Source organism: Phaseolus vulgaris, chromosome 7, assembly GCF_000499845.2.
Source record: "Phaseolus vulgaris cultivar G19833 chromosome 7, P. vulgaris v2.0, whole genome shotgun sequence".
NCBI classification, from domain to species: Eukaryota; Viridiplantae; Streptophyta; class Magnoliopsida; order Fabales; family Fabaceae; genus Phaseolus; species Phaseolus vulgaris.
Window position 1 is genome coordinate 26,259,247 of NC_023753.2, and position 126,705 is coordinate 26,385,951.

Below are 126,705 nucleotides of genomic sequence, written 5' to 3' on the forward strand. Positions count from 1 at the left end.
GCAGAAGTTAGGAAAAAAATTTAAAATAAACATTATTATCTTTGGAAAATTGAGCAACACTATAAGATTTTTGGTGATAGTAGGAACATGCAACAAATTATGAAGTATGAAAACTGTGTGTGTGGAGTAGTATAGAAAGCAGAGCCAGTGTGTAAAATATGCATACCTTGACCATTATCTAATTTGAGATCTTCATTACCATGATATGGTTGTTTGTATGTGAAAATTATGGAGTATTTGGTGACATGATGTGTTGCACTAGTATCGGGATACCAGACAAGGTCTTCTATTGTGGAAGGAGCACTAAAAATGGAAGGTGTAGAAACATATTGTGATATATTAGCGTTGAAGGAGGTGGTAGGAGGAGGATAGTAACGATGTCAACACGTTTCTGCTGTACGACCGAGTTTGTGACATACTAGCAAAACTGTTTGACAAACTGCCAAGGAGGAGCTTGATTGAACGAAGTGCGAATGGAAGGACGAGAGGTAGAATGATTTTGTGAACGACCTCCATGAGGAGTGTAAGTGCACAATTTATTTTTGTGTTGAGTTTTGAAATGCCATGGAGTAGATATAGTGTTTACCTGAAGAATAGAGTCTTTAGCCATCTTGTGCTTGTCAAACCTTTCTTCTTACGCTAGCAGAAGAGCTTCAAGATCATCTACAATATATGGGTCACTGCATGAAAGGTGGATGTGATGAAACCATCAAAATCTGCAAATTAACCATCTAAAATTGCATCAACATGATCAACAAATGATATTACAGAACCAACAGGAGCTAGGGAACCAACTATTTTCTTGATGTCATTCACGTAAGTAGAGATGGATCTGTCATTCTTTGGAGTCTTGAGAAGAAGGCTAAACTTCTTTACCATTGCGCGAGTGTAGGAAGCATAGTTGGTGAGGAGACGACACCAGATTTTAGTGGAGGAGTCAAGACCAACCATCTTGGTTAAGAGAGAAGAAGACATGGAAGCAAGGAGCCATGCCAGAAGAAGTTCATCTTGATGTATGGAAATGGTGAACATTGGAAGAGGTAGCCATGCACAGTGCACTGACAAAAATTTCAGAGGTAGAAGAAGACAAGGAAGAAAACGAAGGAGAGGTCATGAGATGAAAGAAAGGGAGAGAGAAAAAAAGTTTGTTTGATTGAGGATACCATGTTAAAATATTGATAAAGGATGAAAGAGGAATATTAGTGATGATTCTTGAGAAGCTACAAACAACCCTATAGAGCATGAGAGGTAGAGAGAAACAACTAACAAACTATCATTGTAATATAAGAGAGTAACTCCTAATTATCTAATAAAAGAAAAAGAAAAAGAAAAAGAATGAAAAGAAGGGGTATGTAAGGAGAAAGGAAGAAAAGAAAAGAACAGAAGTGAAGAAGTATTATAGTATGGCGTTGGTTTTGGGTAACGTTGTTCTTCTTTCTCTCTCAAACTTCAAACCTTCCAAAAACCTTTCTTTTTCTTCTTCTTCTTCCTTCTCTGTCACCAAACATCTCTTCCCTCACTCTCGTCCCATTACCTCCATCAATGCCTCTCCAACGCCTAACCGCCACCTCCCCTCCGTTCGAGCCACCTCCTCTTCCTCTTCCTCCTTCGGCTCTCGTCTCGAAGACACCATCAACAAAACCGTTGCAGAAAACCCCGTCGTCGTTTATTCCAAAACCTGGTGCTCCTATTCTTCTGAGGTCAAATCCCTCTTCAAAAAGCTCGGCGTCAATCCCTTGGTCTTCGAATTAGACGAAATGGGTATTTTTTTTTTCGATTCATCTCTCCTTATTTGTTCATTAATGTTTACATATTTCTCTTAACCCTAACTATGCTTCCTCGTATCCTTCCTCGTACAAGCTTAGTTTTTTTCTATAAATGTGATCTGCCTTTCTCCTGGTTATCTTTTTAATCGAGTGTATTGCCAATAAATATGATTTTTTTTTTTAACATAATGGGGAAATTCTCTCTGTGCAATTTATCTTATCAGTTGTGCATTTGTGCACTTGTTTTTGTGTATGTGTATTTCTGTTTAGGTCCTCAAGGGCCACAGCTGCAGAAGGGGTTGGAAAGGATCACAGGGCAACACACCGTGCCAAATGTATTTATTGGTAAGCAGTACCCATCTTGGATGCATTATTCTTACTTAATCATACTTGTATAAACAGTTGGTGACTCATTGTTAGTAGAATATTTATGCCATTAGCATCTATGGATTTTGATTTGTTGTTACGGTTGGTTGATTGGATGCCAAGAAAAACAGCCTGACTTGTGGATATTTATTTTAATGCTGATAAGCCACTTATTTGACATGCCCTCCCATCTGGATCATTTCCCCTTGGTACATAACCTTGTGCATGAAGAGTAGGGTGTAGAAAATAAATGTAGCAGAATTGGAAGCAACTCTCATACTCAAACACATGGCTATGCACAAGAAAGATGGAGCGAAAGAGGGGATTTCTAAGATTTTACTCAATTTGATACAAGTACCTTATTCCTCTAGGGATTTTTATGGGCCGATTTCTTGTAATAAAATAATCCTAAAAACTCTAAGAGAGCTTAATAGTGAAGTCAGACATTAAATGCTTGGTCAATGATAGCATGCTGTCCAATTGTAGATTTCAGTGCCAAGTCTTCTTTCATATCCAACTTAGAGTTTGCTGTATCAGTTTGTGCCATGTTAAGCTTTCAACTTAGGCACCTCTATTACTGCTGTGTCATACGATTTTAATTGCAACTAGAAATTGATGATTTTATAGATCCATATATTATTGACTGCTGGATAGCTGGTGTCTTGAGGCTGTAAAATCATCTTGAGTGTGGTACCAATGTGGTGGCATGCCTCTGAGTTTTCAGATTTCTTATCAACGATTCAGATAATTTTTATAAAATGAAAAGTGTTAAAACTTCAATTTCGGGCGTGATAATATTTTGTTCCTTTCATGAAATGTTATCTCTAACTTTATCCAAGGTAAGATACTAAAAATATTTTACTATGATTTTTCTGCTACTATATTCCCCTCATGCTCGTTAGGTTATGAAGACTTCATTGATATGACAAAATCTTCTGTATACTTGTATGTTCAACATCAGCTGCTATGTAGTATTAATTATAACTTGAAAATTGTATGATGTTAAATAGGGCTCATGATAAGGCCTTATAGGCTGGCTGAGGACATGATGAGCATGCTTAAAATCTAATGGTTTATGAGAGTAAGGGTCTATATATGCCTTGAGAGAGAGAGAGAAACAATGGAACAGGTTCAATGTTTATTAAATAAAAGAATCATTTGAGAGAAGAGGATTTGTTACTGTTGTGCTTGGATAAGGTATCTTGAAGGTGAGTAAAAACCAATTATGCCCTGGGGTTCCCATTCTCAGAATCTCCCTTAAAACAACAGTGGACTTCCTAATGGGTTTGTAATAAAGGAGAAACTGAGGAGATCCGAGTACCACCAGAGTGTTTATCCTACAATAATGTACACAGATGACAGAACAACAAAAGAGGGGATGAAGGTAAGTGAAAACCAATAAATAATCAACCAAGCTGCCCAATCAATGTGAGATACAAACTACCTGAAAACAAACTTCAACTTCCAAATGGGTAATGGAGGAGAAAAATGAGCAGATCCAAGTACCTGCAGAAGGGATTGTGTTTATGATACCTCAGTAACAGGATTCATTCTCTTCATAAAAGGAGGAGTTAGAATAGAACCGATAAATATTTGTTTTTTAATTCATCCCTGTGTTGAATACCATATACAATATTTGTTGTTAATCTAGTCCAGTTTCAAGAGGAATCAATGGAAATGTAAAATCCCTTATATTACACCAGATCTAGCCAGGTTATTGGTGGAATAAATAGATCCATAATTTCTTGAAATCTCACTTTTGATTCAAAAAATCACCTTTTTATGAAATAAACCAAAAATAATTTTGTTCATGAAAGAAATCTTATTATAATTGTTCAGCCACATCATTTAACCACAACTTAAACCCCAGCTTGAAAACTAGGCAACATTTAACATACCCTAAATGCAAGCAGGTACTGATGTACTATTTCATTTTATTTCATGCGTGAACTTTTGCATCCTTAATCTACTATAAAAACACTGAATTCTTACCTTGCTTTTAAGTTCACCTTTTGAACGGAATAGTTTATAACCAATCCTAAAATTGTTCTTCATTGCAGGCGGCAAACACATTGGCGGCTGTTCAGGTATATTGTCCTTGTTTTGTTGTCTTTGATATTATTGCTTGTCTTGAGTACCTCCATGGTTCAAATTGTCTTTATGGTATCGATTTTCAAAGTGGAAGACATCCTTATTTTTAAATTCTTATTAATTACCATTCTGTTTTTATTGCAAAATATCTATAACTGCTAACTGCTTATATGAACTCAGTATTCTATAAGTTTCAAGAAGTTTAACAATATACAGTTTAATAAAAATATAAAAGTGTAATTTCTTTGTTTTCTCCTTTTAATTCATGCAGATACCATGAAGCTGTACCGGAAAGGAGAACTTGAACCTTTGCTATCTGAGGCTAAAACTAAAAATCCAGAGAACTAAGCATCCTAGAGGGGGAACTTGATTTACTACCAATTTTTTATTTTGTTGGTCAATGCAGTTGTTACGAACCAAGAAGAACGCAACGCACTATAAATCAAGAACACACAATCTACTGAATAATTTCTGTATTATTGCTTCTGCACTTACATTTAGAACATCCATGAAGGAAATGATTATTCCTTTTACACTGGACTTTTCTTGTCTACCAAACTGAATTCAAAAAACATCATACTTTTACTAAACTGGTTGGTCTTTATTTAAAGACCACTAACCACTACTTTACAAATTATTAACCGCTACCTTACAAACCACTAATCGCTATTAACCACTACTAATTGCTACTTTACAAATTATTAATCCCTACCTTACAAATCAAATAACTAACTCATGACTATTTTAATTCTAACTAACTCATGACTATTTTAATTCTAACTAACTCTTCCTCTATGTGTATTCTAACAATACACTCTTCTAAAAAACAACCTTGTCCTCAAGGTTGGAACAGGGGATTCTTGATTCTGTGGCTCATTTTCATCCCCAAGATCTACGTGTCCTAAGAGTATTGTGATATTGTATATCATAGGGGGAACCTATTGTGATACTGCATGCAAATTCAAGTCAGGAGAGTTAGGTGGTGGTGGGATGAAAGGATTTTGTATAAAAGTCTTTGAACTTAGTAAGTTGAAATTCCAAGATTCTTATGTCTTTGATGTTTTTACTTTCATTATCAAATCTTGATCCAACAATGATTTCTTATGCGTATTATGTAAATCTGAATTTGGGATCTGAATTTGGGAAAAAAATTATGCTTGGTGGCATCTTCACCTTCAACTTTCTTACTAGTTAGCTCTATAATTGGACTATCAAGAAAAAGATCATTACACCACATAATCTTCATTCTCTTTATTGATGCATCCCCTTCTGCCCTCATCATTTCTGTTTCTCTCGCAAATCTCACTTCATTTTTGTTTTTTCTTCCTCAATCCGACATCCTGTCACTCTTCTTGTTGTTCTGCAACAATTTTTTAATTTCTTTCAAGTTTAGAAGGCTTTCTTTCAACGTTATGTCTGCTCTAACATATTTCTCTCCTTCCTCCGACATCTTGCCCCCTTTCTTGATGTCCTGCAATATTTCTTTTATGTCCAACATGCTTTCCTTCAACCCAATAATGTCTGCTTTCATTTCCACAATCCACCTTCCTTGTTCATTGGTCAACTTCTCCAATGCAGTCGTCCTTTGTTCCATCCTCTCTTCCTCCCTCTCTGTTTTTTTGGATCCGGCTGGTCGGACCAATTTGTTACGAACCAAGAAGAACGCACTCAAAGATAAACCAAGAACACACAATCTACTGAATAATTTATGTATTATTGCTTCTGCACTTTACCCTTAAAACATCCACAAAGGAAAAGGTTATTCCTTTTACACAGGACTTTTACAGTCTACCAAACTAAATTCAAAAAACGTCACACCTTCACTAAATCGATTGGTCTTTATTTAAATACCACTAACTGCACTAACCAACCGCTACTTTACAAATCATTAACCGCTACCTTACAAACCACTATCGCTACTAATCACTACTAACCGTTATTTTACAAATCATTAACGGCTACCTTACAAATCAAATAATTAACTCATGACTATTCTAATTCTAACTAACTTTTCCTCTATGTGTATCCTAACCGCAGTTATCTCAATGTTATTGTTAGTCATGAATGTTGGTTGAATGAAATCAGAGTGCACTGATAACTTAAACATTGAACTTTTTCAGGTAGATCCTTGTAATTTCAAATCAACTGTTTAATAGTTTTCCGAACTAGAAGTTGTTGCAACTTGGGATTGTAACTTGAATAATTTTAATGGATCTATTTATATTTTTCTTGGCAGTTAGGTAATGATTCTACTTGATCATTTTGTTTTAGACAAGCCAAGATGCAATTAAATTCGTAATACTATAATTAAGGAACAATCTAAATCATTCTTCGAAGGACATATACCGAGTTTCTAATCAACCAAGAAGGCAAATGCTCACGGACACTAACCATTAAATGCAAATTATAGCGAGCATATTTTATACATTGAATGATGCTTGAGGGTTGAAATATGAAGTTGGTTCTCGAAATAGAAACATTATCTGTCTAATTCAATCATCCAAAGTGCAAGGAAGTTTACTAAAATAATATATTGTACAGATACAAATCAGTTCATGCTTGCATTCATGTTGCATTGGATGGAATAATGTCTTTCTCTTTTGCTTGTAAGAACTAAACAACTCATGGTGACTTGGAAGGTTTGTTCACATAGAGGGGTGCTCTCACTGAAGTTCCGAATTCAAGTAAACAAGCGAGCCAACACCTTTACACCAACAATATCTTCAAATGACTCCAAATGACAAGACTGTCAATCCCAAGTTTATGTCTGAAAGTCCAATTTCTTCACCACCAAAATACTTTTTGTCCCCAATGGTTTCTTCTAATACTTTCAACACTTTATGTAACTTCCTTTGTTGCCTTCTGAAACTCTTACTCCAACAGTCATAAAAAATGCATAAACGAAATACTCTGCAATTGGGGTTGCAAATATGGATATACATGAGAGAACAACAAGAGAGAATTAAAATCTAACTGTTTTACAAACAACCTTGTTACCATTTCTTCAGCAAAACTCACCTAAAACCGTGCCAGAATGCCCTTCATTTTTAACACCCATATGATCCTGTAAACGTATGGACTAGGCCAAATGCAAAATCAAACCAATTTCAATTTCATTCTTCAGAATAAATAAAATTCATGTTCCCTTGATTGAATACGGCTCCACCAACGGAGTAGATATTTTTACATTCCCTTATCCTACAAACCAATCTCACATTTTAGTGAAAACAAATATGTTTTTTTCTTTTCTGATTAACGTTAATTAAAATATATAAAAATAAATTTAAAAACTAAAAATTAATCTATCCAATTCCATTATACATATCTTATTTATTATTACCAGGTGGTTTGTGTGTAAGATTAACAATTATACCATAAAAACTACTTTACAAAATCACTATATGATATTTTTAATTTAATTTTCACAATTCCTATTAATGCTTTGGGTTGTTAACACACACACACATATATATATATATATATATATTATTTTTAGAAATTTGAATATTATTTTTGTTATATTTGTATATTTTGATGTTTTTTTTTTTATAAGATTCATGTCTTAATCGTATTATTATGATTCCTAAAATAAAGATATTCTAACATAACGAATAAAACAGATGACATTCTTTAATTTCTGCAAATCTTTTAAGAGAACTAAAAAATAAAATTATGTTTTTTAAATTTTTTAGTTATGTTTTCAGCCTATTAAAACTTTTAACATGTAATTTTCTTTCTTTTCTACCCTTCCACATCCACTATAAATGGGAGTAAATCTGCACACTACATAATTTAGGCAATTTCTTCTCATAATTTAGGCAATTTCTTCTTGCACCATATCATTCATGATAACCCGACGTAAAATTTAAAATTTAATATTGTCTTTGATTTCATTTTTCTTATGGATGTACAAATCTGGAAGTGCTTTTTATACATTCCAGATTTCAAAATGTGGAAGGTCATTTTTGTATTTTATTTAAGTTTCTGAATGGTCATATCCAGAAGTGAGTTATTAGTTTCGGATTTTCATATCTGGAATGATGTGCTGTAAATGGTGTTGAGAATTGAGGTCCAACTCATTTATGTTTGCTTACGGATCTTGACATCCGAAAGATCATTTATATTGTTCAAGTAAGTTTTTGGATGGTGAAATCCGAAAGTAACATATTAGTTATGGATTTGTATATCTAAAACTTTGTGTTATGACTTTCGGATATGAATATCTAAATGACAAATTTTTAATCATTAAAAATAAAATGGATATTTTATGTGAGTGTATTGGGCTATAAGTCTCAATTGGTAGAGAGAGAATCAGCCAAAATTCACTAACTTTTACCTATCCATTTTCTTTTTCTTCATTTTTCCTGCCATTGAAGCATCATGCCAACTTTTTCTCATAAGTCAGTAATCTCAGCTAAGGAATTAGGGTCATTAGCTTAGGATAAAGATTTAATTGTCGAGAGAAATTAAATAGGACATAAGAGATACTTTCGCAAACAAAAAAAAAAGAGATAAACTTGAATCATCTTTTTTAATCATGAATGCTAATCTGAAAAGAAATAAAGTTCTTATCATTTTTAAAATTATTGTTTATAACAACGAGGTACATGCCATCAAAACAAAGAAGAAAATAAAAAAAGAAATAACTAAACCCTAAACTAAATGATCAAAGGAAAATAGCAACTATTATTTGTTTCAGAATATTCTAACAGTGACATAATGCATATATTTAAGTAAAGAAAAAACATAGATTTATTGAAAAGAAAGAAAGGAAGAAATCAGGCATGTCTGGTAGCACCCCAGTGGTAGTAGAATTCCAGAGTCTGAGTTTCATAAAGAGTTGTAAGGTAAATACCATCATCCCTAACTCTCCAAAGGCAATTCTTCCAATGGCACTTTTCAAAAAGACGTTCATCGTACCAAAACACATCAAATGAGGCACCACTGTCACAACCATTGTTGTTCTTCTTCTTCACGTGGCACCAAAATAGAGTGGAGTGTGAGAAATCTGTCCTAAAACTCCAAGTCAAATTCCCACCTTCAAAAACTTCATGGCTACCCAAATCATCATCTTTGGATTGGCAATGAACCAATAAGCTTTCATTGCTCAACTCATTCATAACGTATACATGCCACTTTATGAATCCTGGAAAAATGCTTGAGCCATTTGAAAGGGTTGGTGAGGCCAAAACCAAAACAAAAACCAACACCAAAACCAAAAGATAACCACTTTTCACTTGACCCATTTGTGTTGCTTTTCCTTAGGAGAGTTTGATCGGTTTGTAGTAATATATAAAGTTGCAGAATTTTCACTTTATATGCAAAGATTGAAGCGATGAGCATGATTCTTTTAGCATTTATGAAGTGGGATACTGGTTTATCAGAAAGGAAGATATAGCATGCTGCCGTTTAATTAGGATAAGAAAAGTTTTTTTTTTCTTTTCTTTTTGGAGGATGGTGTGGTTTCATTGTTTTAATGCATTAATGTATATTTACCGTTTCTAATTATTAGCTTATATGGAAGATTTTAATTACAGGAAGTTCTAAGAAAATAGAATATGTTATCCTCTAAAGTTTAGACGATCTAAAAAAATTGTTTACTTTTAGTATTTTAAATTTTGAAATACAGAAAAAAAAAGTGTTCTTATAAATTACAGTGACTGATAGCGAATAAAAAAATATGCAAGGGATAAAACGGTGTTTGAGAGAGTAATATATAAATGTAGAACAATTTTAATAGAAAAATAGAATTTAATAATAATTATTATTATTGTATTAACTTTGTTATTGTATTTGATTTTATTTATTTTCAGCTGTTGCTTTTACTTTTAAATCCAGCGAGTTAAATATTAACTAAAATTAAGTTTAAGGATTACAATAGAGTGGTCCAAATAAGTTTAATATGTTGAGTTGGTCCCCACACACACATATATATATATATATATATATATATTTTAAAAAATAACTAAAATTTAAGAGAATTTGAAATAATATTAACTTATTAAAAAATTACATATCTTAAAATTTATATATCAAATTGTTATATCTAATCATTAAAATTATAATTAAAATTAGTTACGCTTAAATTTAAAGATGTCCACTTTATTTTATTTTTTTTATTTCATTTTTAAAATAAAACTAATACGTGATGGCTCAACATAAGAGTCCATTAATATTTTAAATTAAAAGCTGACATTAGAAATTTTGTTTTAAGTTGGATAAAGTTAAACTCGGTAAATATATGTATCTACATTAATGTTAATAACGCAATTTTATACTTTTATATATATATATATATATATATATATATATATATATATTACAAGAAATTGGTTTTATTTTTTATTATTTGCCAAGTGAGCACTATACATCCGTTTTTGCTCTCATTATTTATAAGTGGTCTTAATATCGATTAAGTAATTTAACTAATTTATCAGTTAAACAGGACTTAGTTGCTACAGAACAAATTTAATGACTAATTTTGGTTATAAAAAAAGTTTTTTTTAAAAAGTTACGACACAAATATTTGTGAAAAATATTACAAATATCTTTGATGATATCTGAGAGATAATTTTAACGTATTCTCTATATTTTGGAAAATGTTTAATGTAATTTTTTTAAGTAAATATGAGTAGAAAAATATAGGTATAAGTGTTAAGAAGTGGGCTTTAAGCTTAACTCAACCCCATAAAACCGGCTCATAGGGATGAGGTTTGCACCCATTTATATATTATGAAATGTCCTTATTTCTAGTCGATGTGAGATTTTCAACAATAAGAAGGAAAAATTAAAGAAAGAAAAAGATACGTATGATAAAAATGATACGATGAAATATATTCAAAAAAGTGGAAGAAAGGTAATGAAAAATACATAGAAAAGAATAAGTATACGATAATAAGATAACACAATTTTAATAATTATAAGTTAATATTGTATATTACTATAAGTATTATTTTACATTTTTCTTTTATATAGATTTCCAAAATAATAATAATTATGGATTAGGTGTTGAGGTAACTTGTATTCTGAAACTTACAAAGTACACCGTATGGATACTGATTCCTCCTCACGCATTAGAAAATCAATTTTTTTTTCAACTTTAATTTACTACTAAATTTAGTGGTATTCTTGAAATTTCTGGTACCTTCTTAAATGGCACTGAAGCTTGAAAAAGAAACACTAGGATCAAATAGACATAGTTTTCATTGAAATCGCCCTATAAACATTTTTATATATACTTCTTCTTGTTGCTTCTCAAGTAGCTTTAGGTTTTATATGGAGTGTTTATAAGGAACATTACATAATGTAAGTGTTATCGACTAATAGTATGCTTAGAAACTTGTTGAGAAACAAGAAATCACGTTGGAATGTGGAAGTTATATTATTAGCTTCTTACTAAACGAGTAAAACATGAGGTTTGGAACGAAACATGCTATATATGATCTTTTTTTCAACAATTTTGCATGGTTATTCTGTTTTGGCAAACCTCTCAAATGAATGCAGGGTTCACTCAATGTTCTTTTTTCTTTCTTATGTTTACATCAATGAGTGGTCTGAGTATGGCCATGAGGATGATAAAAAGCTTAACACCTCTTATTTCTATTGCTTTTTCCATAATGAAAAATGAATCAAAAGAAAATATGCAATTGAACTTATTTTGTGTGTTTTTTTAAAAGTCGTTCCTGTATTTGTCAATAGGTGGCTTATATGAGCAAAAGAAGTTAGCTGGTGTACCTTCTGATTCTCCAGTGTAAGTACTATCCATGTTAGGCTGTCAGGTATACAAATGTGAGGAGATGACAAAGTTTTCAGCAAAATATCATTGACATCTTTCCTTTTAAAATGAAAAATTTCACATTCATGAGGTTATAGTTTTGCAGTGAAATTGTGCAGTCATTTTATGTGGTGTAGATACTCCAATTGAAAGCTTACTTTGTAAGCGGTGTGTTATAGTAAAAATAGCAGAAGAACTTAGGCATTTTCCCCTCATTGTAGAGATATATATCCCTACGCATAATACTGATAAAGGGAATATGGGACTGCCCCCACTTGATGACATGGATGGAAGAGTTCTTTAAAAGGACTGGTGTTTTTTTTTTCTACTTTTGAAGGTTGATTTCTCATAAAGAGTGCACCTCTCTACTTCTTCATTTCCTTTTCCTGGTTTTGTTTTCCTATAGTGGACATTCTATTAAACTTTTATGATTTGTTTTTTATGTATTTTCTTAAGTTGATCTTATTATTACATGTTAAATATGATAGATAATTCTGCATTTATAGTGATTATATTTATCTTGTTAATTGTGTGGAGGTGGTTAATTCTGATATGACAGAATACAATGAAAAGTAGTTAGCTGTACTATTTGGTATTTGCAGTCAATATACCTATTGTCTTCATCAATTTTTGTGATTCATGACACCATTTCTATCTTTAAGACCATGAATATGAATATGTGATCTTCTTTCTTATATACTAAGGTTCATTCATATTCGATTTGAGACAAAGTTATACTTAGAATCCTAACACTTTCCAAGGTGTTTTCTATGAGTTTATTTTTTGTAACATATCTAGTACGCCAAAAGGCATAAACTGGTAAGCGTTATGTTAGCATTTAGGTTGAAACCACTAGAAAAACACAGTACAGTCATGTTAATGGTACGTAAAAAGAACTAGCATAAGTTGGTTATAGTAGATCAATCACATTCATTTTTAGGCCAATTTCAATAGTTGTAATGTGGCTATAAAGCGATGGCTCCAACAAAACTAGTTACTGGTTTCAATAAAATAAGAAGGTGGGTAGTGGAAGATTATGAGCAACTGCACGCAGAATGTAGTTCACAGAGAATAGAGATGAAGGGGTAGATATCAGAGAGAATATGATACAGATTCTTTTGTTTTGTGACATTAAAAAACCTTAGACTGTAACTGCAATAACAAGAGAAGCATCAAAACTACAATTAAATTGGACTCATTCGACTTCCGCGATCTCATCCAAAGCATAGTTGTTTGTTGATACATTGGCATAGTTGACTTTGTTGAATCGAACCACAACAGGGTAGCGAGTGTTGGGGTCCTGCACAACAAACACAAACCAGTAAAACATGCATAGTGCATTAGATAGTAGAAATATGAGAGGGAATCATTGCCTTAGAGTGAGTTTAGGGGCACTAACCTGATCAACAGCAACAACAGAGCCAGTTCCTTTGTACCAATAGGATTCCTTCCTAAGAATCTTCACCTGTTGATTGCAAACAAAAATTACAAACTAACACTCTTGCTTCACAACTACTTCACTACGAATTTCAACTTTCTAACTATTTAATTAACAACAGTGTCCAATAAATAAAACTAACAATATTCATCACTGTCCTTTGTTCCTACATAGTCTCAAGATACATGTTACAACTTAGTCTCTACTGAAAATTTATTGAAAATTATAAAATTGTGAAGATCTCATTTCTTATTTCACAAATCCCATCTATCAATCTCAATCAATAGTAAAATGAATGTTGAAAAGGGTATGTTCAAGAATATGGTGCTACCATGCTCCTCCAGAATTCCCCTTCTCTCCATATATATATATATATATATATATATATATTTTCAACAAGAAACTAACTACTTTGATACACTTAAGGTCATGGATAATACACATAAGCTTAGAGTTGAACCAGATAACACAAACGAGTTTGTAGTTTGCGAAAATCCAAATTCCCAATATAAATCTTTGCTAGCAAGAAAGAGAATGGAAATAATAGGTCGACAAGTTTATACATATTGGCATTAAAAAAACATTCTGTCTAACTAATTCAGTACATTTATCGGATTTTTTCTGTTATCAATCCAATTCTAGAGGGATGGTCAGAAACAATGAACAACTAAGGGTCATGTTCAAAGGTTGGAAGTGACTTAGCACAAGATGAGGAAAAGCATAACTAGAAACAAGTTGAAGGGTGGGGGTAACTGACCTTAGCACCTCTCTTGGGGCCAATAGGGGGTGGCTTTGGTTTTGCTTCAGCTTCAGGAGGGGGAGTGGCGGTTGCAGGTGCGGGTGCAGCCTCATCTGAGGCCCTTACAACAAGCCTAGAAGCATTGTTTTTTGAGGGGAACATGATGAGCCTTGAAGGGGTAGAGTTTGTGGTGGCAGCTGCAACAACATTAAGAGACAAGACAAACCCAGATGCTGCTGATGCCATGTTCCTGTGTGTGTTGTGTAACTTAGGTTGTCTCTCTGGTTTTGGTGATCTGAAGTGCTGCAAAAGGACATGAGCAACAGAAGCAGTGAGAGGCTTTGAATGAAGATGAATATGTTTTAGTTTGGGAAATTATCTGATCCCCAGAAGTGTGCATCAATCGTGTCCTCCACTAGGGTGCTGCCACTTGTCAACCATATCTCATTCCATTGGATAATGTTATTACAACTCATCCAAACTCTGTGTGGCTTCCATACTCACTCTGCTATGCAACCAAACATGAAAATGCCAAATGAGCATTTCAAAAGAATATTCATTTACAATCTTTTTTATCACAATTTTATCCAATTTTATCACGTTTATTTTTTCTATCTAAATTCTCCAACGCAACATTTTATTTGAAAGGTTCGAGTTTAGTTTCATACTAATCAATAACATGTTTTGCCAATAAAGTAACACAGCATAAACATAGTGTTCTTTCTTTCTTGTTATAAGTCAACTTTAATTTTGGTTCTTATAAATTTGTTTGTTTCTCTAATATTAAGAATAACTAATATTTCCTAATATTATATGATACGAAGGTCATGGTTTTCACTAGTGTTTATTATTTAAAACTTAAAATGAAGATTAGAGATTAAGAATAATAATTTCCATTTTTTAAGATATAAAAAAATAACGGGTTTAAAATCAAAACTCTTTAATTATTTAAAAATTAAAAAATTACAATTACAAATTTTATAAGAAAAAAAAAATAAAACTCGTTCATTTTACAGAAAAAATAATTAAGCAAAAATACATATTATATATACACATCTTATATATATATAATATCTCATGCTAACTAATACTTATTATATGCCATAAACATCATTATAAACGTGTATATACAAGGTTTATTCATATATACAAGGCTAATTAAAGTTTTTTTTTAAAAAAAAAAATATAAACATATGTACATGTATACATACAATGGTAACATGATGTTTATATATTAGATAGTTAAAAATTCAAGATGACTTGAGTTGGAAGTCTTACATTAAATATAAATCTATTAGATACACAATATATATAAGCATACAGATAAAAAAAATCTAATATCTTGTATTAAATATAAATTTGTTTTTAATTTATTAATGGCAAATTTCTTCAATGTTTCGGCTTAGCTTGAAGAACCACAAGTGATGAAAAACATTGAATAAACATAAAAGTTTTTTTTAACTTATCATTGTATTTCCACTTTGTTGTATATATACAATGCTATCATTGCAATGAGAAAGATTGTATTTATGAAATATTATTAATATATTAATAAATAATTAAATAATTTTAATTTATGTAGGTATATATTTTAATTTTTTTATTGCAATAATGATGTATAGAGATGTTTTATATAAATAATTTTATACAACCTTAAATTGAAATATTTTAATAATAATAAATTTTACAACATATATACTTTCACCTAATACAATCATCTCTAAATTTATACAATATAACAAAGATACCAAATTTATACAAAATAACAAAATACCAAATCACAAAAAAAAAACATAAGTTAGAAAACAGAAATATAATAGTTATAAATATTAATAAGGTTTGAACAACCTATATGGTTGCCCACATTAAGTCCAACTAAAATTAAAAAAATATCTTTTTTTTTTATCAGACTTTAAAAACAGTTATGACTCCTAAAAATATATTACAATAAACTTTCAATCAAATTATTTTCATAATGATAACTCGAAAGTGTTGCCATGTATGTTCATCATCTGCTTCAAAAATAATTTTAACATTATTCTGAAGTGAGTGTTCCCTGCAGGATTCTTTCCATCTACTTCCCAATTTGACAGTCTTCTGGGAACATTTCGGATTAGAACTTTGCATTGCACCTACTCGTTTGGACCGTGCAAAGTGACATTTTGGAATCTACCTCTTCACATGTAAACTGCGAAAGTCACAGGCAAATACTACACAATAATAAAAAGTTAAATATTTGAAATTGTGAAAAAAAAATACATTTTCATTTAATATATGTAAAACAAAAGTCAATTATAAAAAAAAATACCACATGACTTGCTGTGCACTAGGAAGCAATCAAAGTTAGTGTAAAATGCACAATTGCATGATACGTTAATGAGCTTCAACTTTCAATCTCTAGAAAAAAATCTACGACAATATTTTCGGCCAACGGATCCTCAAATATCGTTACATCAAAATAGTTATCCCCCACGTAACAGAACAAAATTTGATAAGATCCTTCTTTTAACACGTACAACTTACGCATTTCATCGCAACCTTGAACAATCAAGGGATTGTGCAGGTCCATATTATAACGTACATTGAATATATTTCTTCTTTGATCCGCAAGGGTCCATATAAAATCCAGTTTCGTACCAAATATTATTGCAAAGACCCAATCCACAAAAAAATCATACTATGATAATATAAGCATAATATGATAATGCAGACAAAGAATAGTTAACCCTAAAACGGAAAGAAAAAAAACATATGGAGAATAAATATGATAACATACCTCTGAAGGTTGTATAATGCTCTTGAATGTACCTATTGTTTCCCTGCTTATGATTTTTGTTGAGTCTGCGTTGTTCATTTTGTTTGTTTAAAAGTTAATGAAGGACTAAATGGTTTACCAGAGGAAAGTATATAGAGAGTAGAGGTAGATTAGAGTTCAAAAACTTTTCAGAAATGCAAACTAATGGTGTGATTGTGGAAAGGTATATAATTTATAAATAATAACTAATAAGTAATAATTAATAGTTTTTATGGCAATAAAAAAAGGAAAAAAATGTTACATTTCTAGGTATTGAAATGATGAATGGTAATTTTTTAAAATAACAGTCATACTAAATAAATTGGTATTTTTCATTATGAATGAGAAGTACAGACAACCATAGAAAAGAAGATGGGTAAACAATGGATTTAAAATGCAAGAGTTTGAAAAGGACTTCAGGAGTTAGGTATACGTTTTAATGTGAAATGAGAAACTTTTATGAGGCAACACATCAATCCAATCCAGCAGAGCAAAGTGCATGCCTAAAAAATGCACCCTCATGAATAAAAAATATTTTTGTGATTAAATACACATTCACACATATCCCGTATATTAGAATCTATTTATACCTCTGTGATTCTCACAAGAAGCATCAGTTAGTGCTAGCTTTCCTTTTCCTTTTTTTTTCATCTTGATCATATATCTCCTTATCAAACAAATGAGGATTTAAACAAATCAGTACTTAACAAACATTTTATATTACAGACATCAGTAAAACATAACTTACCAATGAACTATTATTGTCACTGATGAACCATGTCTTCATCCACACAAATTTTTTTAACTCTAAAGGTTTGCTCTGAAGCCTTTATCCATTTTTGAGTCAACCTTAAACAAAACATTTTTCTCCAATATTTCTGCAAATTCATTTAGAAGATTTTCATTCTAAAATAAAATGAAATTCAAATTAATCAATGCTATATATATATATATATATATATATATATATAATTCACATCTAAAGGTGTGCAACAATAACCTTATCATGGCTTTCAAACATTTCAGCACATGATTTACTCAAGAGTGAACTTGCTTCTCTGTCAAAAAGCATGAAGGTTGTAGAATCAATGTCATTGATCACACGAAGTTGCACTTTATACCTACCATACAAATACAATATATTCAAAGTAACACATTAGTATTGTACTATAATCAATATCCGAGAATAAATCAATAACACATACTTCAAAACGTGTACCTAAGGGTGACCTTCATTACGTGCTTATTGCATTTTTAACAAAAAAACATTTTGGAGTCGGGGTAAACTGCCTTGTTACAGATGCAGGCAGTATACCACAAATCATTGTCGTCCACAACATGTTTTATAGTTACAAGAACTATGAATGTGTTGACCTGTTTCAATAAATGTAATAATAAGTGGAAACAAAAGACAAATAAGAGATTAAAATATATAATGACGTTTACTTCTCTACAATCCTTCAACCCTGCTATGGTGTTCCTGGCGGTGGAATGAAGAAACTCATCTTCATGAGTTTGTTTTGAAGATTCACATAGTTGGCTAAGCCTTTGGGATGGAGAGTCCATTGTTTCTAACATTCTTTACCATTAAAACAAAATTAGAATTCATTCAAAAAATCTTTTCACCAATATCAAATAATGATATTTCTAAAGTACCTCTTTTTCAACAGTAATGCTTCTTCAGTCAGTACATTATATTCCACTCTTGTGCAATCAATACAGTTTTGAACATAAATGTTGTCTATATAATAAAAAATCAACATGTAAATTAAAAAATCTAGACTAATAAAAAATAATAAAGATAAGATACTTTGATTCATCCAAAATGATACCTCTGAAGAACTTGACTTTGGCAAATTCTATAGATATGACTGCATTGTCTACTTCCCCAGCTGAGAGGAATGCATTTAACTAATCTACATAATTCCCAAAAAGGGTACATTGAATCCTAAAACTACTCTCATAAAACAACTCTGTTACAGAATCAGTTAAAAAATAAACAATGGTGGATAGAATTTAGAACATTACCCATCACAATCTATGGAGATGACATTTATTTTGGTAACTTTTCCTTCCTTTGTCAACTCCCGCTTTGTGCCAACTCCAGTCAGAATTCCAATTATATCTTTGTAAAACATTACTGAAGTTAATAACAGTAAACTTGTATTGAAAAGATACTAAACACCAACATAAAAGTTAATTTAACTAACCCACTAAAAAGTCGGTGTCAAAGCCAGCAACAAAAAGTAGTGAAAGAGGTGTGTAATGTGGTTTAGTTTGTGGTACCACTTCATTAGCCATTAAATATACCTTTGTTCCATACTGGAAGTTAATCTTATAAGCATGTTTAGTTGTTCTGTAAGATCCTAAATTGGATGTCACACTAAACGATTGGATGGAATACACATGACCTTCATATATCTGACTCTGGAATTTATATATTAGTGTCCTCCTCACAGATGCATGGATTCGTACTCCCTAAAAAAATACATAAGGAAATCATGTTGAAAAGAAACACATATAAAATATATGTATGTCACAACTCTGAGTTTTATGAAAAACTTACTTGTTCATCCTGTAGCACCATCTCTAGTGAAAAAGGGATTTTTTGTTTCATGAAATCTTGCACAAACCATAGTCGTAAGACTCTAACAACCACATTCCATGACTCCTTTGTTGAATTCATGTCATTTAATACATTGATTGTTTGATCTAATTTCAATATAGACATAGTGTATTCCACGAAATAGGAAAAACAGTTTTAGTGAGAGAAACACAATGTCAGAATAAAATTTCAATCTGAATGTATTCATAATGCTGAAGTTCATTTAAATAGAGTCACCATTACCTAACTTTATAACACACCTTCATAATAAATGTATATGCTTTCCACATTCAACTTTCCATGTGTCAACTAAATTTTAACACTGTTAAGGTTAACCCAAGGCACGACTTTTTTTAAAGCACACATAAATTAATTGTCTTGCCAGAATTCTCGTCTTTCGACAATGAAAGGTACATCACGTTACCTATATATAAAAGCAATTATGCACATACTTTTTGTAGTTTTAGGATGGCTTCTTCTACTTTATACACTATTGAAGAAAAAATTGATCATTGTACACTGCTCTCATAAACCTCATTCAAACAATGTTATGAATCCAGACAAAATTAGTACTGTTTTGGTGATACTTTCCAGAATCCACTTTCTATTTGGCAGCCCAATTTGAACAACGTTTGGGAAAGGCCATGGCAGACCTTTTGCTCTACCACCTAGAACTTTGTAGGATTGACAACTTTGGCAATTGGTTCACTTCATGAAACATACCAGGTTGAATTATACAGATGTGCAAACATTGATCAATCTGAACTGCTCTCACAAAAAGTAATTTTGCACATACTTTTTACAGTTTTGAGAAAGCTTATTCAAGTTTATACACTATTGGAGAAAACATTGATGAATGTGTCTCGTAATACAAACAAACCTCATTGAAACAATGTCATAAATTTTCTCAAAATTGGCGCCAAGTGAATTCTCACAATCCACTTTCTATTTTTTTATTAAATTTTACAAATTACAGTTTTTACTCACTTATTTGAAGATATAGATGGTGAAACTTTATTCTTGAAGCAATAATCAAGCATGCAAATATAGAACACAAATTGGTATGCTGGCTTGTGTAAGTGTTTTTCGAGAAGGCTTATTTAACTTTATGCACTATTGGAGAAAACATTGATGAATGTGTCTCATAATACAAACAAACCTCATTGAAGCAATGCCATAAATCTAGTCAAATTTAGTGCAGTCAAATTGGCGCCACATGATTTCCCAAAATCCACTTTCTATTTTTTTTTATTAAATTTTAAAAATTACAATTTTTACTCACTTATTTGAAGATATAGATGGTGATAGATGGTGAAATTTTATTCTTGAAGCAATAATCATGCATGCAAATATGGAACACAGATTGGTATGCTGGCTTGTATAAGTATTTTTACATTTGACTTAATTTTAGGTTGATTTGTTTACAACTTTTCCATTCATTGATATTAATATTACAGGGAAAGATGGAGGATGTGTTCTCCTTGTATGAACTGGCTATTGCTATTGAGAAAGGAAAAGAATATTCACAAACATTGTCGATCTTGTTTGCTCAGTATTCTCGATTTGTATATTTGGTATGTCCTTAACATTTTTGCATGAAAATACTCTTTTGTGTCTTTGTTATTTGAAGCTAGTTATTGGTTTGAGGTGCAATATTCAAAGTGGTCTTTCCAATTTTGACATGCAATATATTCAAATTGGGCTTTATACAATACTACATTATAAAATATTCAAATTCGATTTTCCAATTCTGAGACAAATTAGAACATTATTCGATTAAAATATTGCTAATATGGTTAAATTAAATAAAATTGAAAAATAAAATAAAATAAAATCAAACACATAACATGTAATAATGAAACAAAACATAACTTGTAATGAAATAAAAGTAACATTGTCATTCGCTGAAATATATTTGCGAAATTAACTTGTTCATTAATCACAGATCTGTGGGTTGTACCTCAATATTAGCCTCAAAAATCAATTTTTCACCTTTCACGAAATGCATGCATCTTACAAAATTCTCTCCATCCAGCACCAAATTTAACAGAAGCTTTTGGAGGTAACCGTAGCCTGGGTTTCCGAATGAAATTGGCAAAAGAAACAGGAAGATCATAAAAGCCAAGTAACATATGTATAAATACAATTATCAAGTAATATAAAGTAAAATAAAACTTAAGAAATGATGCAATAAAAAATTACCAGATGGCTTCATTGACACAGATAGTGTGATAGTGAAATGTGTTGAACCAAGTGGTGTTCAAGTTTTGAAGAATCGAAATCCTTTTAAGGATGTTGAAGCCTTGGTTGTGCTTGATGTTGTTGTGCTGGTTTAGCTTAGTTCTGGGGTAGTTTATATGTTGTAATTCACCCTTTGATTAAATCTAAAGCATTAGCATTCTCAATCTTTGTGAAAGTAAAATGTTTTCAAACTAAGTTAAAACAACTAATTGTTTTGTCGAAACAACCGATTGTTTATACTTAGGTGTTTTGAGGAAAAGATTGAAAACTGTTTTTAAAATGGTTGAACTGTTAAGTACCAAAACAACCGATTGATTCGAGGAAACAACCGATTGTTTGTTTTAGGACCATAACAGAAAAACTGTTTTATGTTTGACGAAGCTTTAAATGATTTAACTGCTTACGCTCCAGTCATTAAATGTTTTGACCAATCTTTTAATGCAATTTAAGAGTTTGTTAAGATTTGATAACAAACTACATCTTTGAATATATTCAGAAAAACATATTTGAGATTTAAGAATCTTTGACAAAGTTTTTACTAAGAGTTTGAGTTTTTCAAAGAGCTGAGATTGCTAAGAGTTTGTGATTGATCAAAGTGTATGGAATAGGATTCTGCTTGTATTGATTTCAGATTATCTTCTGTAACAAGTGTAATCCTTGTACTATGTTGAACAAGTATTCGTTTCTGTGTTTTGCTGACATTGGCTGTGTGTTCTTAAGGGGATCAAGATCAGCAATCTTAGTGTTGGTGTGTTGACCAAGGAGAGTGTGTTTCTTGAGGTGTTCAAGGTCATTCTCTTGGTTGTTGTGTAAGTGATCAAGGTGTGATTGCTTAGTGGATTTCCTCAGGGTTTCTGAGAAGACTGAATGTAGCTCTGGGTTTGGAGTGAACCAGTATAAACAACTGTGTACAATCTCTCTATCTCTAACTCTTTAATTTCAGTTTATTTGTTGTTTGCTGGTATAAACAACTGATTGTTTCTACAAAACAACCGATTGTTTTTCTGGTACTACAACTTTTGCTTGCTGTTTTGGCGAACTGAATTTCTGAATCAATTGTTTCCTGAGATAAATTCATTCTAGTTTTGAAAAGTTTGTGAAAACCCTCTTTAAATAATTCACCCCCTCCCCCTCTAGTTTAAAGTCATCTTTTCTAACAAAATAAAGATACAGACCGTCAATGAGAGGGTAACAACTCTCGATATGATCATAAAATTTATTCACGATTGAAGAAGACGATCTTCCCTTAAACAAAGTAATCTTAAAACTGTTATTTCCTACATAATCAAAATATACAAAATAATTGCCACGAAGGCCATAAAATTTGTGAAATTGAGACCATCCTCCAATGATCTCAGGAACACACAAGTCCATATTATACTTAACAATATGTTTATGCCCTTCGTTATCCACAAAAAACCAAGTTGGACCAGTTCAGACCCGAACTCGATTGCAAAAGCACGATCAACTAAACCATGATGTAATGGTAATATGAAATCCAAAAAAAATATAAGACAACACACCTCGTCTAACAGGTTCATCGTTTGGAATTTTCCTTTCCTTTCCATTGTCAATGTCATCCAAATTTGGAAAATTTGGTATAAGTGGTGCTATAACAGATAGTAAACAAATATCTACATATTAGCAGTAACATAGGGAATTGGCAATGGATTTAAATATTCATCAGAAACAATAAAATTAACAAATGAACACATTATAAATGACAATAAATCACAAATGTCAAAAATAGTAATGGTGAAAAAAGTAAAAAACAGAGAACCATAAGCAACCAAAAATGGTGAAAACATATTCATAAACATGTCAAAGGTTGCAACTTTGATTAGAAATAGAGAACCAAAAAACCAATTTTTTTTTAGAAAAAGCATGAGAAAACATATTGACAAACAAAAAATGAAAGGATGGCAGAGAAGATCAAAGTTTGCAACTTTGATAAAAAAAATAGAGAACAAAATCAAAACAAAAAATTGAAGAAAGCTTTTGCATGTCAGAAAGAAAACTAATAGAATAGAAAAAAGGGAATAAAATAGTGTTGATCAAGGATGATCTTGAAGCTTTGATGTCTCTAAATCCATGGTGTTTGATGGATGGCTGGAGTTGTTGTGTGTGTGGATGGGTTTTGGGTAGAATATTGTGTAATCCACTCTTTGTTTGAATCTAAAACAGTTTGGAATCAAAACTTTTTTGAAAATTATTGTTTTATAAAGAAGTGGAAAAACAACCTGTTGTTTTGTCGTTTCAATCGGTTGTTTATCACTTAGATGTTTTTGAAAAGGGTTTGAAACTGTTTGACTTGGTTGACTTTGTTGTCAAGCCAATTCAATCGGTTGTTTCGAGAATTCAATCGATTGTTTGTTGAAAATCCATAACAAAATTTCTGTTATGTTTGCAAATCAACTTTAAATGTTTTCTAACTGAATAGGCTCTTGCTTTAAATGTTTTTAACTACTTTTGGAGTATTTAAAAGAGGTTGTTATACTCTTTTAAAGTGAGATAACAATTTTGAGACATTTGTGAAAGTGTGAAAATAGATTTGAGTTTTAAAGATTTGCATTCAAGCTTTTGGATTTTCTCAAAGAAGTGGAATAGGATTGCTATAATCTTTTGATTTGATCTTCATCAGGTGCAATCCTTTTTGTATCTCTTGTATTTTTGAATATTGGTGTCTAGGTGCATAATCAAAGGGTGTTCTAATTTCTGTGGTGTTGGTGTGCCAAAAGAAGTGTGTGTCTTGAGTTGTTCAAGGTCACTTCTTTGGTGGTGTGTTTGTAATCTGGATTTTGATTGCATAGTAGATACCCAGTAGTTTTTGGGGACTAGATGTAGCTCTTGGTGTAAGAGTGAACCAGTATAAATCTGTTTGTGTGATTCTCTCTTTCCCTGATCTCACATATATCTGTTTTAAGTTGTTTTTATTAACGGCTGATAAAAACAACCGGTTGATTTTCTGAAAATCAACTAAAACAGCTTTCTGCATTGTTTTCCATAGTTTCATTGTCTGTGATTCTTCATTGCCCTTCATTATACCTTCAAAGTTTGCAAAAATCTTACATAAACAATTGATCCCCCCCTCTTGTTTAAGGTCATATATTCTAACAAATAGAACCTGAACAGTTGCAGGGCCTTGTTTTTGAACGCATGGAGGATCTGTTTGCCATATTTGAAAGAAATAAGCAAAAGAAGACAGTAGATAAAAATAACAATGCAAAAGTGGGAAACTGAAAAAGGTGTTTTAGATGATATCCCAGACTACTGCTTATAAGTATAGATTTTAATTTTAATAATCAAATATTATTATTAATATTAAAATTATAATATAATAATAATCATCATAATCTTAATTTAATAATAATAATAATAATCATAATTTTAATATAATAATAATAACCATAATCTTAATATAATAATAATAATCATAATCTTAATATAATAATAATCATAATATTAATATAATAAATTTTTTGATGAAGTTTATTAACCTTTAAAAGAGATAATGATTGACTACAATACTACTATTTGGTATAACTCATCTTATGTTCAATTATGAATCTATACTTAGAAATATTTTCATATTATTCCATTTTATTCATTAATTCTTAGGCCTTCTAATTTATTCAATGTTCATAAAATGATTAAAATAATATTGAATGGAAATCAATGTCATTATATTTTTTTATTTTCTTATATCATCTAAATGTAATGTTATATTATTAACATGTGGTTTCTAAAACACAATGCAATAGAAAATAGTTTCCAAACAATGACAAAATATTCATATCTTTACACAAAACAAAGGAATTGACCTTTACATCAAAATTTGATTTTACATTAATATAGATTTCTTTCATCAAAGTATACAAAATGTCTCTTTACACAATCAAAGAAATCTTTTATCTTGGTATCAATCATATAAATCAAATTACCTTGAACATAATCTAAACATTTTACATAAAAAAATTGATTTTACATTGATATAGACTTCTTTCATCAGAGTATCAAAAATATGTCTTTAAACAGTCAAAGAATTCTTTGATCCTTGTATCAATCCTACAAATGAAAGTTCTTTGATCCTACAGATTGTTCTTTTTCAAATGCAACTTACACAATAAAGTCTAATAAACCAATATAAAGCAATATCTAAATATTAGCAGTAACCAATATGACAAATGTCAAAACCAATAACAATGGACAATTCAAATTCAAAAAGAAATTACCTTTTAGGTGCTTTATGATTCTTTACACCACGTTCTGGAAAAACAATGGCCCCCAAATACACCCAAAGAAAACCCTATTAAATTCAGTGCAGAAGAAAACATGTGACAAAACCATTATCAATATGAAAATCATCCAACTTGCAGCAAAACAAGGAGGAAGAAAAAAACTAAACATCATATGAATTGAATCGATGAATCCAATGAGAAGAATCCCAAAACAAATTGAAAATAAATATGAAATGCACCGCAACAAACCATGAAAAAAATTAAACTCAACAGTAATGACGAAAAACAAACACACTGGATAAGTTAGATGAGATGAACAAATCAGAAGAAAAAATTAGATGAATAAATAAAAATATCAAAAAGCCAAAAATGAGAAATAAGATGAACACATGCTTACAAACCTCGAACACGAACTCAACAAAAATGAGGTAAAATACATTGAAAAAGTTGAATCAGATGAACAAATCAAAAGAACAAAATATCAGAAAGGCAAAAATAAAGAGAAATGAAATGAACACATGCTTACAACCCTTGAACACAAACTCAATCCTAGAAACGATATAAAAGATTACCTCGTTCAATGTCAAATGAAAAAAACAAAACCGAACAGATATGAAATAATGGCTCTATACAACACTATATATATAGTGAAAAACAATCATCATTGTCATTTCAAATTTCAAAAGCACGCGCCATTTCTAAATGTATAATGGTGTTTTTGGACAAAAATGCTTTCAAATACGGCATCTCTGAAGTTGCCGAAATGGTGAAATGGAGTAAAGGAGAGTAATCAGGTTTTAGAGACAGATAGAATGGGAAAAGCGGAAAAAAATGCTAGAAATCGGAAATTCAAATTCAAATTCAAAAACCATTACCTGAAGGGTGTTGTGACATTGTTCTACAACATTTGTTGGAATCGACATTGCACAACCATTCACGAAAAAGGAAAAGCCATGTTCAAAAACCCTAACTTAGTTGCTTCAGAGAGAGAGGACTGCAGAAACAAAATGAAAGAGATTGGGGTAAGAGAGAGAATGGGAAAAAAGTGAGTTTTAAAACATTGGGCCGATTTTGCACCAGCTGAAGCAAGGGCCCGTTTTGTTCACACAAAAAAAATAAAAAAATGTCACATTGCGACACGTGTCAAACTTTCTTCTTTCAGTAAATATAAATTTTGGTTTTTTTTTCAAAAAAATGTGAGAACGTCACGTGTAGAAAGTTTCCTTGTTGTGCTCCCTCAAATGTTATAAGTATAGGTTCCTACACAAGTCCAATATCAAGATAATGAATTATCCATTAACCATAAATTAGACAATTTTATTCGGTATATTTTTTTCAATTAGTTTTAGAGTCTTAATTTATATCTAATTTGCATGGAATAGTCAACATATGGACAAGTTCATCTCTCCAAACTCTTCTAAAATGGAAGACATCGTCCTCTACAACGATTTGTAGAAGCCTTTAAAAAAAAAGGAAAGGACGAAACAAAAGGTCAAATTAGATGAATTGAAAAATTGTTGTACAAATATGATAATGAGTAAATGAAAGTAGTTTTCATGAGTTGTAACAAGAATCATATATGAAACACATTAAGGATGAAACCCTCCACATACATAAGGAAAGAAAAAAAAAATGTAATGTATAAAACCTTTATGATTAGTGTTTTAAGTGAAAAATAAATGTTATAATTTCTTTAATAAAATTACCTTTTTCTCATAAATATACCACTATAAGAAAATCATAAAATAGAAACCAATTTTAGAAACAAAAAATAATTAGTTGTTATAGTGACTAAATTAGAAACCATTTTAGAGACTACTTTTTTTTTCTAAATTAGTCTTTATTATTGTTAAATGGTTTCTAAATTGGTATCTAATTAGCAACCAAGGTTTTTGCTACCAAATTTAGAATCTAAATAATTGGTAGTTAAAACTTTGGTTGCTAATTAGATACCAATTTAGAAACTATTTAACAATAATATAAACTAATTTAGAAACCAATTTTTTTTAGTTTTTAAAATAGTTTCTAATTTAGTCATTATAACAACTAATTATTTTTTGTTTCTAAAATTAGTTTCTATTTCATGATTTTCTTGTAGTGTACTATTATGGATTCTTAAAAAATGGTTAGTAATTTTTTCTTTTTAATTTATGATTTATATTCTAAAAACCAATTAAAAAAATATTTTAGAAATAGGATAAATTTTCGATTTTAAACAAATTATCTCTATACTCACGTTTATATAAACAATTTAATCATTATTTAATAATATAATTAATAAATACATTTTATTGCATAAATTATTGTATAAAACAAACATTTGATAATTTGTGTTTTTAAGATAAGAATTTAAAAAATTTAAAGATAGAAGTATGAAAAAATAAAAATGCAAAAACTTAAAAAGAATACGAAAACCTTAAATAAGAGTAAAAGAGAGATAAAATGTTGACGAAGAAATACACAATGTATTCAATTTTTTTGATAATCATTAATTCTGAGCGTTTTCATACATAAGTTTACAAATATATTCTTATGCCTAAACAAACTTATTCTTATGCTTTCAATTGTGTCTTTCTCTCAAGTGTTTACACTCTTAATTGTGTCCTTTCTTAGTAGCTTCAACTATTATCTTCTAACACCTAAAATGCTACCTTAGAAGAGGTGAGTATCAAGAAGTAACTAAAAAGTTAAAAAATTTCAATTCCGCTTAAGAGTAAGAAGCAATAATTAAGAATAGGTCAACAACTTAAAATGAAAAAATAAGAATAAAAATCTCAAAGTAATTAAAAAAAATATTAAAAAATGAATTTTAATCCTAACTCAACCTATAAAACCAACTTATTAGATGATATGAAATACTCTAATATCTAGTTAATGTGAGATTTCAAAAAAATAACAATAGAAGAAGTATTTTTAAAGTGAATCATACTTGATACTTGGTATCTAATTGATATGCCAACAAGTAAAGTTCTTATTCAATATAATTAGATTTATTGTATCAAGCGTCACATAATAGCATTATTGAGATTTTCGGTTCGTGTCTAAAGGATACACTCGAAGAGGGAGTTGATTTCTTATTTACCATTTCTCTCTGCATTAAATTTACAATTGTGTGTCTTCTTCTTGCTTTTTTTTTTTCCATTTAGAACTGATATATATTATGTCTTTCTTCATAATGACTAGTGTTTTATAAAGCTACTTTCTAGTGTTATTTATACTTAACCTAATTGAATTTTTTTTTTGTCTCACCAAATACTTGTATGGCTTAAAACAAGTTAGTTGTAAGTGGTTTACCTAGTTATCTTTCTCTTTACAATCCATAGGTTTTATTCATTCACAATATGATATTTTTTATTCATAAAGAAAACTACTAATTCCTTCACAATTATTCTTATTTATGTTGATGATGCAATATTTATTTGGAAATTCAAAATCTGACATTACTTCATTCCAGCATCATCTTCACACCACTTTTCGTATTAAATACCTTGTAAATCTTAAGCACTTCCTCAACCTAAAAAATTCTTGATCTCACAAAAGAATTAAACTTTATCATCACAAATATGCTCTAAATATCATTGTTGATTCTGGTTTTTTTGGTTGTCAAGCCTATAACCCTTTTGTGTAAAAAAGAATAATAAACTCCTATATGTCACTAATGTTCTCTCTCACTATTACAAGACTTATTGTTTTTATGTCCAAACTTTGAGTAAATTTATGCAACCTTCTACTATCATAAGTGTGAAACAAGTAGTGATATTCTCTAAGATATAAAAGCAACACTACCATAAGGTTTATTCTTTTTTACAATTAAGTTTTTTAAAAAATGCATAAAAAACTAATGTAATGTATTTATATTAATTTTATATAATCTATAATAATAAAAATCTCATAAAATAAATATAAATATTCTATTTTTGCACAAAATTTATTGTTATATTGCCTATAATATGATATAAAATTATCTTGTATCCTATTAATGAGAAACATTAAATTAAAATATATACAATATTATATACAAACAGAAACACAAGTGTATGCGCTGTGTCCGCATTTTTTATACATTTTCAAAGTCATAATATTACTACAACAATAAAGAAAAAAAAAACGATGCAATACTCTATATTTATTAATAATTCTCAATTTAATGGAACAAATAAATAAAAGGAGATGAAAGAATGATCAATTTGATAAAGAGGAATAAAAAGTGAACTTATCAAGAAGAGAGTGTGAACATTGCCCCCAACAATGACTTTAATGATTTGGTTACGAAAGGCAGGACAAACAACAAGTTACCATTACAAATCCAAGTTACTAGGAAGAATAGATGATCCGTGAAGAAGGATGTAATTGGAGTGAAGAAGAATAAGTTGTTTTGATCCTCGTTCACATCTCCATCCTGATCGCCCACGCGAGGCATTTGAAAATGGTTGTCTGCCACATGCTGTTGACGAAGGTCACAGTCACATATTGAGTTATAGGTGAAAAAATCGTTGTTGCCCTTCATTCATATTTTTTTTGCAAAGAAATAATAAGAAACCATAAATAAGAAGGAATAACAACTATGATTTTTAAGATAAATGAAGATATGGAAAAATAACTACTCCATGTCGTACAAAACGTTTAATCAACCGATCCACATTCAACATTTAAAATTCGTAACTGTTTTTTACAAAATGATAAAATATTAGTTTTAAAAATAAAAAATATAAACAGTTTCCAATTAATTATAAAAATAATTAGTTATTTATTAAATATTTAAAAAATAATAAAATGACTGAAATGTCCAAAATAAAACAATAAAATAAATATTAATATAAAAGTAAAATTGATAAACACAAAAAAGCTAGAAAAATTTCATTTATATATAAGTATTCAAATAAAATAACTTAGAAACTATATACTATTTGAGAAAAATAAAATTCACACTTTCATTATCTATCGTATTTATATATATTAGTAGATACAATCTGCTATTACTAAACTAATTGTATTATATTACAAAATAGACATGTCATTAGTAAACTAATCCACATTACAAAATTTATATATATATATATATATATATATATATATATATATATATATACGTATAAAAAAATGTTACATGCGTGCGGATCTGTGACTCACGTGCCGTTTGGCGCCAAATCCAGTTTCTTCTTCTCACTGCGAGTAGCGAATTGTGTTGCAGAGCGTGCGATGTGTTCTGTGTAGTTTGCGAGCATTGCAATGAACAAAAGGAAAATTTCTCAAGCCAGAGGTTTCTTTCTTCTCCCTTTTCACATTTTCGCTTTGCTTCTCCTCATTTCGTTATTATTTTTTGAACTTTACGATTGCAATCAATACCTAATGATTTGTTCTCTACGAACGACGCGTTTTGCTCCACATTCTCATGGTTCTGTGTTCCACAAAAGTCTACGACAGTATAGTTTGCTATCTCATTGCTCATTGTCATAATAGTACTAAGAATTAGATAAGTTCGTTTTATTTTAGCGTTTAACAGGATTTGGAATTCAAGTGCAGGGACAGATCCAAAAACTTCTGAGTTTGCATTCTTTAAGAAATTGAAGAAGGACGCAAGCGAGGGATTTCGTTCACGTCCACTGCAAAAGGAATCCCGCCAATCATCTAAGAGGCCAGAATCCACGAACTATTCCAGAGGTTGGTTGAATTTCAAGGAGAATAAATTTGCCTTATCTCTATTTGTGAAAATCTGTGGACTAATCAGAAATCGTTTTCAATGTGAGTTTTGATGAACTTGTTGTAAAATTCAATAAAATTATTGTACATGACTTTAGATAACACTGTAAAATAAGTATACAAGACCATGGATGTATTATTTATTCATAGAATTTTCAGACAAAATTATAAAATGGATTTTGTTATTGTTATAAGTTTTGTAGAAATAATATATTTGCAGTCAGTTATGATGAGAATGTTAATGGTTTTGCGTAGAATTAATGTGAAAAGGTTTATCTCGGTGTGTAAAGGTTGAAAAGGTTTATCCCAGCTGATTTATAAATAAGCATTATTATGATTTTTTTTTTCTCAAAAAGTATTTTATTGTTTTGATAAAAACAGGAGAAAATTTTATTCTCCTATAACTTTTCTTAACGGTGTTAAATTGTTCCTTATATTAAAGCCATCTTAATTGAATTAGGTTGGGGAATTTCTTAATACGATATAAGACATTGAATTCATTTCCTTTCCCATCCTACTCTGAAAGTTGAATATTTCCCCATGGCTTGAAGGCGAGACATTATACATGTGCCATCTTCTGTCACAATGGAATAGACATCGTTTTTATTTAAGATTATTTAAGATTCAAGTATATTTTGGTCCTCGTTTGATATTCTAAAATTTAGTTTTAATCTCTCTAAAATTTGGATTTAGGTTTGGGTCCCTGAAATGTTTTGAAATTAGTGCCTTCGATCCCTGTTATTGTCATTGATCTGTTAAACAATGTGCTTCGCTAAAGTGAGTTGGGAATTCGTTTTACATGTTTGTAGTTAATAGGTCTATAATAACAACAGTGATAAAAAAGTGTTCACTTTTAAAATACATGGCACATAAACTAAAACTCAAATTTTAGAGAACTATAACCAAAACTTCAATAATCTGCAGAGATTAAAAGTGTATTTAAATATTTTATGTATACGTAGAAAAGACAGGTGATGACAGGATTGGAAATAATGGCGACAATTCTTCAAGGATCATTGAGCACGTATCAACTGTAAGGACAGACTCATGTTTCTCACCTGTAAAAGCTTGGAATAAATCAGGTGCGTATTAGAGGAAAATTCCACAACATTCTAGCTGCAGCGATACACTGATATTTAGGATCATGGTGTTCACAATCACGATAATTAGGAAAGCTGGTACTTGCGTTTTGTAAAGAAATGTTCCTCGTTTTGGAAACCTTTTTTTCTTTCTTCTTATGATATCATTATCTACTCCTCTTCACTCGTATTCGCTTGTTAGGTTAGTATCATGTGGCATTTATATTTTTCTAATTAGCCACTGTATTCCGAAATGTTGAAATGTTGGGAAATACTTTTTTTCTCCCGTTATAATTTCATTTTTTAATTTCATGCTAAACTACAATCTGTTTTCAAAGATCTCTTAACAGGTGGTAATGCAGGCTTGTACTCCATCAGCAACACGCCAAAAGACTCCCGAGATTGTAGTGACAAATTCAAACCCCAGCGAATATTTTCACATGAAGGTTTGATTTTCTTCATTTGGATTGCTTGGTTGCAAGGTATTTACAAGGGGAAATAATGTATTGGACAGTTTGAACATCTATGGTTTATATTTCTGATCATCCAATGGAGTCATGCCTTTATTCGGTGCCACTGATTTGTTAATTAACCTTCAGATGGTCAAATTTATTATTGCAAAAAATGTATGTAATTTAACTGAAGACGCGCAATTTACTTCTCATATTTGTGAATGTGCTGACACAGCCTGTGTAAAATAATTACTGTGTCAAAACTTCAGATCAGCAGTTGCGTGGAGAAGTTTTTGCTAGAAAGAGACAAAAATTACGACTGTGTGTTGCAGATGCCTTGTTTACAGACACAGAGAACCTCTGTTCAAAAGGGTTAGGCACAGCTTCGATATTGATATTAATTGCCCTTTCCCTTTATCATGAATATAATAGGAATTTTTCAGGCACGATATTATTTCCGTGCTCCTTAGTCGGCTGTTCCCTATGAGCACTGAAGAAAATGTATGGTTTTTAAGCCATTTCTCACGCTATAAATCCATCCAGTGGCCTGCATTCCCTTATCAAAAATTATTTTCTGTGCCAGAAATATGAGGATACTCATCCAGGAAAAGAAGCGAATGGTACAAGATATGATTTTCCTGATTCTCGAGAGTTAAATGATCAATGTAAGGAGCAATATCAGATACCTAAAAGGAAACTTCTAGAACTTGAATCAAGCCCATACTTCAGCGATCATGTGTTGTCTCCTTCGTTTCTCAGACTAGATGGGAGATTTAATCTGCAATCGAAGTTTCCAACATATGATTCTCACAATTTCCCCCCTCGAATTACGGAACCTGAGTGCAAACAAAGTGCAACTCCAAGTTTCGGTGTCGCAACCAAGAGTGATGTATTTCTTGAATCTTTGCTTAACGAAGCAGCAAATGCTACCAGATATGGTTTGCATGATACTTGGGAGTTAGATGTTCAATTTACAGAACACCATCAAATGCCTGACAGGAAACCTCTTGAACTTGAATCAAGTTCATCCTTCAGTGATCATTTGCTGTCTCCTGTTTTTCTGCGATCAGTTGAGATGATTAACCCTCGTGCCGACGTTCAAACTTATCCACTCAACGTTCAACCTATGCTCAGTATGACAGAAGCTAGAAGCAATTTTGGTGGAGCTCCAAGTTTCATTGACGAGAGTGATGTAACCCGAGGATTTCTGAGTAATAATCGAGATCATGAAATCTTTACACTGAGTCATTTCAAAGAGCTGGGGATACTAGAGAAAGAACCGATTCCTCTTATGGAAAAAGATTTTGACTATACTGCAAATGCGACAAATTTGCCTATCACTTGCAAGCATACAAAGCCAAATATGATCCCTGAATTATCAATTTTAGGCCACCCTGAAGAGCAGACATTAGATAGATTCCACTTTAGTCCCTCATTCTCGCTACTCGACAAATCACAGAACTTCAATTCAATATTGGATTCTGGTTTCTTAAGATATCAAGAATTCAAGTTTGGAAGATATGTCTATGAAGACATGGACACAAGTTTTAACCACACAGCATTGTCTTTGTCAAACAATAAGCACAACTTTAATGTTCTTGAAAATTGCAAGAATGACACGTCATGTGATCAAGACAGCATGTTCCTTTCACCATACCAGCATTGGGTTGGAAAGACAGTTTCCAGTGCCTACCATCATCATCCTAATCCGGAAACCTGGCTTTCATCTTCACTAGATGAATGTCAGAGGAGCTTATCTCTAACTAGTTCCCATTTAAATTGCCAAAGTTCAAGTTCAAGAACTTTACAATTGCTGCAAAGGGAAAGTGCGTCTTCTCTTTTTCAAATTAATGATAATGAAGATCCAGAAATGGATGGTGAAAATCACGGGGAAGTGCTTTATCAGTTTAGGAAAAGCTTGATTGAAATATATAACTCTTCTTTTCTTCATATGTCCATGCAAAGAAACAATAGATGTCCATTTCCTTTGGATGACAGTGACTATGCCACCGAGCAAGAGCAAACGCAGAAGCTGCTCCTTTAGAGTCTAACACTCCAGAATGTTTGATCAAACGTTACACTGCACATGCTTCTGGTTAATTTCGGACTGTTATGCCATGTGTTTACAAAAAGAGGCGTCTATCAAACGTCACCTTTAGGTGGAAATTAGTGTTGTTTCTTTCCTGGATCTTTTTGATAATTCGGAGCATTAAACGAACTGGGCCTATACTTTTAATTGTACAAGCATCTAAAGTGACTGTAAAATTGTGACACATCCAAAGAACTTTCCCGTGATTCCCCACAAAAAGTAGTACGACTTTTGGCATTTATCATGTCTGTAATTCTAAACATCAAGAATTGAATTTCACGAATACGTCTGTTAAAATTATTGAAATAATGTAACAAATTTGTGCAGCTCACATTTATAACCGACCTAATTGCCTCTAAAATTTATCAAAAAGATTACGAGTTACCCTCCTAACCATTTGTACAAATCCTTACGTTAAGCAAAGCGCAAACTTGAATGCAAAAAGATCTCTAGCTTCTTTCTCTTGTATTCTTTGGAGTGGTCTTCATGCCACTCCAGATTTCAAATTGGTTAAGCTCTTCTGCCCTATGTATGGTGCTGGTGAAGGCCTACATCAACGTCTCCGAACCACACGCCCCACGGCACCGTGTGGTGGTATGGGCACATGAAAAAGGTAGATACTATTATCATTTGCTTTTCTAATTTTCCACAAAGTCCACATTATAAGTGAGATTTATATTTTGTTTTGTTTTGTTTGCTATTCTAATAAAAGGGTCATTTTCAGCTGCATGTGCAACTTGTACGCCACTCATAAATAGAAAACGATATCTGACCCGTTCGGTTTTTTTTTTACCCAAGATTAAAGTCTACCCTATGATAAAAAAAGTTTTGTTTTCACTCCCCTATAAATCCCCAAGTTTTGTGTATTCTCTGTCGCATTAAAGGTGAGATCAAATAAATCATTATTATGAAGTCAACCTAACAGAATGTAGAAAATTCTGTGGCCTCAACAGATATGGCTTTTTCTCCCGTTCTATTGTTTGTATATCCCTCTTATTTTACTCCTTTAAAGCAACGCCCTTTAAGATGATCTCCTTTCCGTGTGATACATCTATTTCATAATCACTCTTTTTTAAAAATATTAAGATAACATCTCAATGGTTTCCCTGATATTGAGTCAAGTACCTGACCTTGTAAAGTTGATCCATATATGAAATATTTTTTTCTAGTGATTTTTATTCTATATATCAAGTGATGACACGTTTCATAATTATCTTACCTTTCCTTACCAACTTTAACTGGTTAAGATTTGGAAGAATCAAAGATTTTTATTACATTGGGATTTCTTAGTTATTTGCCTATATAAATGTAACTACTTGCCTGTTTTGTTAGACTGGTTGATTTTGTCCTCAAACTTGCACATTTGATCATGTGATTCAAATTACATTGAGAAGAAGTAAAAAATTTATTGGTACTAAAGGAGATAACTAAATCTATAGTAGTTTGATGAGAGCGTTTTGCAAAGGGAGTGGATGGAGTATATAGTACAGAACTACGCAAAGGAGAGACAGAGTAAGAGGTAGGACATCAAACCCACATCTCTGCACCTTGCCCATCCTTTTGCTTCTTTGACATACACTTATATCTCCCTTTCCTGGTGATTTAGATGGACATTTCTCTAATTTGACTATAGGTTTTTGTTTCTTTCCAAGTTGTGTGGAATGATTGCACTTAAGATTTCTGTAATTGAAGTGTTTCTCTGCTATTATATTATTCCCATACATCACCAAATATTCTGGCGATTTGTCTTGCAGTTTGGCCTCTCTCAACAAGTCAATCAGATGGTGGTGATGGGATAGAGTAGAGGATAAGTCACAAAAGTAAGTGGAGCACCCATCAAAATGCAGATGCTCATAGACAAAGAAATGTCCAAACAAAAAGACTCCAAGCACTACCTACCAAATGTAGTAGCAAAACTAATGGGGCTTGAAACTCTTCCAAGGGGAGAGCCTAATTTACCTATGGAAAGAAAATACAGAAGTGATTATTCTCAACAAATGCATGGTCCTGTAGGCTTACCATTCAGGCATTGGCAGCAGGAAGATAGGTTTATGGATAGGAAAATGTTTCATGAAGTTCATCCAAGCACAGAACAGGTTGCTTACAAAGATATGTATGAAATATGGCAGCAATCTCAGAGAACAAGTCATGCAAGTGGCAAGGTACCTGATAGAGGAAGATGGAGTGAAGATGTTGATGGGAAAAGAATGGCTCTCATTCGTCAGAAATTCATAGAAGCAAAACTTCTGTCAACCGACGAGAGACTGCGTCAATCTAAACAATTTAAAGATGCCTTGGAAGTTCTAAGCTCCAACAGTGATCTCTTAATGAGGTTATTGGATTCTCAAAATGTTTATGAATTTTACTCAACCCCACGTACTGATACAAATCGCATTACTCTTATTAAACCTTTGAAGATGGTTGACAATGACAAACCAGCCAGAAAGGAGAAAAGGAATAACAGACTAATTAAGAAATCAGCAAATGTTGATCAAGCAGCTGGATGGGAGAACAAGAATTCTGGAAACTCTCCAGATAGTCAGAAAGTTGATGAATCTCCAGTTCGAACCACTCGAATTGTGTTACTAAAACCTAGCCCTGGGAGGACACCCGAGCAAAAAGACGGGGTTTCTCCAACAACAACAACACCACTAAATCTGAAAAGTGGAATTTGCCATCAGGGACCTGAATATGACGATGTAATAGAATCCTTTAAAGTGGCAAAAGAGATCAGACAGCAAATGCATAGAGGCCTGAGGAGCTATCAAAAGGATAAAACTCCACACTATTCTTCTGGCTATTCTGATGATGAGAGTTCGTTCAACAAATCATATCATGAGTATGCATCAGCAAATTTCAGTGATTCCATGTCAATGTCACCGCTGCCAAGGCTTTCATGGGATTGCAATTACATCAATGGCTGTAGCAGTCCCTATTCTACAATGTCCTTGGGTCGCATGTCTTGCTCTCCTGAGTCATCAGTGTGCAGAGAGGCAAAGAAAAGACTTTCTGAAAGATGGACTATGATGACATCAGGTAATAAGGGTCATCAAGAACAAATGAATGCGAGGAGAAACTCTACCTTGGGTGAGATGCTTTCTCTTGCCCACATGAAGAAATCTGAAGCATCTGTGGTTGAGAGTATTAAAGAGGACCAAGAACCCCGAAAATCAGTTTCTTGCAGTCATTCTTTCAATGCAGAAATAAGCACTGAGGGCTCTCCTAAAAATCTTCCCAGGTCAAATTCTGTGCCTGCAATTTCTGCTGTCACTGAAACTGGGCTCACAGTTCAAGTTGGTAATCAAAATACTGTCAAATCACAAGCCTCCAGGGCACAGACAAAGTCGAAGAGGAGATCATCATTGAAAGAAAAAGTAGCCAGTCTCTTGTTCTCAAAGAATAAGAAATCAACCAAGGAAAAGCCAAGTCCACCTCAATGTAAAGATGCATCCCAACCTTCTCCTATTGTCACTGAATCATTAGTTCTTCCAGCAAATGCACCTGAAGTCCTTAGGGATAACGTGGATAGTTTTGAAGAGTTTTCTCTTGTAGCTCTATGTGAATCATCAGAGAAAACTTCCACAGATTCAGTCTCCAACAGACAAGAAGACATGATTACACTAGAGGTAATGGCTACTATTATTCTGCTAATTTTGTCAATTTTTTTGTTTCATTCGCAAAATTTATTTTGAGATGGGTATTTTGCATGTGAGGAATTTCTAGGTTAATATAGTGCAACGAAAAGAAAAGAGTACAGAAAGGAAATATACACCAAATAAGCTCAATTAGCATTGATATCTGTTTGGGAACTTCGAATGCTAATTGTTTTAACCTTTATTTATTACTGCCTTGTGGGTTAACACCAAAAAAGCAGTCCTAGTACCCCTTTTATGATCCACAGGAAATTTTGTGCCTTCTCTTCCCAACTTATGAAATTATTAGATCCTTGAAATTTCTCAGGCTGCCAGATATTTTAGACACTAGGCTGTTGCAGCACGATGAGGGAATTGAACGAGTATGGCCGCAAGTTCTGTGCACGGAAACTAATTGTCCTCTTAAATTGTTGATATTATATGCGTTGGAATGATGGAATAAATGAAATGGAAAACCGAAATTTTTGTCATTAAAAGGTTTGGGTACTTGTGAATAATCAATGGAAATAACTATTCTTCGTAAGCCTTGACCACAACCTCTCATCTAGATGAGATTATTGAATACAATAAATTGAATGCACATATCCTAGTACCATGCTGTATATAAACGTATGAAATCCTTTATTTGTTTGTTTTCACAGCCTGCATTAACAGTAGCAGGCTCCATGATGCTAAAGATTAATTCAAGCGAAAGCCCAGATCAGCCTAGTCCATTCTCAGTGTTACAACCTCCATTTGAAGATGATAACAATTATGTGTCCCATGAGACCTTGGACTGTATGAAGAGCGATCAACTAGGTAAAAATGTTTAGGCCTTTCTTCTTTATTTATTAGCTCTAGTTCTTGTTTGATATGAATAAATATGTGGACATTATCTTAATTATTGTTAATTGTTTAGTCATTACCTGAACCTGAAGAATAGCTTTTAAAAATACTTCCATTTAAATAAGGATTCAGACTTATAATGTAAGAGTAGTTATAAACCATATCTTAATCTTAATTACTATACTTTTATTATTACCTGAGTGTCACTTGTTGTACATGTATAGGATCACAGGTGCAACTGAAGTCCAATTTAATTGACAAAACACCTCCTATAGAATCAATAGCTAGGACCCTATCATGGGATGATTCTTCTGCAGAAGTTATGAGCCCCCATCTATTAAAACGCTTAATGATTCCTTCCTTGGACTCCAAGGTAGAGGAAAAAGAGTGGCTTCTCTTGGTCCACAAACTACTATCAGCAGCTGGACTTGATGACCAGCAGCAGTATGACTCGTTTTACACCAAATGGTATTCCCTTGAAAGCCCATTGGACCCATCATTGAGGGACACATTATACATCAATCTAAATGAGAAGGAGCCTCAGCCAATGCATGAGAGAAGAAGAAGGAAGATGAGATCAGATCACAAACTTCTCTTTGATTATATTAATGCTGAACTATTGGAACTTGTTGGTCATGGGTCAGGAAAGTGTTTGAAGGGCAGTGGGAGCCACTGCAGGGTCCTACTCCAAGAGCGTGCATCGGCATCTCCCTTGTTGGTGGACCACATTGTGGCCAAAATAAAGGAATTAATGGCAAGTGGGGTGAGGTGTGAGCAGGACAGCAACAGCCTGGTGGTAGAAAATGTTGTCAGAAAAGAAATTGTGCAGATAGGGTGGGTTGAACTTATGGAATTGGAGATAGACATTTTGGGAAAGGAGATAGAAGGAGACTTGATTCAAGAGCTTTTGGAGAATGCAGTGGTTGATTTTACAGGCAGGGCCTGAGTCCCTCTTCACCCTTTCTGCTTTTAATTTTCAAATTAAATAAATATTATTGTAAGTTTATTATCATTGCATTCGATTATTCACACTGCCCTACTTACCTAATTTATTAAATTTTATGGTACCAATAAAAAGTTGTAGTTATTTGACATTGATGACTTGGAAATTTAATTGCTTAATTACCTAAACAGAGAATGTGAAGAACTACACTAGTTACAAAGAATATGAATATATAATATTGACTCAACTCACAAGTCACTATCTGTGTGTTGGTACTAGTTTAGCCATAACTGTGATGCTGTAACAGTATCATCGGTACAGTTGGTACAATTCATGCATGATGCATCCATCGAAATCACAGTCTGTAGTCCTTTAATAAAATGTTGATGGCTCCCATTAAACCATGTTGAGCGTGGATTAATTTGAATCACAAGTCACAGCACATGATGACTTCTTATAAAGAACTATTAAATAAAACATTGATCAGAGCATATTATATTTCCCTTCTCTAAACCAGTTCATGCAATCCTCTTAGGGGTAGAAGATAAAGAGAATTTTAACTAGTTTAATTCAGAATAACATGTTCACTCTTTTTTTTTTCAGCCACGACTCAGATTCTCTTACCACACATGGAGTGTCGACTAAGTCTGCGGTCCAAGAAATAAACTCTTCAGATGCTTGCAAAAGTTTCTGTTATGGATAAAATTATTACAATTTTTTTAAGCGATGAAGCAAGTGCAAACTCAGCCATAATCGATAAAAAAAAAACCTTTAAAATAATCATTTCCAAAGATAGAGGGGGTCATTGTAACCTTTTGTTACTCTGAGCTCAGAAAATTTTCCTCTCTGGACTGGATCATCATTCCCTCCTAAATTTTTCATCTACCGAAAAGATGTGGCCAAATGGGTTTATTTGTCTACGTAAATCGTGGAAAGATTCTTACATTATGACTCAAGAGCCATAAGAGGTACAAATATTTGCAATGTGATAGTGCTGAAGCCATAAAGTAGAACAAGGGGACAAAGACACATTTTTTTTCCAAATGGATAAAAGGTTGAGAATATTCCCCAATGACCATTCGATGTGAAATTTCTAACCAAACTAGAAAACAAAGTATGGTATCTACAACTTCAAAATTGAATCACTACTCAATTCCCGTGACAGCACCGTGGACCACATTCCACGAGGCAAGTGTCCAAAATTATTAAGAATAGATCAGTAACTCCAGTTTGGGAGGGTACAATTTCTCATCACTTGTCATTTTTCTATAAAAACAGAAACAGAGGAGAAAAAGAGTGTTGCGATACGTACTATGTAGAGTAGAAGTGCATGCTTTTGTGTATTCTTCCTTTTTTTAAAATAAATAAAATCTGCAGTTCTCTCCAGGAACATATTCAACAAAGGTTGTGATGGTTGATTCAGCCAAAATAACATACGATTTCACCCAATCCAAAACCCAACATCGTCCTGCAGTAGTCAGAAACGGTCACATGCATAATTTCTAATACAAACAAGTGAGGAATATAATATTAGCTACACTCCTCGTGTCTGGAAATTAATAAATAAATAAATAAAAACTATTTAATAACAAAATTAGTAAAAATCAAGTGCTATAATAGTAATGGCAAAACATTTTACTATCCAGAAACATGTAACCACCATTTGTCATCTGTAAAAATTCAAACTGCCCCCGGTTCACTGAAATCTTCACACTGAAAATTTATACCCCTTTTATTAAAATCATCATATACCTAAACAACTAACATTTTGCCAATTCTATAATTAACTTCCAAAATAAAACTAAGAGAGAAAAAAATATCTAAGTGTTCGATCAAGCGATAAGTACCATAACATACTGAAAACTTGCCCTCGGATTTCACTTGATGAGTATGTTCTCAAAGATACTCGCTTTCCACACTGTAATATTTTAACCCACCAATTATGCTTTTTCAAATTTTATACAAAAGTATGATCTTTTTTTATAAAAAAAAAATGAATGCCGACACATGCGAGACGTATGTTTCACGTACCCCATATCCTACGTATATATAGCTGTATGCTTAGCCGTTGAGCAATGTCAATTAATTTTCTGTCATGCAGACTGGACTATCAGTAGAGCCTTGAGGAAGGTACTTCATCGGGTCCTTTGTTATGTAACTTTGTTATTAATTTTTCTCTTATGCTACGCTATTTAAGTACAAGACTCTTAAACTTCAATCAATACCTGGTTTGGTTTTACAACACATAAAGTAAAACATTAGAAACAAAGATATACATGTATGTACGCAAATGTCAACACATCATTGAATTGCTTGATGGCTAGTAGCGGTCATTGCCTGAAATTCATGGTTGGTGGCTGCTCTTATCTCCATGGGTCAATCCGTACTGCAAACATGAAATAGCAATTCCTACATTACTAATGTTAAAAGACTTATATAACAGGCCTGCACAACGGTAATCTGTTTACATGAATAGCAGACACAGCTATGTATCAAACTAAATAGGAAGGAGAGAAGAAAAGAGACTGTACTAAATGATCGACATATAAGCACTTTGAAAGTCTCAAAAACAATTTGGAAAACCATAAATTTATCGAACTTTATCCTGAGAACCACATGCTTAAAATGAAGAAACCGTTGATATTGAGCTCTTGTAATTAACACAAAGGCCTCAAGATTCTAAACCCAAACCAAAATAAAAAAGGAAAATTTAGTGATCTGTGCAAGACATTTACATAACCTTTCGGTTTCAAACAGTGTAGTTTAAAATAGTTTAAGGCAATGATAATAGACTATACTGAAAACGTAATTTTTCTAAGCAGGTATCATGACTACGTGCCTAACTATGACACACCAGAATTTAGCATCCAAGCAAAATAGAATAATAGAATAATAAAACTATAAATCTAAAACCAAATTACTATAAGCTAATATCGAAATTAAAGAACATGTCACAAATAATATGTACAAATGGAAAAAATACAAACAGAAAATAAAAATGGAACTTTTAGTTGATAGTTAATAGTTGATAGTTGATAGTTGATAGTTGATAACAAAAGCTCAACCTCTTTTTTGACAAACTCTTACAAAATCACATTATTTTTCCTATCATTCAAAGACTCAATTCCCTCAAAGGTTATCAAAGAAATTACGGTTAAGACTTCAAGACCAGCATACCTTTTCTCTCATCCGTGAGCTCCAAATATCAGAGTGATTTCCTCTATTATCACCTTTGCCAGACCCAGATGGTTGGCCAGATTGAGGATTTAGTAGGGGTTCCCAACTTCTACGCCTAGCATCACCTTCATTCTCAAAATCAAAATCAGCCTCCCTGGTAGAAACTGTGGCTCGCAGAATTAATGCCAGTAGTAGAGACAGTGCCTGAGGTTGGCAACAAGAAAAATGAGCAAAAGCACTAGAGGAGGAATGGAATAAAAGAAAATCCAGAAAATGCTTTACATTTATCCAGCATGGTTGTTATATGGTTTGTTAGATTTTTTATTGATACTATTTTCATGAGGATACAAGAAAAATGCTGGAAATTTAAAACCAATGATTATACAAATCCTAGGTTGTCTTTATAACATGCAAGTCACAGACATGAAATATTCTAGACACAGTTTGGGGTAGAATTTTGTCCTGTTTTCCTGTTTCAACCTTAATGAAGTAAAAAGACCAGCATATTTATACCAGGCTCTGCCTCCGATACTTGCAGTATCTGTCAACTGAGCATTAAAATCTACAATAAAAAAAGAAGCTACTGTCTCAAGCCCAACTAATGTGTGTACAGACTGCAAAGCACAAACAACAGCCTCTCAAATGAAGGAAGAGACAACAAGAGGTAAAGTTAAACAAATTTTGTAGGTATAAGAATCAGCACATATTAATAGCCCATTTACCTATACCTCGAGCATGTAAGGAAGATCACTAAGATGGTTCATTGGATGCTTTATTACTCTCTTTTTTAAATAACTAGTATTTGTTATTTAGGGTAAAATGATCATCATAGCAACAAATCATGTTTATTTTGTTTGTAAATTGCAGTTGCTTAGTTAAAAATATAAATAATTGAAATAAAATAATAACACAATTATTTTGTTTATAACTCCCTCTGTCATATAAGAGTTTTTTAATGTCTGAAATTATTTGTCATTTTAAAACCTAAGAAAACATTAATTGTTTTTCAACAACACCCTCTTATACTAGTATCTCACCTCACCTAAATACCTAAGTAAATTGACAACTACATTTAATAAGGATTTATTTTGTCCAAAAAAGGTTATCTATAACAGCAATTCGCGGTATTCAGTGCAATGAATAATTTTGTTAAAATGTGTGTATTAACTTAAAAAAGCAAATAATGGTATGAGATAAAGGAAGCAATTAATGTTCTGTTGTGAATGCTAGTATCGTTCAGAAAATTAAATGATGGATTAGAACGTGTACCTAAACTAATAATGTTACTTAGAAAGAACTCATAAACTCCATCACCGCCTCTCATACTCACCAATACTACCAATGATTCTTTTAATAAGAATGTTATGGAGATGGGAATTCATTACTTTATTTGGAATCTTCACAATAAATGCATTAGGAGTAATTCAAGAATTTCAAAGGACATGTTGGGTTACCACGTAAAATTAACCAACAGAACTTTAGAATGCAACCAAAGTAATAACCAAAGCAATAGTTTGGAGATCATAATACTAACATATAGTCTGGAAAAATAGTAATAATTCAAATTCCAAAACCAAATTCAACACGTAACTTCTCTTTCCTATTATGATCTTTTTGTTACATATAATTACTGAAACCAAATTACCCAGAGGCTACAGTAACTGCATTCTATAGAGTGTAGTGTTCTACACAGTTAATAACACCTCTGACTCCATGAATCTAGTGAACAGAGTGAATGATACCTTAAGTCAGAGCTGAATTAACATACCGGTCCAATTCCTTATACAATTGAAGTTAATGAACAAAAAATAACAACTTAAGATGCTTGAATAATTATTTAGATGCTTGAACAAAAGAAGACAGACATCTAAATGATACAAGTTATAGAGGATTCCAAAAGTTAGAAGTGCTCATGAAGAAACATCAACTTCAGAAAATATATAATAATGCATGTTGAACACCAACATCAACAAGCTTGAACTCTAAAAAATGGACTATAGTAGACTATAATTCATTTACCAATGAGAGGTCAGGAAAAAAAACAGATACTAACACCAAAACAGCAACATGTAAAGAAAATACCTGAACCACGAGCACAGTAATGCCAACCCAAGTACAGATATCTATATTATCTTCGATGAAAATTCGAAGCTCGTCAAGTTTACCGGTTGGATCAAGTGGGATATCCTGCAAAGATAATAATAAACTATAGGCCTCAAAAGAGGGACACAAATGCGAGCTAGTGCAACTATGTCCGTAAATAACGTAGGGGAACAAGAAAGTAAGAACCTTTTCCCAATCACTATCAAGTGCAATGAATCCCACCAGAGAAGCTTCCAGCATAAGAAGCACCGCGATGAGTAGAGTGTACTAGCATTTTTCAAACGGTCAAGGAGTGACAAGCAAAAATAACTTTAAAAAATTAAAATCAAAAAAGTAGAGTAAAAGCTACTACTTCAAAGCATTCAACACAAGTTTACTCTACTCTCATAAAGCTTAATAGAGTTTCAGCTAAAAAGTTTTTAAAAACAGTTCCCAACCGTGGTTTCGGCCACCTAGTCTGTAATTTCCCACAACATGAAAAAGCACGACAAAACAGTGACCCAAAAATGCGATCGCAATTTAAAAACTTGAGCTGCGAACCTTCTATATTTAAATAAACATTCAAAATATCAGTGGGATACAAAACACAAGCAGCAACCATTAATCATTTCAGCTGCAATGCAACCCAAGAAAGAAATGCATAACACCAAAATTCCCACTCCCAAGAAAGCGTAGATAAACCTGCAAAAAAAAAAAGTTCAGCATTAGAAAGAAACAGAAGCGAATAACCGTTTAAATCCAAACCTAAGCATTTCACCGCACTTGTTGCAATCTCATCATAGTTTAAAAAAAAAATACTAACAGTAAAATAATAACGTAAAGATGAATTTTCCTTTAAGAAGTATTAAGTATTAATTCCCGACGCACGAGTAGTTGATAGCATTTAATTTAATAATAGAGTTGACAGCAGCCGAATGAGAAGGAGTTGATTAATTAGCAGAAACAGTGAGAATGAAGAAGAATAGTGGTACCATGGAGCGGGTAGAACGATGAAATTGAGCTTGAGATAGAAATCAAAAGCGTGAGGGAGAGGAGGAGGAGGAAGACGATGCTCCCATTCGTTGAACATCCATATGGAATAGAGCAAAATGGAAATGGCAACGAAGGATTGAAGGAAATTGAGGAATTTGAGAACGAAAGCGAGCGAAACGTGACAGATATTGAGACGCATCGTATTCTTAGGGTTCCTTCTTTCCCTGCGTAAGCTGATTTCAAGATTTTCACTGAATTTCTTTATCGGGAATTCCGACGACCACACCACAGTCTCAGATCTCCTCCTCCACACTTTGCCTTCCACTATTTCCTACTCTTTTCTCTCACTTTTTATTTTTTATCTATAAATAATATATATATAAATAAATAATAAAAGATGGACTTTTATAAATTTTATTTATTTATTTCTCAAATTTTCAAACCCAAATACAATACCATGCCCCTCTTCGTACATCTTTTTCTCATAGATGTGTAGAAGTTTTTTCTAAAATCTAAGTTTTTTATGTTTACATCTTGTAAATTTAGATACTTTTAATTAATTTTTCATTACAAGTTTTCTCTTTTATTTAGTATTTAAATTGTTTATATTTTGTTTGAGTATATTTTTCATTTGATTGATTTTTGCCCTAAACAAAGTAGTGTTACTCTTGTTCTTATTTTTATTTATTTTTTGTTTACATCAACTCATTCATCTTCTTTTTAATTTGTTTTGGTCAACTTACTCTTTTTTTCAAGAGCTATGGGTGGCAATAAAATAGGATGGACAAAGTCATGAAATTTTTTATCATCCTCATCTCATTTAAATGATATATTTATACTCATCTGGTTTTAAATATGAATTAAATTATTTTAAAAAAATCACAACAATTAAAAAAAAATATTATCAAAGATTTAATTTTAAAAATACATATTTTATTTTCTTCAATATCAAATATAAAAAAAAAATTATAATTATATAAATTTCAAAATTAGAATGTTAAATAACAATCATTAAATAATTATAAAAAATAATACAAATAACCAATGTGTGTCCTAAAGATAAATTAGGAAGTAAAGATGAAAGAAAATAAAATTTTTATATCATATGATAAATTAAAAGTATTTTAATAATTTAAGAACATGATAGTTACGAGGACGATGACAAAATATTGAAAATGTTCTGATAATATGTTATGAAGTAAACTTTAACTTTAACTCAACCTCATAAAATTGGCTTATAAGGTGATATTTGCATCCCACAATCTCCAACATAGCATCCTCACGTCGAGAGTGATCGCTCGTGCGTGGGACAACATATTATGGGTGGTTCGATAACAGTCTGATAGGGAGTAACCTGATAAATCTAACAAACTCTCGCTAGAATAGGCTCGAGAATGACTTTGATACCATATTAAAAAGTAGACTTTAAATCTAACTCAACCTCATAAAACCGACTTATAGGTGAAATTTGCATTCACTTATATACTATGAAATGCTCTAATCTCTAGTTAATCTGAGATCTCCACCTGACAGATGAATTGAAGAAAATTAGAAAAAAAAAGTTAATTAATTAGACATAAATAATGGTCACATCATTCCATTGATTATATATTCAAAATGATAGGGTACTTACACGGAAATAAAAGGTATTTTAATCACAATAGAAAAAAATAATTAAAATTTAATTAAAATATAAATTTATAAGATTGTTAAACTTAAATAAAACTGTGATGACCAATCAGAATTATTGAGAAAAAGGACCCTAGAATTATTGAGAAAAAGGACCCCGAAAACATGTGCTATTAACTATTCTAAGAAAAAGTGTAATGAGAGATGTTGGGTAGTTTAGATGAAAGTGTGATGGAAGTGAAAAATAAGAGTACATTTGTGTTTTAAGTTAGAACAAAAGTTTTGAATGTGCAACAAAACAAAAGAATGGCAATAATTTATTAAGTAGGAGTTAAACGTGTTTGAATTTCATAGGAGGCGTGCATTTACCGCATAGCACGATTCCTTCATAAATAAGGAACACAGATTTGGTACGTAATACAATTACCATTGAGCTTGGAATTGAGGAACTAAACAAATTTAATCATCTATGAACATGCTAAACAGGATCTGTTAAATATTTGTTAAATCTTGTTTGTTTGACAAACCTAAAAAACTAAGTGTTGGTAGATTGCATACAAGAGTCAAAAACAAGTTTTACATGCTTCAAGTATAAAAATACTTTTAAAATTATGTCAGTCTTAATCACATCTTTGTGGTTTTCAAAAAAAAGTGAGGAGAAAGTTACTTCTAAAAAAGTATTTATATTTTCTAAATAAGTGATTATTTTATTAAAACTTTTTTATAAAAAAAATAAATAAAAAGAAATTAATATATAGTAGTATAATTACAGGCATTGTGTGTGTACGATTTTTAAAAATAGTTATAAAAAATAAACATAAGAGTTGACACAACGGTTTTGATAAAAAAAAAATTATTAAAATGTTAAAATGTTGTGAGAGTTGTAATTAGAGTTATTAAAATAGATTTATTTAGAATTTAGTATAGATAAGATATGAATAGATAAAATATAGAAATTTTATAAATAATTATTTTTTATTTTATTAAAAATCTCATCTCTTTAAATCTTATTCCATTTAAACTATTTATGAAATATAAAGATACTACAGTGTTATTATGATGATAAAATAAAACATCAAGGAGATAATAAGGTGAAGATTAAGATAAGCTGAATAATTTATTGATCTAATTGAATCTCTACTAAAGATTTTATTTTTTTTATTTTTTTTCTTTAAGTTATTGGTTAAAAATAGATGTTTTATGTGTAAGGTTTGATGTAAGGTTTGCAACTTTGATACCAAAGGCTTGATTAGATTTTTTATGTATATAAAAAATGTTTCTAGTAGGAGTATTAATCTCACTTAGGGAGAGTTAATTATACTCTATGCAGTAAGATATTAATTAGATGAGAGAAGAATGTGTTGGTAATATAAGTACATTATATGTATGATAAATAAATTGTACACATTGGTATATGATTATTGAAAAAGTAAGTATGTGAATGTGAGGTATTATTGATGGTTATATAGATTATTGTATATGCAGAATTTTGGTGGTTTGTAGTAGTTGTAAGGGAAATGTTATATGATTTTTTGTGAGATTATTTTTTATATTAATATCATTCAACCAATGGATTATTGCTTAAGTAATGTCTAAGCGGTGAGTCATCATTACATGCATCACTTAGTGTTAAACTCATTACGAAATGAGATATTCAACATTTCATTAATGATTTTATCATATAAACAAACATTAATTGGTTAGAAAGCTGAAAGAAGTTCTTGTATCAAGGCTGTTATAACATATGCAAAGGAATCACTCTCACATAAGAAATTGAGGTATTTTTTATTAATAGTGTTTCCAACGAGTTATGTGTTAGTTTTTATTGGAACATACTTATGTAAATCTTTTTGAAGGCGTCGAATGAGACAAATTATGTTATTTCATCGAGATGCAATTGAAAATTTTGTATTCTTGAATATGAGTGATTTAATTGTAATTTTTATTTGTGTTTTATGAGAGTGTGATGTGGTTGATATATTTTTAAAATAATTATCTCACATTTTGTTTATGACCATACTAGGTAGGTAAGCACATAAACCACTAAAAGAGTTGGAGTTGATTAGAACTAGTGAGATGTTTCTATTTTCTTAGTGTATATATCTACCGTATCTCTACTTTAGCAACACACAATCATTTTTTTAAAAATATAATACACTTATTATATAAAATTGAGTTGATGAAATTTTTATTGAAACTCAATATAAACATTCGACTTTGAAAAATTGACAACAATATTTGATTACTTTTACATAAGAATGCATAAAATTTATTTACATATCCAAATAAGGTACATTGCTCCATATAATTAATATGCTACTTTAAAATAAAAGTGTTTTTACTTTAATAATTTGTTTGTTGATACATCAAGTGCGGTCAAGTCATTAACAAAGTTATTAATAATTTTTATCAATGCTAGTGGAACACAGGCAGTGTTTGTATATTCGTATTTTTTTCTTTTACTCAAATTTTACAATGATAGAAATTTAACATACATATAAAAATAATTTTGGATGAGTCGAAATTGAAAAGCAAAAAATAACACGTAAAAAAAAATGATGAATTGATTAAACAACCTTTTTTTTTTCTTCTCCAGTTTGAGTCTTTTTTCTTCTTCAAGTTGTTTTTTTTCTTCTTGAAGTTTTTTCTCTTCTTCCATTAATAGTTTTGGAATCGCAGAGTGTGATGATGTTCACATTAAGGTTGAGATTGACTTGATGGTAGATACAAAAAAAATAGGGGTTTTACCAGAGAATATAGTTGTTTGAAGTGGAATGAAGAGAGTGATTGGAAATGAAGGTTATTTTATTTTGATACGTGAGATTTTGTGTGGAAACGTGTGAAAATATGCTCTATATTTCTTCCTGTTGTTAGCTTAAAATAAAGAATTATAAAAGAAGAGCGGGGAGTCATATAAAAATTGTACATTAATATTAATTTAAAAAATTATAAATTATGACAAAATACTTCATTGTATTAATAAAATAAAATATATTAAATAAGGGTAGAATCGAAAAAAAATTATGTATACCAAAAAACGGTTATAATAGGAAATCTCCTTTATATATAGGTATAGATTTATAGGTAAAAATTTATATAGAGATATAGATTTTCTCTTAAAATTTATTCTGCAGGTTTAACATATTGTTGATATTTCGTTTGGCAAATGGTAAATACACTACAAATTAAATTTAGGCACATCTAAAATCTATAAGTAACTGCCAAAATTTGAAGATAATAACAAAATTACCTATGGATTAGTCACGCCAAATATTCTGTAGGTCTAAGTTGGGTAATTTTTAGACAGATGAATAAAATATATGTTCATTATATTAACGGTTAACGAAATTTAATCAAAAACAAATAAAATTAAAATTATTATAATTTTCTTATTATACTAAAAAGTAAAATATGTTAATATTTATTATATTCAATCAACTATTTATCTTATTATTATATTTTATTTTATAAATAATAGTTCAATAATTAATTATTATTATTTTATTTTATTAAATATTTGTGTTAGTTAAATTTATTTAATAACTAATATTTGTAATGAAGTGTAGTTTTTATCAATAAATAATGTAAAAATACGTGAAAAATATATGAAAAGAAAAATAAAAATTATGTGTTGGAGTTTTATACTTATGGATTTTTTGTCTATTTGTGGATGAGGATGTCATGGATTATAAAGTTATAATTTATTATAAACAATTTTATAGCATGGTGACCAAATTAATAAAATTTAAATACGAGTAAATAGAAGAAAAATGTGAATTATTTAAATATTTTGATAAACAACACAATGATTTAAAAACTTTGAAAAATAACACAATTAAACAACAAACTTCGATAAACAACACAATGATAAACAACAGAGTTCACTAAACCACACAATCAAAACAACAGAGTTCGATCAACAACAAAATGATTTAAAGACTCAAATAAATAACACAACCAAACTAAAATGAAATGCAACCTTAAAATACAACTTAAACACCATTCAATTACGCTAAGTCATCATATTAAACAACTTTGTGATTCTTCGTTGAGCAGGTAATCCAAATAGTTGTTTAACCCTAGTTGGGTTTTCCCACAAGAAATCGTAGCATTGGTCCAAGAGATTTTCATCACTAATGTTTATGTCAACCAACGAAGACCAAATATCAGACTTAGAGTACTGGTAGGACGTTATGCAACGTTGATGGTGTACATGCTCACTATAATAGTCGGTGCGTCATCTTATGTTTGTAGCTACATCTTGTGTTGTGGTCGCTTGTATACGAGCAACGTCAACCAAATTAGTGGCCACTTCATTACCATGCTTCAAGTAGGACCCAAAAACCTCAAGGTTATTGTTTAACATGGAAATTTGATTTTCAATGACATCCACCATGGGTGTTTTTCTCTTTGATCCCTTTGTTGAGGAGGTCCCACCCGTTTCCCGTTTCCTAAGAGGGCGTAGATTGAGTATTGCTTGGACTATTAGTTGATTCGACATGTGGTTCAGGTGAGCGGGGAAGATCCTCATCAGGAGCATCAAACTCTGGCGGCTCTAGTATGTAATTTATGATATTATCACTTAGATTCACACGTATCTTTTTTGTTGGGCTATGTGTGGTTGCATGTTGATGTGTCCTCCATGCATTTACGGTGGCTTTGTCATTCGACCACAACTCTTCCATAAAGTCATAATTATGGATGGAATTGACACGCCATTTACCGACAAAAGACTTTACCTATAACCAATAATGTTAGTAAAAATATTAGTAATTGTCCTTTGTTTAGGGTTTAAAGAAATGTTGTCAACATTATTAATTATGGTACCTAAATCAATCTATCCCAGACTTCATCCTCTGCCTCAAATTGTTTACTGCTCTGGTTCCATGCAAAACCACTAAGACTAGAAAATAAATTGTGTGTCCTTCAAACTTTTTTGACAAATTTTTACATGATTTTTTGTTATGGTAGGTAGTCAAACCTCGTGTAATGCCATAACAATGTTGTTATAGCCTTGTGTGGTCAAACTACCATAAACTCTTGAACCTCGTCGTGCCTCTTCCACCATTGCACTTAAAAGTGCTAAATCCATATTCGCGGTCCACTTAGTAAACTTTCTCAAATTGCCTAATGAAACTGGACCAACATTTTTACTGCGATCCATCTAAAAATTGTAATGAAAGTTAGGGCCAAATAGAGTAAGAAAATTTCAAAATACAATTTATTGCATAAAATTAATCGTTTACATAATATTGCCAAATTAATTGTGAACATATTCTATAATCATCCCCACGAGGTTGAGCAGCTGAAACTTGTAAATCTTGTTCTAGCAATTCACGATCAACTTCTTCAATGAAAGAATCTTCGTTGTCCACCACGTGGAGAAAGTTATGGATAATACAACAAACACAAACTATATTTTGTCATAATGTTCAAAGAGTAATGTGGCTCGGTCCCACTAGCTATAATTGGGAAACACTTTTTCAAAACACTGAAAACAACTACATTTCACAACACGAATGTCGATGATTAAACAACTCTCGAACCTTTTGTGGACCTCTTCAAGAGTACTCTTTCAAATGGTATTTAAACCCTTGATAAGGTGTTAATATTTGTCCTTTTAACATAAAACCTGGATCGTCAAGATAGTATTTCCCTACAAACATTGTGCAAACCATAATTAGTCCTGAAATGTCTTCAATAAAAATTGTTATACATACCCAAATACCATAAGAGGATCCTCTTGTATCAATGCATATTTTAGTATTCTTGAACCCGAGGTTGTTCCTTCCCACCCGGCCAAAACGTATGTGAATTTCATGTCAAAATCACACGCTGCGAAAATGTTTTGAGTTGGTCAATCTTTTCTTCCTAAAAAACGCAGTGCATCACCATGTGGGACCTTCACGCATACATGAGTGTCATCTATGACACCTAAACAATCCTAATGGGAAAAAAATTATATTTAAAAAAACAATTAAGAACAAACATTCCGAGAAATATAATTGAAATTTGTCATAAATGAACCTTAAAATACGAATATAATCGATTGTTGTGTAAGATCTGAGGTTGCATAACACTGTCATCTAGTTGATTTAAGAATTCTCCCTCCAACACCGAATTCGCATTCAATATGTTATAAAAGTGATGGGAAACTATTTCTCCATACCGATGAAAGAAGAAGGAAACACTCCGATTCTTTACATTATGTCCAATAATGTGGAGAAATTTAGCAAGTTGTTCTTCCACGGTTGATCGATATGCATCCTGAACAAATTCGGTTTGCCTAATTCATTGACATAATTGAATGAATGCTTGTGGTCCCATGCGAATAATGTCATGAGAACGTTTAGTGTGCACCAAGTACTCCATCAGCTCTTGTCTGCGTCGCTCTTTTCGTGGTTCAAACTCGGTAATAGAGTCTGTTGTATCACTTAACATACGCAACAAATATCCAAAAGCAACAATGCAAAGGATCATCATTGATGCAACTTTTGTGTTCTTTTGTATTTGTTCTTATAGTTGTGAAATTAATTTCATGTTCGCACTCGCAATATCGTTATAAATTGCAATTGTTTCTTCAAAATTTTCATTCTTGTCATCCTAAAAATGTGGCGGCGAATTGTTGTCGTTATCCATCCCAATAATGTTGACCTCCATAATAAACAGTCATGTAAGAAAATTTTATTCAAATGGTTGTATATAAGATTACAAATCTTACACATTAGTCATTCTTGAGTTACCATACTATTCACAATTTTAGAGTTAGGGTTAGACTTCTACTATTAGATCAATGGATAATGTTAGTATTATGGTTAGGGTTACTATTATGTAAGAGATTACACAATAAATATAAAAAAAATGTGAATTAATTTTATTTATTAAAATAAATAATATTATTTATTTTACTAATTACAATAAAATTGTATTTTCTACAACCCAAAAAACAATATAATGTAATTAATTATTTTTCTCATAATAAATACCTTAAAGTTGTTTCAATTATTTTTTAAAATAGATCATAAACAGAAATAACATACAGTACATAATTTACAAAAATATTTCAAGTGGGTAAAGACTTTTTCCCTTAGTTTTTATTAATTAAGGACATCACCTTTTCGAAGAGGTAACTAATTTCTTGAAAAAATGCCGTCTCTTTAAAAGAATAACAAATCTTATGAAGACATTCTTAAAGACAAAAATATCTCCCCATTTTTAAATTATAATTTGTTAAACATTTTCCATTATTTGATTATTATTATTGTTACTATAAAAGTGTAAAATTTAGAATCATATTCTCATGTAAATTATATCAACCGAATATTAATTGAAATAAGCAATAATTAAACATATAATTTTTGTTAATGTATAATAAAGTTTTATATCAATTAATGATTTCTTTACTAGTTTTATAATTAACGGAATAGTCGACAATTTGTTTTAGACCACAAATAATTTTTTATTAGAACTAATTTTATAAGGAGGTAACTTTTTTAAGTACATATAATTTATTTAAAATAAATAACATACATGCGAAAGTCTCCTTTTTTACACATTTTATCTTTTATTTTGATCTAGTTGAACTTTAAACGTAACAAAGGCATTTAAGATACCATTAAGAAATAATTTAATTAATTAAAATATTAGAAAAAGGGAAAAATACAAATTGAGGATGGAACAAAAATTGTTGATTTTTTGAAAATTTAGATTTTAAAATTGCGGAAAAATAGGAAAAATCAATTCAAATAAACTATATATTTATTTAAAAAAATTGCATACCACAAATGATTTAAATACACCTTCAGTGCCTTATTGACTAACACAAAATTGAATATATAACATTAAACAGATATATTAACTAACATAAAATTGAATATAACATTAAAAATATATATTAACTAACAAAAACCTGAATATAACATAAACAAACCATTAATACTACAATTCAATTAAACATTTGATTATTTTACATCCATACAAGTTAAACAAACAAATTTAACTTTTATTTCTCCATGTTTAAACAAATCCAACAAACTTGAAAGCTCAAAAAGATTAAGGACTAACCTGAAAGAAGAAGATTAGCACCCAACAACCACAGTCCCTAAACCCCACCTACAATTAATAAAACTTTGTAGTACTAAAACACACCACAACCTACAAAGAAAGCACAAATGCATATTAAAACCACCGATGCACAAGCACAACATACATTTTTTTATGAATTAAATAATAAAAAAAATACAAAGAACGAAACAAAACAACTCTACTGCCAATACAATACAAGGCAATGTAGAACACAAATGAGTGTGCCCAAACCTGGACTGAAAACAAGTATATCTAAACTGGAATGGAGGCACAAGAACCTGGACTTAAGAAGGAAGAACTTTGTTGAGAAGAATGTTTATAAACAACGTCATTCACACAAAAAATATCCAACCTTCTTCTTTGCTTTTCACACTTTATATAAACATGGCACATATGACCGTTGCTTGTGTTGATATTCATGGACCCAATGCCTTGTAAATCACCATCACGAACCAAGCTCTTGGTCAAGGAAAACATCAAAATCTTTGTATGCCTTTTCAAGGAATCTATCTCTGCATGCCTTTTCAAGGAATCTATCTCTGCATGCATTTATCTCAAAAGCATTGTGCCCATGTGAAACCAAATGGAGCACTGTGACCATGTGAAAAACTAGACTAAATGAGGGTAAATTCAAAAATAAGAGATGTTGACATGATTTTTCATCTACATCTCTTCATTTTGAGGGAGGGGATAGTTACTGTTCACAGGTATATCTTTTCATTCTCTTCCTTACAAAACCCTGAATCCAAATAACTGATATTTTCTCACTTTTTTGTCTGTTAACAATACATCTAAAGAAACAAACAGACCTATTATAAAATATAACAGAGATGAACAAAAGAGTAAAAGGAAGACAAATGAGATGAGAATGAATATCTCGTATATTATTTTGTTGAGATCAAAACAAATAGTCTGAATATATATAAGCAATACATTCATTATAGGTATAGTTAAAGAGAGAAATAATCAATCAAATAAATACTATAATCATAACAGGAAAAACAAAATAAAGGTTATTCACCTCTATAAAGAGAAACAACTAATAATTAGAAAAAACACAATTAATATTAAGATTCTTTTATAACTCTGGTATCCATATCCTTTAATATCCCCCCACAAGTTGGGGAGCAAATATTGATGAGACCCAGCTTGGAACAAATACTCTTAAAAGATTGAGGACTTAAAGCTTTGATATAAATGTCAGCCAGTTGTTTTGTGGTGGAAATGGGAAGCAAATGGATGAGACCCTTCTTTAATTTTTCTCTAACAACATGACAATCTATTTCTATATGTTTTATACGCTCGTGAAACACTAGATTTGTTGCAATGTATCTTGCTGAGTCATTGTCATAGTATAAAAGAGATGGTTGCTCAAAAGAAATTTTGAAATCTTGAAGAAGATAAGTTAGTCATTGAATTTCACATGTAACAATGGCCATAACCCTGTATTCAGCTTCACAAGAACTCTTTGATATCATGCTTTGCTTCTTTGATTTCTAGGATATGAGAGAATTCCCAAGATACACACTAAAACCAGTTACTGATTGTCTTGAATCACTATAGGTGCCCCAATCACTATCACAAAAGGCTTTGAGATGAGCAGAAGTGTTGGAAGAGAAAAATAAACCAAGACTTGGAGCTCCTTTAATATATCTGAGAATTCTAATCGTTGCAGTATATTGAGCAATTGTAAGCTTAACAAGAAACTGAGAAAGTTGTTGCACATAAAATGTTATGTCAGTGAATATTCTAAACAAGAATCTTTTGTAGGCTTGAATATCTGTGAAAGGGACACTTCCAGTAGAAGAGAATTTTTCATGATTATTAATAGGAGTGAGTGCAGGTTTGTAGGCTAAAAGACCTGCATCTGTTAACAATTCCAATGCATATTTCCTTTGATTCACCATTATTCATTTTTTACTTCTTGCTACTTCTAGACCAAGAAAATATCTTAAATCCCCAAGGTCCTTAATCTTGAATGTCTGATTCAAGGCTTGTTTAATTCGAGCAATCTCTTCTTTATCATTTCCTACCAATATTATATCATCCACATATACCAATAATGTTGTAAAAGGTCCTTCAGAAGAACTAATGAACAATGAATGATAATTCATACATTGAGTATATCCCATAGAAAGCAAAAATGATGACAGTTTGGCAAACCACTCTCTACTGACTTGCTTAAGGCCATATAAAGCCTTTTTTAGTTTACAAACTTTTCCTGGTGGAATAGAAGTCAATCCAGGAGGAGCAACCATGTATACATTTTCTTTCAAATCTCCATGTAAAAAGGCATTATTTATGTCTAATTATTTCAATTCCCAATTATAGATAGGAGCTAGAGAAAGAAGCAACCTTATGATGGTCATCTTTGCTACTGGAGAGAAAGTATCAAGGTAGTAAACGTTTTTTGTTTGTGTGTATCCCTTTTCCACTAACCTTGCTTTATACCTTTCAAATGTCCCATCAGCCTTATATTTCATTTTGAATACCCATTTGCAACCTATGGCAGCTTTGTCCTTAGGCAGAAGAGTAGTCTCCCAAGTTTGATTTGACTCTAAAGCAGATATCTCACATTGCATAGCTTTTCTCCAACAGTCATGTTTCACAGCTTCAGAATAAGTATTTGGCTCAACATGTGAAGAAAGAGACATAACAAAATATTTGTAAGAAGGTGATAAATTGTTATAAGAAAAAATAGAATTCAAAGGATATTTAACTCTTGAAGATGTATTGGAAACATTAAGATTACAATGATAATCCTTTAAATACTCAGGTGGTCTTTTTATTCTTGTACTCATTCAAACAGATTGATCTGATTCAAAATTTTGTTCTATGTCATGATCTTCATTGAGGTTTTGGTCTATATGGGAACAAACTTCTTCTGGAACCTCAATGTGTGACTCACAATTATTACCACAAGGTGTAAGAATGGCTTGTGATGGCTGACTCAAGACAGGTTGATCTTCAGCAAACAAAATTTGATCATAAATGTCAGGACTGTTAGTTTCATTGCTAGTATCTTGAACCCTTTGATATGGAAAAACATTTCATAAAAGACAACGTCCCTAGAAACAAAAATTTCTCTTGATTGAATATTCAATAAAATATATCCTTTTGTCCCTTTTTTAAAACCAATAAAAACACATTTTGATGCCCTTGGATCAAATTTTCTTCTATTTGTTGACAAAGTGCTAGCATAACATAAAGAACCAAACACCTTTAATCCATTAAAATTTGCATCAGTTTTGTAAAGCATTTCATGAGGAGAAGAATAGTTTAAAACAGGTGTGGGAAGCATGTTTATAATATGCGCAACATGTATCACAGAATATGACCAATAAATTTTGGGTAAATGAGATTGTATCATAAGAGCTCTTGCTAAATATAATAAATGACCATGTTTCCTTTCAACTATACTATTTTGTTGTGGAGTATTGACACATGATGTTTGATGTACTATTCCTTTATTGACAAAAAATGAGTCATGAAAAATTCAGTCTCATTATCACTTCTTATTATTTTTATCGCGGTCTCAAATTGTGTTTGAACAAAAACAACAAAATTTTCCAAAGCCTTGACAACTTCAAATTTATGTTTTAAAAGAAAAATTCATGTGTACCTCGAATAGTCATCAACTATGGTCAAAAAATATTTATGATCATGAATTGATGGTATTGAGTATGGTCCCCAAATATCTACATGAATAAAATCAAAACATTTTTTTGATTTAGATGTACTAATAGGAAATGAAAGTATCTTTTGCTTTGCAAAATGACAAACATCACAAACAAAAGATCTTGTAAGGGATCAACAACTTCACCCATGGATAAATGTAGCAATCAGAGCTCTAATCAGATCTCGGATATCATATTATAAAATAGAACAGAGATGAACAAAAGAGTAAAAGGAAGACAAATGATATGAGAATGAATATCTCTTATATTATTTTGTTGAGATAAAAACAAATAGTCTGAATGTATACAAGCAGTACACTCATTCTAGTTCTAGCTAAAGAGAGAAATAATCAATCAAATAAATACTATAATCATAGCAGGAAAAAACAAAATAAAGGTTATTCACCTCTATAAAGAGAAACAACTAATAATTAGAAAAGACACAATTAATATTAAGATCATTCTATAACTCTGGTATCCATATCATTTAATAAGACCCTTAAAGTTGCTCATTGACACACCTTTTGTCAATCCTAAAATCACTATTGTGTACGATCTCTAACCTAGGTCCAATTAGTCGCACTACCATTCAAAATATTGTTTAAAGAAAAGACAAGCATTTAATGTTTTATGCAACACATTTAACACATATTTTCATATCAATGTGAACAAACACAAGAACAAGAAGAAGACATCATTGAAGATCTCAAAGCGTAGAAAAAGATGAGCAACAACTCTTTTCTCAACTCAGTATTTAAAGAAATCTTTCAAGTGGAGGATAAATAGAGCAAGTGATAATAAGTGCAAAAATGTTATCAATTTTAATGTTTAAAAGTTCCAAGTGACCAAATGGGCATGAGAACACTATTTGTGGTCATGTAGCAAAATAGTAAAGTGCTTAAATTATACACATGTCGTAAGATGTTATTTCTTATATTAAGTCACTCTTATGATCTTTGTGATGTGATCGTATATACCACTAGGTCATTGATGCTGACTAATAAATAAACAATGATGGGAAAATAACACTAACTTATATCAATAATAACCCTCACGATGGCAGTTGAAAAAATAATCCGAATGTTGTTTGAGATAATGACACATTTACCTTGATTAAGCCAACAATGTCTCGATCTTAGCAGACTAATTATGTCTCTGTCATAGTTAAACTAAAGATATCCCTGTCTTATCTTAGTCAAACTAAAGATATTTCAATCTTACGTAAGCTAACTATCATAGTTAAAATCGACTTGACAAGAAGATGTGAAAAAAAATAAACACAAATTTTAAGAGTGTAAATTTTTTTAAATTTATACATTTTAATAAAATTTGAATTTATCTAATTTTATATAATACATATACTTTTTTTTAAAAATTACCATGACATATTTTATCATAGAGTATTTTATATCCTCTATAAACATCAATTGAACTTCTAAAATTTTCTATTTTAATATGAATTCTCAAATTTGCTTATTATTTAGTATAAAATAATTAATAAGGGTAATTCCACAAAACCAATGAAATAAATTCTACTACCACTTTTATATATATATATATATATATATAACAACAATAAAAAAAATTACTGTACCATGAAAAAATTGACTTTTTTTTTATAAAAGTACAAGAATAAGAGGAAGAGTAATTATCATTTTATAGTTTTAATGTTCAATAACTTTGTATATTATCATTTAAATCTTTAAATGATATAAAATAAAAAAATATTAAAAAAATTGAATTTAAAAACGATTAATATTCGTGTTTCCCTTTTTTTTATGTCAGATCAATTTTAAATTTAGAATGAAAATTCAAAACTTCAAATTTTTATTTTCATTGCGTAATAATAATAATAAATATTTTTTATTAATTTTTAATGTTACATTTTATTTTAAATTATCTATTAATTATCAATGTTTCATTGTTTTTAACTTTTGTGTTTACCAATTTATATATATTTAATAAATTTGCTGACAAACTTTAATGTTGAGAAAGAAAAATAAAATATACTACAAGAAAGAGATATTTTGTGCCTTTATAATTTTTAAGAAAATAAAAATAATAATGTTAATTACATAAAAAGTAATAGGTGGCTTTTGAGAAATGTGATCCGAGGGATTTGTAGTTTAGTATGTTATTGAAATATGGGTGCAATTATTTTTTAGTATTTTAATATTTTTATTTTAAAATATAATTAAAAATAGAAAATGTTTATCGAAATGTTTTTTTACATTAATATAAATTAAGAGTTTTCAACTGATATAAAAAGTAACGTAATGCCCGACATAGTTGATTAAATGAAGCCGGTTTAGTTATTGATTTCACCATTAATTGGCACTGCCATGGTAGATGTGCATTAGAACATTATGTCGGTTCATTTATTCTATATTTGGTTGGTTCAATAGTTTCGTGATGTAAATAAAAATAGATTTTGTTAATATTAAGTTATAGGTTATTTTTAATGATAAAAAATAAAATATCCAATTTTTTGAAAAATTTAAATGTATTACACTTCAAATTTTTTCACTTTTAATTGTTTGAAAATGAAAATGAAAATGAAAAAAAGTTAGAAAGAATATATTTGGTATATTAAAGATATAAATTATTTTATTCTTTCAATAAAAAAACGCTACTATTTCTTTAATATTGATTAACATTGGGATTAATACCAATAAAATGAAAAAATTAAGTTCATTTTATTGTAAATAAGAAATATTATTAGTTCATAACTTCAAAAATAAAATAAGTAAAATAGGATTTTTTTTTTCATATCATTTTCTTAATTTTTTTTATTATAAGACCAAGTTTGTTAATTTATGAGAAAAACATTGAATTAAATGGAAAAGGAAAATATTTTTCTTAGGCTATAGATAGATTTAAATTGAATGTAGTTTTGTTAGTTAATTTAGTATTTAACAAAAAAAAAGTGTTAAAAGGTAAAGTAGAACACAAGTAGAAAATATTAAAGCCATACATTAACAATGTGATCATAATAATTACATGCAATTAGTAGTTTTACGTTTAATATATAGTTAGTAAAGTAAATATGGCAAGAGATAATTTATTTGACTAATTTATAAATTCGTTTAATTAATATTAAAATATGTAGTGAAATATATCAAAATAATTTATTTTAAAAGTTTTTAGCATATACGTTATAAAATATTTTAGCTATTTTTTAACTTATAAGTGACTTGACTATATCTCCATCAACAATTTTTTAATTGAATGTATAAATATGTGGATCCTCTTTCTTATAATCAAGACTTTATTTCTAATTAAAAGTGGAATATTTGGTGATAAATGGACTTGTAGAATATTAAAGACAACCTTTTCGCAATTATATTGATAATTGTGTGATCATATATTACATGTAAATATTTTGACATTTAAGATAGTAAATATTTTAATATGTTAGATTTCTTTCTTTTAGATAATTTAGATAAATGTTTATAAAATATCTGAAAATAATGGAGTTATGGGTGAATTTATCCACAACCTGAGGACAGTTGTTATAGGAGTTTTTTTTTATTATATATTATTCTTCATATTCATTTCTATTCAATGTGGAACAAACTCACATTTAGAATCTAAGGTCATTCATGGAGTTTAAATAATCAGTGTTTTTTTCAGTGTAAATGATTAGCTTATGAAATGTGTAATACTTTTCTGAAATGTTTGAAATTTTGTGAGGGAAAAACGTGATCAGCATCCTGTTGTGCTTGTCCCGCGAGGTAGCATTCAATTGTGATCCATCATTGGGAGGGAAAAAGGAAAACAGAGATATTGTTTTTGCGTGATTTGATACAAAATTAAAAGTGAGACGAACTACCTTCGCGGCTTAACCTCAATCATTCGTTTCCTTTGTTGAAACCTTAGCCATTTATGCAGCTCACATGCATGATCAACTCCTTCTGCTGCTCTTTTCTACCGACCCAATAAATAAAAGCAGATACGTAGTAATACCCTTTTGGATTCTGCTGGTGCCGCTCATCAACCATTGCATTTTCATCATTAATTTAGAAAGTGACCCAAACTTCCTGCTCTCAGGAGTATCACATACGTAAAAATTTAATGCCCAGAAAATCTGGTGCCATTAATTAACGTAATGGAAATGCTCTGTTACGTTGCTGCAGTCTTGCCCTTCAATAATCAACGTGTTGGAAATCTCACGTCAACTAGAAATTAAAGTCTTTCATAATATATAAGTGAGTGCAAACTTTATTTTATGAGTCGGTTTTATGGAAATGAATTTGACTTAAAGTCTATTTTTTAATATGGTATCAGAATCATTTCAGTATTGCGAATATATCTCAACAAGGGTTTGTGTTGGGAACGTGATACCATGTGTTTAAGAGTGCATTTTTCTTCTTCAAGCTATAATCATGTTACTTAGCATATTTAAGGATGAACATGGATTCGGTGAAATATGTCTGTTTGTAGTGGCTACCATTGTGCTTTCAACAATCGTGTTCCCTCTGCTATTTTTCAATGAACTCGTTATTCAGAAAATCAAACTTTCATTCAATAAAGTGTCAGAACTCAATTAGTTAATGTGAATTCTTTGCCATGTTTTTAATTGCTATGGATATAAAAAACACCTTGTCAGTAGAAGATGGAATGTTAAACCTTATGAATTAAATTTCACATGACATGTATCTATATATATATATATATATATATATATATATGGATCCAGCTTATGCTCAGCTATATGCCTATATAGAAGACAGACAAATCAGAAGGGATGGAAAAGTCTCCCTTAATAATGCTAAAATATATTTTTCAACGTATTATTGACCATGGCAAAACACAGGTATTCAAATAATTTATTTTAAAAAACTTTTTAAAAATAAATTATTGATTGGACTTTTAAAAATGAAATACATTTTTATGTGGTTCATTACAATTTTGATTTTATTAATTATTTTTAGTAAGGTGAATTTATGTTTAAAGGAAATTTTGTTTGAGTGAAATTAAATTTTAAGTCAAAATAAATAATAAAATGATTAGAATGAGATTCTATTAAAGATATAATATCAACAAATTTATAGATATTTCTGGTTGAAAGAAAAAAAACAGAGTAAAAAGGCACTAGAATAAGAAAAGGGACAGTGTTTGGTGCATTAAATTTAATCCATTTATATTTGGTTGACTAAGTGTCCCATGGAGCACTGCACTGCAATAAGTGTGCTTCCCATTTGTCAATGCAATTACTTCAATTCTTTTTGGGGGCATACTAGCAATTCTTTTATAAATAATTCAATTTTTTTTATTCTTTTTTTTTCTAATTTTTTTTAAAAAAAACTAAACATATTTGTTGTAACTAATAAAGCACCTCATGCTTTGTTTATACATGTTCAAGATATAGTTTAGAATGCGCGTTGCAGTAATTTGAAACACCGTCCAAACATAAACTATTTTTTTTTCAAGTTACATATTGGTATAGTTGAATAAACTTTATGTTTTTTTAATCTTTTTTACTTTTATATAACCGGAAATAATTTATATATATATATATATGAAAATATTATTTTTCGAGATTAATGAATAATCAAAATCATAGAAATCAAAAACAAATTTCACGCAAATATAGCTACTGAATGAAAAATTACTTTTTCAATTTTGTACTTTAAAAAAATATTTAATGGGTTTGATATTTTAATATATCCATTTGGTTCATCTAAATCTATCAAAATTTCAATAACAAGCCGAGATTCTCATAAACTCTATAACAAACTATTTTCCAATTTTTACTACAAATATATATAAGTAGCAAATTAATTTTTTTAATATTTTTTATTTTCACAAAATATATTAAATTTATTAAATTAAATTTATAATATATGGAAGTTACGTAAGTTGGGTTACGTGTAGGGATGGAAAAAAAAATATTCCTGACCCGTATATTTTTTTTTGAAAAAAACAAGTAAGAAAGTAATCCATGGATCAAAAAAATAGTAATTTTTAAGAATTGTATATAATTTAATTATATATATTTCTGTTTTTTTATTTATAAATGTGAAATTGAAATTACTTTAAAAAAAGATTAATTTTTTAAAACTAGTACAACTTTTTTAAATTTAATTTAGAAAGATCAGATTTATTTGCCAAAATTTTAGAGATTTCAAATTGAAATTTGATAAAGAAAAATGTCATTGAATTTTTTAAACTATTGTATGATATGATCTGATTTTGAAAGAGATAAAAAATATAATAAAAATAAGGAGGAAGTTTTGAATCCAACCTTAGACATAAAATGCAAGAGATCCTTTTATAGGAAAAATTATAACTTTATCAACCCTAAAATTCACCAAAATAAAAATTCATAAAATTGAATTCAGTCCTTTTGTTGTAAAAATATGGTATTCACTTCTCTTTAATTTAGATAAAAAGAGTAATACTAGAATGACTCACCAATAAAAATTGAGATAAAAATTTGATCCGTTTGACCAAAAGAATTAAAAAAAGAAAAAAAAATACTTATTTTATAAAATTAATTTACATAAACAAATTCAGTTTGAAGATTTCAAATATAAAAATAATTTAATCTAAAAATTATTAAAATATTATTTTTTATTCATATTACCGAAATTAAATTTATAAATGAACTAAACAACATATTTTTTAAGCAAGAAATTTTAAAGATAAACTTTTAATATTATTTTAAATAAGGATGGAGTGGCACTGTAGTGAGATACAACGTTAGTTAAAATCACATCTACTATTTATTAGTAGTAGTGAGACCACATATGTTTACACCTCTTTTTTCTCTTCTCTATTTTTTTTTTCATATGATAATATAAAATACAAATACAATATTAAAATTAATTATTATAATAATACTAAAGATACAAAAATATTAAAATTAATTATATTAAAGTTATAAAAACATGTACATAAAAATAGTTTATTTTTATGATTTTTTATAAGGATGATTTCGTAGGGATTATAATTAATAAAACAAACTTTATAGATATATAGATAGATAGACACATGTGTGTGTTTAGTGAACATGGAGGTGGGAAAACATATATTATCTTTAATTAAACATTATTTTAAAGTAATCTTGATCTAAAAATAGAAATAATTAAACATGTAGTTGTTTGAACAGTCTCTGCAATAACGGAAGTAAGACTATGGCACGAGAAGCTTATATAAGAGCAGGTCACCCCAGTTGTAGAAAGCACCATCACCCACAACCCTTTCAAAATGATGTCAAGTTCCAGAATCATCTTCATCACCCTATTCCTCCTGGTGCTCACGACCACAAAGAGAGCAGAAGCTGCTCGCACTTTCTTGGTGTTCGGAGATTCACTAGTTGACAGTGGCAACAACAATTACCTCCCAACCACCGCACGCGCCGACTCTCCTCCCTACGGCATCGACTACCCCACCCACACTCCCACCGGTCGCTTCTCCAACGGCTTCAACCTCCCTGACCTAATCAGTATTATTCACTATCCATAACACTTCCACCGTCTTCATGCATATTAACTATTGTATATGGAATTATTAATAATTAGAACATTGTTGCATACAGGCAAGCATATAGGATCTGAACCCACGTTACCATACTTGAGCCCTCAATTAACCGGACAAAAGCTCCTCATTGGGGCAAATTTCGCTTCAGCAGGGATAGGAATCCTTAACGACACCGGCTTTCAATTCGTAAATTCACCTCTTCTTTTTCTCTGTACATACATTGCAGTAGTTAATTGATCAATGCAGTTAAATTTGAAATGAGTTTGAATTACATCTTGTTGATTGTAACCGTTTAAAAGCATAATTGAGAAGTAATTGAGGTGCGTGACACGGTGCAGGTGGGGATATTGAGAATGTTTCAACAGTTTGCGCTGTTCGAGCAGTACCAGAGTCGGTTGAGTGCGGAGGTGGGTGCGGCGCAGGCGAAGAGCGTGGTGAATGGGGCACTGATGCTGATGACGCTTGGTGGCAACGACTTCGTTAACAACTATTTTCTGACTCCTGTGTCTGCCAGGTCTCGCCAATTCACTGTCCCTCAGTACTGCCGATACCTAATCTCTGAGTATCGAAAAATTCTTTTGGTACGAAAACAATCCACTTTCTTCTTTTCTCTCACTTTCTACCTAAAGTCTGCTATATTTCGGTTACTGTATTAATTCAACTGCCAATTCATGTGATGGGGATAATAGCTGCGTGAGTTTTTGGTGGGAAACAAAGAAATACACACACGTGTGTATATATATATATATAGAGAGAGAGAGTCAATTTTTAAATTTAGATGATAATCATATAATATTAACTCAGATGTTACATATGTACCATAAGAAGTTTGGACCTAAGATTTTCTAGGAGATGGATTATCAAGTAACTATGAGAGTTAGGCATTACCAAATTTCATTCTGAACAATTTTGATGTTTAAAAGTAAATTTAAAGAATAATAATAATTGATAGTTTAGATTTATTCAGTTATTATATATATATCACGATCATCAAATTGTACATGATCCTAATGCTTCTAAAATTTTCCCAAACAATATAGACCAATATTTTTTGTGCCGATAAAAAAAAGTATTTTTTGTCAAACATCCCTGTAATAACCTATATTTGTTTATTATATATTTATTCTTCTTTTACGCGCTTATAAAAGTGTTAATTAGTGTTTGAAATTTTGTTAGGTATGTATTGTAACTCAGTTAACCCCACATTATTTCAACACTTATCCAGTAGTACTCTTATTATAAGTGACTAAAAACAGAATAAATAAAGTCATATAGCTTAGTGTTGTTGGGGTGTTTCATAAGAAATGAATGGTAGTCTTCTATTTATTTTATTTCATTTTAATTTTTCCTTTATTTTTTATGGGCACAACTTATTGATTAAGACTCGTCCAATTGGTAAAGTTTCGTTTATTAGTTTAATGAAATTTTTGCAACGAAGCAAAATGATTGATATGGTAGATGTATAAATGATAATGCAGAGGTTGTATGAGTTGGGAGGTAGAAGGGTGCTTGTGACTGGAACTGGTCCATTGGGTTGTGTTCCTGCCCAGCTTGCTACGAGGAGTAGGAATGGAGAGTGTGTAGCTGAGTTACAAGAAGCTGCACAAATATTCAACCCACTTTTGGTTGAAATGACCAGAGACATCAACTCTCAAGTGGGCTCTGAAGTTTTTGTTGCTGTCAATGCCTTCCAAATGAACATGAACTTCATCACCGACCCTCAAAGATTTGGTCTCTCAACATCAACTCATTAATTTCACTTTTTTATTTTGATTTTTTTTATCAGTAAATAGTCATATTACTTTTCTAACTTTTTCACCCACTTTTTAAGTCACATTGCTTGCACTTAAAATTAAAAACAATAAAATTATTAATGCTTTGTTTGGATTAGAGAGTGGAAAATTGTGGGTGTGAAAAACTGTGAGTATTTGAAAAGAAAGTGTGAAAAAAATTTAGAGTGTTAGAGTGAATGTGTGAGATAGTTTATTGAAGTTTGTGAGTGATGTGATGATTGTAAAAAAAATTTAATTTTTTTAAATATGTAAAATGTAAGTTTTAAATTTAATTTTATCTTTAAAATATTTAAATAATAAAATATGAAATATTTTGTAAAATTTAAATTAACTAAAATTTTATATAAAAAAACTCAAGTTCTTTATCATTTTTAGAACATAAAAGTTTTTCATAAAAAAATTATAAATAATATAATAAGTGTGATTGAAAAAATATTAAAATTTACAAATTCATTTAATATATAAACAAAATTAATTAAGTATTTTATATAATTAATATTATTTATTATTATATAAATTTATTTTTATATAAATAATTATATTTATTTTTATTATTAATAACATTATTAATATTTAATATAAATTAAAAAAATTAATAATAAATTATTTGATTTACATTTATTATCATTATTTTAAAATTTTATTTTAGTTAATATTATTATTTATAATTTTATTATTAATTTTATAAATTACTTTTAAATATTATTATTATTTTAATATTTATATTATTAGTATTAATAATACTTTTATATTATTATTTATTTTATTATTATATTATAAAATCATATACATAATTGATTATATATAATACATAATAGATTATATATTATTAGTTTGGAGTTTAAATTCAATCATTTATAAAAAGGTTTATTTAGGTTACTCTTAAACTCTAATTTTAAGAAAATGCAAAAACACATAAAATTGTATTTACATTTTTCTTTAAAAATTGTCTTCAATGTAATAAGTTTTAGATAGTTTTAAAACTTAATTAGAATAAAAAAATTTACATTAATCAAGAGCCTGGTCTCATTTGACGTGGGTGAAAATAAATAAAGGATTTAGATAATTTTAGGAAGAAAACTTATATATTGATTATCTCATTAACAAACTCTAATTGACATTTGTTTTAAAAGAATCTAATATCAAGAAGTTGATTTTAATTATAACTTATCTTATATAATATTCTAAAAAATTTAATAAGTTAACGTAACTTATTTTATAAAATAAAATTTACACTTATTTATATATTATAAAATATTTTATTTTTAATGTGTTTATTTTTAATGACATGTAATCTATGTATCTGATTTTGAATTGTGGGTTTGAGAGCAGGTTTTGTTACATCGAAGATAGCATGTTGTGGTCAAGGTCGTTTCAATGGGATAGGACTGTGCACTGCAGCGTCAAACTTGTGTCCAAATCGTGATACATATGCATTTTGGGACCCTTATCACCCATCTCAACGTGCTCTAGGCTTTATTGTCCAAGACATCTTCAGCGGAACTTCTGACATTATGACCCCAATGAACCTTAGCACCATCATGGCCATCGACTCCAACATCCCTTATTAACAAATTTAATTATTTCATTCAGTGTGAGCTACTGAGCCAAAAACTTCATTATCATTCTAATTCTACTGTGTCTCCCATTAAGTCTTCTATTTACTATGCTTCCCAATGTACTCTGTGTGCCACTGCAACATCACTTCCACAGGCAGTGTAGTTATAATGGAGTGATTGAGGGTTTCAATGTAAGTTAAGTTTAAAATCTTTGAGTAAATTTTCAATAATAATTTATGCTTTGATGAATTGCAAATTTTATAAAGTTTATTCCGTCAAATCGATGGGACAAATTAAGGATAAACTTGTCTTTTATAATTAAAAATTCATAGAGGCTCTTATAACAAGATAGAAAAATAAACAAGAGCATAAATTTAAAAAGAGCACATAATAAATTTAGCATAGTTTCACTCTCTAAAAAGAAGAAGCGGAAAAAGTGTCTAATTGTGTTTACCTTTGGATTTGCTTATTTAAGAAGAATTAGTGAAACAAAAAGAGAGAGGAGTGGTGCCCCTTGCTCTGTGAAGAAAATAGGAGAAATACAAGTTGCAAGGGTAGTTTTACCCTTTATCCTTGTACTTTAAAGAATTTTATGAACATAAATTGGTGTAGAAGTGGTGCTACAATACTTAGAAGTAACACCATACTTGTGCTTTCTCTAAGATTCAAGTGTGACTTAGAAGTAAGACCATACTTGTGCTTTCTCTAAGATTCAAGTGTGATTGTACATTATATTAAGTCTCTTATAGATATTTTGTAAATACATAATCAATGATGGTTGTTTCCTTAATGGATTATGCATCTCCAACAATTTTTCTTTGAGTATTTTATTTCTTAATTTACATTTGAACTTGTATTTTTCTTATTTTTATCATATTTAATTTATTGAAGAAATGTTTGTAAGTTATTTAAAGTAGGTTTATTTTATTTGTGAGTCCAATTTTAAATATTATACTAATTGACCTTAAAAGATAGAGAATGTATATTGGTTTATGATGAAACAAAAACATTGCATGCATTTTTGTAAAAGGGAAAATAATGATAATTAATGTATTATGAAAAACAATTACTGAGATACTTGATAATAAGAGGGAGTCATATTGTGAATAGGATTAATAATTATGATGAACTTTAGCATAATCCTCGTAATTGATGATGAAAATGAAATAAAATATAAAATTTATAATTTTTTTGTTTAAAATTGGAATTATAAATTTGCTAAAAAGTGTTTAAAATTTTATAATTTAATTTACTCAAGTTTTAATAATAAGTATAAATTCCTAATATTTTTTTTTCTTAATTTGCTTTCGTAAAGAGCAAATGATAATTAGTTATTATTATAAACAATAAAACTGTTATGGTTTATACAAGTCATATTGTTTAGAAGTATAAATTAAGAATAATTTATTGACATTCTCTTCCCTTAATTTATAAAATTGTGGCAAAGTCACAAAACTTAGATATAATGGTTCACTCTTCTTAATTAAAGGATTTGAGGTGAGAACAAAAGTACTTATTCAGTTTACTATTATGTATTATATAATTATCAATTAAAAAAAATGCAAGTCAATTTTTTTTTATCAAACGAATTAAAACATATATAGCGTAACTTATTAATCTCAATCGTTTTTACCGCAAGTTACAGCATATTCTAATTTGCTTAAAATATTATTCTTCCTATTTACATCTTTATTAAAATAATAGTTTTTTGTGAAATCATAAATTTATTTTATGAAATCATAAGTTTCCAATACAAGGAGAGATTCCCACTTTTCAAATCTGTCTTCTTCTTACCATTTTCATCTTCTATTAGGGTCTACAAATATTCAGTAGTGCAAAAAAAAATATATTTTATAACAGTTTTACATGACTTTTTATGATGGTTCTGTTAGCGATATAGATTCGGACGATATAAAAACTCTACACTTTTTATGTCAGTTGAAAAATTGGCACTTACTATGACTGTTATATATAAATTTTTATAACAAAATATATGTCGTAATATGTTCAGATGGAACTTTTTATAACTGATATTTCTATAATAGTCATAGAAATATGACTTACTATAATGGTTCTCATTAGAACCGTCATAGTAAGTGATATTCTATGATAGATATTCTTACCACCCGTCATAGTAAATCAGATTTTTTATGTCATATATTGCAATAACCGTTATAGTAAGTGATTTTCTATGACAAATATTCCTACTACCGGTCATAGTAAATCAAAATTTTTATGTTATATATATATATATATATATATATATATATTGCAATAACCATCATAAGTTTGTTTTTTTTCATTCAAATTTCCAAAGTTTCTTAATTTTTAAATATTAATAATTTTGATCCTGAATTTTTATTTATAAAATTATGTTCATTTAATGTTTAATTATTTATAAATTTATTTAATGTTCGATTTACTTATCCGTATTTTTTATTATTTTGGATATAGTAAAATGAAAACCAAAAACATTATGGTTTAAGTCTTTTGGGTATAGACAGTGAAGCTTTTTAAACAAAGACAAAAAAATGTGTTAGACATTAACTTTCACAAATCTAAAGGCTAACTATTAATATATAACTTTTTTTTTTTTTTTGACAGTGAAATATATGGTCAAAGGTTGAGATCCCACATTCTAAAATCTCAATGTTTTGATTTAATTTGCATACATGAAGATTTAGGAGTTAAAACCAGACAAAAAAAAAATAGCATGTGAAAAGACTGGTCTTAATGTGTTTTTCATATGGGCATACACAATCTCTACCTACAAGAACCAATGTTTCATAAATATGATTTAGATACCAAACAAACACCTGCTTTGTTCTTCATAATTCTGATTTAGGAGTCAAAACCAAACAAAAAAATAGCAAGTGAAAGGAATACTCTCAATGTTATGCTCTTCATTATGGGCTTACTATTCTCTGTTATTGTATTTAGCATAGTAACATAATTTGTAAGCTACTAGGATTTGACAATAGATTATGTCATTTGAGAGAGAATGCATTGACTGTTCTCAAGAACATGATTAATTATCTTTCATAATTTGTTTGGTAACTTTTGTTTCAGGTTTTTAGAAGTTTTTTATTTTGATTTATATAAAATTCAATCCTTAGAATATTGGCAGTTGGCGATGGGTGATTCAGGCAGTGCAAACATTTTCATTCCTAATGCATATAAACTTATGTGTTTTTTTTTGTCGAATTCACCTACCAAATCAGTGTCCCTCTCTAGAGGTATCAAATAACAACATTAAGAATTACTGAAGGAGTACAAATGTTTATAATGTTGTAGTATAATATTGTTAAATTCACACTATATTTGATTAGGTGGTCTTCTATTCAAATCTGGAGGAAGTAATCTACAACATGCAACAACTTTATCATTTCTCTTAATTGTTTATGCATGCTACATTCATGTTGTGAAGAAAACAATACCCTACGGGCAAGAAGTTGTGGATCTAAATAGGCTGATAAATATTGCAAAAAGTCAGGTATGGAATTGGATTACATTATGCAAACTTGGAGATTGAATTTCTGTAAACTTAAGATGACAAAACAAAAGAATATTGTGATGAATTTCAGGACTCTTATACTCACTCAAGTTAAATAATTTTTTTGTGCTGATAAAAACAAAAAAAAATGGAGTATTTTTCTCCCCTTTCATTCTGAGTGGTGGCAAGGCCTCAGGGAAACTAAAAGCAATTAAAACCTTTTTTGTAACGTGTCTAAATATATGTTAATTAAATAATTATATAATCCTATACAAATAGATCCTACAATTTAAAATATTAACCTTAAAATCATGCCGATACAATGGATGAATTAAAAAATGAACTCCTATCAAACTTGGTTATAGTAGATCAAGGTATTGTTTGTACTATTTTTAAAACAAACAAAGTATTTCAAAGTTTACTTAACTCTAGAATCTAGAACGTTTTGCTTAACTCTTACATACTCTTTTTCAAGTTTACCAAAAACTATTATTGTTTTGTTTAAACTTTTAACATTTTGTTTCATATGAAAGAAACAAGGAAGAAATTAAACGAAAGGGCCAAAAAATTGAGAACCACGAGAAACTAATGGAAGAGTAAAAAAATTACTCACTACACAACAAGGAGCTGTCGGAAAGCCAAAGAGATCCACAGAGAACACTGCATGGAGGAGAAGAAGTAGTCGCACAATAGATAAAGATTTAGGGATTAAAAGAAAAAGGGAAAAATGGGAAAGTTCTCAATGAAATAAACAAGTTTTGGTGGTGTCAAAGGAGAAACTGCACGAATGGAAGAAAAAGTTTCGGAACTACCTCAATGGAAGGAGAAGCTTCGAAATTACCTCACGAAAGGATTCAAGTTGCAGGAATGGAATAAGAAGTTTCAGAACTACCCCAATGGAAGGAGAAACTTCATAACTACCCAGCGCGTGTGTTTCAAATGTTTTTTCTGTTTGAGAAGAGAAAGTGAATAGTTAGGTTAAAACACTTATTATGTTAGTTAAAATAAAAATGACATAGTAAACACTTATTATGACGATTTTACACTTAACAGATATAATAAATACTTACTATATCAGTTCTAATTTTAACCGTCGTAATAAATTTCATGATCATTACAAAAATGCCACTATTGTTTCTTCTTTTTCCATTAGTTTTTGTGAAATCATAATTTTATTTAAGTTTGTCAACTTTCTCTAAATAAATAAGGATCGTTTAAGAGAATTAAAAAATAATTACAAACACATTGAGAGACTCCCACTTCTCAAATCTGTCCTTATGGATTTTTCTTCTTCTTCTTTAGGTTATTTTCCTCTTTTTTAGGGTCTACAAATATTTATCTCAGACTTCCAAGGGGAGTTGCAAATGTCTTTAAGAGTATTTCAATATTATTAGACACATGAAACACATAACAAATTTAAGAGTATGTAATTAATTAGTATCATTCTTAATATTGTTATGTAAAATGTGGTTGCTGCATAGTGAATTCTCTATACTTGTTGGGAGGAGTTAAATTACACATGTATAATGCCAATAACAATAAGTGTGTTTTGAAGGTTAAAAATATAACTAATAAAGGGATTTATAGAGGAATAATTACATAATAGAGTGAGATACAAGTTAATCAAAAGTAAATTTGTCACCTCTAAACCATATTACATGTTTTTTCCCATCTCTAAATGATATTGAAAAGTTTTTAAAGTAATTAGCTTAGACTAGTTTTTTTAAGTTTGAGAGAGTGATGTTGCCTCTACTCTTTAAACCATTCCATCAAACTATGGCATGTCTATGTAAATCAGATAAATATGTTTAGGAAGAAGGTAATGTCTCACTATTCTCTTCAATTCAATGTTTGGAGAGGTAATAGATGGTTTAGTAATTGACTTTTTTTTTGGGGGCGGTTAAATGTGTTTATTATACACCTTATCTTTCTTTTGGTTCCACCATTTTTTTTTTGTTCATTAAATCTTGGTCTTACACTAGAACTACTATTTGTTGACAATGATGATTTTTATTTGTATAAATATTGATCTTAACAAAACTTACACGTAAATTTGAAGAATTAACATAAAGTACACTTGTATAGGAAATTCTTTCACCAGATAGATTAGATGTTTGGTGTGATGTAATTGGAACTAAGAGGGGGTATTGGAGTGAAATGTAGTCTAATTGTATATAGGTCTTGTGGGGGATACAAAATTCAAAGCTTGATACACATAGAAAAGATTTGTAAGTAGTTAAGAAATAAAAAAATGAATTTTGATTCAAAATTAGACATATTAAGATTTTCTTTTTATGAAAAAGAATACAATACTTAAATTCATACCATCAAATTTTGACAAAACTGAATGAAACACGCCCAATCCACCATTTAGTATATAAATATATAAAAATCTTTTTGATATTTTTTATTTTATGTTTTATAGCATGTAGATAATAAATGTGTGATTGAAGCAAATGTTGAAGATGTTTTGAAAGGAACCATGACGAGGAAGTAAGAATTTTTGCTCACAAGTTGTTTTTATCTGTTTTGTGTAATTTGATCAAAACTAATAGCGTTGGTGATGATGAAATGAGTTATATATAATGCTTATATTGATCATGAAACTATTTTTGTTGTTGGATGATAATGTGATGAATGTCATAAATAAAAGTTTCATTTCAGTGTGAAAGTCTCAGTGTTCACGTCAATGGATGATTTGAATGGTGCATACACCGATAACACACTAATCATATATTTTTAATGATTATAAATTATTGTGGAAGGAAATTGTAATTAGCATAAGATTGTTGTTCAATATTTAAGCTTTTAATAATATGGCTAGTATTATAAAACTGTTTCAAGATTATGGTATCTGTTAACTAAACTTTACTTTTATTTTGGTCTCGATTGGATCATAACACATGATGCATGGTGAATGGTAACATGACCAACATCACAGTTGGCATGTAACATGACAGTAACCTTTAATAATCTAAAGCCAACTTTATTGTTGTAAAAGATTCATGATTTCAACATTCTTAAACCCAACAAATGAAATATTTTTAAATTATATAAAAATTAAGTTATAATTAAAATTGATAATAAATAAGTAAATTTTAATACTTATATTTTATATTTGTAATGAATAATTTAAATTATAATAAAAAATAAATATTAATTTATATTTATATTGAAAGGAGATTTCTATTATTTTGGTGTATACAATTTTTTTTAATTTTATTTTATTTTAAATATTTCAATATTTTTTATTTTTTAAGTATTTACTAAATAATTAATTATTTTTATAATTAATTGATTTTTTTAATATTATTATACTGTCATTTTGTAAAATATCGTTATCAATTTTAAATTTTAAAATGTAGAGTAGTTTATTCAACGTGGACAAAATATTTTATTAAAAGTGGAAAAATTTATGTGAAACAATTTTTTTTTTCATATCTTCGTATTTTTTAAAAATTATAATTTTTATCTCTTCTCTTCTTATCATTTAATTTAGTTGTTATCCATTCTTATCATTTAGATTTTTATTTATTCTTTATAAAAAAAATATGAATATAATAATAATAAAAATAAAAAATGTGAATAAACAACTCTTTGACGTCTGATTTTAAATTTTTTTAATTTATACACAAATTAAGATAAATAAAAGAGAGTTTTTCAATCATTAACTCAAATTCCCACTAGTTATTAATAATTTATTTTAAGATTAACAACTTAAATTTACAAATAAATATAAAATATAATAAATTAAGTGGACAAATAAGAAAATATTTAAAATAAATTATCATTGCTTAAGGACCAATTTTTAGTCTTTACATATTTAGTTATTAAATTGATTTCTATATTATATGATTAATGAATTAGTTTCTATATAATTGATTGTTAATATTAATTTTTATATAATGAGAATTAAATTTGTTTGTGAATTAGAATTTAGATTAGTTTTACTACCAAAATTTTAAATACTTACTATTATTATATTTTAAATTAATCTTTAATTAAATTAATGACTAATTTTATTATTTTAAAAATTAATAATTTAATTTTCAAGATCAAAATTTCTAGTGCACCATAATACTAATTATTATTAACACAATCTTAAAATTTTCATATTAGAAAAACTAAAAGATAACTTTACACTTTCAAAACCCATCTTCATAATGTCAAATTCATGTATTCCTTATAATCTTAAAAAAAAATAAAAATCCTTACTTCATTAGTGTTTTGGCCAATAATAATGTTTGGTAAAAATACTTTCTTACGAAACTCTTTAAAAACATGTTTAGAACAACCAACTAAATTTTTTCTTGATTGATGCTATATATCTGTAGTATCAGAATAGAGAAAATGAAGAACTCTATAACAAATATAGTTGAAAATATTGTATTGTACTATGCACTTCTCCATACACTTTTTTGCCTTGAGATATTTTTTTTGCACATAACTAGGTACTTCAAGCACTATAAGTTGAAAACAATGTCTTTTTGCTCTATATAGTGTTATCAACTAAATTAATCGCAACAACTTAGATTTTGGTTAGTTTAAGTATCCAACTCGAGTAATAATTTTAAGTTGACACAAATGATATATATTTAAACATTTATTTATGTTTAATGTTTAATTGAATAACACTTTCTACTTATTTAAATTATCAAATTCGGATCTATTTTTTTTTCTATGGTTATTGAAAAAACTATGGTTATTAAATTTAATATTTGTACTTTAATTAAACTTATATATTATATGTAAAATTTAATTATTATATATATATTTATATATAATATTTAATTATTATATATATGTGTGTGAATATATAATTTTTTAATGTAATTATTAATGTAATTTTTTTATTCATTTTTAGTTCCTCTACTGTTGCAATAATATAGCGGTCTTGATATAACATTTAACAACATGACATTGTGATACCGTGACACATGTTAACATCACTTTGATGTCATAATAATAAAGACTAAAATGAAAGAAAAAATTTAAAAATTAAGAGAGACCATTTTGAAAATAAAATTAAAGAATAAAAAAATATAAATCATATGGATAAAAACTTAATTAAACGTAATATGAATCTATCTTTTAAATACACCAAGTCTAATTTTATAAATGAGAGCAAAATTAACTTCATGAATCAAATAAAAAAATACACCTCCTCAATTATAGTAATTTTTCTCAAATACATTATTGTTAAGAATTTTTAAATTTATATGTTATTATTTTTTAATTATTATTTCTTTTAATTGTATACACTTTTTTTCTTATATAAAAGCTGTTCTTTTATTAAAAAAATTTATTCTCCTTAGTAAACTTAAAAAAACTTCCCATTTATAATAAAAAATGTAAAAAATGAAAAAAAAGAAAAAATCTCACTTTATTACAACTTAATTTTAATGTAATAATATATTTAACTATCTTTATAAAAACACACACATATATAAATATAAAATACATGATAAAAAAATAAAAAAACATAATTAATATAGACGAGATTAGTAAAACACGATTTAGTTGGTTTTTGTTTTAAATTTTAGATTTACCTTAATATAAAAATAGTAAAAAAAGGAAAAAGCAGTGAACAGTGGTATAGATGGTAAATTAGAAGAAATGGAATGGTTAATTTTGGAAGGAGAAGAAACCCATAAACATAGTTTTCAAATCATTTTCATCATCTTCCACCACCTCCTCCTTCTCCGTCAATTCAAGTCCCCACTCCTCCCCTTCACCCTCTTTCTCTCTCCTACCGCAAGCTCTTCCCTCAATTCCACTCCTCCGCCAAATCCACCATCACACTCTCACTATTAAATCACACATTCGCTTTATTTACACTGCATTTTCATTCATTTGCATTTCGCAGCTTCTCGGCGCCGTTACTGCTCTCCATGCGGTGCTGAATCCGGGAACGGTTGTTCCAGATCTGAACGCGGCCGCGAAAGATCCGAACGCTGCGCGATGGAGGAAGCGCTTGAGCTCGCACGCGCCAAGGACGCCAAGGAGAGGATGGCCGGCGTGGAGCGCCTCCACGAGGTTCTCGAAGCTTCTAGGAGGAGCCTCAGTTCCGCCGAAGTCGCCTCGCTCGTCGAATGCTGCCTGGATCTCTTGAAGGACAGCAGCTTCAAGGTGTCGCAGGGCGCGCTTCAGGCGCTCGACTCCGCTGCCGTTCGCGCTGGCGACCACTTCAAGCTCCACTTCAATGCGCTCGTTCCCGCCGTCGTCGAACGGTTAGGCGACGCCAAACAGCCTGTCCGCGACGCCGCCAGACGCCTATTGCTCACTCTCATGGAGGTAAATACCTTCTATTCCTGGAATTGTTATTTATGTATGTGTATCTGTTAGTGATTCGTGATTGCGAAACCTTGGAAGGAAGAGATTTAGGTAACTGAGGTTTTTGCAAAGTAGAGAATCTCCGAATCTGTTATATGGAAAGTGAAAAGTGAGTGCTATGAGTGAGTAGAGATGAGTGTGAATAATAATTAATCAATAAAGTTGGTTGTCGGTTGAAAAAGTGAGATCGGGGAATAAGACTTTGAGTGTACGCAGAGGAAGCTCGTGGTATTTAAATCTTATCAATTGTGCATGAACGTTTCACTCTTCTTCATTTCTGGCAAAAGAAATGAAATGGGGATCATTGATTGCTTGGATTTGAGGTTAGTACTAGTTTATTGACTCTTACTTGACTTCCTATTTTTAAATATATCACTAGACTTTGATCAGAATTTTGCGCTTAACTGGAGGATCTCTCAAGTTTTTGTTGCGGTCATAGCGTTTTGTTTTAGTGTCATTGGAGTCCAATGCCACAGTGTCATAGCTTCCTTATGTTATCCTAGTAGGTTGTTCGATGAATGAAAGATCCTGAACATGAGATTTATAACATAGGTTATGTTGTGGTGCTAACAGTTACATGTGAGTGAATTTCAATTATATGATAGTAGCCATTGTCAGTAAACATTGATATAGGCCATGCTTGAGTAGACAGGCTGTAAGTTTATTCAATTATCACATGAGAGTTTATATCATAATTTTGAGTCCTCTAAAGCTTATCTATATAAACTAGAAAGAGTTTATTTTGATAAGATTAAAATAGCGTGTTGAAATGAGCTTAAAATGAATCAGCTTAAAATGAGCTTAAAATGAATCAGCTTAAAATGAGCTTAAAATGTTTATAAACATTGAAATTCGTTGGGCACAATATTAATTTAACACTCAACAATATTAAATGCTATAGACAAACCTACTTTTTAAAATAACCTATGAATTAGGACAGGTCTATAATAATTAACAAGTTAAGCTGGAAGCTATTAGAGTAGATGATTGCTATGCATTGAACATAGTGCTCGGCTCATTGCAAAATGTCAGTGTTGCAATTTCGTTATTGTGATATATTGCCAAACAAGTGGAGTCTTGCATGGCTAATCCATGTAAATTTCATGTTGGAATCTATTTATCTGTGTGCCCTTATTGTGCCTTGAGTGTTTGTTTTGGAAATTGAAATACAATTCTGTGTTTACCCTAGGAGAAAAAGCTTCAGTGCATTTACAATGATTCGATGTGAATTTTTGGTATTTATTTATTTCCATCCAAATGTGAAGAAATTTTACTGTTCCCATGGGCTGATTTTGTTGCAGATTTAAATTCTGTGTTTGGTTAAATTTCCTTTTATTTTGAGATTTTTTTTATTATTATTTTCAGGTTTCATCTCCCACAATAATTGTTGAAAGAGCAGGGTCCTTTGCTTGGACGTGCAAAAGCTGGAGAATCCGAGAGGAATTTGCGCGAACTGTCACTTCTGCTATTGGTCTATTTTCAGCGACTGAGCTTCCTCTTCAACGTGCTATTCTTCCTCCTGTATGTTCATTGAATTTCACTAACAAAACAGTATATGTCCTTTAGTCATTCGATATTTCTTGAATGTGATACTAACTCCTTTTCAAAACTGACCAATGTCAGATTCTTCAGTTGCTTAATGATCTGAATGCTGCTGTCAGGGAAGCTGCTATTTTGTGCATTGAGGTAAATATGTCTTGTTGTCATTTTATATTGCTTACATGTTATATATTAGTGTCGGCTCTCAGTGTGCTACTACAACAGGGACTTGGATATTATTGAGTGTCTAGGTCCTACAAGTAATATTGAATGTTTGGTGGAGTGCTTAAGTGGCCTGATTCTTCATCATGATAACTAGCTTTTTAGGAAGGGGGGTTTTCCAAGTGCTTGGATGCCTTTCATACTTTTCAACTCCTGCATCTTGCCAACTTGACATGGCTCTAAATTTAAGAATAGATGCAACCTTGTTCTTCAAGAGTTTGGAGTTCTGTTTTATTCCAATTATGAACAATTATGTATAACTGGATTAGTTTTTTCTAATGTTTAATTGAATACTTGATTGATATTGATGTCATTATAAATTAGGCAAAGGCTGCTTGAATAATAATATAGTATACTTAAGCATAGTGGTTAGGGCTTTAAAGTTTAAGAAGAATCTCAGTACATTCCTTTAATATTCTCTCTCTCTTTTCTTACAGGAGATGTATGCACAAGCTGGGTCCCAATTTCGTGATGAACTTCAGCGTCACAATCTTCCTTCATCTCTGGTAACATTAAGTTGCATTATTTAATATGTTGCACTCATGAATATCTGTTTTACATCTATAATTTTGATATTGAAGGACCTTTTTTTTAACATTTTCATATCAATTGGCATGAGATTTTAATTTTCTTCTTCCTTGGACTTACAATGATATCAGGTGAAAGCTATTAATGCTAGACTAGAGGGAATTCAACCAAAAGTTCAATCTTCAGATGGTATTTCTAGTGGTTATACTGCTGGGGAAATTAAGCCGGTGGGTGTTAATCCCAAAAAAAGTAGTCCAAAGGCTAAAAGTTCATCAAGGGAGAGCTCTCTTTTTGGAGGTTAGCATATTATAATTTTTAGATTGCAAAATCTTTCTTTTCTAATTTAAAATCAATGTATATTTTGTAGTATGGCTCATACCTTATCTATGAATTTTTCTTCTCTCCTGCATAATTGCTTTGTTATAGCCTATATGCCTTATAATTTGCTCTTCAATTGTTCTTTATTTCCCGTTTGTTATGATCAGCTTAGTACTTGATCATATGTTTAAACTTTGTCGTTTGAGATCAAGAAAGACTAACAGATTTATGTTTTGCATACGAAATTTGATATACTTTGTGATATTTTCAAACAGAACATTTCTATCATGCTGGAATTGCTAAAGTTTCAAATTTTGATTATAAAGATGCTATTCGAATCAACAATTTGTGGTGATTATGGTCCAAATTTAGGATATTTTAGGTTGCATGTTTTTGGGGTATTTCACAAGTTTAGCCTGCATGCTCAATGGGATTCCACCTTAGATTACATGGTGATTCTCGGATCTGACTGCTTTTGATAATCAAAGGGCTTTTATTTTTCAACTTCTTCAATGGAAGATTTACATGATATTGAAATGCAAATGAAAAGTTCTTTGAGTTTGGTAGTGGAAATAAAATTGATCCAGGAAAATTGATTTATATGATTCAAAGAGATAAGCAACATACGAATTCATTTGTTTGAATGTTGAAATTTTTTCAACAATATATATTGTTATTGTTCTGTGTCTAATCAGTCAAGTATGCTATCTACACGTACAATTTTCTTATTAGTCATATATTTTATATTTTTCTGTACTTTATTAAATGTGTGGAAATTATAGTTATTGAGAGAGGAAACAGGGAAACAACTTTGAAAAATACTCTTGAACACGATCGGAGCATAAAGTACTAACCCTCACACTAATACTAGATTACAGTACTAGCTAAATTAGTTAAATAGGAAAACATATCATAAGATATTGAGGAACTATTAAAACTAATCCTAAGAGATAGTCTAATATACTCTAAATTATTCTTATAATCAACATACTATTGGATATTTTTCATATATTCTAACATAATGCTCACTTTTTTTGTATTAAATATTAAATATGACAGGAGAAGGTGATGTTACAGAGAAAGTCATAGACCCGATCAAGGTGTATTCAGAGAAGGAGTTACTAAGAGAAATTGATAAGATTGCAGCTACCCTTGTACCAGAAAAGGACTGGTCAATTCGTATTGCTGCCATGCAAAGAATTGAAGGTCTTGTTTTGGGAGGTTGGTGTATTCCAGTTTTTTTTCAGGAGTAAACAATATATATATATATATATATATATATATATATATATATGTCACACACACACTTAATTTTATATACTCAATCTAATCTTAAAACCTTTTTGCTATTTTTGTTTCAAAGGGAAATCACATTTGTTGTAGGTATATCTTTACCATGATGTCATTGTGAAGGGTGTTTATGGTGATCTTTCGGGAATTGGTCATAGATTTTACTTGTAGCGGTGGATTCAATGAGTTTGTGATAAACTGAACTATTGCATCAAATAATGGAAATTAAAGTGTTGATCGGAAAAATTTAGTGAAACACTTGTAGTGTGCAGCCGTTGGGACATTGACTCTCAGCTAATTTAGATCCCACAATGGATACTATTATTACGTAAATAAAGTTTATGAAGCTTTGGACATCCTCACTTTCCGAATGAGTTTTATGGTGCTAAGCTAGACTCTACATGCCAATTCTAATTTAAATATGGACGGAAAGTTGTGGTTTGGGGACATAAAGTATAGCTCTATGAATGGGAGCCATAAAGTATAGAATTATGAATGGCTTAGAGGTGTAAATTTTTGAGATTATATTTATTTACACAAAGAAAGGGGGGCTTAAACGGTTGTTGCACTTTAAATTAGTAAGAGTTTAGAGTTGGCATTGTTAAATTTTAATTATTTATTTGAAGTCTCTGCTTTGCTTTATTGTTTAAAATGTTTTTTTACTATTACCTAGGCCGTTGTTGTATTGTAATTTTCACTGAGATGTTAAAATGCAATGCAACTTATTTTGTTTGTCTGTGGCACGTGTGATCATATCTCTTGAATATTTTGCATACCAGGTGCTACTGATTATCCATGTTTCTTTGGACTCCTGAAGCAGCTTGTTGGGCCTTTAAGCACACAATTGTCAGATCGAAGGTCTAGCATTGTGAAGCAGGTTCACTGACATTTTCATTGGTTATTGTTATCCATCTTTCTTAAAGTGAAATGCAGTTTTTATTTTCAGGAAGGATGTTAAGATTTCATATCTGCTGGTACATATGCAAAGACCCCTTAGGATGTTCAAAAGAACTAAATTGAACTAAAGAAAATTTAATTGAATTGAACTAAACTATAAAAAAACGGGTCTATGTTTATTATAAACTAAACTGAACTTTTTCAGTTCAATTTCTAGAAACTTAATTGCTAAAATAAACTGCTAAAAGAATAGTTCAGTGCGCTACTTAAATTACCACGAAAGGTGAAAAAATATTCATGTAATCATTCACTACCTTTTCTTGAAGTAATAAATTGTTTGTTAATAGTTGTTTCAACATTAAGAATGCATTCCAATAGATTAATAACTACATTGCACTGTCAGGAAAAAATGGCAGTATCTTCTATGCTCATATGGTGAAAACTTTACCTTTCAGTAATGATTTGTTTCCTTCCATATATTTATATACATCATTAGTAAATGAATTCATGTATGGATTTGACTCGTAGGAAATGGAGTGATAAATTCTGTCTTCTCTTGTGTGTAATATAAGTGCAATTCAGATGATTAAATTACTTCAATTTCTTAAGAAAAAAAAATAGTTCAGTTAAAAAAATGTAGAATGTAGTTAAGCTAGCCAAAAAACAGTTTAGTTTGTTTGAATTATTTTTTAGTTCAGTTTTTATAAAATTTAATTCTATTAAAGTCATTTGAACACTCCTATCCCTTATGATGCTTGAGCTACCCTACTCTGAGTTGGGCATAATATGTTTTTAGTTTGCATATGGTGTCAGATCTTTTGTGGGCAAGGTGTCAAAAAATTTGATTCTTGTACTGATAAAAAAATTTAAGTTACGGACAAGGTAGTTGGGATTCTGCATTGTCCACACTTAACCCAGAATATTGGCTTGAAAGTTCTTAGTTTTCCACTCCTTATGTTTGAATGGGTAGTGTAGTTTAGATAAAAATGCTTTGTTGGAAGTAAGCATGATTATTGATGCTCAATCTCTTTTATAATTTTATTACTAACACATGGATACCTTCTGTTTGCTATTTACTTTGTTCTAGGTTTGCCATCTATTATGCTTTTTGTCAAAGGACCTCTTGGGTGATTTTGAAGCATGTGCTGAACTATTCATACCAGTAAGTTCAATATTATGTCTATGATGATCATGTTTTACATATTTCTAAAATCTTAATACTTTATCTGATAACAGGTCCTTTTGAAGCTAGTTGTGATTACTGTGCTTGTAATTGCAGAATCTGCAGATAACTGCATAAAAACGGTAATTTGGTATGCTCATTAATTTTCTGCACATATGACTTTGTGTATGCTGTTGTGACTTTTATCCTCTACTTTCCAGATGTTGCGCAACTGCAAAGTTGCTCGTGTGCTTCCTCGGATAGCTGATTGTGCAAAAAATGATCGCAATGCTGTACTTCGTGCAAGGTATGGATTATCTACTATCTGGGATAGATGTGTGAACATTTTGGTTTTTAATTAATATCATTTGTATTGTAGGTGTTGTGATTATGCTCTTTTGATTCTAGAACATTGGCCTGATGCAGCAGAAATACAACGATCGGCTGATTTATATGAGGATATGATAAGGTGTTGTGTTTCAGATGCAATGAGTGAGGTAACCCCATAATTCTAGGGTTTTTTTGATGTTTTTGATCAATATTAACTGTACATATTTCTACTTGGACTAGCTTTTCACTGGTGCTCTTTTTTCCTTGGCTATTAAGAATTTGTTGGTTGGCTTTGCCCTATAAAAATTCTGAAACTTTGCACAATAAAACATATGGAGAAGAAAACCTATTATGATTTGCTGTTAATTGTTGCAATGCAAGTTCTTTATATTTTGTTTCTTGCAAATGTAATGTTAAATAATCAATTGACCAACATATCTGTACAAAGATGTATTCTCAAGAGGGATTGAGTTGAATTGATACACCATCTTCAGTTGTCTTGTTTCTTATGGACTTGGAATCAGTGACTTGGACCTGGTTTGCCTATATCTATTTATTTATCATTTTCTATGCAAATTCTAATAATTTTAACTTTGGAAGGAAAGGTGTCCAAAATGACATGATTACTACATTACACTGTTGTCAGCACATTTGTTGACTTAACATATTTCATTTTGGTGCCAAGTTGTGTGTGCATAAAAATAATTACAGTATTAAACTTGACAGGTGCGGTCAACTGCAAGGATGTGTTACAGAATGTTTGCAAAGACTTGGCCAGAACGTTCCCGCCGCCTGTTTTCATCCTTTGACCCTGCTATTCAAAGGGTATATGTTTATTCAAAGGTGTTATCTGTCCTTTATTTTGTTGATAAATTTTTGTTTTATTAAAGTGGACATAACTTGCAGTTAATAAATGAAGAAGATGGAGGAATGCATAGGAGACATGCATCACCTTCTGTTCGTGATAGAGGTGCATTGGTATCAATGGCTAGTCAAGCTTCAGCTCCCTCTAGTCTAACTGGTTATGGAACTTCTGCTATTGTTGCAATGGATAGAAGTTCAAGTTTATCATCAGGGACTTCTATTGCCTCTGGCGTTCTTTCACAAGCCAAGTCACTTGGTAAAGGTACTGAACGCAGTTTGGAAAGTGTGCTGCATGCAAGCAAACAGAAGGTCACTGCTATTGAAAGCATGCTTAGGGGTTTGGATTTGTCTGATAAGCATGGTTCATCTGTTCTCCGGTCTTCGAGTTTGGATCTAGGTACGAAATAAGTTTACTTGTTTAATAAATACACTTCATTTGTATGGAGTTGCCATTCAACAATTGATGATAGTTAGTGGTATGGTATAGTATGGTATGGTTTTTAAACTTTGTGAGCAGCTAAATTTATCTCTTATTGCCCCTAGTGCAGGAGTTGACCCTCCCTCATCTCGTGATCCACCATTCCCCGCTGCTGTCTCGGCATCTAATCATCTGACTAACTCTTTAATGACGGAGTCAACTGCTTCTGGTGCCAATAAAGGTAGCAACCGCAATGGTGGTTTGGGTTTGTCTGACATAATTACCCAAATTCAAGCTTCCAAAGACTCTGGCAGGTTATCATATAGTACTAATGTTGGTATTGAGCCTTTATCAGCATATTCATCATACTCAAGTAAAAGAGCTTCTGATAAATTACAAGAAAGAAGTTCTGTTGATGAAAATAGTGACATCAGGGACACTAGACGATATATGAACCCCAACGTAGATAGGCAGTATATGGATACCCATTACAGGGATGCCAACTTTAGGGACTCACAGAATAGTTATGTGCCTAATTTCCAGAGGCCACTATTGAGAAAGAATGTAGCTGGACGTGTCTCTGCTGGCAGCAGGAGGAGTTTGGATGATAGCCAATTATCTCTTGGAGAGATGTCAATTTATGCAGATGGACCAGCATCTCTTCATGAAGCTCTGAGTGAAGGGCTTAGTTCAGGTTCTGACTGGTCTGCTAGGGTTGCTGCCTTTAATTATCTTCACTCCTTGTTGCAGCAAGGTCAAAAGGGAATTCAAGAGGTAGTCCAGAATTTTGAGAAGGTAATGAAGTTGTTTTTTCAGCACTTGGATGATCCCCATCATAAAGTTGCACAGGCTGCTCTCTCCACACTTGCAGATATTATTCTGGCATGTCGAAAGCCCTTCGAGGGCTACATGGAACGGATGTTACCCCATGTGTTTTCTCGGTTAATTGACCCCAAAGAGCTAGTTAGGCAAGCCTGCTCAATGAATTTGGAAGTTGTTAGCAAAACATACAGCATAGACTCTCTCTTGCCTGCATTGCTACGTGCACTAGATGAGCAAAGGTCTCCAAAGGCAAAATTGGCTGTTATTGAGTTTGCAGTAAGTTCCTTTAACAAGCATTCAATGAATCCAGAAGGTGCTGCAAATACTGGCATTCTAAAATTATGGCTTTCCAAGTTAGTTCCGTTGGTTCACGATAAAAATACAAAACTTAAAGAAGCAGCTATTACATGCATTATATCGGTGTACTCTCACTTTGATTCATCCGCAGTTTTGAATTTTATTCTTAGTTTGTCAGTTGACGAACAAAATTCTTTGAGACGAGCCCTTAAACAGCGCACCCCTCGGATTGAAGTAGACTTAATGAATTATCTGCAGAACAAGAAAGAGCGACGTTCCAAGTCTTCCTATGATTCATCTGATGTAGTGGGAGCATCCTCTGAAGAGGGATATACTGGTTTGTCTAGGAAAGCTCATTACATTGGAAGGTATTCAGCTGGTTCACTGGATAGTGATGGTGGCAGGAAGTGGAGTTCCCAAGATTCCTCTCTGATTAAAGCCAATCTTGGCCATGCAGCTTCTGATGAATCTGAGGAACATACTGATTCTAATAGTGGTATTATTGGTTTAAAAACTAAAGATCTTGCTTATACAGTCAATTCAATGAGTCAAAACTTTGGCTTTCAAACTAGCCAAGTTGGACATGTAGACAGTAGCATGAATTTTGAAGGTCTATCATCTGATCTGGATATTAATGGTCTGATGTCATCAGAATATTTAAATATTGCTGAAGACTTTGGACTTGACAAAGAATATCCCTCTGAATTGAACCATAATCATCAGTCAGTTGAAGGTGTGAAAGTAAACTACATGACTGACACTGGACCCAGTATTCCTCAGATTCTTCATATGGTGAGTTATGCAACTTGTAAATGGATTGGTACTGAAATTGTTTTTCGAAAAAAGTAATTCATTAGAATGAAAAGCGTAGTTAATTATGGGGGAGGATAAATTATGATCTAAGAGCTGCGAGATACATCAGAAAAATATATAAAGCAAAACTTTATCAGCCTAAAAGTCAACAAAATCTCTTGCAAAACAGAAAAAGATGCAAACCCTAAAATCTGGCATTATGCTGAGTTAATGATATCACACTCCAGGTAAGTGTGCACAGTACCATATATTTTGAGAAAACAATCTCTTTGGTAATGGGTTAAAAGCTGTCTAAGGTGGTGGAGCAAATCCAAAACTAACAGATAACAGGCAAGAGCTCGTGTCAAGCTGTCAAGCTATGTCATGGTGTAAGAACAAGTGGTGGCCAGTGTATTTAGCACCCGTTTAAAATTTTCTGGTTCAGCTAGCCTATTTTAATGTTATAATAATCATTCTTTAAATTTATTAAGAGAGTTATATCTTAGTATTTGCACCCTTGTTTAAATTTTTCTGGTTCAGTCAGCCTATTTAGAGAGACATCACTATTTGGTTAATGTTATAATAATCATTCTTTAAATTTATTAAGGTGTTATATCTTAGATTTCTCTTCACTAAAATATAGTATTGATTTTGTGTAGATATGCAGTGAGGGTGATGGAAGCCCTATTTTGAGCAAGCAGACTGCACTTCAACAGCTAGTTGAAGTGTCTATAGCTAATGATCATTCCGTTTGGACTCTGGTACTTTTAATTCGAGGAGTATCTGTCTCCTTCCTATCCCTAAATTATATGATTGTCAATTGTACTTGATTTGAAAGATTTAATTGTTGAACTTCATAAAAAAATTAATATTGTTTCTTACAGTTTTCATACCATTTTATTTATTTGGTGACAAATATTAGTATTCTACAATGCTATTTTTCTATATATTCTAAAATATTATGTGACATTTTTCTCTGAAAAAAATCAGTTGTATAATAGTGAGTTCTTCTGATTCTTTAATTGCTATTGGCTATTAGATCAATAGTTAGAGAAGTTGTGATTATGAAAAAAGGAAATCACTAATTTATTGAACATTACTGAGAGTCTGTATATTTATATAGTTAAATGGTGTAATTGCAGTACTTCAATCAGATTTTGACAGTTGTGCTTGAAGTGCTGGATGATTCAGATTCCTCAATCAGAGAGATTGCTCTGTCTCTGATAGTTGAAATGCTTAAAAACCAGGTTCTTACTCCATTGTGTGCCATCTTTTGTTGGATTATGCCCTCACTTATATATATATATATATATATATACATATATACATATATCTCTGTGTGTGTGTATACGAGTACTTGCAACTGCATGTATGTCTCTTCATATTCTTTTCATTGGATAATAAGAGATTGTTTTATTGCTGTGTATACCGTTTCCAGAAAGATGCCATGGAGACTTCTGTTGAGCTGGTTGTTGAAAAACTGCTTAATGTTGCAAAGGATATTGTTCCCAAGGTAGGCAACTTTGTCCTTTTTGTGTTTTTATATAATTCCTTTCTTTTCAATCTCTGCAATTTCATCCCTTCTTCAGGTCTCAAACAAAGCAGAGCAATGCCTCACCAGTGTTTTATCTCAGAATGATCCGTTTAGATGTTTAAGTGTATGTATTGATTTTTCTACTCTTTGTTCATCCTTACTGCTTGTAAAATGTTTAGTTGGAGGAGGGATCAAGGATTTGTTATTAACATAAAAGTTAAAGCTGATGTGACAATTGAAAATGTTTCAGGTTATTGTTCCTCTACTGGTTACTGAGGATGAGAAAACTCTTGTCACTAGCATAAATTGCTTAACGAAGGTATTGTCTTGAAGAATCAATTTTCAGTTTTGCTTGAAGTGATGGTTTTTTTTTTTTGGAAAACCTCATTTTTAATGAACTCTACTTTCTAATATACACATTTTTTAGAAAGCCTTGTTCTGTTCTGGTAGTGTTCTGTGACGCAACGGTTCTTCAGAAGAGGGAAATAATCCCCTTTGTGCTCATCCAATATCATTATGCTATTGCTTTTAAAGCCATATCCTGGAAGTATCCTACTTGTTTGATTACTTTAAATTATGTATATAGCTTAGGTACCTCTTGTTTACTCCAGCAAACAAGTCATTTCTTTTAATTATGAACTTAAATTGACATTGTCCCGAATACACAATACCCCAATTCTTTCCTTGATGAATGGCAGTTGTGATGTCATACTTTATATTGACTATATCCTAGTCTGTCATTTTCATTCTCAGGAAAAGCATAATATGATATTAGTTAGTGATGGTAGAAAATGAATATATCATATCACCAGCACATATTGAATTTAATTTTGTATCATTTTGTAGGTGTACTACTTACGAAGTTTCCATTTTTGTGCAAGAATTAAATTTTTTTCATGAACATAATCATACTTAACTTCATATTATGCCTTTTTCAGCTTGTGGGGCGTCTTTCTCAAGAGGAACTGATGGCCCAGTTACCCTCTTTTCTGCCTGCTTTGTTTGAAGCTTTTGGAAACCAGAGTGCTGATGTTCGCAAGGTGCTTAAGATATTCTGTTTGCATCATGAATTAATGGTCCTTCTTTTCAATATATTTAATGAATATTTGGTGTTGAAAAAATTACTAGTATATAAATAACTGATGATTTACTCCCAGTTCCAATCCGCTAACCAATTTCAAAATTGAGTGAATATAGAATGTATCTATATAGGTGATCAAAAGCCATAGAATAGAAGAATTAGAGTGGAAGCAATCACATGAATTGAAAGAAAAGAACTGGAATCAAGATGCAAAAGAATCCAAATTACAAGAAATATAGATTCAGAGTCATCAGCCCCTGACCTTTAGAACTAATTACACATGAAGAAAGAGGTGAAATTGAGAGGAGATGGTGAAATGAACTTCATTAGAGATTGAGAATCAAGACTTGATTTCTCAAGTTTCAATTCTCTAAACCCTATCTTCACAGGAGTAAAAATTTATTGTTTTGATTGAATCTAGCTATTTATAATTTTTAAATATTTGTTGCCATGGCCATGCTTATATCTGGCTTGGCAATATGCAAGCTTAAACACCTTAATATTGATTACTTATCACTTTGTGTGGCCATGCTAAGTTTTGGTGTGCTCATCACACTAAACACAATCATCTTCCCTATTATACTTGAGCGTGGCCAGTGGTGGAGCTTAACCAAGTATATTGTGGTAACAAAAATAGTTAAATTATGTACCCAATTATCTTGGGTATGCATATTTGTTAGCACTAAAAGGTGTTATTAATATATCCTTGGCTTGAACTAATAAAGGTTCTCCTATTTTGTTATTGTAATCTATTTGCCCACATTCAAGTGGCAGAATGCCGTAATCCATTTTACTTCTCATGCATTGACACTCAAATCGGCTGTGCCCCTTACCTAATCCAAAATCCAAATATCCCTGCAATGGTGGATAAATGAAGAGTGTGAATAACCTATTACTAGGAGAGAATAATCACAAAATTACAGAAAGGCTACCTATAGCAAACATAAAAACATTCTAGAATAATGAATTAAGAGATGAATCAAGCTTGAGATGTCTTCTCACCTGATCTATTAAATATAAAAAACCATCCAAGTCTGAAATACAAAAGGTTGATAAGAAAACCTACACCCTTGGACCCTATATGATAGATAAGCTGTAGCAAAAACAAACAGCTTTACAGAGTATTGTAGAAGAAAATAACTAACTTCTTCTAACTCTACTCCTTGAGTTGGAGCATATAGATTGTATTCAGTAAGTTTGGAACATATGAACTCAATTTGTGGTCCCCTAAAATACTTTGCCGAAAATCTACAACTTCATCACTGGAGCTGATAAATTCACTAATTTCTTTCGGCAATAATTTCTCTCAAACAAAATGGCAGTCAATTTCTCTATGTTTGATTTTTTCTTGGGACACAAAATTAGAGATAACGTGATGTGCTATTTGATTATCACTAAACAACTTCATTTGATGAATCTCACAAAATTTCAATTCTTGGAGAACTTGTTTGATCAACACAAGTTTGTATGTGAGTGAAGGCATTGCCTTATACTGAGCTTCAAGCCTAAATTGAGCAACCACATTTTTGTTTCTTGCTCTTTTAGCAAATATTTTTTTGCCTTCTATAGATACAAATACCCAATAGTGGAAACTCTTATCTATAGAGGACCCTGCCCAATCAACATCATGTTACTTGGAAATTTGGGTATTTCCTATATTTTCATACAACAATCCTTGTCTTGGAGCCTTCTCAAGTACTTGAGAATATGAATTACAATATTCTAGTGATCTACATGAGGGGCTTGCATAAATTGACAAACAACCCCAACAAAAAAAATATGCCAGGTCTAGTAATCATGGGTAAATGAGCTTCTCAACAAGTCTTCTATGTATCTATGGATCTAAAAGTAACTTCTTATGTTGTCATTAACTTTTGATTAGGGTCCACAGGGCTATTAATTGACCTACACTCAATTAGTCATGTATCGTTCAAGATATCTAGACGATACCTTCCTTTGATCAAGCTACTTTAGTACCCAAAAATTATTTTAGCCATATGAGGTCTTCAGTTTGAAAATAGCTGCATAAATGTCTTTCCAGCTGGGAGATTTTGGCACTATCATTTCTTGTAATAACTATGTCATTAACATACATGATGAAGCAAACACATACACATTTACTAGGGGAAATGTGACAAGAAATTGAATGATTTGCCTCACTACACTTTATTCTGAGAATTTTCACAATGTGACTAAATTTCCTAAACCAAGTTTGTTGGATTGTTTGATCCCATAGAGAAATTGGTGCACTTTACAAACTAACTCCCTCCCTTGACTAACAAAGCCAAAAGGTTGCTCCATATAGATTTCCTTTAAGTCACCATGGAGATAAACATTTTTTATATTTGATTGATGGGAGGCCTATGGTAAATGGTTGGCATAGCTAGGAAGAGTAAAAAAATAGTATTCTTGACCAAAGAGAAAAAGGTATTACCATAATGAAGTTCGTATTTTTGAGTATACTCCTTTCCTAGCTGTTTAGACCTAAGACGATCTATTTGACCATTGGGCCCTACTTTGACGGTCTAGACCTGTCGAATTGCCTTTTTGGGTGGAAGAGGAACTAACTCTCACATGCCACTATTTACAAGAGCTTGCATTTCAATAATCATGGTTTGTCGCCGTTTAGGATGAACAAGTGTTTCATTTGTTTCTTGGATTGTGAACAAAAGATAGAGAAAAGATACATATCAAGGGGACAATTGATGATGGCTCAAAAAATTGTAAATATAATGAGGATTTCATGTAGATCAAGTAATTTTTCGAAAAACAATCCAGTGGAAATCTTCATTACTTGGAGCTATGGTTTGGGTAGGTGATGGAGAAGGGCACGAGGTAGAATCACCGTGTACACTGATCAACTCCTTGTATTTGCCATTGGTAAGTAATGAGAGGTGGTGAAGGTGGTAAAGGGTGTGGAGTTGGTAGGAGGAGAATGGCTAAAACCTGCTTTTAGGTTGGGAATTTTAGGAGAGGAAATCAATGAATCAACGAAGGGAACATGTAAGACTAGATGTTCTTTGTAACAAAACAATGACTAGGGAGAGACAACAACTTCAGAGGATGATGGTGGACGGCGGACCGCAGTGGACAACCACAAAATTGGCAGAGGGGATTGAACCACTTTGATGTCAACTTAAGATTGAAAATATGATAAAAAGAGCTTAAGAGATTGGTTATCTTTTGGTTGATCTTTGTTATTTATAAAAGAAAATTACATTAGGAATACCAAGCGGTACAAGGAAAAATTATATCTAGGTAATTAATGCTAATAAGCAAAACAGCCTTTTAGGGCAGACTTCTTAACCTATGTAAACAAGTTATATAACCAAGATAAATTATTCTAACAGTAATACTGTACAAAAGAGGTGATTAACATGGTTTTAATAACTCTTCTCCCTTGAAGGGATGTACTTTAGACGATAAAGTGCAGTTATATTATATTCCATTGATTCGAAAATCAACAGTTGAGTATGTGATAAAATATATGCAAATGTATGAAGTTTTTAAAATCAACAATTGAGCATGTGATTAATTATTAAGTTTTTAAAATCGCAGCAACTATTTTCTAATCTATGGCTATACATGTATTTTATTCTCCAAAGTACACTTCTACCTGAGAGGAACAAATTAGATTAATATGACTTTGTCTGCAAGATAAGTTTGTTTGAATTGGAGGATTACTAGAAGTTGTCCGAATGCTTTTGCTCTCTTGTTTCTCCATTTTCATACTGGTCTCTTTCATTATTCTCATTTAATGTTAATGGTGGATGGTACAGACCGTTGTTTTCTGTCTAGTGGATATTTATATCATGCTTGGGAAAGCATTTTTGCCATATTTGGAAGGGCTTAATAGCACACAGTTGAAGTTGGTCACCATTTATGCAAATCGAATCTCACAGGCAAGGACAGGAAAAACAATTGATACAACTCAAGTCTAGCGGTTCATTCAGATGAAAATTCGTTGGTTTTGAGTGCCTTTCTATTCATTGCTGTGTATTTTGTATATTGCGTGCATTAAATTTTTTCGGTGGGTTTTCATTGTGTTTCTTTCCCCGCCTTTGTCCTATATTTTTTGTCTTCTTTTTCCCCTGCCAATGAATCTTAGTTTTGGTGAGTGCTGGTGGTGGAATACAGTGCGATTGTAATTTACATTATTTGATTATATTAAATGGTTTTCCAGAAGGACTCATTGTCTTTGGTTCATTTGCATAAGTTTTATATTTTATGCGATTTTTTTGGTACGCAGCTTTTTGAGATTTTTGTCACTTTAATTAAAGTTTTTATTTTTTTTTATTTTTTTTATTTTTATCTTAATAAAAATGATGCAGTGCATTACTTTACAAAATCTAGTACCATCAAACATGTCGTTGAAAGCTGCACTTCTGCAATTTAAGAACTATTTTTGAGTTGCACGTTATCTAAAAAATATCTTGAGGGTGTAAGGGTCTTGCTAAGGTTATGGATTCTATTCTGTTGTACTAAGGAAAAGAGAAAGGCCTATACCCATTTTGAGCTTCATGGTTCACTCAAATTTTGGAGGAGTGGATATCTAAACTGATGAAGTAAATACATCAATCGAACCATGGATTTCCGAAATGAATTCACTAAGTCCAATATTATGACCAATCTATACACCTATTGAAATCTGACGGGTTTCTGCCTTCGGCTTTTAAGGTTTCAGCTTAAATGTAAATGTATTTGTAATTCGAACTTCTGTACTTCTTGAAATTTGCTCAAATATTTCAAGTTCAATCTTGAAAGTTAATTTTGTTTTATAAGCTTGCAGGTTCAATCAATGTTCATTTATAAACATTGCAATTTGATTGCTTAAGCAGTTCAGATTCCATGTCATAAATTCTTTAGGGTCTTGTGAGCATTTATGTATTGTGACAATAGGACTTTCTTTTTGCTTTTTTACGTGTGTCTGCATTTAATTAAAACGTACTGTGATTTTCAAAGTATTAAGGAAACAAAGTTTAAGTTTAACTAAGCTTTTATTTCTAATTAATTATCTACAATAAATTGGTCTTATTTTTAGTGATGTGTTATCTTCAACAAACCTTCTCACATAGTCTGAAAATCAAGAGAAACTCGATATCTCAGGTGACATAATGTACCTAAATCTTGATGAAGATAGACATTTAATGACTCTAACATTATATTTAGTGAAATTTAAGTCTAGTTCACTAACTATTTAGTGAAATTTAAGTCTAATTGACTAACTCTATGAAACAGGCTCATTTGACTTCATTCATATACTATAATTTTACCTAGTTTCTTTTTGCTTTTTTTTTTTCCTTCTGTAAACATTTAATAAACATGCTGTAATTTTCAAAAGGAAACGGTGTTAAAGTTTAATATTATATATAATTCAAATTATATTAATGGAAATCATGTTATAAAACCATATAAGAATGAATATAGATATCCCTTTTTAATACATGCCACCCTGTAGCGTGATATATTAATTTAGTTGATAAATGTATTCAAATTTTGGAAGCCAGATTCGCAGGTTTGTTACTAGATCCGATCTAAATTCCTTTCTAAACGAGTCTAGTAATGCAGCGATTCATCGAATTTCTAATGCCCACTGCACCATGCCAACTTAAAAATCATGAATAAAACTCAGAGACAACCAAGGTGCACTGGAATAATGAAACTGTTTTCATCTTAATTGATATTAAATAACTAAAACACAAAAGGAACGAAAAGACACATTCGAAGTGTTGAACTGTGGACCAAAACAAAAAATGTTGTACACTCTTTTTCCAGAAAAGAAGACAAAAATATGCTGGACCTATGTAATCCAATATTTGTGCCTTTAGTAGTTGGTACCCCTATTACGTAGTGTTGCTCTTCGTAATCTTCCCTCAAATTGCATGTTTGTCCAAAGTGTGAAAATGTTTGTCATCCACATTCACTACAAGTCCACGAGTCCATGTTTAAGTATGTTGGTAGAGTCGTGGACAAGTCTCCCCTGAGATTAATAACGATGGCTGTCTTCCAAAGTTTTCACAACAAGCTGCAATTCTTGTAGAATATCATTATATCAAACCGTGACATGGGTAGCATTTCACAGGGTTTGAAGCAATATATGATTTAGATGATAATTTTTTTTTAAACAACTATGCATTACATCTTACACAAAATTTAACTATCATTGGCATGTGTACATAGACAAAAAATATATATTAGAAAAAACTACACATTAACCATATAAAACTATTGTTATCTTGAAACTCTTACCAATAATGTGGCTACCCGTGATAAAGGTAAGAATGACAAATAGTTCGGACATACATCTCATAATTAAACTCACATTGTCATCAATGATAATATGAATAAAATGACGTATTCGATGAACTTTTTACTGATAAGCGACTATTTATAAAGCAATAAATGATCATTAATGGTTAATCTTGATGCTGTCACAAAAAAGATTTATAAGTAATATCTATCTATGAAGTACAATATATCATATTCTATACTCTTAGGTCTCATACTATTATGCACTTATCACCCTCTTTGAGCGTTGCTTAAGCATCATAGAGTCTTTTTCAGGTGGACTTCCCTCTCTTATTGAAAACCAATTGAAAGCATATTTACTGATGAGTAGATTTTCCAATATTCTTCTCCAATATGAGTTTTGCTCATGTCTCGATTTCGGGTACGCTCTCTGAATTCATTTCCAGTAGAAATATATGTTAATTCTACTTAATTGACAACCTGACTGTTACGAAAGTGGACTTTAAGCCTAACTCAACTCCATAAAACCGGCTCATAGGGTTGAGGTTTGCACCCACTTATATACAATGAAAGGCTCTAATCTCTAGTCGATGTGGGATCTCCAACACTGACCATTAAATTTTATTTAATATATTAAAAAAATGTAAGTTAATAGAGCATTGTATTTAAAAGTGATATATTTTAGTTTTTTTTATCTTATAATAGAAAAGAGTTACATTTTATCTATGCACATGACAAAAATGCTATAATAGAGTTATCAAATCATTCATCTGAATTTCCTTAAATGAGTTGGAGATATTGTACTCAAATAATCCATTAAATTATTTTATAGAGATTAATCATTGGACATTACTTTAAACCATAGGTTATTAAAAAAAAATTCAGCAAAGACATATGATATGTATCATGCATTGGGCTCTATTACTTTTAAATTTCAAAATCCATATCAAAATTCAGAGTCCTGTAGTCACTATGCATACAATGTTAAAATATTAGCATTAGTTAAGTTTTTGTTTTTTTTTTCACATGTGATTATTTGATCCTCAGCCCAAGTTTTATTCAATTTGATGAGCTGTGAACAATTATACAGGTTTTCAACCATATGAAAGAACATGAAAGGGACAAGATCTTGAAATACTATTTGCAGGATCATACCTTAGTACAATTTTTTGAAATAAACTATTCAACCTAAAAGTAAAATGTTATTTATAAAAATGAAGTTGTTGTATCTTGTATGGACTATAGCTTAGCATAAACTTTCATTTTTTTTATAAAGTTTGAAATTACAAGAAAGCATGAAAGACATATAAAGGCAAAAAACAGTCTAAGGGAAAGTACTATGTAAGATAATAAGGATGATAGCATAATTTCAAATTTGTTCTCAAAATGTTTTGAGGAGAAAACTCTTCCAAAAGCATGCCCTTAGAAGTAGGAAGCAATAAATGAAAGGATTGGGTAGCTTAGGTGAGAGTATTAAAGAAAGGAGAAGTTGGGTGGTATGAGAATGGAAGAAGATAGAATGGAATCTGATATGACTTTATCAGCATGGAACTTAAGCCCTTATTGTCCCTCTACTCCCAACATTGCACGCTCTTACTTTTTCCACCTTCTCACTCCTTAACATCACCTACTTCTTATAATATGCACATTTATGTACTGCAACATTTTGTGCATTGGATAATAATTACATTCAACTTCCACTATTTAAATTGGACTAAAATGTTTTCTCTTCTTCTATGATCTTCAATTCATAATTTTGATTCTCCCACATATTTCAACTTTTTTTTCTTGGACATGTTATTATTATTTCATTGAATTTACTTTACTCTAATGGGATTTATTAGTGATGTTTGATGATAAGAATGAATACAAGTTTTATTATATCTCATTGTTTTAAAAAGTAAACATTCATACTAATCTTTTTATTTAATATTTAATGAAAATGAATTTTGTATCTAGTTATTGATGGGTAGGTAATGATACGTATTTTCTTTCCATTTATATTTGTACATATCCAACTACTTATTAGGTATCATGAATTTAATGCTAAGAGAAGATATTTTTTTTAAATCAAATAACAATGAATAATTTATATTCACAATATTTTTGTATATGTAAGATAGAATATCAAATAAATTAAGTGCGTTTTAATAATTTAAAATAGAGATATAGAATGAGAAAATATATACATATTTATATTTGTCCTCATACCTAATTTAAATTAGGTATTAGTAGTATACTTATATCATTACAATAAAATTGGTATTTAGGATTCACCAAAATTGATAATAATAAATAAAAGTTTACAATAATTAATTAATAGATTATTTTGCAGAAACAACTTACTCTAAAGTTTTGTATGCTAACTCATTAACATCACCTTTTAAAGGTAGACTTTAAGTAGTATTGGTTAAACTAATGTGATTTCATTACGAATTATTAAATTAATGTCTAAAACATTTGATACGTTAGTGCATGATCTCATGTTGTGGTAAGTGTTTCAGTTATACTTTAAATATTTTTATACTTCTCTTGTTAAATATAGTGTAATTATGATAGCAAACTAGTACAGTATACATTTTTACTTTACTACTTATCGCTGCAAACAATATTGATGTCTAATTTTCTTATTATAGAATATATTGATGTGTGATTTTCTTATTAAAAAAAAAAGTTGAATTAAAGTTTAATAAAACTTGACGAGAGGGAAGACTTCCTTCTTAATTATTTGTAGATTAAGATATCATTTGAAAAAATTACATAATATTTTAATATACAAATAATTACAATTAACAAATTATAATAAATCTAAATTTTACGACTTTTTTTTAAATAATACAAAAAAATAACTTTTCAAAATTGATAAATATATATATAAAAAGATTAAAGTCATTCACGTATTAAACCAGTTTTTTTCACAATTAAACTAAACTTGTGCATAGATGACACAACTTCAGTGCAAAATAATAGAATTGAAGTTGTAGACGGGTGACACAACTTCAGTTGCATTATTCTATACTAAAGTTGTGTCACAAATGCATAACTTCAATTAATTAACATAATTAAATAAAGTTGGGCAAATGACATACAAATTCTACTTAGAATCGTTTTGATTCTACACAACTTAATCCAATTTCATAATTTTTTTTACCCAAATTAATAATAAAAGTTTTAAATTGACTTATTTACATACTTGAACAACATAATAATATTTTTTTTATTTACATAATAAAATTTATGTAATTATATTATTTTATGTCATTTTTATATTTATCAACTAGTTCACCAAACATTTAGTTTGGATTAGTTTATGAACTTAGAAGTTATAAGTTAGAAATTACTCAGCTAAAAGCTAATTTATCATCTACCATCTACTTCTACCAAAAAAAAAAAAAACTCTTAGAAATTACACAACAAGAGTAATGAAGGTATATAAAGGTAATTTATTAGATGGTCAAAGAGATATAAAACTATAATGATTTGATATAACTCTTTATTATAAATTATTATAAATTAGAAGTTTATCAACTGAAGTTAGATTATCACCTACCAATTATTAGTTTTGTACTGATTGGGTTGAGAGATCGAAAGGATGTCAACATATTAAAAATTAAAATAATATAAATAAATAATAGAATAAATAACATTGTATCAAAGCTAATAAATCAGCCAAAAATACTAAAAATATATTAGTAATTGTAAGGTGTGAAAAGTAAAAACCTAATCAAGTTAAAGCCCAACAACAACCACTATAAATAGGTGATTTGTTTAATAGGTAAGTAGAGTGTTTTTGATTTGATAATCAAACAAACTGATTCTGACTTTATTATCGGACACACACTAACCCGAGAGTGATCATAAACCTAAAGGCCGAGAGTTGACCTAGATCCAATAGCTGAGAGCAAGCTCAAGCCCACGTAACAAAGAGTCCAAGCTAGTTGATCCAGTAACTGAAAACCCAAGTCATGAGTAAGAGACCGAGAAGCCGAGAGGAGGAGAAAAAGAAGTTAATTGTTTCTAAGGCCTTGTAAGAACATTTTGGTGTCCACCGTGGGCCCGAAGCAAGTTAATTAAAGAAGTAAAGAATGATGAGCACTATAAAAAAATCATTAAATAGCAATCAAATTTAGAGACAAAATAATTAGTTACTATATTGACTAAATTAGATACTACTTTAAGACTAACAAATTATTGGTATCTAAAGTTGTTTCTATTATTCATAAAAAAATTATAAAATGGTTTCTACCAAGGTTTTAGCTACTAATATTTTAGATTCTAAATTAGTCTATAAAATACTAATAGAGACTAATTTATAATATAAAGTAATTATAGTTAAAACCTTGGTAGCTAATGGTTAGATACTAATTTAGAATTTGGTTTATAATTTTTTATTAATAATAGAAGCTACTTTAGATACCAATAATTTTTTAGTTTATAAAATGGTTTCTAATTTAGTCAATATAGCAACTAATTATTTTGGTCTCTAAAATTAGTTTGTATTTAATGATTTTCTTGTACTAGAGTCCAAGAGGAGATCAAGAAGGAGGACAACCAGAATGCCATGTCAATGGCTATGTTGATGAGATTACAACATGAGTTTGAAACTCTAAAGAAAAACAATGAAGAAGAGCTGAGTATGTTGAGAGCTGAAAATGCATATCTGAATCAAAAGTTGAATGAAGAAACAATTTTGAACACAACTTCATATGAAACTGTTCAATCGAGAGCACATATTCATTAGAGCACATATAATGAAACAAGTTTTGTAGCGACAAGGAGGAGGCAACTGAAAATATCAGGCACATTTTTTAGAACATTTGTGAGAAGACATCATTTTTCTGAAGCAATTATAGAGACTCCACTGCCCGAGAACTGGAAAAATCCAACTATGGATAAGTACAATGGAAGCACAGACCCTGATGAATAAATAACAATTTATACAACACAAATAAGCTTATATACTTAGAATGATGTCATCTTATGCCGAGTATTTCCAACAACTTTAAAGGGAGAAACTTTAAGTTGGTTTACTCGTTTGCCAGCGTTGTCCATTGATTGTTTTAACACTTGTTGAGAAGTTGAAGCACAATTTGCTACAAGTCGACCACATCACCTAACTTCAATCGCTATGGTGAATATAAGGCAGGAGAAAGGAGAATCACTCAGGTTGTTTATGAAGCATTTTGGAAAGGTTATACTGAGTATCCGCAATCTAAGTCCAGAAGTAACAATGCATCATATGATCACGGTGTTAAGGTCGAGACCTTTTGTCGACAACCTTTGTAAAAAGCCAACAACTAATCTTGATGAGTTGAGACAACGTGCAACGAAGTTTATGCAAATGGAAGAGTTTAGGGATTTTCAGAATCAAGTGAGAGCGGATGACAGAGTTGAAAACAACCATAATGAAAAAGAAGGAAGGTAACAATATAGAAGAGTTAAAGAAGGACCTCGTGGACAAAAGTTTCCATATTATACACCTTTAAGCACTAATAGAGCTTGAATACTACAAGAGGTAATGGCTGCAGAGATAATACCAGCACCAAGAAAAGCATGAACACCAGAACGAGCTGATCAAAGTAAGCACTGTCAATATCACAAAAATCATGGCCATCACATAAAAGAACGCATAGCTTTGAAAGACCGAATAGAAGTGTGAGTTCAGGCTAGGCTAAAGCGTTTCGTAAGAGATGGAGGGGTAACGAGAAGGGGAAGAAGTCCAGAACAGAGGGAAAAATGGTATGTGAGTAGAAGTGAAGAACAGTTCGATAGGAGGGATGAAAGAAGGGAATGAAGAGTCGAAAGAAGAGAAGAGAGGAATCATCAAAGTCCTTAAAGGAGGAGAAGCTGTGAGCGAAGTCTAGGAAGGCCTGTCTGAGGTTTTATTAATACTATTTCTGAAGGATTTGCTGAAGGAGAAGTATCATCATCTGCCAGGAAGAAGCATTTGAGGAATGTTCAAACGATAAATTTTGTCTTTAAAAAGAGAAGTATGCCACCAATTGTGTTTACTGATGAAAATTTTCAAACAATTGATCCCGAACAAGATGATCCAATGGTGATAATGGTGGAGATAGCAGAATATGGGGTTATGAAAACTTTGGTGGATCAGGGAAGTTCCGTTGATATTTTATTTTGGGAGACTTTTCATAAGCTAAATTTGAAGGAAGTAGATATTATACAACACCGAGAACAGATAATTAGGTTTTCGGGTGTGAGAGTAGATGCAAGGGGTTACATAGATTTGAAAACAACGTTTGAAATGGGAAATGTGACGAAATCAATTAAAACCAGATACTTGGTTGTTGATGCATGCACTTCGTATAATGCTCTGTTGGGGAGGTCATTGTTGAACAAGTTGGGAGCCATAATGTCAACACTGCACTTGGTTATGAAGTTTCCAACTAAAAAGGGAGAAATTGCAACTATTTATGTTGATCAAAGAGCGACACGAGAATGTTATATGACAAGCCTCAAAATAGTTCAAAAACCAAGATTGTTGAGAAGAAAGAAGGACGAAAGAAATGTGATTGCAATGGTTAATCTTGATTCAAGAATGCATGATGAAGAAATGATGGAGCCAAAGGAGGAAACAACACTCATTGAATTAGGAGAGAATGAAAAGCAATGCAGATATGTTGGAGGGAGTATGCCTGAAGAATTGATGAATGAGCTGGTTAAAATCTTGAGAAGGAATAATGATTTGTTTGCATGGAAGGTTACATACATTCCTAGGATTAATCCTAATGTTATTTCCAACAAGTCGTCTTTATGCCAAGAGGCCAAGTCGATATCTTAAAAGAGAAGAATGAGGGGGGAGAGAAAAGAAGGGCAACTTTTGAAGAAACTGAGAAGTTAATTATTACAAGTTGGGTTTATTCGAGAAATTCAGTATACAACTTGGCTGGCGAATGTGGTGTTGGTAAAAAAGCCAAGTGGAAAATGGAGAATGTGCATTGATTATATAAATTTAAATAAAGCGTATTCGAAATATTCATATCCATTGCCTAGTATTGATAGGTTGGTAGATGGAGCTTCTGGTCAAGCAATATTGAGTTTTCTTGATGCTTATTCGGGGTATAATCAAATACTAATGTATAAGCTTGATGTACCAAATAAGGCTTTTACTATTGAGGTGGCTAATTATTGCTATAAAGTCATGCCTTTCGAATTGAAGAATGTGGGGGAAACATACCAAAGAGCAAATGGGGAGGAATATGAAGGTGTATGTAGATGACATGATTGTTAAGTCATGTGAAGTGAAAATCCATGTTAAAGATCTTAAAGAAGTATTTGCAAGAGTGAGAAAGTATGACATAAGGTTGAATCATGAGAAATGTGTTTTTGGGGTGAGAGGTGGAAAATTCTTAGGGTTTATGTTGACTAACAGAGGGATTGAAGCAAATCCTAATAAGTGTGAAGCAATCTTGAAAATGAGAAGTCCAAATAACTTAAAAAAATTTCAGAGGTTAGTTGGAAGATTGACTGTCTTAGCAAGATTCTTACCAAAAGGACGAAACCTATATTCAAACTGTTGAGAAAAGCATAAGCTTTCAAGTGGAATGAGCACTGTGAGCAAACCTTTTTAATGATCAAGAAAATGATAGCTGAACCCCTAATTTTGGTAAACTAGTGTCATCTCAACCCATCGTTGTGTACCTAGCAACTTCACATGAAGTTATAAGAGCATCCTTGATCCAAGAGTTCCCAGAACAAAAGCCAATCTACTTTGTGAGTCGAGCCCTGCAAAATGCCGAAACTAGGTACCAACTTGTAGAGAAAATAACCCTTACCCTAGTATATACAACAAGATGCCTCTGACCATATTTTCAGAATCATCATATAATAGTGAGAACCGACTGTCCAATTGCCAAAGTTTTGAGAAAACTTGAGTTTGCAGGAAGAATGGTAGTGTGGTCAATAGAGCTTTCAGAGTTTGGAATCAAATATGAGCCAAGAGGAAAAATTAAAGCGCAATTCCTTGCAGATTTCATCATTGAGTTGCCGACAACACCATTTGAAGAAGAAACGTGGACTTTATACATATATGGGTCATCAAATAAGAAAGGAAGCGAAACAGGAATAGTGTTGGAAGGATCGAGACATTTCCAACTTGAACTAGCTTTGAGATTTGATTTCAATACCTTTAATACTCAAGCAAAATATGAAGCTTTAATTGCAGGACTATTGCTTGCTAGGGACATGGGAGTTGTGAAGGTCGTGTGTAGAAGTGATTCTCAATTAATTGTGAAACATATAAGAGGTGGGTATCAAGTAAAAGATCCTTTGTTGTTACAATATTATCATAAAGTTTTAAATATCATGCAAAAGTTCAACAAGGCCAAAATAGAGCATATTCCAAAAGAACAAAATTCAAGAGCAGATTCCTTATCGAAGTTAGCCAGTTAAAGAAGACAGACTCAACACAATTCAATCATACAACAAAAAATGAATAGTCCAACAGTTGCAGTAGAAAGATGTTTGACAACAACAACTAAAGATGATTGGATCAAAATGTATAAAGAAGTAATCAAGAATCAAAAGCAAGGTGTCGAGAGCGATATCATTATTGCAAGAAAAGCGACGAAATTTGTTATGATAGGAGATGACTTGGATGAAATAGGGCACTCAACACCATTGTTAAAATGTCTTTCACAAGAACAAATTGAGTACATTCTCTGAGAGTTGCATGAAGGGTTATTTGGATTACATTGTGGTGCTCGAATAATGGCAACAAAGGTTTTACGTGTCGGGTATTATTGGCCGACAGTACGAGAAGATTGTAATGCATTTGTTAGATCTTGCAAGAAATGCCAGGAGTTTGGCAATCTTAGCCATATACCATCTCATGAGTTACAAGGAATTTTCTTGCCATGGCCATTCGCAAAGTGGGGAATGAATATCTTAGGTCCATTTCCTCTGGGACAAGGACAAACAAAGTTTTTAGTGGTGAAAGTAGATTATTTCAGAAAATGGATTGAAGCAAAAGCTCTTACAAGAATAACAACTCAACAAGTTCAAACATTTGTCTGGAAAAATATTATTTGTAGATTTGGTATCCCACATGCCATAATAACTGACAATGGTCGACAATTTACTGATAAACAACTTATGGAATTCTATGCAAATCTAGGGGTCAAGCCAATAACAATCTTAGTTGAACATCTACAAAAAAATGGACAAGCAAAATATGCCAACAAAATCATTCTCAATCAACTAAAAAGAAGACTTGGAAATGCGAAGGGATTATGGGCTGAGAAGTTGCCAAAAATATTGTGGGCATATAGTGGCACGCCACAAACGTCAACTGGAGAAACTCCATTCAACCTTACTTATGATATTGATGTCATGATACTAGTAGAGGTAGGCGAGCTAACTTTTCAAAGATAGATTGAAGATTGAGGAATAAATAATGAATGTTGAAGAACAAATTTGGACTTGATAGAGGAACTCTGAGAAAAAGCAAAGATTAGAGAAGAAGCAGTAAAGTGAAGAGCTTGTAAAGGATTTAATGCAAAAGGTCAAACTGAGAACTTTCAATGAAGGAGATTTAGTATGGCTGATGAGGATTGAAGTAAGAAAAAATCCAACCCAGAGAAAGCTAACACCAAACTGGGAAGGATCATTCAGAATAATTGAGACTATACAAAATGGAGCCTATATATTAGAAGCTCTAGATGGAAATGCAATTTCAAGAACATGGAATACAAGTCATTTGAAGTTTTATTTCAGTTGAAGACTTGCATGTATAGTATCAAGACTCAACCTATGTACATAATACCTCTCGGTCAAGGATGCTTTTTTATTCCAAAAGAGAATCCCTCCCGAGATGGAACTCTTTAATGAAGAAATCATTTCTAAAAGCGTGTTCTCATTCTCTTACTTCAAGAAAGAAAAGTAACAACTCTTGGCCAAGGAAGTTTTTACTCCAAGTGAATCCCTCCCGAGAGAAATTTTATTTAATCCACCGCTTCAAAACTCTCAGCCAAGAAAGTTTTCACTCCAAGTGAATCCCTCCCTCGAGAAAATTTATTTAATCCAAGGCTTTGAAATTCTCGGCCAAGGAACCTTTCACTCCAAGTGAATCTCTCCCGAGAGAAACTTATATAATCTAGTGCTCCAAAACTCCTGCCTAAGGAACTTTTCATCATAATTGAATCCTTTCCGAGAGAAATCTATATAATTCAACTCTTCATAACTCTCGATAAAAACGTTTTCACCATAAATAAATTATTATTTTGTTTAAGTACTATCTCTCGGTCAAAAATGCTTTCAATATAAATGAGTCCATTTTGAAAAGCATCTTATCTTGCTAAATGTTCTTCACCAAAAAATAATCATATCAAGTAAATGTAAGCTCTCGGGTAGTTTTCTTTAAAATGTTGGCTTAAAACCACTTAATCATTTTTACATGATTTGTTTTATAACAAGTAAAAAATGTCGAGAGGTTGAAAGGTCGTAAGCATATATAGTTTAAAATGTAAGCTTAAAACCATTTAATCATTTTTACATGATTTGTTTTATAATAAGTTGAAAATGTCGAGAGGTTGAAAGGTTGTAAGCAAATGTCATTTAAAATGTAAGCTTAAAACACTTAATCATTTTTACATGATTTGTTTTATAACAAGTTGATAAGGTGATGATGTCGAGGTTGAAAGGCCGAAAGAAAAATAAGAACAAAATAATAATGCTGAAACTATTATATTAAAACTAATAAGTTCAAAATGGTTGACAAAGGCCAAACCAAATCACACAAAGCCAATAACTAATAACCGGGAAGTACATTAAAAAGCAAAAAAAGAGAATGATCTTAATCATTCAACATCCATTACAGCGTCATTGACATTGGCGGCTTCTTTTTATTGACATTCTTCATAAGGTATTTCTTCGATGGGAATGAGGTTGTCGTTATAAAAAAAAATATTCAAACATTAAAATTGCCTTCATTAAAAAAAATTGTAAAAGTATTCGGTTTGTTGGAGAGCTTTAGAAAAACCCAACTTATGTTGTTCTATTACAAAACTCTGGGCTTCCTCTAACTAATTTATCTTCTCGACATCAGCATGTTTGGAAGCAGATAATTTTTTCAAACCTCCTTTCAATTTTTCATTCTCAGCTTACAAGGAAAGTCTTTCGGAAACAAAGGTAGCAATTTCATCTTTAAAAGACTCCTTCTCGGCATCACAACGAGAATGAACATCTGAAATATCTTTAATTTGAGCAGTTAAAGCCAAATTGGCATCAAAAGAAGACTATTCTCAGATTCAGCAAACTCTCTCTTTAAATTTTCATGTTTAGTGGTAGAAACACCATTTACAACTTCTTCCTTAAGTTTCTTCGATATTAGCAAACACCAAGTTGAAAGCTCAATAGTTGTATCCGCTAAAGAAGGAATGGTTGCTGACCGAAATACTTTCCTTTCAGGTCCATTTAAATTTATGTTAATAGATTCGGAAAACCGCATGGGGGCATCAAAAAGACTCTCTCAAAGAGGTAGAGAAGAGCTACCAGCACCATGACGATGACACCTTGGTTGATGAGTGGGATCGTCTACTAACTCTATCCCTTTTCTTGCTCTTCTTTTGAGGTTCAACATGAGCGTCTTCAAGAACATAATCAACCAAAGAAATGGGCTTGACATTTTTGGCTTCTCTTCTCGGTTGAGGGGTGGAGCCAATAGGCTTATCAAGAAGTTTTTGAAAATATGCTAGGCCTTTTGGATGAGTAGAAGCCATTAAACGTGTAATTCAAGAGAAAAGTTAGCAAAGTTAAAACTCTTCTATAAAGCAAGTCAAACTAGAATAAAGCATATCGATAAAGTCTCTTTCCGATTTGGGGGAGAGGTATATTCTTAGCAAGCCACAAGTTGGAAGCTTCTGGGATAAGTGATCAAGAACCGAAGTGACTTGAAGATCTTTCGACTTCATTGAATGACGCAACCAAGAGATTGATTTCAAAGGACTATTAGTCAAAAAGAAAGGAAACTTTGGAACATTTCCATCATAAAAATATATCTTCCCAGTTTCCACTATAAGAAAGTGAAAGGTGAAAGTAAACAAGCCTTAGACTGACTGATCAAAGATAGCCAACCATAACACTTGCCAGGTCGAGAGCTATAAAAATGAAGAAAAACTTCATAAGTAGGAGTTAATGAAAGAAATTTACTAACAATATAAAGCTTGCATTGAAACCCAACTATTAAGGTGCAATTGAGTAGGAGCTACATTTAAAAAGTGAAGAACACCCATTTGGAAGTCATCAAGAGGAAACCGAACATGAATGTTCGTAAAAAGACACTCATAAAAAAAAATTGTAAGTCTCACCCTCATGACCATGGCAAACATTGTCGATAGCTCGACAACGCTGAAAATAAATGATTTCCTCAGTAACTTCATGAGAATAAATGAAAATATTTGACAAAAAACTACGTAAGACTGACAAACAACGATACCGAGAAAAATACCCTTGGACTCTACAGACGACCAATTATAACCTCTTATGAGGCTCCGATTTTCTTTTTCCCTTTCAGCTCGTTCTTTAGCCTCAAGGTCTAGAGCTTCATTGCTTGAGGTTAAATCTATAGAAGCTTTATTTCTTGCCATTGACATAGTTGTTGATGAAGCAGCTGAATGAACACTCCTATTGATATCTTCAATCACTCTCTCAACAGCTTGTTCACCCGTGCTCGAAAACCCCGAATCCCCATCAGAACTAGAAACAAAGATTGAGGAAGACATAATACCTTCTTAAAAATTTGAAGAAATACTTCTCGGCAACAAGACAAATCCAACAAAAGGGCCATTGTCACTCAATAACAACTATTTATAGAAATAAAAAACCTCTTCCAAACGAAACAACACAACATCTTGATCATTGAATTTCAGTGCATTCAATGGTTAAGGATTAAGAGATGTTTCACATCAAAGGCACAATAATCTTCACGCACACAAAACGATATGATATTCCATACACAATGCATTTAATATATAAGATACCCTAAAAACAAAAATGGCAATGTCAATGAAATTCATAAAATTTGGTGATTCTTATCGGCATCTCGTCATTTCCAAAATCCTCATCCCTGGGGGCTAATGTACTGACTAGGTCGAGAGGTCAAAAGGTCATCAACATATTAAAAGATAAAATAATATAAATAAATAATAGAATAAAATAACATTGTATCAAAGCCCAATAAATATGCCCAAGACACTAAAAATATATTTAGTAACTGCATGGTGTGAAAAGTAAAAGCCCAATCAAGTTAAAGCCCAACAACAACCACTATAAATTGGTGATCTGTTTAACATGTAAGTAAAGTGTTTTTGATCTGATAATCAAACAAATTGATTATGACTTTATCATTGGAGAGTTGACCCAGATTCAATAGTTGAGAGCAATCCCAAGTCCACATAACAAAGAGTCCAAGATAGCTGATCCAGTAACCGAAAGTCTAAGTCATCAGTAAGAGACCGAGAAACCCAAGTCCACGTAACAAAGAGTCTAAGATAGCTGATACAGTAACTGAAAGCCTAAGTCATCAGTAAGAGACCGAGAAACCGAGAGAAGGAGAAGAAGAAGTTAATTGTTTCTAAGATTTTGTAAGAACAAGTTTATCTACACCAAGCCAATCACGATCTCAATTCCTCATATGCTAGTAACTACAATGGATTTTATTACATTGAGGATTTAAGATAAGAGTATAGAAAAGAAAAAAAATAATATTATTTAAACTTAGAGAAGGAAGTAGTAAGGGAAGAAAAAATTAGTTATTTTGCTAATATTTTATTTAGTTTTTCTTAATTTAAATAATTCAATTTTTCACTTATTTTCTTTCTTTTCCACGGTTTGTCCACTTGTCAAATGAAAATTTTGTAGAAGTAAACGAAATTAGCCAACTATGTATTTTAATTATTGATAAAATTTATCTTATAGATCAACAAAAATTTGTTATAACGAATGTATACAAGCTTTTGTTTCATTATATAAAAAAATATTCAAAAACTAAAGAAAAGTAGGATTTATTTATTTATTATTGTATTAAGCAATATTAAATAATACATCCGTATTGTATTTACAAATCTAAATATATTCATTAATATACATATATTTTTTTCTTTATTTTTGTAACCACTACACATCGCTCTATATAATTTTCTCCAAATCAACAACTAAAGCACTTGTCATTGATAGAGAAGAAGTTGTACTATAAAAATAAAGAAGCACTTAAAAAAATTATTATTTTATTATAATATAATATTTTATTTTAGAAAATAGTTGTAGAATGATTGTTTGTATTATTTATAGTGTCAAACAAATTTTATTCATAACTAAAACTACAACTAAGGATTAAGATTAATTTTGGCCTTTAATTTATCAACGTAGTAAAATATTGTGAAAAAAACAGTTTGTATTCGACCACAAGTTTCCCTTTTGTCTTGCTTAATTAAACATGAAAGTCTGTCAAAAAAAGCTTATACTCACAAAATTATAACTATGGTGCCATTTTTTGTCTATCACTACAAGTGATATTTTTTTTTATAGTGATGTCAATAGTTTGACCATTTTCTTTTTATATATAATACTCTTACAAGAGGCTGTGATAGTTGAATAAATCACAAAAGTTATAATATTTGTTTGCATTTTCTCTTCTAAATTTTCCAATACTTTATGAGGAGAGTATGAAATGAAAATAAATAAATATACCTAACCTTTAAAAATTAAACACATTTAATAAATTAATACTTTTTTTTATATTATGAGTAGAGAGATCAATGAAGATATTTAATGATGTTCTTGAACGGGATTGGAATCAAGAGAACGATTCGAGCTACTCCTTGGTCGGTTGGTCTACACTTTCTCTCTTCCTCTTTGTACGAACTCTCTCTTCTTCTTTCGTCACTCTGCCTCTCGGTCTTCGTGAAGTCCAGGCTCGGATGGTACCTGCAAAAGGTACTACGATGCTCAAGTAAGAATTCAGTATTCGTCACCTGAGTACTGTGTAGTGACGTACCTGATTCTTGGAATTTGTGCCTATTTATATTATTATCATGAACCCTTTTTTATTGGGTCAAATTAGGGAATTGGGTCATGCTTAGGGATACATTACCTAATGTTTGATTGTTGATTAGCCTCATTAATCCTGCTTAAGCGTAATGGTCTTTGTGGTGTCTTCGGCTGGGATCGGGTGTCGAGTCATGGTATCGGTCATGCGGACCCTACAAGTACACTTGCCCCCAGGTTTGAGGATGCTTAATCCGAAGATTCTTTGTCTGAGGCCATTGTGACGGTTGGGCTTCCTGAGATTTGACGTGACGTTGGCAGCGACGAACGCATGATGTGATGCGTATTAACGACGGGGTTTTTGGCGCCATCTGATGAGGACCATTGGATCGAGGGAGATCCAACAGCTGAGATGAAAGTGATGCTTTGTCCCTCGAGCTCTTCAAAGGCTATAAATAGTGGTCCCCTACAGTTCTGAGGTACTGCTTAAGTTGTTCTGACATCCGAAACTCAATCGTCCTGGCGCGTTGCTTACCTTACACCCTGAAAGGTTAGTCATGTCTTCCTCTGGCTCCTCCACAACCAAGCCTTTTTCAGTCGGGGAAATTCAAACATTGCCCCCCATAGATGGTTTTGTAAAGGCTGATGACCGGGATGATGCTTCCGATCAGTTGGGTTCCCCTGAAGATTATCCCATACTTCGAGATTTGGTTGGGTCGATCCCAAGGTGACCGAGTTTATCTCTATCTACCGGGACTCATCTTCCATTAACTCCTTCATGGATAAGTACCATTTTTTAAAGTCGGATGCTTTTAACAGTATCTTGGCCATTGATTATTGTCGTTTGACCAACACCATCTGTATGGGTCGGTCGTCCTTTGATGGTCCTTTTTTCTTTGTATATTCCTGTCTTTTTTTCTAACCTCCATGTCGCCCTGCCCTTTGATGACTTCATGATGGGTGTCCTTCGGATGCTCAACGTTGCTCCTTTGCAACTCCATACCAACACATGGGCCTCACTCCAAGCCTTTTGGCTCATGTGTGACATGCTTCGTCTTCGTCCTACTCCCTCCACCTTCTTGTACTACTACACATCGCACCCGTCCGACCCGGTTAGCTGCTGCATTGCCGAGGGGTGGTGCTGGCACGACTTGCTGCTAACTTTTGAACCTGAAAATTTGAAGAGATATCTCGGCTTGATTACGAGTTGTCCGAGGCTACTACTTCTTTGAAGTCGACACTGGATCAAGTGTCGATGAATGAGTCGAGGGTAGTTTGGGCCGAAGCTGAGCTCGAGCTAAGCAATGCTCGGTATGCCAAGTTGATGGCCTGGCAGGAAGCTGAGAAGAAGGGGATGGTCGAGCTGGAGAAGGCCATGGAAGAGTTGAACTTGGAAAACTCGGTCTGCAATCCAATAAGACATCTTTGGAGGACTAGCTCTTCACACAGGAGAAGAACATGCTCATCATGCTGAGCAAGACCTTTAATCAGACTGTCCAACAAGCTCACCTTCTATACGGGGGTCCCCCTACAGAGGGTGACTTCGACGTCAATAAAGATGTGTATGAAGGTCGGCTGATGACCTCGGAGGCAAACAAACTCCGGGCTTTGGCATCGAGGGCTGCGCGCGAGGATGAAGACGAAGACCATTAGGCTTAGTCTTTATTGCTTTTTACCTCGAGGCTGGGGTGTGACCTCTTTTTGTTCCCTTTGGGCCAGGGTGTGGCCTCCACCTTCTTCTCTTATCAATGAATCGGTTGATCTTTCTTCATTTTCTATTTCAATAAGTTATGAATTTGAATTACCGTTCGGTCGGAATAATCATAATAAGATTTATCTTTTCTGCTTAAGTTGTTGAGTCTCAGTTGTTATGATGGATGAGGTTGGGAGTGGTTGTTTGAACCAAGTCTTTAACGTATCGGGAGGTATAGGTTACATCCTTGACTGATCCAAGTCTTTAGGTGTCAGCAGGGTATATCGGTTAAGGTTACGTCCTTGACCAATCCAAGTGTTTAGGTGTCGGCAGGGTATACCGGTTAAGGTTACGTCATTGACCAATCTAGGTCTTTAGGTGTCGGTAGGGTATACTGGTTAAGGTTACGTCCTTGACCGATCCAACTGTTTAAGTGTCGACAGGGTATACCGGTTAAGGTTAGGTCATTGACTGATCCAGGTCTTTAGGTGTCGGTAAGATATACCGGTTAAGGTTACGTCCTTGACCGAAATGAGTGTTGTAAAGTACATGAATTTATATGTTAACACATGATTGAAGAGAAATGCCTCATTAAAACCTTCCTGATCGAAAACCCTTCTTAGGGAGAAAACAATTGGGTGAGGAAAAAGTGCATAATTTTATTAAAGTTTTAATTATAGTAAAACTTGAGGTGTTTGATATTCCACGTCCTTAGTACAATTTTTCCCGATAACCACTATAGGTAGTATGCCCCCTCGACTGCAACATCTCGGATCTGAAAAGGGCCTTCCCAGTTTGATGAGAACTTGTCGTTCGTCTTCTTTGCTTCACTTCGCATCCTTCATATGAGGTTTCCCTTTTGAAAGCTCCTCGGTCGGAATTTCATTTTATATCGCCTAGCCGCTCGCAGCTTGCATGTAGTTTCACGAATCTTGCTCTTGTCACGGAGCTCATTAAGTAGGCCGAGTCCGATCAAAAGAGTCTTTTATTTCAGGGACAAATCAAAGAGTTGTCTTCTGAGGGAAGGTTCGCCTACCTCAACCGATATCAAGGCTTCGGTCCCATACGTTAGACTATAGTGTGTCTTTTGTGTTGAGGTTTGGGTGTGCAACGGTACGCCCATAATACCTCTTTCAACTCTTCGATCCACCGTCCCTACGTCGTGCCGAGCCGCTTCTTTAACTCATTAAGAATAACCTTGTTTGGTGTCTTGACCTACCTATTGGTTTGGGGGTACTCGATTGAGCTGGTTATCGATTTAATGTCGAGGTCCACGTAAAAGGATTGAAGTCCTCCGTCGATGAACTGTCGACCATTATCGGTTATGATGGTGTGGGGGACTCAGAACCGACATACAATGCTTCTCCATACAAAATTTTGGACATTCTTCGCCTAGATGGAAGCGAAGGGCTCGACCTCGATCCATTTGGTGAAATAGTCGATTCCGACTAAGAGAAACTTCGCCTGCCCATTGCCTGGGCTGAAGGGACCATTCTGCAAATGGCAAATGGCCATGGCGATACCATACTATGAAGTCTCTCGAGCTTGAGGTGGGATAAGGGGTCGAACTCCTAACATTTAGTGCATTTCTTTACATAGTCTTCGGAGTCGCTCTAGACGGTCGACCAGTAATATCTGTCTCTGAGGACTTTCGCAGCCATTGTCCTCTTGCCCAAGTGTTTTTCGCATGCTCCTTCGTGGATCTCTGCCTGCTCCTTGGTAATACATTTTAGTAATACCTTGGAATACCCTCTTCTTTAGAGGTCCTGACCGATCATGGTGTATCTAGCACATTGCTGCCTCATTGTCTTTTCCTCCTCAGATTTGTGTGTGGCGAACTCCAGGTATTGAATGACTGGAGCCATCCAATTGTCGGCCTCGATTACAACTAGGCATTCATCCTCTCCTACACTGACATTTTTCAAGTGAATTTGCACCACAAATCTGTGGTGACTCTTCTTCTTAGTTGTAGTGAGTCAGGACAACGTGTCGACCCTCGTGTTGTCTTCCTGACGAAAGTGCTCCACCGTTACCTTCTTGAACCAGGTGATGAGGTTGGAGACAGTGTGGTAGTACCTTTGCAACAAAGGCTCTTCACCTCGAACTCTCCCTTTATCTGACCGCTCATCAACTGGGAGTCGCTTTTGCATGTTACTTCACAAGCTCTCATTCGTACGCCAGGTTTAGTCCATCTAGGATGGCCTCGTACTCAGCCTAATTATTGGTGGCCTTGAACCCGAATGTAAGTGCATGCTCTAGAGTGAGGTCGCCCAGGCCTTCAAGGACAACCCCTGCTCCACACGCAACCTTATTGGATGAACCATCCGCATATACCGTCCACTCGACTGAAAGATCCTACTGGGGAGTTAGCTTGGTGGAGAAATCAGTTAAGCATTGGGACTTGATTGCTCCTCTTGGCTCGTAGCGGATCCATCGACCACCGTATGATGCACCCTGCAAGGAAGTGGATACGAATCTTTTAAGCATGCCTTGTTGAGGTTTGTGTAATCGACACACATCCTCCATTTGTCATAACCTTAATGACCATGACTACGTTGGCTAACCAAGTAGTGTATCCGACTTCATGTATCAACTCAGCTAATAAGAGCTTCTCATCCTCTTCCTTCGTTGCCAATCTCGTCTCCTCGCCAAGCTTACGCTTCTTTTAAGCTATCGGATGCGCCTCTCTGTAGACCGAAAGCTTGTGGGTGATGATATCCAAGCTCACTCCCGACATATTTGATGTGTCCAGGCGAAGAGGTCAACGTTCCTCTTCAATGCTTGATGTATTGACTCGGCCTCGACTGTTGGTATGGTCGTGCCTACCAGGTGCTGTGTTCCTCACCAAGGAAAGGAACTTGACACAATTCTTCCTTAGCTTCCAGCCTCGGCTCAACCGTTCGAGGATCTAGGTCGAGTTTCTCTTTGAGGGAACCTTCTTCCTCGAGAGGATTTGTGCCTAAAGGATCGATTGTCACAGGTGTCCTACCGTGTAGGCTCCACCTTTAAGCTTTATGCGTAGCATCCTCATGCCACTTTCTGATCTACATGCACCGTGAGAATGTTTCCCGATGCCGACGAGAACTTCATGGCCAGATGTGGTGTGGAAATGATCACCCTCAACCAATTGATGGACGTTCGTCCCTACATAATGTGTTAAGAGGTGTTGGCATCGATTACCAGATAGCGGATTTTGATTGTCTTGGTTGACTTCCCCTCATCGAAGGTGGTATAAAGCTTGATATACCCTCGGTGCCCACTCTTCACCGGGAAACCAACTACATGGTCGTCATACGGCTTCATCTCCTCCTCGGCTAACCTCATCTGTTTGAACGTCTTTCAGTAGAGAATGTCTATTGAACTCCCCTAATCCATCCGCGTCTTCATAATGGTGAATTTGTCAATGTCGACCAATATCACCATAGGATCATCCTGTGAAGGGTCAACACCCTTGAAATCTTCGTCGGTGAAAGTGATGGGTGGCATCCTCGGTCGAAAAGAAATGGTGTTCATCTGATGCACTGCCCTCAGGTGTCTCTTCCTGACGCTGTTGGAGTTGTCTCTCCTAGCGATTGTGTTGATGACCTCTCGGTCACCCCTTCTTCCATCCCTTCTTAAAGGGTTCTCCCTTCTCGATCGACGTTCGGGTCAGCGGTCATCTTCTCACGCACTCAGAGGGGTGTAGTCTCTTTGTCTCGCTGGCTCTTCCCTCTGTGGGGATCGCTTCGCACCTCAGTCCCCTTGACAGAGATGCCCGACTTTGATAAGTTCATTGATCTTATCCTTTAGTGCCTAACACTCCTCAATGGTGTGTCCATTGTTTCTATTGTACTGACATTTACGAGTCTAGTCGGCATTCTCAAGGCTTGCAGCTCTCCTCGGTGGTGGAATCAACATGACACTCAAAGCCTCATCTAAGATCTTTCTCTATCAGTGCTTAAGGGGGTATATCTTGCAAATTGGTGTCTCCAACTGTCTTTATGCCTATCTCCTCGATTAGGGGCTGATCAATTCTGACACTCCTTTTTTCCCTTGTCCCCACTAGTTTCGGCCCGGGCCTGATTCCTGAACTCTCTCAGGTCTTCCAGTTGCATGAACTTAGCAGCCCTCTGCCTAAGCTCGTCCAAGTTTGCAACCAGCTGCATGCATAAGTTGTCAACAAAAGGTCTCGATCGCAAGGTCGTGAGCATGTGATGCATGGCCACGTCTGGGCTGAGATTTTGGATGCTCATGGCTACTTTTCCGAACCTATCAACGATCTTCCTCAGTGATTCCCCCTTCTCCTAGCGAATGTTGACCAGGACGATGGAGGTCAGATGATGCGGTTGGCTGGTGGTGAATTGTGTCTCAAACTTGGACACCAATGTCTCAAACTTGTCGACGAAGTTTGAAGGGAGCTCTGTAAACCAACTCATAGCTCCTCCTTTTAGTGATGTAAGGAACACTCGTCATAGAACTGCTTCGTTCGAAGTGTACAAGCTCATGTGTGTGATGTACACATCCATGTGCTTGTCAGGGTCAGTCGTGCTATCGTAACGATCCCTATGAAAGTCCTTTCACTTATCTGGTAGCAACACTTCGATTATGGAGACGGTGAAGGGAGTCGGCAGGCCGAGTCCAAAGTGTCGGTCGTAAGGATCAACCTGTTTAGGTAGGATTCCCCGTCAACTTCTTGGATATGGATCTTATCCTTCGGCTTCTCAACAGTCTTTGGGCTGGTGAAGGACCTCCCGACAAGGTTGGTCGATCCGGCAGATGGACCCCCGTCCACGAACTTCCTTTTCATCTCTTCATTCTCCTTTTGGAGAGCCAAGATCTCATCCTCATTCTCCCGCTTAGTCTCCTCGTTCCTTCTCTTCATCTCAGCCATCTCTTTCTGTAGAGACATCGAAAGCGCCATCTGCTTAGCATCAAACATCTTTTCGTTCACCATGCTTCTGGTTTATACCATCTACTTTCTTCTTTATGCTAATCTCTCGGCCCCACGGTGGGCGCCAATTGTTTTCGAACGGGGTTGGAATCAAGAGAATGATTCGAGCTAATCCACGGTTGCTCGGTCTGGACTTCCTCTCTTCCTCTTTGTACGGACTCTCCCTTCTTCTTTCGTCACTCTGCCTCTCAATCTCCGCAAAGTTCAGATTCAGATGGTACCTGCAAAAGACACTTTGATGCTCAAGTAAAAATTCGATATTCAACACTCGATGTTTTATGTAATGACGTACCTGATTCTTGAAATTTGTACCTATTTAATTATTATCATAAATATTTTATTATTGGACTAGATTAAAAAATTAAACCATACTTCAAAATACATTATTTAATTATTAATTAACCTCATTAATATGCTTAAACATAATAACTTCTGCAATACCGAATGTCAAATCTTAGTCTTATCATGCGAAACATACCTATACAAAATTCAGTTATTAAAACAATTGAAATTAATGCAAATTACTGTTGCTGATAGAACATGTCTACTGCAGCTGAATTGATACTAATAATTTGAATTCCCTTTGTGGACGACAATCAACCAGCATTGATATTTGTGTTTAGCATTAATTAATATTAATATGAGAATTGAAAAAGTGAAACACACCAGATTATAATTATGATGTATTATAATATAATTAAATGTTTTATTTTAATAAAAAAAATTATTTCTTTAAATATTTAAGATTATCAATATATTAACACTCATTTCTGAATTGTTAGATTTACGTAATAAATAGAGTTTTCATGTAAATAACAGAAAATTATTCACCACTGCACCTTTTAAGATAAAAGTTGTAAATGTATAATAAGAAAGAAAAGGAGTAAAAATAAAAATATAAAAATAATAAGATCCAATGTTAAGATATTTTCACTTATTTAATTATTTCTCTCTTTTTTAAGAAAACATTTTTAACTCTCTTCTATATAAGAGTTTTAATATATATATATTGATAATTCAACAATAAATTACTCCAAATTACAATTACTAAAAAAGTAAAAAAAGAAAATTATTAAAATATAAACTCACAAGACGAGATGATTTGTTTTTAAAAGAATTATAAACTAATATATTTGAGTATTGTGAAATTTTATTATTATTATTTAAAAAACCCTATTTGGAACCCTTCACTTATTTCCTTCCATGTATTTTATCTTTGTCCTTGAAGGAAATGGACGATGGATGGGAAAGGTTTGGTTGAAAGAGTGAAATAAATGGTGGGATTGGTTTGGCACATCAACTTCATTCCAGGTTAAGATGAAAGCACCTGGCTAATGTTAGGTAATGTCAGAAAGCCACTCATCATTGCATAATCATAATAATTTTCCAACCAATTCAAATTCACTACATTTCTTTTTCAATCTTTTCAAACCTTCAAATAAATAAATATATATTCATAATGTCTTTTTAATGTTCAAATCATATCACCTCTTCACCAATAATGGTAAGAATCATGATATATATATATATATACAACTTGCTCATCTAGATATCATATTTATTTTTTTCTTACAAGTTATATGAAACATTTCAAGATGAACAGATGAATAAAACTACTTTAAAAAAAATTAAGATTAATTGTACAGGATTTATAATTAATTTTTAGAGGAATTAAATGAGATAAATTTCTAAATAATTTATGCACTAATTTTAATTTATGAATCAAATTAATTTATTTTAGTTTTTTATAAATATTAATTAAGAAGAGTATTCAAAACAAGGACAAAAGTTATTGACATTAAATATAAGTGATTTTCATACATAATTTCTCTCTCTCTCTCTCTCTCTATATATATATATATATATATATATATATATATATATATTATAGAAGGTCAATTATTTGATTGAAGAATATGTCTAGAGAATATATTGTTGAAAACACCGATGGTTCCTTTTTATTAATATTTTTTTATACATTTCGCATGTTTTATACATTGGTTCCTTTTTATCAACAAAATTTTAAGAAAATTTTCTTTGAAGTAATATATTAGGTATTAATTAATTTAAGAACCATATATAATTAGTCATAAAAACTAACAAAAATAATATTAATTTCTAGTTCATTTTTATCGAAATAATGTTTACGAGTAAGTCCACTACAAAGTGTGTTGTTATTATCTAATATCATTTGAATTCTTTGAATCACATTTAAAAAATCCTCTTAAAAAAATCTCCCTTAGAACTTGATATAAAGAAATAAAGAGTCATTTAAAACAAAATATAAAATAATGAATTAATTCACATTTATTAAAAATTATAAGATTTTTTGGATTTCATAATTTATTTAATGAAATTCTATCTTAATTATATATATATATTTTTTCAAATTTAACCAAAAATATGTATTAAAAAAGTGTATTGAGGAATGTATTATGTTTCACCAATTCTCGTTAATTTATAGTCTCAGTGAATCTAAAGTCTATGATAACTTTTCTTATAAGTACTTTTAAGAAAAAAAATTATTTATAAATTAATGTTAATTACTTATAAACTAACTTTATAATTTTTTATATTAGTTATTAAAAATATTATATTTAATTTTTGTATAAATTCATTTTATTTTAAGAAGTTTATATATTATTTATTTTTATTTATAGTCTAAAAATGTTAGTTAAAATACTTTAGTTTATTATTTAAAATTTTATTTTAAGTACTTTTGAGAAAAAAATATAAAAAATATGAAATAAGTAGGAATCACACAAAAATTAATAATTTATAAGAAAAAAAATTAAACCTTTTTTAATGTATTTCATACTAATAAAGATTTTCACCTTGTGCTTTTCTTTCGTTTTTTTCTTCCTATTATATTTTATCACTACCAAACAAAACATAATAATAAGTTGAGTGTACCTTAATGGGCCAATATGTCAAGTATGTGGCTTTTAGTGTTGATTAATCTCATGATGGGTGATTTGATTTTTTGAAAAAATATCATTATAATTAATAACAAGATAGGGTACCCTTTTCTCTCAGCATTAACTTCAGGTATTAATTAAAAGCCAAATCCAAGATGCAACCATGATTAAAATTGATGAAAAATATAGTTAATTATACTAAATCTCAAAACTATAAAATTGCTTGTGCCATTACATCACATCCACATCCTCACACCACATGTCATCACTTTAGTTTGATTAGCTTTCGTCACAATTCCTCTCTCAATACACATCATTCCAAGAACAAAACCCTCTTTCTTTCCAAGTCTCTATTGAATTTCCCACAAAACTCAATTTTATATAATTCAATTTTATAAAAGAAACTTATAAATTATAGGTTTGCACTTATTTATATATTATAAAATTTTTAACACATTTTTTTTTACGTTGAGACAACTAACTTGTACGTGAGACTATATATTATGAGTGATCTTATAGCGGTTCAAACTTTATAAGTCTAACAAACTCTCTTTAGGATAAGCTCAAAATGATTCTAATACTCAACTTTATAAAATCGGCTTATAAAATGAGGTTTGCACCAACTTATATATTATGAGATGTTTTAATCTCATTTAACTCAACCTTATAAAACTGACTTATAAATTGAGGTTTACATTCACTTATGTACTATGAAATGTCTTAATCTTTATTTGAGTTTTTGAGGAAGTTGGTCAATTTTTGCCCCTTTTTACCAAAAAAAATTACTTTATAAACTTGAGAAAATCGTGTCAACGTGTTACAACTTTTATGAAATCACTTGAAACTAAAATTGTGTAACATTAATATTATGAAAGTGTGTTATGTTATCACAACTTCTCTAACTTAAAAAAGCAATAATATTTTAAAGAGCAAAATTACTTCACTTTTGTCAAAAATCCTAAATAATTTAGGAGTATTTTCTATGTACTAATTATTAATATACAGATAAAATAAAATAAAATACATGTCATAACATTTTAATATTAGTGTGAACACTGTACTAATCAATATTGCTTACAGTTTCTAATAATTATTGCTTAGAGTTACGAAGTGCTTATTTTGAGGTATGAATTTCGGTTTTATGAGTAAAGTTCCTTGAAAATATCACAATCAATTTAATAGATTATAAAATCGCTTTACTTCTCATCTTAGGACAAGATTGATTCATTCTTAAAATGAATAACACTTAACATGTTTTTTATGCATTATACTAAACTTGAATGTAATAAATAATCTCACAACATTTACATTTTTTTATTTCATTATTTAATATTGTTTTATTTAAGATTATTTGTATATTAAATGGTTTAAGTCTTTATCTTGTATATTTTATTTTATTTTTATATCAAATATATTAAAAAAAATTGTATTTTCTTTTGTTTGTCTGTAACATTTTTCTCATAAAATGGGAATGCAATTAATGAAGGTCTAAATATGCAAATTTATATATATGATTGACATATTATAGATGATAAAGTGGGTCAAATTCAAAAATGAGTCAATTTTTTAAACTCTATCAATCGATATTGACCATGTCTAATCCAGCGGAACGAGGCGAGTTATCTTGTCAACCACCCTATAACGAGGCATATAACTTTGGTGGATGAACCCGTCCCACCTCTCTTATAACGAACCAATAATGAGTGAGACAAAAATGGATTAGATTGTCCGTTATTTTAATTCACTTAATTTTGGTGTAACACATAAATTTTAAATATAGATTAGTCATTCTAAACTTAATAAAATTGGGAAGAAAAATAATTTAGTAAAAATTATATAATAGCTACATATTTTAATTCAACGCATATGTAAAGTAAAATCAAGTATTTGTAATGTAATATGAATATTATGATTTCCTGTAAGAAAAAGAAATTTATTTTAAAAAAATTGTAGAGTCTAATATAAATATCATATAGATGTTTATCTATCTTATATTAATATCCATATTAATGTAACGTGATTACTGAGATCTTACAGTAAGCTATTCTTAACTATATTTTCTATCACAAGATCTAGGCTTTGTTTGAATTGAGGAGAGGATGTGTGAGGAAATGTGAGGTTGTTTGGATTGAGGATGATAGAGTGAATATGTGAGAATGGTTTATTGTAAGTTTACAAAATTATCATTCTTATTAAAAAATATTTAAATAATGAATTATGATTTTTTTGTGTAAGTTTAAATTAATTAAATATTTTTAATATATAATATCCATAATTATTGACATTTTTAATAAAAAATTAAAAAATATAATATAAAATATTTTGATGTTAAATTGAAATAAATTTATTAAATATATGAAAATAATATTCATTTGTTACTTTATATAATTATATATATTGTTGATATTATTATTTTATTTTATTATTTTATTATTTATAAGTATATGTTGTTATTAATAGTATAATTAAATATTTTTAAAATTATAAATAATAAATAAATTTATATAATATTTAATTTTATATATTAAAATAAAATACATGTACAAGGGTATTTTGGTAAAATGTAACAATCCTACTAAATTCCCACAAATCTTTTCATTTTGTGAAGAATGAAAAAAACCATTCATCCTCTCCCCATCCTCTCTCCCACTCTCAAAATCATGGAAACAAACACAAAAAAACTCTCTCCTTCCAATTGGAAGCAAACACACCCCTAAAATCG

At 31.5% G+C, this 126,705-nt stretch overlaps 9 protein-coding genes and 1 long non-coding RNA gene across 12 annotated transcripts; 5 read left to right on the forward strand and 5 right to left on the reverse strand.

Moving 5' to 3' along the window:
* Positions 1-1,207: 1,207 nt before the first annotated feature.
* On the forward strand, positions 1,208-4,756 carry LOC137828975 (glutaredoxin-C5, chloroplastic). The gene is made up of 4 exons (XM_068635762.1): positions 1,208-1,761; positions 2,037-2,111; positions 4,193-4,219; positions 4,495-4,756. The coding sequence occupies exons 1-4, from the start codon at positions 1,404-1,406 to the stop codon at positions 4,569-4,571; spliced, it is 537 nt and encodes a 178-aa protein (XP_068491863.1). The 5' UTR covers positions 1,208-1,403; the 3' UTR covers positions 4,572-4,756.
* Positions 4,757-6,685: 1,929 nt separating this feature from the next.
* On the reverse strand, positions 6,686-7,358 carry LOC137828527 (uncharacterized). The gene is made up of 2 exons (XR_011083902.1): positions 7,242-7,358; positions 6,686-7,133 (listed from the first exon to the last, which is right to left on the reverse strand). It is a non-coding gene; the product is annotated as an uncharacterized lncRNA (long non-coding RNA).
* Positions 7,359-9,001: 1,643 nt separating this feature from the next.
* On the reverse strand, positions 9,002-9,469 carry LOC137829322 (S-protein homolog 1-like). Its single transcript, XM_068636130.1, has one exon. The coding sequence runs from the start codon at positions 9,467-9,469 to the stop codon at positions 9,002-9,004; it is 468 nt and encodes a 155-aa protein (XP_068492231.1).
* Positions 9,470-13,055: 3,586 nt separating this feature from the next.
* Positions 13,056-14,715, reverse strand: LOC137828977 (photosystem I reaction center subunit IV B, chloroplastic-like). The gene is made up of 3 exons (XM_068635764.1): positions 14,193-14,715; positions 13,397-13,462; positions 13,056-13,297 (listed from the first exon to the last, which is right to left on the reverse strand). Exons 1-3 carry the CDS (start codon positions 14,418-14,420, stop codon positions 13,193-13,195), a joined length of 399 nt encoding a protein of 132 aa, XP_068491865.1. The 5' UTR covers positions 14,421-14,715; the 3' UTR covers positions 13,056-13,192.
* Positions 14,716-17,775: 3,060 nt separating this feature from the next.
* Positions 17,776-19,699, reverse strand: LOC137829323 (uncharacterized). The gene is made up of 8 exons (XM_068636131.1): positions 19,535-19,699; positions 19,279-19,446; positions 18,801-18,879; positions 18,625-18,709; positions 18,415-18,547; positions 18,284-18,342; positions 17,969-18,089; positions 17,776-17,874 (listed from the first exon to the last, which is right to left on the reverse strand). The coding sequence occupies exons 1-8, from the start codon at positions 19,697-19,699 to the stop codon at positions 17,776-17,778; spliced, it is 909 nt and encodes a 302-aa protein (XP_068492232.1).
* An 11,488-nt stretch (positions 19,700-31,187) lies between these two features.
* LOC137828980 (uncharacterized) lies at positions 31,188-33,648 on the forward strand. The gene is made up of 4 exons (XM_068635769.1): positions 31,188-31,312; positions 31,576-31,713; positions 32,715-32,834; positions 33,170-33,648. The coding sequence occupies exons 1-4, from the start codon at positions 31,282-31,284 to the stop codon at positions 33,331-33,333; spliced, it is 453 nt and encodes a 150-aa protein (XP_068491870.1). The 5' UTR covers positions 31,188-31,281; the 3' UTR covers positions 33,334-33,648.
* A 2,595-nt stretch (positions 33,649-36,243) lies between these two features.
* LOC137828979 (uncharacterized) lies at positions 36,244-40,942 on the forward strand. 2 transcript variants are annotated; one of them, XM_068635767.1, is made up of 4 exons: positions 36,244-36,891; positions 37,127-38,998; positions 39,667-39,823; positions 40,075-40,942. In XM_068635767.1, the coding sequence occupies exons 2-4, from the start codon at positions 37,214-37,216 to the stop codon at positions 40,794-40,796; spliced, it is 2,664 nt and encodes an 887-aa protein (XP_068491868.1). In that variant the 5' UTR covers positions 36,244-36,891; positions 37,127-37,213; the 3' UTR covers positions 40,797-40,942. The 2 variants fall into 2 exon arrangements, with proteins under 2 accessions (XP_068491868.1, XP_068491869.1); XM_068635768.1 differs by having other exon boundaries at positions 36,882-37,005.
* Positions 40,943-42,939: 1,997 nt separating this feature from the next.
* LOC137828981 (tetraspanin-18-like) lies at positions 42,940-47,548 on the reverse strand. Its single transcript, XM_068635770.1, has 6 exons — positions 47,045-47,548; positions 46,655-46,754; positions 46,260-46,340; positions 46,053-46,157; positions 43,971-44,174; positions 42,940-43,179 (listed from the first exon to the last, which is right to left on the reverse strand). Exons 1-6 carry the CDS (start codon positions 47,242-47,244, stop codon positions 43,138-43,140), a joined length of 732 nt encoding a protein of 243 aa, XP_068491871.1. The 5' UTR covers positions 47,245-47,548; the 3' UTR covers positions 42,940-43,137.
* A 20,076-nt stretch (positions 47,549-67,624) lies between these two features.
* On the forward strand, positions 67,625-71,522 carry LOC137828982 (GDSL esterase/lipase At4g28780-like). Its single transcript, XM_068635771.1, has 5 exons — positions 67,625-67,886; positions 67,980-68,107; positions 68,260-68,502; positions 69,400-69,652; positions 71,047-71,522. The coding sequence occupies exons 1-5, from the start codon at positions 67,649-67,651 to the stop codon at positions 71,283-71,285; spliced, it is 1,101 nt and encodes a 366-aa protein (XP_068491872.1). The 5' UTR covers positions 67,625-67,648; the 3' UTR covers positions 71,286-71,522.
* An 8,900-nt stretch (positions 71,523-80,422) lies between these two features.
* On the forward strand, positions 80,423-97,378 carry LOC137828984 (CLIP-associated protein-like). Of its 2 annotated transcripts, none has more exons than XM_068635773.1 (21): positions 80,423-81,060; positions 82,465-82,620; positions 82,723-82,785; positions 83,298-83,366; positions 83,520-83,685; positions 84,766-84,927; positions 85,776-85,873; positions 86,981-87,055; positions 87,130-87,198; positions 87,277-87,362; positions 87,435-87,552; positions 88,112-88,210; positions 88,292-88,646; positions 88,798-90,578; positions 91,238-91,339; positions 91,721-91,825; positions 92,017-92,091; positions 92,168-92,236; positions 92,363-92,431; positions 93,051-93,152; positions 96,973-97,378. In XM_068635773.1, exons 1-21 carry the CDS (start codon positions 80,728-80,730, stop codon positions 97,132-97,134), a joined length of 4,314 nt encoding a protein of 1,437 aa, XP_068491874.1. In that variant the 5' UTR covers positions 80,423-80,727; the 3' UTR covers positions 97,135-97,378. The 2 variants fall into 2 exon arrangements, with proteins under 2 accessions (XP_068491874.1, XP_068491876.1); XM_068635775.1 differs by lacking the exon at positions 80,423-81,060 and adding an exon at positions 81,324-81,422.
* The last annotated feature ends 29,327 nt before the right edge of the window (positions 97,379-126,705 follow it).

Coding starts and splice junctions, on each gene's coding strand:
- LOC137828975 (XM_068635762.1), top strand. CDS start 1,404: ATGGCGTTGGTTTTGGGTAACGTTGTTCTTCTTTCTCTCTCAAACTTC. Junction 1,762..2,036: donor CTTCGAATTAGACGAAATGG/GTATTTTTTTTT, acceptor ATTTCTGTTTAG/GTCCTCAAGGGCCACAGCTG. Junction 4,220..4,494: donor ACACATTGGCGGCTGTTCAG/GTATATTGTCCT, acceptor TAATTCATGCAG/ATACCATGAAGCTGTACCGG.
- LOC137829322 (XM_068636130.1), bottom strand. CDS start 9,469: ATGGGTCAAGTGAAAAGTGGTTATCTTTTGGTTTTGGTGTTGGTTTTT.
- LOC137828977 (XM_068635764.1), bottom strand. CDS start 14,420: ATGGCATCAGCAGCATCTGGGTTTGTCTTGTCTCTTAATGTTGTTGCA. Junction 13,463..14,192: donor GCCCCAAGAGAGGTGCTAAG/GTCAGTTACCCC, acceptor TGCAATCAACAG/GTGAAGATTCTTAGGAAGGA. Junction 13,298..13,396: donor CTGTTGTTGCTGTTGATCAG/GTTAGTGCCCCT, acceptor TTTGTTGTGCAG/GACCCCAACACTCGCTACCC.
- LOC137829323 (XM_068636131.1), bottom strand. CDS start 19,699: ATGTCTATATTGAAATTAGATCAAACAATCAATGTATTAAATGACATG. Junction 18,710..18,800: donor CAAAGTCAAGTTCTTCAGAG/GTATCATTTTGG, acceptor TTTATTATATAG/ACAACATTTATGTTCAAAAC. Junction 18,343..18,414: donor GGTTGAAGGATTGTAGAGAA/GTAAACGTCATT, acceptor TTATTGAAACAG/GTCAACACATTCATAGTTCT.
- LOC137828980 (XM_068635769.1), top strand. CDS start 31,282: ATGAACAAAAGGAAAATTTCTCAAGCCAGAG. Junction 31,313..31,575: donor GAAAATTTCTCAAGCCAGAG/GTTTCTTTCTTC, acceptor ATTCAAGTGCAG/GGACAGATCCAAAAACTTCT. Junction 31,714..32,714: donor ATCCACGAACTATTCCAGAG/GTTGGTTGAATT, acceptor ATGTATACGTAG/AAAAGACAGGTGATGACAGG.
- LOC137828979 (XM_068635767.1), top strand. CDS start 37,214: ATGCAGATGCTCATAGACAAAGAAATGTCCAAACAAAAAGACTCCAAG. Junction 38,999..39,666: donor AAGACATGATTACACTAGAG/GTAATGGCTACT, acceptor TTGTTTTCACAG/CCTGCATTAACAGTAGCAGG. Junction 39,824..40,074: donor TATGAAGAGCGATCAACTAG/GTAAAAATGTTT, acceptor GTACATGTATAG/GATCACAGGTGCAACTGAAG.
- LOC137828981 (XM_068635770.1), bottom strand. CDS start 47,244: ATGCGTCTCAATATCTGTCACGTTTCGCTCGCTTTCGTTCTCAAATTC. Junction 46,341..46,654: donor ATGGTTGCTGCTTGTGTTTT/GTATCCCACTGA, acceptor GAAAAATGCTAG/TACACTCTACTCATCGCGGT. Junction 46,158..46,259: donor TTGATAGTGATTGGGAAAAG/GTTCTTACTTTC, acceptor TTATCTTTGCAG/GATATCCCACTTGATCCAAC.
- LOC137828982 (XM_068635771.1), top strand. CDS start 67,649: ATGATGTCAAGTTCCAGAATCATCTTCATCACCCTATTCCTCCTGGTG. Junction 67,887..67,979: donor CAACCTCCCTGACCTAATCA/GTATTATTCACT, acceptor TGTTGCATACAG/GCAAGCATATAGGATCTGAA. Junction 69,653..71,046: donor CACCGACCCTCAAAGATTTG/GTCTCTCAACAT, acceptor GTTTGAGAGCAG/GTTTTGTTACATCGAAGATA.
- LOC137828984 (XM_068635773.1), top strand. CDS start 80,728: ATGGAGGAAGCGCTTGAGCTCGCACGCGCCAAGGACGCCAAGGAGAGG. Junction 82,621..82,722: donor AACGTGCTATTCTTCCTCCT/GTATGTTCATTG, acceptor GACCAATGTCAG/ATTCTTCAGTTGCTTAATGA. Junction 88,211..88,291: donor TTGACCCTGCTATTCAAAGG/GTATATGTTTAT, acceptor CATAACTTGCAG/TTAATAAATGAAGAAGATGG.